General features: G+C 40.9%; 1 protein-coding gene across 1 annotated transcript; it reads left to right on the top strand.

Moving 5' to 3' along the window:
* Positions 1–7801: 7801 nt before the first annotated feature.
* Positions 7802–60085, top strand: LOC132816741 (transmembrane protein 182-like). The gene is made up of 6 exons (XM_060826650.1): positions 7802–8108; positions 21618–21794; positions 30184–30277; positions 38001–38096; positions 46664–46801; positions 57962–60085. The coding sequence occupies exons 1-6, from the start codon at positions 7953–7955 to the stop codon at positions 58231–58233; spliced, it is 933 nt and encodes a 310-aa protein (XP_060682633.1). The 5' UTR covers positions 7802–7952; the 3' UTR covers positions 58234–60085.
* Positions 60086–142015: the final 81930 nt, after the last annotated feature.

The following is a 142015-nucleotide window of genomic DNA, read 5'->3' on the forward strand; positions in this document are numbered from 1 at the left end:
TAGGGATTCTGTGTTTCAAGTGGCAAGTTTTCCCATCCCATCACTGAAAATAAAATCACTATAAAAATGGTCCATTGCAATGAGTTGGAACCAAATCATAGGCACATTGAGGAAGAGTTCAGTAGGTTCAAGAAAGGAATCCCTATTAAGGGGAGATGGGATACAGAAAGGCTATGGGGGAATGGAATGCACAGGTTAGTGGGACAACAGAGGGGATTGGAAGGAAAACATGGAGGAGAAGGCAAGGTATCTGTCTGGAGATGATGGCTCTGATTGGAGAAGGCGGCCTGTGGAGGAGGCACCTCTTCATTTTTCTGGCCCAAGAACCACACAGTCTTACCTGCCATGCTTATCAGCCAGCTTTACCAGCTGTTGCTGACCTCCTCCCACCAGCACATAATTACAGTCAGGTCAGTGGCAAATTAAGATGCTATTAATTGGCTATTTTGTGGGCAAGCAAGTGTGTGGTCTGAAAAGAGCCCATTAACTTTTATGTCCCTCTGGTCACAGCCTGCCTGCCGAACTGTAAAATTCTGCCTGAAGTTTATTTCTTTATGCCTGTAATTTATGAGTTTCACAAGTGAAACCTGTTGTTTCTTGGCACCTAGTGGTGATATCTTCTGTAGGATCATTCTGGTAGTTACTGTTTGGTGTTGGTGACCAATTTAATTCGGCAGCTTAGATTATTTTTAAGTGTTGGTGGAAGAATCAGTGAAAATAATGCTTCAAGATGCCACAGTGAGAACTCATGGAGTTCAGGGAAATAATACAGATCTCAGTGCTGTGATCCATTAAGAAGGTAGCCTTCTTTGATTACTGTTGGTACCACTTACATTTGTACGTTTAGAGCAGTTTCTTCACATTTGACCGTAAGCTATCTCAAGAACTGTTTTTCGAATTCTTTGAATTTTAACATTTAAACTGGAGCATTTTGATGCCGGTTCACACAGTGATATGTCCTTGCATCACACAGTATTTCAGTTATTGCTACATTTATGCTGAATGACAATACAACCAGCCATTGGACCAACACATTGAATTTGTTTAAAATAGAGAATGATTTCTGGAACTATTACAATTCGGAATATAATTGACCAATCCAAGACTATTACAGGGTAAAGGTATTAGGTCATTTGCGCCTTTATGCATCAAGTTAATCACCAAGTTTTGAGCATGAACAAATGTTTTTGGATTGTGCTGTTGCCACAGTAGTCACTGTGCGAGTGGCTTCTAATGCGGTGTGTGACACAGTATATTGAAATGAATCCCATGGAGAGAATAAAACAGTGGATATGAATAAAGCATTGCTGGTTCACCCTTAGTTAATCTGAACAGATTTTCTCCAATCCTTATAATGTGATGATGTCAGGACGTTGAACTATTGTGACCCACAATGTGATCAAGCTTGGAAGAAGGCCAATTTCTATTTTGTTTTTATTTACACTTGGAAATTATTTCCTGTGTTATGCAAGACTTATAACCTTGTTGGTGATTTAATCCTGACATAAGCCAAAAGATTTAAGTGATTTAGCCCAAGTAAGTCCTGTGCATGAAAAAAAGGACAGATCCAACATGGTCAACTCCTGCCCCATTTAGTCTACTTTCAATCATCAGCAAAACAATGCAAAGGCAAAGTGAAGGTGCTGTTAACAATGTTATCAAGCTAAACTTACTAAATAATAGCCTGCTCACTGATGTTCAATTTGTGTTTCACTAGGCACAGTCAACTCCTGACCTCATTTCAGCTTTGGCCCATACATAGATAAAAGAACAGAACTCCACAGGGGAGGTCAGATTAACTGCACTTGTCAATAGGGCACACTCAGTTTGATATTATGAAGTCCTAACAAAATTCAGGTGAATCGGAATCAGGGTAAACTCTGTTCCTTGGAATCATATTGAGTCCAAAGGAAGACTGTGGTGGCTCTTTGATGTCAATCATCCCTGACCCACAACGTTATTATGGGAGTTCCTCAGGAACGTGTCCTAAACCCAACCATCTCCTTTAGTTTCGTCAATAACCTCCCGTTCTTCAAAACATCAGAACTGGTTTGGGCTGATAAGTGGCAAGTTACATTCATGCTATACAAGTGTCAGGCAATGATCAACTCCAGCATGGGAGAATCTAACCATTAATCCATGACATTCAATACCATTACCATAGTTGAATCTCTCACTACCAACATCATGGGGATTACCAATGACCAGAAACTAAACTGGATAGCCCTAAAAATATTACATTGATCAGAACAGACCAGAAGCTAGAAATGATGCTCTGAGTAATTCACCCTCACTCCCCAGTGCCTGTTCAAGTTTGGAGTGTAATGGAATACTTCCCACAAAAAGCTTGACACCATCTAGAAGAATGCAGCTCACTGGATTATCATTCTATTCACCACCTTCAACATTCACTCCCTTCATCAGGGATCTCAGTGGAAGTACTGTGTTCCATCTAAAAAAAATAAACTTAACAAAGTTTATTCAAAAGCACTTTCCAAATGTGCAAACATTACAACATAGAAAGTCAATGGCAGCAGATATTTGGCAACGACACAATTACAAGTTCTCCTCCAAAGTACACAGTGCCCTAATGTGGAACTGAATTCCTATATATTTGATATAATCAACTAGTTTTTGGGATGTATAATCTACATATTAAGCACCACACTTGAAAATTGAAAATCATAAATCGCATCACTTATTCATGTTATAGACAGAAGATTTTTTGCTTGACAGTAACAATCTATAAATGACAAACATCACTTGTGTTATTACTTTGTCACAGCAGTGTGAAACAGGTAGTCTTGAATATTGCTCAAATTTTAAGGGTATTTCTGAAGAAGAGTTCACTCGACTTAAAACATTAGCTCTGCTTCCTCTCCACAGATGCTTCCTAACCGACTGAGTTTCTGCCGCAATTTCTATAATCTGAAGTAGACAGGGCACATTTTGGGATCAAGAGTGCCTGAGGGCCTTGCAATAGTTTGCATGAGATATAGATGAATGGAGGAACCATTATCTGACAGGATGGTTTTATTTCAACATTGTTTGTATGGTGAACAAATAACTATAGCTGTATTTATTAGATTGCCAATGAGGCCAATCTTATTGCAAATGGAACAGTAGGGATCACAATGCGTATACTGACGAGTGAAGGTGGGTTTGTAGTAGACAATAGTAGAGAGTGTCCAGCCAATTTCTCAACAAGGATATTGAGGATAGGAAGCACGCTTGATTCCATTTTAAATGTGAATTTGAGCACAGTTGAAGTCCATTAAGACTTGTAAGGAAATCTTGATGTGTGGCTGTGGATTCAAATATAGCAAAGGTATTAGCTACTTATCAGATGAGTAGGATTCCTACTGCAGCACCATCCATTGAGGTATACATGGTGTCATGAGTTGCTAATTTCATAAGTTCTACATATAATGATTGATGCAATAGTGAAAGGTCTAGATCATCATGATATGGTGTTGCAGTGTAGATGTTTCAAGATTTCTTGGGACAAAAGGGGGAGAAGATATTAGATACACTATCATGAGAGAAAAAGTACACAGGAAACTAATGGGGCTTAACATTAATTGATACGCTGGACCTGAGGGGATGTATCCTAGGATATTAAAGGAAGTAGCCACAGAGATTATGTAAGCACTGATAGTTATCTTCCAAAAATCCTTTGATTTGAGAAAAGTCCCAGAGGTTTAGAAAACTACCAATGTAATACCTTTATTCAAACAGGGAAATAGACAAAAAAAGGGCAACAATAGGCCAGTTGGGAAAATGTTAGAGTCTTTTAAAAGATGTAATAGAAGACAATTTGGAAATACATAATACGATCAAGTAAAGTCAACGTGGTTTCATGAAGGGGAATCAGGCTTGACAAATTCATCAGAATTCTTTGAAGAGATAACATGTAGGATAGATAAAGGGAAACCAGTAGATTTAATATATTTAAATTTTCAGAAGGCATTTGTTAAGTTACTACATGTAAGCCTACTTAATAAGATAAGAGCTCCTGGTATTGAGGTAGTATATTAACATGGTGAGGGGATTAACTAATGAGCAGAAAACAGAGTGAGACAATGGGAGCATTCTGCGAATGGCAAACTGTAAATAACTGAGTGCCATTGGGATCATTGCTGGGATAAATTATTTACAGTATATATTAATTACTTGGATGAGAAAAATGAACGTACTATCACTAAGTTTGCAAGTAACACAAAAATAGGTGGAAAAACAAATGGTGAGAATGACACAATGAAGGGTATGGCCAGGTTAAGTAATTGGGAAAAAATCTTGGCAGATGGAATATAGTGTGTAAAATGTGAGGACATGCCCTTTAGTAGGAAAAATAGAGGATCTGCATTTTACCAAAGAAGATGAATACTGCATAAATCTGCATTAGAGGGGTTTAGGAATTCTTATACAATAATCGTAAAAACCTAGCATGCACATTCTGCAGGTAATAGGGAAAGCAAATGAGATGTCAGCCTTTATTTCAAAGAGAATGAAATGTAAAAATAGGGAAGTCTTGCTAAAACTAAACGATCCATAAGTGAAACAACATAGAATGCTATGAACAGATTTGGTCTCCTTATCTGAGTAAAGATATACTATCAATGGAGGCAGGAGAAACTGAGGTCTGCAGATGCTTAAGATAAGAGTCGAGAGTGTGGTGCTGGAAAAGGACAGCAGGTCAGACAGCATCCAAGGAGCAGCAAAACCAATGTTTCGGGCCAGAGCCCTTCATTAGGAATCTGATTCCTGATGAAAAGCTCTGGCCTGAAACGTCGATTCTCCTGCTCCTCGGATGCTGCCTGACCTGCTGTGCCTTTCCTTACACTCTCGACTCTCAATGGAGGCAGTCCAGAGAAAGTTCACTCGGTGATCCAGGGTGTGGAGGAACTGTCTAATGAGGAGGGCAGGAGTAGGTTGGGCTGTATTCATTGGAGTTTAGAAGAGAGAGAGGTGCCTTTATTGAAGCATCCAAAATTCTTAGGGGGCTTGAAAGGGTAGTTGTAAAAATGGTGTTTCCCATTGTGGGAGACCCTAGCACAAGAGGGCATACAAGTGTAAGGGCTCACCCATTTAAAAAAAGAAATTAGGAGGGATTTCTTCTTTTGGAGGGTCAGTGAATCTGGGGGAATTCTTTCCCACAGAGATCTGTTTAAGGCTGGATCCCTAAGTATCAAGGCTGAGCTAGACAGATTGTTCATCAGTGTGTGATCATTTACTTACAACATAGAATTATAGAAACATTCACTGTAGAATACACCCTTTAACACAATGAGATTGCATTCACTGAACCACGCTAAATCTACAATAGTCTGACATTCCAGCGCTTGGCCTGTAACCATGAAAGGGCTCGTGCAAGTGCTTTTTAAAGACTGTGAAGTTTCTTGCCTCAACTACCCTCCTGGGCAAGGCATTCCAGGTACCCATCACCTTGTGGGTGCAAATGTCTTTCCTTAAAACTGCTCAAAATCTCTTGGCTTTCGTTTAAAATTATGCCCTTTTTCAAAAATAACCCTTCAACTAAGGATAACAGCTGCTTTTTATACAACTCCAGCATAATCCCCCTTCTTTTATAATCTATACCACAACTGATGAAGTTGTGTCAAGTATGCCATCTGAACCAGATTGTTGGACGATTCTGCCACCTTCAGGAATCTATGGGCAAAACATCCCAGACCTCTTTTTTCTGAGCATCCTAATACCCTGCCATTCACAGAATGCTCAATTATCTTATTACTTCTTCCAAAGTGCATCAACTCATACATTTTAGGGTTAAAATATTTGGGCTTTGTATTATTAAAGCATATTTATTGTGAAGAGTAGAGTAGAAAGAAAAAGCTTTTTAGTGCCAGGTTGTTTAAGAAGGACATTCTATTTTCATTTAAATCGCGAAGGTTATTTTACTTCCTCTTTAATAAATGACTTCATTTAACTTCAGTATTATTTCCATTGTAATTCATGGGTTGACTGGAATGATATAAGAATTGGATAGAAAAACTCATATATTAGGATATTTAATTGGGAGAGTTTGAAAAAATAATAAGAAAACAACACATCAGATATAAGTCCCCTCACCCTCATGATTCCTTATTTCCGATGGGATTGCTACAATGAATATCATAAAATTAATGGAATGTATGGTATCAAGTCTAGATTTCTCAAGTGAGCCACTGATCTGTGTTATTCTTGTCAATATGCATTACGTGAAACTGTGATTCTCCATCAGTTCAACTATTGGCTCTGTTGGTCTGGTTTCTGAAGAAGGTCTGTCAATGCAGTTGTACTGTGTCTCTCCATGAGCGACCCTGTAGAACATATCTTTGACAGCAGATGCTTCTCCATAATGGAGGTTTTCCAATGCAGCTGAGGTTTAGACATGCTGCCCAATCTGAAGAATTCTCCCACCTCTTCACCTTATAAATTCAATATCTGTTCATTCTTTCCTGTTAAGATTCTCCATGGGTACAGGGTGGTCAGTTTTGACACTCCACCTCCTGTGCTACCCCCTTAATGAGGATTATGTGCTCTCTTCTCCTGCAAGGACAAAAGAGAGATAGAAGGTAAGAAACTGTTAACTTCTCTGCCCCATACCAGTGGGTTATTTGCATACGAAACAAAGAAGGCCATTAAAACTCTTGTAGCCATGTACCTATGCTCTCGAAGCAGTATTCTGGCTGCTGGCACATTGTAGCACCTCCAGATTAATTTACTTAACCTTGCAGGGTGACCTTCCACTGAAACATCCTCTGGAAACAAGACATGCCATTTCCCTACCACTTTAGCAGAATCGCCCGGCTCACATTAGAACCATGGGTCAATCCCATCGCAGTTTCCAGATCTCTGTCTCTACTTTTGCTGAGCTTAAGCTTGTGTAACAGTACAAAATTATTGTTGTCATACCTTGAAGTCAAGTCCTGCTTCTATAGATGTTTCCTCCTATTTTTAACATTGCTAATTATTTGAGGAAACCATTCTCAAACCAATTAGATGTCTGCTATGGGAAACGCTATAAGCTACAGCTACTTCTGCTTGGGTGAAGTCAGGATAAGGAAAGAATGTAAAATCCTACCTTTGTTTCTGTTGCCATCAATTTCTCTCCCTCCCTGTGACTAATTCCAATTTATGTAAGTATATTCACCATGCTTACATTAAAAGATTTGCTCGAATTCCTCTAGAAATTCAAATCTGTTAGTCAAGCATGAATTGACCTTCACAGATCTATGCTTGTTCTCGGTTGAGCCCTTGCCTCGCTTAACTGTTAACAAATTTCAACCTGGACTCATGGACTTTAGACCCTAGATTTTCACCAGGTGACCTAGTTAAATGCAAGGTAGTATTGAGCCCGTTGTATTTTCCAAGATCTACCTACTTAGAATATTGTGATGGGCTCCAGGAATCAGAATGTTTCCTGATAGGAGTTTCTAAATTTAAAACAGGGGATAATAGGAAGTCTCAGGTTTTTAAACACATGCAGCAGTTTATAGGGCCTGTCAATATCAAGTGAATTCCAGTTGCAAACAAAGATGTTTATCCATGGAAAATGTGAGAAAAGGCTAATTGGATGGAATAGAGCTTCTATCTCAATGTAGGAGAGTGGGATCGGATTACTCAAAGAGGATGACAATAACAACCTCAATTTTCATTATTTCTAAATGTCAGTGAGTTCATGCACAAAGTTGATGCATGGCTTTTCCTCCTAGTCTTGCCAAAGCAGAAATAACCTTTAAAGTTGTCAAACATAAACTCAGCACTTTAAAGATATAATTATTAATAGGCTGAACACCAAAACCCCCATATAGGTCAGCAATCTCCAGACTATCATTATTGATCTAAAAATAGGCAGGGCTAGGCAAAGATCCATCCAGTTAGCCTCGTTCCGCACAGAGCAAACACTGAGTGGAAACTCTCACTTGTTTACTTCAACTCTTCAGAAAGCCATGAAAACCTCAACATCAAAAGTTATAGTTATCGCCAGGTTACTTGGTACTCTGGGGGTTATTTTTTCTCTGTTGACTTTCTGCACCAATTGCTGGCTGCTTGCTACCGAGACTTGTACTCAGTCAGAAAATATCACAGGAGTGGATTTCAAACAGGTCAGTGAGTTGCAATTTCTCTGTGCTACTTTCACACTTTTTTTTATAAAAGAAAGAAGTGTTAAATGCAAAATGCCTTCTTTATTAAACATTCACATTCAGAATGTTCATTCTTATTTTGCTCTGAACAAATCAAAACTCATAGCAGGAAATCAATCCTTAGTTTGTTGTTGTTTAGCTGTAAATCCTGTTCGACTAAAGTAATTTTTTTTACAGAAAGAGCTATTCAATGCAAGTTTCCAATTGCGTCACTGTCTCCTAGAGACATGGCTAAGACACAGTTAATGTTGGGTGCTTCATTCTCAGATCAATGTGTTGTTCGTGCTGAGACAGCTTTCCCAGTCATTAATTTTCTTCAGCTGTTGCATCATGTTCCCTGGTCTGTCCACTGTCCATCAACTCAAAAGAATGAGAAACTCTTAATGTTAAACACTGGTTGCCGTGACATGTTTGTTAATGATTGAAAATAATTATCTTGCAGTTCCTGACCATCATCCCTGGCTCCAAACTCCTCCACAACAGACCTCATTCCCCGCCCCATCAAATGATACTGGGAAACTGCTGGAAAGGGTCAGCAAATCATTAAGTATTTGTAAGAGGAACAGGCAATGTTTTACATCTTTCACAATGTTTCACAATGAACAAAACACAAAACTAAATAAATCAATTTGTAAAGTAGTCAATGAAGAGATAGGTGGTTGGAGTGGTAATCACAACATGTTAGAAGACAAAAATGAGGGAAATTAAACATCTCCATGAAACTTGGAAAATGTTGAAGAGAATTAAGCAAAGTGTAAATGGGAAAATATCTAATAAATGAGTCGGTCCAGGAACAAGAAAAAAGCAGATTGATTCCGAGGATATAAATTGCCCCTGACAGCAGAGCATTTTGATAAATGGACATTATCCATTAGTTCCAAAGCTTATGAAAGAAGAATCAGTGGACTATTTAAGGGAAGGATTTCTGATCCAAGTTGAATTGCTTATAATTTTGACGTCTTAGGTACAAAGGAGAATTTTTTGTGTAATTTGTAAAAGCAAAAAAAAACCTATAATGTACTATCCATGTCAAATTGTACCATCTTTTGCAATAGTTGGAAAAATACACAAGTTAATGGATAACACTCAGATTATCAAACAAACTTGCAGAATTGTATGTTTGCTTAAGCATGGAGAAAAATAAAAGGTTCACTTTTCTGAGTAGGAACGCTTGTTTTAATGCTATGGTGTTATCATTTCATAATTTGACTTATCCAGATTGAATAATCTTAGTTTCTTTGATTAACTGGTGAAATTTGCAAATCATTTCAAACAGAATGCAAAGTTTTGTAGAAAATCACTCCCCAAAATATTTTAAGCAGCCATGCCTGCTCAAGTGTCAATTGCCCGGCTAAATAAATTACAACAAGCTGCAGCCCACAATTTAAAGTTTGACACTCACAGCAGTTTTAGAACTTTGCCTGGATGAGAACTATTCAATGTTGCTGCACTACACTCTTGGGATTGGAAACTGTGGTGATGGCCCTATGTTCTGAATAGATTCCAAATTAGATTACCTTCAAAACTGATTTGGTCAACAGTAAAGTTACCCATTTACCTATGCGTTCTATGAGTCTGACCTGACCAGAAAAGATCCATTAGAGGAAAGCAGTATAAAATGCACTCAGCACAGGAAGTAGCACCACAAGCCAGGACACACACTTTTAACACACTTGTTGCCATACTTCATCAGTTCAAAATCCAAAAGCTCTTTGATGGTATCCGAGGAGGCAGGGTGATAGGCAAGGGGGTGGTGTATCAGGTAGGTGAGATGGAAAGGGCGTCCTGTGGGTGAGGTTGCCAGGGTGTCAGGTGGTTGATGGGGTAGTGAGGCTCGGGTGTGGTATTGAGGCCAGTGGAGAGATATAAATACTCTGGCATTGTCCATGTAGGCATTGGGGGGACACCTATCCTGCTGCTGGTGGGAGGAGGTTTTGTTTTTGGATGTTGTGAATTTGGGTTGCAGAGTGAGGCTGCAACGTTGAGTTGAGCAAGATTGGTTTGTATTGAGGGAGAAAGTGAGGACTGCAGATGCTGGAGATCAGAGCTGAAAGTGTGTTGCTGGAAAAGCGCAGCAGGTCAGGCAGCACCCAAGGAGCAGAAGGGCTCATGCCCGAAACGCCGATTCTCCTGCTCCTTGGATGCTGCTTGACCTGCTGCGCTTTTCCAGCAACACATTTTCAGCTCTGGTTTATATTGAGGTTGGTGAGTGGGAATTGGATTGTGTCAAGTCTGGGTGGTGGCTGATGTCAACTCTGGGGGTTTCAAGGGTCAGGAGGTGTGTATTTGCGGTTCAGTGGTGATTCGGGGTTCAGTTTAATCATTACCGAGGAGTTAGAGTAATGTTTTAACCCTCTAACTTATTCTGGCCAACAATTAATCTTAACTGAATTAGAAATCACAGAGGTCTCTGACTAAACAGGGTTTTTCTTTATGGAGGATGACAGATACAGGGAAATTAAGCAAATTAAGATTCAATTTAGTAGGTACTTCCTACAGGAGTCAGCTTCATCAGGAGATTCTGTGGTCCCAATGCATAATTCCAATGCATGCTTCTCTAATGACTATCGGCTGATGGAATATCTGAAGCAATATTTCAAAGAGTAGGTTGTCTGGTTAACAGGACTGATACAGAGAACGTTACAGCTCAGTACAGGCTCTTCGGCCCTTGATGTTGATTTGACCTGTGAAACCAATCTGAAGCCCACTTAACCCACACTATTCCACATTATCATCCGTATGTTTATCCAATGACCATTTAAATGCCCTTAAATGCAAATCTACTACCGTTACAGGCAGGCTGTTCCATGCCTCTATTACTCTCTGAGTAAAGAACCTACCTCTAACATCTGTCCTATATATGTCACCCCTCAATTGAAAGCTATGTCTCCTTGTGCTAGCCATCACCAGTGATGTGAAATGAGAAGAAAAAGTGGCATAATGAGTCAAGTCAGCTTTTTGTAGGGTCCTAAGCAATCTTAGTCCTTCTGAGGATGATTTTGTAATATTTACTATTGGCTGAAATCCAGTTAGCACACTAACCAAATACATAGGAAATAATTTTGAGCCCACAGATATGATTGTACTGCACTTCTGAATTGCAAGGATGGGATGGGGCCTGGATTTTCACTCTGAAGACGAGTGCGCAGAGCTTTCTGGGGGAAAGTGCATCAAAGTATTTGTTCTGAAGGATGGCTGTGTGGATCAAGATAGAGATGGATTTGCCAGACCCCAGTTGCAGAGAGGAGGCAGCTACAGGGGTTCCGAAGCGCCAGAACACACTGGGTCAAAGGTCCCATCTCAGTACTTTTTCCCAGTTGATTTTTAAACATTAGACCCTTGTCACCCTCCCTTCACCTAGTCAACATGCATATATGCAAACCTATGCCAGTTTATAACCAACCACGCCCCACCAATCCCCCAGACCCAAGGTCCCTTACAGCATATGCCAAATTAGTGATAACTCTTAGAAACTTACTCCTCCTTTGTCCTTCCAGCCTTCATTATTAACTCAGCTCCTATCTTCCATGGGCAAACCTCAGGGGGCCATTCTGAGATTGAATAAAGTTCTAAATATCTATTTTAGACTTCATTGTAGGAAACACCCTCATTCATAAATGCCTCCATGATATACTTAACTCTGCTCAAGTACATAATCTCTGTAAAAATCATTCATATTATTACCCTTCATAGAGTCCCTACAGTGTGGAAGCAGGCCATTCAGCCCATCGAGTCCGCACCCTATCCTTGTAATCCTGTATTTTTCATGACAAACCCACTTAGCCTGCACATCCCTGAGACAATGGGCATGGCCACTCCACCTAACCTGCAAATCTTTGGTTGCTGGGAGAAAACCAGAGCACCCATTGGAGAGACACAGAGAGAATGTGCAAACTCCAGCAATCAGCAATCATTTTCACTCGGTTTCCAGGACATGAACATTTTAGCATCACCATGAATCATGAGACGCTGAATATTAGACCTTCTAGGCTCTCTCAGCTCTATTTTAGGCTTTTTACTCTTGGATTGAGACTAAAGGAGGGATTATGTGAGATAAAAGTGGCTGGCAAATCCAATAATGCTGGTGGAGGTGGAGGAAAGCTTGTAAGGTGTCCCACATGAATGGGTAGCTGATCAGTATTGTGGGCGGATTGGGTGGGCGAGAGTGGCTGAGGGAAGAATTTGCATGTGACAGGGAAAATAGTTCAGCAAAGAGCCTTAATAGGAGGTGGGTGTGGGGATATAGTATATTAATGCTACCAGAGAGAAGGTTGTGGAACGTATCCTCATGGAGCAGGAATGTTTATTGACTTTCTTCCAGCATTCTTCCAGCTGGACCATGGAAACTGCACATCCAGACCAACCTTGAACCAGACTGACACAGGCTGGTGGTGTGAATTGTTCTCTCTGCCCTGTCGGAAAGAGAATGGCCCTCCTCTACAATAGCCCCTCCGGATTCCTGTTGGTAAAGCTGGGTGCCAACTTTACTCTATTCACCATATTCTGGAAAATGCATATGAACCTTGCAGAGCAGCTTTAGAACAACAATGTACATTTAAAATATTCACCAGCGCAAGAATCCCGGGAGCTCCACGCAGTAGCAAGACCGTCTGCCTATGATAAGAGGAGATGCATGTACAGTGAGGCACCGTATGGGCATGGTACATTGGTAATGGGATGAGTTTTTGAAATCACACTTGGCTTCACAAAGAGAAACCCTTCACGAAATTTTAAAAAAAGACACTTTGTCACTTTGTGGTAAAATTCAGTCCTTTGAGTCCTATGCTGTTGTCAACATCGTAGAAAATGGAATTACTTGTGCATTCTTCTTGACTTGAAACCTTAAGATAAAAATAGTGCATGCCTTCATGTAACTTGTTTTGCCAGTTATTGTGTGATGTGTATGGGTAAGGGACAAGAAATATTAGTTAAGACACAATGGAATTCAAACTGATAGCAACCTAATAATCCCTGTCTGGATTGCCTTGGTGGAACTGCATAAAATATAGTTATTCACAGACTGTGTCCAAACAGAGCAAAGCAATGACACGGTTAAATCTAAAACATCAAGTGGAAGTGCCTCTGTGTTGATAATTAGGTGACAGATTTGCCTGTAAACCCCTGATAAATGTACTTGGAACATTGGGCACATTGAAAAAGTCCCAGTGAAAGACATCCTTTCTAATTGTTATTATGATGACTATTCCTCTTTTGGTCTTTGTAGTCTTTAGTATGGTGGTTCATCCATCTTCCTTTCCCATCAGCTGTAACCTGTCTTTCAAGAACTGCTCTGACTTTGTTCCATTCTTATATCTGAGTGTAACTCAAGCATCTCTGACAATGCCATTTTGTCTTCAGCAGCCTCGCCTACAAGGCTGCTCTGAGGGTCACCCATGCCCAGCAGCATGCTGACACTATTTTGAGAATTGACTTCCAGTTTTGGAAGTTGCTACCATTCAGAAAAGAATAAAATCAGAGAGAACATAGGTCTTCTTGAACTGCTCCAGTATATTTGGTGTAAGTACACCTACAATGCTGTTGGGAAGGATGTGCAAAAATATTAATCTAGTGACACCGAAAGAATGGCTATGTATTTCTAAATCAGAATTGTGTTCGTCATGCAGAAGAACTTCCACTTCGGAAGGTTTTCACATTTAGTGACCAGGTCCTTCTAGTTGGAGGAGGTTGAGGGCTTGGAAGGTGCTGTCTAAAGAGCATTGATGAGTTGTTGCAGTGGAGGGACTGAATGTTGGAGGTTCTCAATGAGCTGCCAATCAAGCGGAGTGCTTTGTCCTGGTTGGTGTCAGGCTTCTTCAATGTTGTTGGAGCTGCATCAATCAAGGCAAGTTGAGAGCATTTAATACACTGCTGACTTTTGCCTCGCAGACAGTGGATAAATGGGAAGGTAAGTTGGTCAACCTAGATTTCCAAGTCACTGATTTGCTCATAGAATTCCTACAAAGTGGAAACAGGCCATTCGGCCCAACAAGTCCAAACCGACCTTCCAAAAAGTAGTCCACCCACATCCATCCCACTAACTAATGGACCTAACCTACACATCCCTGAACACTATGGGCAATGTAGCACGGCCAATTTACCTGACCTGCACATCTTTGGATTATGGGAGGAAACCGGAGCACCCAAAGGAAACCTACACAGAGAATGTGCAAGGTCCATACAAACAGTCACCTGAGACTGGAATCGAGCACGGGTCCCTGATGGTGTGAGGCAGCAATGCTAACCACTGAGCCATCATGCCGCCCCTTTGTAGCAGACCACATAGTCATAGCATCTATATGCTGGTACAGTTCAGTTTCTAGTCAATGGTGATCACCAGGATATTGATAGTGAGGGAATCAGCAATGGCAATGACATGAATGCCAAGGGATGATTGTCAGTTCTCTTTCACTGGAGACTGTCATTGTCTTGCACTTGTCAGGTGTGAATATTACTTATCTCTTAACAACCAAACTTGGATATTATCTTGGTATTACTGAATATGTTTGTGGATTGTTTTAGTTAGTAATGAGTTGCAAATAGTGCTGAACATTGTGTAATTATCAGGCAACATCCGTACATTTGATCTTATGATGAATGGAAGATCATTGATAAAGCAGCTGAAGATGGTTGGGCCTAGGCCTAACCTGGAGTAAAGTCCTGAACTGAGCTGATTGACTTCTAAAAACGACAACCCTCTTCCTTTGCATAGGTGTGATCTGTCTTAGACACTTTGTCATACTGGCCCGCTCCTCCCAATTGTGGTCCATGACCCCATTACTGAACATCAAGTTGTTGTTTCCAGGCCTGTCACTGACCTTCCCTTTGCTAGATGTCACCCTTCCACAACTTTCCATCTCATATTTCTCCAGCTCCAAATAGTCTGCTTCCCCAAACCAATAAACATGATTGCCGTGGCAGACATATTAGTTTGAAGCTTACTTTTCTTTAGCTGTATTGAGTTTTTTTTGGAGGGATTCTTGCAATGAAGTCCAATGGGACTTCTCATTGATTAACTACCGACCCTGCTTCTTTAGCATCACTGATGTGTATTGCTATCTCACCACACACCGTTCACAGAACAGCTTACCACACAGTAGATATTTGCAGAAAGACCAGTGACCCTTGCATCTGCATTATCTTTGAGAGGCTGCTGTGGCCCTGGACAAGTATTGATAATCCAGTGTTACTCCTTACTAGCAGTGTAATGTCATAACAGGCACAAAACCACATTGCCTATACACAAAGGCACAACTAACCCCATTCTCTTTCTCTAGTCGCTGTTAAACCACCAGGCTACACAATTTACCTGCCCTTAGATATATCACATCTAAACACTGAGTCCCCAGTAGTCATTGTCTAATGGGGAAACATCACATACAGGCAAGCAGTCAACTAGTCCAAGCATTAACTTTTATAGTCAGCCAGAGAAAGGGAACACAAAGGAAATGAACACAGACTGCAACTCACACCCACAGTGCCAGCCAAATGCTGGCACCAGATGATCTTCTGCACCTAGAGCCCATCTACCAGAACCAGGAGTCAGTCAGCCAATGAAATGGATTGTGAGCACTGTGCAGCAAGGCAGCATCACCCAGAGGCAGACTGGAAGAGCAGACCTGAACGGAACTCCAGGCATAAAGATGGGTCTTCCTCATCTTTAGTTAGTTCTGACTCAAAGAGGAGCCAGTTAATGTATATGGGGAATCAAAGGACCTAGGGATGAACAACAACAGTGAAACTTCCAGAGAAAAGCCTGAAGGAAGTGCAGATAGAACTCAGCTGGACAAGTAGCTAAATCCTAACAGGAGCCCCACCAGAAATGGCTGACAGACGTGTATCAACACAAAGCAGAGAGCTTTGCTAGGTAGTGGGTAAGGTTATTTTTGTTCACTTTGAAGCTGCATTAAGGGCAAATATGGGTACTTGCTTCCTTTTAAAACAAAACTCATTCATTTTCTACTTAAATTGAGGGTCAGAGTACTTTTTTAATTAATAGTTTGGCAGAGGAGCTTAGTTGTGTGTGGTGCACAACCTGCAGTATGCGGGAAATCTCCTGGCATTTTAGATACCCATGGCAGGAGTTGCCACTGACTTGAGCACTGGGTTTTCGAGGTTGAGCATTAGCTGGAGGTACAGCAGTGTCTGTGCAAGGCTGAGAGTCATGTGGGTAGCACTTTACTTGACATGAACATCCTGCTGCTTAAGGAAATGCAATCAGAGAGGGAATGGGTGACCATCAGCCAGAAAAAGGGATGCAGGCAGGTATTCCGAAAAATACCAGCATTCATTCAAGGACAGCTTTTCTGTATTGGAATACAGCATGAGTGACAGTTCCTCTGGGGAGTGCAGTCAGAGATAGATGCATGACAGGAAGAATAGACAGAGTGTAAGATGGCAGGAGATGCGGCAGTGACGGGTGCAGACAGGCATTTCCACAGTAATTCTAGGATGGTATGCTTCCTCTCTTGGGCCAGGGTCAAGGATGTCACTGAATGGTTGCAAGACATTCTGTAGTAGGAAGATGCAAAGTAAGAGTTTGTGGTTATAATAACATCAACAATGTAAGTAGAAAGAGGATGATGCCCTGAAACAAGAATTCAGGGAGCTAAGGAGCAGATTGAAAAACAGGCCCTCAAACATTAGAACCTGGAGCTACATGCTATACTGACAGAGCAGAGCTCAGGGAGGTTGTATTTATTTTAATACAAGGAGTTTTGAAGTAAGGCCAACAAGCTGAGGATGCTGATTAACAGGGGAAGTATGGCTTCGCTACCATCATGAAGGCATTTTTTTAAAAACTTGATATTTTTATTAAACTATGGAGACATGGTTAAGGGAGGCCGAGGGCCTGCAGCTCAATATTCTGGAGTATAGAAGCTTCAGGTAAACCATGGAGGGGTGTAAAAAGAGAGGCAGTGTTGGAATATTGATCAAATACAACAATAAAGAGGACCATTATCATAAAAGGCTTCTAAATTGAGGCCATATTGTCTGGATTTAAAATTAATAAAGGAGCAATCACATTATTGAGATTGTGCTACAGACCTCCAAATGGTCAGGAAGAGATAAAAGGCAGACATGTCAGCAAATTGCAGAAAAAGTATAAAAATAATAGTGTATTAATAGTCGACTTCTCCAATATTAACTGGAATAAACAAAGTATGAAAGGCTTAGAGGAGGTGTGGCGTGTAAAATGTATCCAGAAGACCTTTTTAAACTAGGATGCAGGAAAAAAGTCCCACAAGAGATTGGGCAATGCTGGAGCTAATTTTAGGAGTGAAACCGGACAAGGTGTAAGAGAGTCAGTGGAAAGTATTTCAGTGATTGTAACCGCAAACTCAGTGAAATTTAACCCTGTCATGGAAAAGGACAAAAGTGGAACACGAATAAACGTATTCACTTAGGGCAAGGTTGATATTAATATGATAAGGCATGATCTGACCAAAGTGAGAAAATCAAAAAGGAAAATCTACATTGGAGTATGGGGAGTCTTTCAAAAAGGAAATAGTGAAATTGCAGGGCCAACATATTCCTGTGAAGGTAAATAGACTCATAGTCATAGAGATGTACAGCACGGAAACAGACCTTTTGGTCCAACTCTTCCATGCCGATCAGATATCCCAACCTAATCTAGTTCCATTTGCTAGCACTTCACCCATGTTCCTCCAAATCTTTCGTATTCACATACCCAACAATAATTACACAGAACTTGAATATCAAGGAATGTACGGGATGGGATAATGAGCCCTGAATGTGTTTGCAAAATGCAGTGTTAATGAAAAAAACAAGATTGGAATGTGAAGTGGTGACCATAAATAAACGGTGGTGGAATAAAACATTGGGAAATCCAAAGGCTCCAAACCAATGACTGAATTTTCAGCTCCCTGACTATTGATATTTGACTACCCTGATGGCTGGTATGACCCTACAGGTCAGACTGATGTCCATTCCCTTGGGAGCAGTGAGACAGGTCCACTGACAGTGAATGTCCCTAGTTGATGCCTGGCCGTAGCCAAGCCCCTAACTGATGGTTCCAGGAATCCCTCAGTGAAAGCAGCATCCTCCTTCGATTGGACAGAAGACTAGATGCACCCTATTTCAATATGGCCATTTGGTTCAATACACGTGAAGTGTGTTTGCTGTAGGTGCAATACTGACATCTCAGCATGCAATATATTAAAATGATTTCCCCCGTGCCTCCCGAATAAATCCCTACTGGTAAGCCTGAAAAAGTGCCAGTGCAGAAGAGCTGATCAACATGACAGGACTGTTACCCATTGGCTGTGGTTGTAGTGTGAACAAGGCATACTGTGAGCATCCAGATAAACACTGAATGAATGAGCACTCAGAAAGTAAGCCCTCAGATACACTGAAATATAACAGAAGCGTGTAGATCCTGGGAATCTGAAATGAAAAGATATGGCAGCATCTGTGAAGAGGAAACAGAGTTAACATTTCAGGTCCAGTGACCCACCTGCAGCCTTGAGATGCTCCCCTGGGTCAGTCCATAAGCTGGGTGCCTGCCCCTGAACTGAAAGTGGCCTTGCAATACTAATGCAATGAAAGGTGTGGGGTGGGTTCCAAAACGTAAATGGATTGAAGATGTGCCAGAATAGTGTTGCGAGATGTTGGTAGATAGAGGATGCCAGTATTTGTGGATGTGGTGCACATATTATCTCTGCGCAAGGGTCACACCCTGAGGTGCTGGTGTCAGGTATATATGATGGAGTGACAGAGGACCAAGTGGTGAGCTGCAGTTGCAAGGTACCTGCTCTGACCCTCAGCTCAGGAATTTGCAGCTTCTGGTGTGTATCAGGAGTGTGGGAAATGGGAGACTGCATATTAATGAGGTAAGATTAGGGAGTAATGAGGGTGCAAATGTGTGATGATCCAAGCAAGTAGGCCTCTCACCACTCATTAGCCAGATTCTTAACTCAATGTACAGATCTTGGTTGAAAAGTATAACTTTTCATCTCAATGTTGAGAAGGGCTTCATTCTATGTCTGGCTCAGTGGTTATATATGCTGCCTCACAACACTAGGAACCCAGGCTTGATTCCAACCTTGGGAGACTGTCTGTGTGGAGTTTGCACATTCTCCCCATGTATGATGGGTTACCTCCCACTGTCCAAAGATGTGCAGGTTAGGTGGATTCGCTGTGCTAAATTGCCCATAATGTACAGAAATATAAAGATTAGATGGATTAGATGGATTTTTTACTCTAGTGATGGAGGGGGATAAGTGTGCACTACAGGGCAAGAGTTATTGCTGGGGGCAGGGAAATTATGATGCGGTGAGGCATGACTTAGGATGCGTGGCTTGGAAAAGTAGGCTTCAAGGGAAGGGTGCAATCAATATGTGGAGCTTGTTTAAGGAGCAACTATTGAGTGTCCTTGATAAGTATGTACCTGTCAGGCAGGGAGGAAAGGGTCATGTGAGGGAGCCGTGGTTTAATAAGGAATTGGAATCCCTTGTTAAAGGGAAGAGGGTGGCCTATGTAAAGATGAGGCGTGAATGTTCAATTGGGGTGATTGTGAGTTTTAAGGTAGCCAGGAAGGATCTAAAGAGAGAGCTAAGAGCAGCAAGGAGAGGACATGAAAAGTCCTTGGTTGGTAGGATTAGGGAAAACCCAAAGGCTTTCTATAGGTATGTCAGGAATAAAAGGATGACTAGGGTAGGAATAGGTCCAATCAGGGATAGTAGTGGGAAGTTGCGTGTGGAGGCTGAAGAAATTGGGGAGACACTGAATGAATACTTTTCGTAAGTATTCACTCAGGAACAGGACATTGTTGCTGATGTGAATATTGAGTCACAATTAATTAGAATGGATGGCTTTGAGATATGTAGGGAAGAGGTTTTGGAAATTCTGGAAAGGGTGAATATCGATAAGTCCCCTGGGCCTGATGGCATTTATCCTAGGATTCTCTGGGAAGCAAGGGAGGAGATTGCAGAGCCATTGGCCTTGATTTTTATGTCCTCATTGTCTACAGGAATAGTGCCAGAAGACTGGAGAATAGCAAGTGTGGTTCCCTTGTTCAAGAAGGGGAGTAGGGATAACCCTAGTAACTATAGGCCGGTGAGTCTTACCTCTGTTGTGGGCAAAGTCTTAGAGAGAATTGTAAGGGATAGGATTTATGAACATCTGGATAGGAATAATGTGATCAAGGATAGTCAGCATGGTTTTGTGAAGGGCAGGTCGTGCCCCACAAACCTTATTGAATTCTTTGAGAAGGTGACTAAAGAGGTGGACGAGGGTAAAGCGGTAGATAGAACATAGAAAAATACAGCGCAGTACAGGCCCTTCGGCCCTCGATGTTGCGCCAATCCAAGCCCACCTAACCTACACTAGCCCACTATCCTCCATATGTCCATCCAATGCCCATTTAAATGCCCATAAAGATGGAGAGTCTACCACTGCTACTGGCAGGGCATTCCATGAACTCACGACTCGCTGAGTAAAGAATCTACCCCTAACATCTGTCCTATACCTACCACCCCTTAATTTAAAGCTATGCCCCCTCATAATACTTGTCTGACATTGCATGTTTAGTGTTATACTGAAGTGTAAGTGGGGGAGTTAATGTGTGGAAAAAGTGAGTAACAAGGAGAAATTGGCAATGCCTGTGTTTTGCTTGGCATTTTTTGAGCCTTTTCATATCTATGTTTTCTGGTTGAATAACGTTCTGCATTATCTGTATGTACTCTTTGTAAGTCTGGGCTTCTCTGCTTAAGCTGTTCCATTGTCTGTTCTGAATATTTTTTTTACTGCAAACAGGAATATCTGTGACTGGTTGAATCTTGAAAAGTGCATCATATTATAGAGAAAAATGCAGCCATTCTGTATAATTTAATAGAGGGTAAATGGGAGCTGGGTTTCACGCTGTCTGTAAACGTCAATGTCCTGGATTGTTTGAGGGCCAAGGCACCAATTAAAACAGTCTCCCCTGAGCTCTGAAGGAAGAGCATATTACTTCAGTCTAGTTGTGACAGGCCAAGAAGAATGAATTAACGCATTGAATATTTTGCTACCTATTTGGTATAGTACAAAGCTGCTAGCCTTATTTTGACAGAAACGAATATGTCTTCTGGATGATAGACAGTACACTAACTCTAGTCAGCTATCTATTATTAAGCAGCTAGATCTTGTAAACTTATACAAGAACAGGACAGTGTATATTTAAATGAATGATTTGGTTGACAGTCTGAGGTTGTGGCATTTCAGCATCTAAACAAAAAGTTTTTTGCCCATGTATTTTGATAATACAGTATATTTAATGTTAAGCTTTCTAACAAACCACAATAGTATGGATTCATAGTATTCAAAACAGAGGAACAAGCTGCAGCCTGAATGTTTATTTCGATTAAATATTGTGCCAATGTAATAAATTACATGAATTACTTAATGACATTGTTGATTTTCACAATGGCTATTTATTGTGTAGCAATCAATTTTAATCATTTTTTTTCCCAGAGAGCTCAAATTGCGCTAAAACAGAATCCAACTCCAATACTAAAACAAGTCAGTGATGTACCGCACAATCGAAGTGAGCATGATGGACCACCTAAAGGACACATTCAAAAACGGAGCATTGCTGAAACTATGAAAAAAATCAAACATTTTCCTGGATCCTACAACTTATTCAACAAAGTAAGAACTAATTAGTACTGTAAAAAGTTGTTATATCCTAGTGTATTTTATGTATGTTGCAAATAACTAAAAAATACATAAGAACAATATTTCAGAAATATTTTCCCTCTACTTTATACAGTGATAAACATACCGGTGATACTAAAACACATTGTGGAGAAGACGAAAACCCACACATCACTGTTTCTGGAAATACAAAGTTAAAAATCACACATCACCAGGTTATAGTCCAACAGGTTTCATTGGAAGCACTAGCTTTCAGAGCGTCGCTCCTTCATCAGGTGGTTGTGGAGGACACAATTGTAAGACACAAAATTTATAGCAAATTTCTGGAAGTAGTTACATTGTAGGACTGGAGGTAATGAAATGCATGCATTTTTCAAAAGCACATCATTGTGCCAAAGTGAAAGCATTTTCTAAATATTGCGAAGAGTAACTTGAAATGGAATTCATAAAACGATAAAGTAAATTGTGGAAAAAAAAACAGATCCTGAAGGTTTCCTGGATTCAGCAGTGCTTGCCTGCTGCACACTAGATTATACAATGTGAGACCATGATATTACCCAGAACTCACATATTCCAGGCCCTGCACCAACCTCCTAGTTTCTGGGTGCTGGCAGTGTATGGTTTTTTTCATACTGGGAATTGCTTGCTTCTGGTCTCTCTGATTCCGAGTAATTATAAATTTGAATGAATTTGATATACATGTTAGTTGACTTGCAAAAGTGGTTTTCCACCTTGGAGATGTGCTGGAATGCTCTAGATTTGAGGCAGTCAGCAATATTGGCATGAAATAATGGGCATCAATTGGGCTAATAAGGCATTACTTTTACTTGCATTGCAATAAATGCTGCAGTAATACTAATTCTGAAAGGGCATGCCATATCAACTAAGTAGTGATGCATAAATTAGCTTGTCCTACATTTTGCTGAATAACTTTTCAAAAATAACTTATTGTAATTGAGGTTTAGTTACTCTTAAATTATAATTATATATTGTACTGAACAATGACATCAACTTGATTTACATAGCACGTTAATAATTCCACTCAAGGCTTATCACAAACACTTTGTCAGAGAAGGAGATATCAGGGTAGATGATCAAAAGAAGCTGAAAATGTGTTGCTGGTTAAAGCACAGCAGGTTAGGCAGCATCCAAGGAACAGGAAATTCGACGTTTCGGGCCAGAGCCCTTCATCAGGAATGAGGAGAGGGTGCCAGGCAGGCTAAGATAAAAGGTAGGGAGGAGGGACTTGGGGAGGGGCGATGGAGATGTGATAGGTGGAAGGAGGTCAAGGTGAGGGTGATAGGCCGGAGTGGGGTGGGGGCGGAGAGGTCAGGAAGAGGATTGCAGGTTAGGAGGGCGGTGCTGAGTTCAAGGGAATCAACTGAGACAAGGTGGGGGGAGGGGAAATGAGGAAACTGAGACAAGGTGATCAAAAGAACTCAACCAAATGTTGAACAGTATATTTTAAGGAGTGTGTTGAAGGAGGAAAGCCAGATAGAGGAGCAGAGAGATTTAATGAGGAAAGTCTGGGGAATGGAAGCCAAACAGCTAAAGGTGAGTAAAGTTGAGGTAAAGCCACCACCATCCCACAATGAAGGAAATTTGAATACACAACAGTATTGGAGGAATATAGAATTTTTAGAAGGCAACAGAGCTGGAAGGAGACACAGAAATGTTGTAATGAGATGAAAAAAGGAATGAAAATAATTTGAGACATTGCTAGGACAAGCGCTATTGCAATTCAGAAAGCATAGAGATGTTGGGAGAATGATATGAGGTAGTATCTTGTGTTTGAAAGTGATTGTCGAACTGGCTTTACACCATATTTAAATAATATATACCTAATAGACATTGGCAACTACTCAAAACAAAATTCAATTTTAATTATGTATTTCCATCACTGCAGACTTTCAATTGTAGAACTATAAATGTGACTTAGTTTATTGAAATATGAGACCATACTCAAATTGGAATTGGGAAAAAAATCTAAAATGGAAAAATTTAAATATCACCAAAAATGAGAATTGAACATTTTAGTAAAATCCTTATAATTATTACTGTTATAGCTTTCACACAGAGATTGGATAATTATCTGAAAATAAAGTTGCATCTGGCAAAGGGCAAGGGAGTGGGACTAACTAAACTGTGCTTTTAGAGACTTGGTATTGATGCTGTTGTATAGGGTGGTAAGAGTTTGAAAAGGGCAGAGATTAAGCACTTTGCAATATAATTGTGTCATTTAAATTCTGAGGAACCAAGCCTAACATTGAATTTGCTCTCCAAGACTTACTAACAATGTTTATCAGACCAATATAATTTAAACCCAATTGCTGTCAAGCAATAAATATCATGTAGTTTAAGGCAAGGGGCTCTTCTTTTTAGACTACCACGTAGCTTTTCCCTATTACAATACACAAGTCAGTCATATCCTTTAAATCCTGACCTAAAGGGAGAATGGTGACAGTAAAACTATCAGATGTATCTTTCACCAAGATGAGTGTGCTGAAGATAACATCATGCAACATGATAAGCAGCAGTATGAATTCCAGAAAGCTTTGAAGAAATCTCCAAACATAGCCCTAAGAAGACAGCTTGTATGACAGACAAGAGTTAAAAGAGCTGAACTCTGCAGGAGATAAACCTGTGCAAGTTTCTACAAGCAGAATCTACAGTTATTGTAAAAAGCATTTCAGTCCTTTTTTTTCAGCCCAGCTGATGGGTCAGTTTGCTCAGTTGGCTGGATGGCTAGTTTGTGATGCAAAGTGACAGTGTGGGTTCAATTCCTGCGTGAATTGAGGTTACCATGAAGGTCTGACCTTCTCAACCTCTCCACTTGCTTGAGGCTTAATGAGCCTCAGGTTATACACCACCAGTCATCTAACTCTCTCTAATGTGAGAGCAGTCTTGTTGTCTGGTTGGTCTAGGATAGCTTTATCCAGTACTAAACAAGTCAGATCCCAGAATGAAACCAGGCTTGATAGGCCATATGTTTATTTTTTGCAGCGGTTAATGTGAAAGTTAGTCACTGAATTCTAGTCACATGAGACTGCAGATGTTCCTTCGTAATAAGACATCAGTTTATTACACAAAAGAAGGAAATAGCCAACAAAATTTTATACATATCAAAGACAATTAGAAAATTCTGAACACAAGCATCAATACAATATCTCAATCTACTTCCCTTTAAGTTTTTACTTACAAGTCTTTCTGTTATAACGCGCATTTCAACGCAAATTTGTTGTAATGGGGTTGACGAATGGTGGACTGTGTTTCTAAAGTATGAATTTTTAAAACGTGTGTTGGCTGTACCATGATAACATCGCCAACACTTTAAGCACTGTTTCTTAAGCACGATTTTTCTATAATATGGGGCAACACAAGAATGCAAACATCACGTTATGGAAGAACCGACTATAAGTGATACCTTCCAGTTTGTTCTTGTGGTATTGTGGAAAGAAGTTCACTATTCCTTTCCATGCTAGCTAGCATGAACCATTTTTCAATTTGGATAATGCAAATACTTTCAGTTCCAGTTTTTAGTTGTTTGGTTTTTAGGGTTGGGTTCAAGACGAAAGAGCTGAGGAGAAGGTAAAGTCAATGAGCTTGGGCTTTTTGTGAAAAGTTATGATACTGTGTTCAAAGAACATTGTTGCATTACTAAGAGACTGTCATCTAGGTTCTAATGATCTTCTATATTCAAACTATTTGACTAACTCTGCCCACAATGTGCAATTTACACCCTTTGGGAAGCAACTCCATGATATTATCACAGGGTTGCTCGAGGATCTACATTTCTTACAGAAAATTAACAACATGGAGACTTCCATGTAAATTTCCTGGCTGGGAAGCTCCACAAAACTAAAGCTCTTTGGCTATGGTGAACGGTACCCCTGAGCTAAAACCATGATTCATCTGAACTGAGCTGAAAATGTGTTGCTGGAAAAGCGCAGCAGGTCAGGTAGCATCCAAGGAGCAGGAGAATCGACGTTTCGGGCATGAGCCCTTCTTGAACTGAGACCTTGAAAATTCTGTTTTTAGATTAGATTAGATTAGATTACTTACAGTGTGGAAACAGGCCCTTCGGCCCAACAAGTCCACCGACCCGCCGAAGCGAAACCCACCCATACCCCTACCCCTATATTTGCCCCTTAACTAACACTACGGGCAATTTAGCATGGCCAATTCACCTAACCTGCACATCTTTGGACTGTGGGAGGAAACCGGAGCACCCGGAGGAAACCCATGCTGACATGGGGAGAACGTGCAAACTCCAGTCAGTCGCCTGAGGCGGTTTTGAAGTCAAGACTACTCCCAATGACCTTGTTGTGTTTACTCTGACATAAACTCGATAGTATTTTGTGTTATTCATTAACACTGAGGTTGATCCAGGCATTTGACTGCAATCACATGCATTCTGTCAATTGATGCAACTGTGTCAGTACTCCAAAGGAGATTTGATCACTTTTTTAAAAAAAATCTTCACAGATGGAGCTGCATCCATCTGCCTCTAGTCTAAAATCCAAATCACAACATATGCTGTACACCTTTCTTCACACAAAGTAAGAGATATTTGGATGCAAATGTGAACCATGAAGTTCCAGGGACATGGAGCACTAGCCTCACTTGCCAGTTACAGACCACATCAGGTGGTGATAAACTGTAAGACCCATTCCAGGTTGAGGTTCTGCCAGATATCAAATGGATATTGATATCTCTGTGAGTAAAGTTGACATCTTTGATGAGCAAGGGAAGAAAGTTTAAAAAGTTACCACAGTTACTGGATGGATAAGTAAGTGACATACATATAGTCAGACTATTGCACACGTGCTTCACAATCAAGAATTCTCACTCCTGTGCATGCATGTGTGATTTGATCTCAACTTTTTCAAACAGCTGTAGGAATTAAACAATTTAATATCAAGGAACAACTGGTTCAGGAACAGTCAGTTATCCTGTAGCCATTCAACATCATGCCAAAACTGGATATGGTCTCAGTCATGGAGAACAGATCAAAGAAATTTTGGTTAAGGGATAACCAGGAGAAGATTTCCAAAGAAATGTCCTACTAGACCTGAAACATTAACTCTGTTTCTCTTTCCACAATTGCTGCCGGACCTGCTGAGTTTCTCCAGAACTCTGTGCTTTTATTTCAGATTTCCAGTATCTGCAATATTTTGCTTTTATTTGAAGATTTCATTGAGCTTTCTCTAGACTCTGCCAGAACCCAAACAGGAGACAATAGCTACTGAAATTTGCTATGAGGGTGGAAGAGGATTATTTCATGCTGACAACAAAATGCAATCCTTTCACTGGACAGGGTTGGTAGAAATATTTTCCACTCTTATGGGACTGAAAACGGCTCAGAAGGCAAGAGCTAACAATTGAATGTTCCAATTGATATAATTCAGAGTGCACTACAACTTAGTGAAGAGATCATTGTGACTGATTTAAGTTTGAAGATAGATGCTGAGAAGACGTAAGTTCAAGCAGAACACTTCCATTTCTTTATCTTCCCAGAAAGAACCAGCAATGCCAGTAATGGAGGGCATGACAAGGAAAAAACAATGCTCAAGTAGTATGGGTAAAAGAGTGAATATTCTGGTTGTACCAATGGTACAATCACAAAGGTAAAATGAAAATCTCCAAGAGAATCAACAGTTTAAATAGTCTACATAGTTCAGCACCAATTTTCTGACAAATTGAGAATGAAAATCTGCTTTTTAGATTGACGTTGTGGTGCATATCACTTTATGGAGTCCACAACTGAGATGGGGTGACCAAGGTCCGCAGATTCAGGGTACAGTCAAAAACAAACTCAGAAAATGCTGGAGGAACACAATAGCAAGTGGAGAGAGAAAGCAGAAATTACATTTCAAGTCCAGTGACTTTTCTTCAGGAAAAAGCCTTCCATTCTGATCAAGGATCACAGGACATGAAACATTAGTTCTGTTTTCTCTTTAAAGGTGCTGCCAGAGCTGTTGTGTCTCTCCAGCACTCTCTGGTTTTGTTTCAAATTTCCATCATCCACAGTTCTTTATATTTATGTCTAAAACAAATTGCATTGTCCAGGTATTCAGAGTATTGTAGAAAGAAAAACATTTGTTCCAACAGGACAGCCAACTTCTGCAACAGAAATGATTGAGATTAACAGTCTTCCAGATGTTACAATAGAGTCATTCCCTGTTTTAGAAGGTAATGCATCCTCAGTGAAGTCATCCTCAGGACATCCAAGAAATAAAATGCCATTCAGATTAAAGGGATTAACAGCCCTCACACTATCAAGAAAATAGTCAAAGTCAACAATCTTCAACTCAAAAACCTATCAATCTTTCTACACCAAAGGCAACACATTCTGGTAGTAAAGTCTTCAAATCATCTGATTTTGTGAAGTCAATGACTAAGAGGGAGGTGGAGCAGTGATAAATGCAATTATCTGCACAACACAGAGAAAAACACTTGGAGAGAGATTTTATAAAAGAGTTTGAAAGGGTTAATATATTGAGTTATGTATTATCTCAAAATAATGATATAATATTGACTGAGGTTGGTGGAGAGATTTTGATCTTGAAGGAGTCACACCTAGCATCAACATAATTGATAAAAACAAGGACTGCAGATGCTGGAAACCAGAGTCTAGATTAGAGTGGTGCTGGAAAAGCACAGCAGGTCAGACATCATCCGAGGAGCAGGAAGCTCAGATGCTGCCTGACCTGCTGTGCTTTTCCAGCACCACTCTAATCTAGACTCAAGATAATAATGTCTATCATAGCAATTAAATGCATACATGATTGCTTTCATGCAATAAGCCACATCTTGTTTCAACCAAGAATTACTTCTTATCAAAATATCAAGCAGATTTTTGTCACCACATTAAACCACACAGACCAATCCCTTTCGACCACAACCTAAAAGGAGAACAGAAGCAGCAAATCTACCTGCTGTATCTTTCCCCAACATGACTGCAGTAAGGATTCAATAATGTGTGGCATTGGAAAAGGCACAGCAGATCCTGACAAAGGGTTATTCCCAAAATGTTGACAGTCTTGCTCTTCAGGTGCAGCCTGACCTGCTGTGTCTTTTCCAGCACCACACTTTATTGAATCTGACTCTTCAGCATCTGCAATCCTCCCTATCTCTCTGTGGTAAAGAGTCATCATACAGCAGACATAATGAATTGAAAGACCTGCTTCCTTCCTATACTGATTCTATTACTATTTAAAAGATCCACTCCAGAAATCTTGACAACCAAAGAATATAGTTTTATGATTAAATTCAACTGTGTATTCATTTAGCTTTCCAATTCTACTCAGACTCATTGGATGGAATTTGACCAAAAGTTGGGTGGTCCTGCTGCTTGGATCAAAAACAGGTCCCAGGCCCCCACAGTTGAATGGGGTCATGGGGTGATATTTGACTGGTCAGCAATCAACTAAAAGGCTGCTGTCACGACCTGATGGCTTAGCAGTAATAGGATAACCAGTAACAGAGATGACAACTTCTAAGATGGCAGGATGAATGAGAGGCCACCTTCAGGCTGAGAACCCTTGTAGGCAAGGCATTTTTAAACATACTGTTCTGGTGACCCCATGATCATGTGGGGTGCCTGGAAGAAGTGGTGCTGCAGTTGCTGGGGTAACTGTTACCACTATGGGCCGGTGGAGGTGGCAGGCTCTCCATGCACCATGGGGCACCAGAAAGAAGGCTACTCCCATCGATGGAATCAGCCAGGGAAAATCTGGTTGGCATGGGAATTAACCTTTAATTGATCACTTAAATTGGACACTTCCAGCCAACAGATGATTGTACCACAGTGGCTTTCACCTCTGAGAACAACCAGAGGTTCTGGGGAAGATTGTAGAATCCTTCCGAAAACCTCCAGCTGTCTTATTACAAGGTCTAATCTCCTTTACAGACCTTCTGCAGAGAGAGCTGGTAAATAGCCTGTAACCATTTGGCTTAAATTTCACAGAATCCTGTTCTTCAGTTGATTGTAGAAAATATATAGGAGACAAGTTTATTAGTTTTAACCTAGCCCTCATTCTGCATGGGTTCATGAAACAAATTAGTAATTGGATTCACTTGAGAGATGGTGTAATTGTAAAAGTTTCTACTTCTGTAGTGTTTGTCCAGAGTTGGGGCTTAAGTCATACTGTTGTGAAAAAGACAGGAAAATTAGATTTTTTTCTCAGCCTGTGCCATACTTGACCTTTACAATGCTTGGTAACTTTACTGAGTTGCCAAAAATCTGAAACTTTAAAAATAGTTTTCCAATTCAATAGTAAATGTAATTTAATCATTGAAACTTTTCATTTCAATTCAAGACATGACCGTGTGAAAAATGTTTTTTGTTATTTTAAATAAAGTTACATTTGTTTCTCCTCAGGTATCTGGGAAGACGTTTCACTATGAAGGTTTCTTCTGGAGTTGTACAATGGATGTGCGGCATGTTGAGGACAGTTTTTCAACATACATGTTTTGTGAGTGAGCTGACCATTTTAGTATACATTGGACTTAAACATGGTCTTACAGATTGCAAATGCACAACATTTGAAATACAGAACCTTCATAAGATAGTAATATGAACAATAAGCTATGCATGGCTGCTTCCTTGTGAAGTTATAAATTTATTCACCCTCTTCTGTAGGTTTAAAGGGTATCTACATTTTCTAAAGCAAGTTTCCCCCTTTTTATAATACCAGAATTGTTTATTCACTCCTTTAAAGAATTCACTCTAGTATTTATTAACACAGTAACTGGCTGAACTTAAAAATAATTAAGTAGCTGTAATTTACTCTGCAACATCCAGGGAGCACAAATTCAACACATAAAAGCAAAGGATTTATTTCATGAATTGTGGTTGCGATCTTTTTCCATTCCAAATATTGTCACCCAACTTAGAATTTTTTTAACATTGATCAATCGTTTCCTTTTAATGCCAGTTAAGAATTATTATAATTTGTTTATGAATGTGTTGGCCATTCTCTGCTAAAAGGAGAAAATGAGGACTGCAGATGCTGGAGATCAGAGCTGAAAATGTGTTGCTGGTAAAGCGCAGCAGGTCAGGCAGCATCCAAGGAGCAGGAGATTCGACGTTTCGGGCATGAGCCCTTCGCTCATGCCCGAAACATCGAATCTCCTGCTCCTTGGATGCTGCCTGACCTGTTGCGCTTTTCCAGCAACACATTTTCAGCTCATTCTCTGCTAAAACACACGCATTTACAATCTAATATCATCCATAATTCCTCTAGTTACTTAATTTTAAATCACTGTTTTAATATAGCTTTCTTTTTTCAAGAAAATTAATCATTGGGAATTTTTTTTAACAGGTATCAGTAGAGTACACTTAAACCATCCATTTGACAATAAGCTGCTCATTCTAGATGAGTAGGTGGGCCTGTGAAAATAGTATCTAGTGGATGCCATTTAAATGCAGCAAGTGTTCAAGCACTCCTATTACCTGCAGTAATTTCTGGGCATTTTCAATGCAAATTTCGTGGAGCTTTGACCTTATGGAACTGTGTTTGATCAATTTCATCTTTTCAGAAATGATTATTGTTTGTTCTAATTATGTATTTGTAACTCCACATCATTGATTTAAATTTATTATAAATTTTACTGAACACAAATTATAATTTGACTTTGCAAAGTGTTCTAAATGTGAGATTTTTCCCACTGAACAGAAGTGATATGTGTGTAAATTGTTAGCATGGTTTTCTCATTTTACAGATGGTGCTGAGATATGGAAGGCTTGCAAAATCAGAAATAGCACAAAAAGACTGATCTGATTGTAAGCTCAGAACTACACTCCCACAACAGCAGAAACTTACATAACAAGGTATATTTTATGGCATGGTATCAATAGATACAATTATCAGTAACTAGTTAGGCATAATTACAAATACTTGGACCCAGATATGTCATGGCTGCCTCCATTGGTACCTCATGTAAGACAAATTGATCTTCACCCAAACACCTTGGTACGTCATCAGGTTAGGTGGAGTTAACACAAACCCAACATTAACTCTTTCTGAACTGTTACTTCATATAGTTCTGCCTCACAAAATGTAGGAAACAAATAACCTGATAGTCTGCTTCAGAACCATTAGTTGAGGAATAAATTTTAACCAAAATATTGGGACATCTCTTTTGCTGAGGGGAAAGAAGGGTCTCAGTGAAAGATGTAACCTGTATAGTCACACCTTCTAAATTGCAGCACTCCCTTGGTTCTCCAGTGAAACACGTTAGCCTGGAGTGTATGCTCAGTTCCTCAGCAGGACTGAGCTCACAATCTTCTGACCTGAATGTCAAAATATGAACATCGAATCAAGGAATTCTTAGTGAGCAATTTGCTCTGCTACAAAATGAGGCAGAAATTGTATGTGAAAGCAAAAAAAAAATAATTTGAATGGGAAACTTCAATCAAAGGAACTATTGGTATTTTACAGCCTCATTGAAAAGGAAAACTGTTTATGGGAAGAGAAAGAGAAGGGAAGGTGTCAAGAGAAGACAATGGACGACTAGAGCAGGGACTGAAGTCAAAGAGAACAAGCATACTAGTGGAAAATTGATTCCCTGATATCTATTTTTACATCATTTTGTCAATTCAAAATTATACTCAGTATCTTCCTTGCTCTAATTCTATAAAGCAAACTTTTGAAAGCAAACTGATTGAGTTCATTGGAATACTTTGCCATCAAATTCCCATCCACGAGACAATGTCCACGGGATCGTTATCAGAAATTACGGAAATACGTGTTATCCTGACTTCATTCAATCTAAAATCAGTGAAGGCTGATCTGTTTACTGTTTGAGAAAGAGTAGGAAAGAGGCATGAATGAAATTTCAAAATACAATTAATATTAAATTCTCAGACTGAATCAGAAACATGTTGACATTTATTCTTCAACTAATATTTCTGAAGCAGATTATCCGGTTATTTGATTTCCTATGTTTTGTGAGGCAGTGTTGTACAAGGAAATGGTTCTGAAAGAGTTAATGTTGGATTTGCAGTAACTCCACCTAACCTGATGCTGTAGCAAGGTCTTTGGGTGAAGAATCAATTTGTCTTGCATGAGGTACCAATGGAGGCAGCCATGACATACCTAGTTCCTGGTATTTGCGTTTGTGCCTAACTAGCTAATGTTCATTGTATTTATTGATATTATGCAATGAAATATACCTTGTTATGTTAGTGCCTGTTATTGTTCAAAATCTACGGTGATATATACTCTACCATGGATAATTAAACACGCCTTTGGACTTATCATGGAAAGGAAATTCATAACAGCAAATATCCCAACCACAGCCACCAGTGTTTGAATACTAGAGGCCAATATGACAGACTGTTTTCCAACATTGCAACAGTAACTATATCTCACCAGACCTTAATTAAATGTGAAGTAGTTTGGAAATCCTTGATCATAATATCCTTGGAACTTACCTCCTGAAGAGGTAGTGGAAACAGAGTGCCTTATAATTCCATAGCAAAAGAAATCTGATCTGCCATCTTATTTCTAATATAATTTGTATTTAAACAGATGTTTATAAATGTACTATCTTTCATGGAGATCAAACCTGGGTATATTGGGGCTCTATTTTATGTACATCCCCCAAGTAACATTGCCCAAGCCCGTTGGTTGGCTTGCTACTGTCTATAAAGAAGGAACCAACATAACATGCTTGATTCTCTTCAATGTAAGTTAGTTTGTTTGCACCATTTGAATAGCATAGAAACAAATAAAGCAGCAACCATTAAACTGAATAAACAAACACTGCTTAAAGGATTGAACCAGGGTCTATTGAGGACATTCTGTGCTTAATGGATTGGCATCACAGACCCTTAACATTCATCTTCCACCAACTTTCTTTTCATTGTGAATGTAGCTAACAATATGATAATCAGATAACCTTTTTTCTTGAGTTGTTGGTTGAGGGATAGATATTGGCCAACCACCAGCAGTGACTCCACTGTTTTATTTTGACATAGTGTCTCAGATCTAATACACCACCTGTCTAGACATCTGGGCCTCAGTTTAACATCTCATTTGAAATACAGCATCTCTAACAGTGCAGTGCCATCACAGTACTGACCTGATATTTCTGTGTGCTCAAGATCTCAAGTGAGGCATTTAGCAGAGGACTTTGTGGTTCAGGGACAAGAGTGCTACCAACAAAGCCATGGTTAACAGCCTGCACTTTGCACTGAATTAACATTCCATGCATGAAAGTGAGAGATACAAAATTAATAGTTAATGCACATATTGAAAATATATACTGCAGATTTGGTGTTAGCAACTTTTAGTGCTGGCACAAGTGCTAGACCTTGGTTCAGGAGATCAGTAAATAGAATCAGTTTGGTGAACATGAGGATTGTAGGGGAAAGAAATCATTATGAGAGTGTTCCACATGCCTCCTTTCAGTAACTTTAGTGTAGGATTAAAAATACAAGAAGAAATACTGAGTGATTGTGATAAAGATCAGCAATCTCAGGATGACTATTTTTCTACATGTGAAGTGGGAAAAGCAAATTGGCCGTAGTAGCCTGATGCAGTTCATAGACTTCTTTCGATTTAGTTTCTTAGAGCAGTACTAGAATACAGGTTATATTAAATTTGGTATTGTGTAATATGATAGGGTTATTTCAAGACATCTATGTAAAGACACCCTTAGGTAACAAAGACTACAGTATGATTGAATTTTAGAACCAATTTGAAGGAGAAACGGTTAGTCTAAGATTACTGTTTTCAACTTATTAAGGGCATGAAAGCTGAGGTAGCTGAAGTGAACTGGCATATGAGGTTCAGGATAAATCAGTACAGAAACAGTGTCAGACATTTAAAGGAATATTTCAATATATTTGAAATAAATGTATTCCCAATATAAAGAAAAATTATAAAGGGAGGATGCACCAACCATGGTTAAGTAAAGATGTTAGGAAGAGCAGTAAAGAAGTGAGGATCAAACTTGAGGATATAGCACATAACTACACAAAACCGCAGCAGTTTCAGATGTTTGTTCCGAATTTAAAGAATGGCAGAAGTAAACTAAAAGGTTAATCAGGATGAAGAAACTATAGTATAAGAGGATGCTGGTTACAAATTAAAATGGAAAGCAAGAGTTTCAAATGTAATAAAAAATAAGTAAAATGAGTGTTGATCCGCTACAGAGTGAGAAAAATAAATTAATAGTAGGTAATAAGGAAATGGTGGATGAAATGAAAAAGTATTTTTCTTTTGTCTTCATTATGGAGGATCCAAAAAAAATCCCATTGATAACACTAAATCAAGAAGTAGAACAGAGACAAGAACTTAGTGAAATTACAAACACCAGGAAAGTGATGCTAAACAAGCTATTTGAGCTACACACCATCAAGCATCTAAAAGGGATGGCAAATGAGACAGTAGATGTGCTGGTGTAAATTTTTTAAAAATCCTTTGATTCAGGAAAGGTTCTGACATACTGGTAGTAGCATATAAAACCCATCTATTCAAGAAGGGGAAGAGGCAGAGAATAAAGTATAGGCCAGTTGAGTCACCAAAATGCTTGTCATAAGGTAAGTATTATGATCAATCATTAAAGAGGTTATATTGTGAAGGGGGAATTGTGTTTAAATAATTTATTAGACATTTTGAAGGAGCAACATGCACCGTGGATAAATCAATGCTAGTAGAGGTATTTCCAGAATTTCCAGAAGGCACTTAATAATGTGGCACCTCAAATGACAAAAGTAAAAGCTCATGCTATAGTGGTAGCATATTAGCATTCATCGAAGATTGGCTGATGTTTAGAAAACAGAAATTATGCATAAAAGGGTAGTTTGTCTGATTGACAAAATATAAGTAGAATCCTTTAGAGTGCTGTGCCTCACCTTTTCATAATTTCCATCAATGATTTCGATGAGGGAGTGAAAGTATGGTTGTTAATTTGCAGAAGACACAGTAATAGGTTGAAAAGTATGTTGTGAGGAAGATGTAAGATATTGCAGAAGGATATAATAGTTTTTGTAAACTGGCAATAATCTGGCAGATGGAGTGTAAAATAACAATTTTTAAAGTTGCCCACTTTAGCAGGAAGAATGAATAAGCCAAGTATTATATAAATGGAGAACTACTTCAGGTTTCTGAGCTGCAGGGAGATTTAAGTTTTCTGATGCTAGAATCACAAAATGTTAGTATGCAGATACAACACATAATCAATAGGCTAAAGGAATGGTCCCCTTTATTCTGAGAGGAATTGGAAACAAATAACAGCAAGGATGTTATGCTTCAGGTATATAGATCATTGGTAAGACCACATCTCAAAAGTGGCGTAGTTTTGGTCTTATTGTTTAAGGAAGAATGTAAATGCATTGGAGCTGTTTCTGAGGAGGTTGACTGGACTGGACTGACAGGGGAACATTTAGATTGTCTGATGAGGGTAGGTTGGCAGGTTGTGGTTTTTTTCACCGAGTTAATAGAAGGCACACATAGTCATCTTCCAAGAATCATTAGATTTGAGAGAAACCCCAGAAATTTGGAAAACTGCCAAGGTAGCACCTTCATTCAGAAAGAAATGGAGACTAACACAAGTAACTATAGGCCTGTCAACATAACATTTGTCATTGAGAAAATTGTAGAGTCTGTTGTAAAGAATGCAACAGCAGAATATTTAGAAATACAAAGTATAATTGAACTAAGTGAGTATGGTTTCATAAAAGGGACATAATGTCTGCAGACAGAACCAGTAGATGTAACATGCTTGAATTTCTGTTTCCAATTTGAATCTGAATTTCAATGACTACTAGAAGTCAAAGAGTTGGCATAAGGGGGAACTTTCAGGAATACAATCTGTAACCAATAGAAGTGAAATTACTAAGTGTATAGATGACTTAAAAATAGATAGGAAGGCAAATGGTGAAGACGATACAGAGTCTGTAGAGTGGTTTAGATAGGCTACATGGGGGGGGGGGGGGGGGGGAGAGACTTACAGATGGAATATAACGTGAAAAAATGTGATGTTATACTTTTAACAGGAAAAATAGAGGAACTGGATATTATTTGAATCAAGAAAGGTTGCAGTAAGCTACAGACAGCAGGATTTGGCAATTCTCATTCACAAATCACAAAAAACTGGCATCCATGATCAGTGGGTAATAGAAAAGGCAAATAAATTGTTAACCTTTATTTCAAAGGAAACGGAATCTAAAAATAGGGAAGTCCTATTAAAACTGTAGAAGGCATAACCAGACCTCAGCCTGAATACTCTAAACAAAAAGACATATTGGCTTCAGAGGCACTCCAGATAAGATTCACTTGGTTGTTTCTAGCAATGGAGAGATTTTCTTATCAGGAAAGGTTGAGTCAGTTAGCTTGCACTCATTAGCATTTAGAAGAATGAGAGGAGACATTTTTGAAAGGGTCAATGCAAAGAAGTTGTTTTCTTTCATGAATGCATTGAAGACAAGATGGCCTAATCTCCGAGTAAGTGGATGCCCATTCACAACAGAGATGAGGAAAAATCTTTCTCTCTTGGAAGGTAGTCTATCTGTGGAATTCTTTACCACAGAGAACTGTTGACCCTACTTTTGTTAATTATATTCTGAATTAGATTTTTGATCATTAAGGAAATCAATGGTAAAAGGGAAAAGGCAGCGATATGGAGATGAGGATTGCCAGATCAACCATGATCTATTGAATGATGGAGCAGACTCAATGGGCCGAATGGCCAACTTCTGTCCCTACTTTCTTACTTTCTTGGTCTTAAGGTATCTACAGGAGTTTAGAAGTGTAAAACATGATGACTGAAGTATGTAAGAATTTAGCAAAATGAATGTGGAAAGGATGTTTCATTTTGTGGGTAAGTGTAAAACACGTGGACACTGTTTTAAAATTAGGTATCGTAATTTTAGGACAAATATAAAGAGAATATTTTTCTCTGAGTGTTACGTGACTTTTAGCTCTTTGCTTCAGAATATGGCAGAAGTGGGGCCATCGAATATGTTTACGATGGAGGCAGAAAGATTCTTGCTAGGCTGGGTAATCAAAGGTTATTGGGGTTGATGGGAGTGTAAAATTTGAAATACAAACAGGTTAATTAGGATCTTTTTGAATGGCAGAGTGTGCTTTAATGAATGGCTGGTCTACTTCTGTTCCTATTTCATAAATTCATATCAAATATAATGTATTGGTGTAGCTCATGTCTTTCATCTTCTGTACTATTTAGTTGAACAAGCTCCTTCAAAAAGCTGTATTGAAGCTTACCATCTCCCATTTCCAACAAGACTGAACCTCAACAGCTCAGCTTATGATTCTGCTGCTGGTAAGCATAGTATTAGTTAATACGTTGTCGCCAAAATGGGTTTGCTTCTGTCTATTGATATCAATGTAGAACTGCACAATTGTCTTAGAAATGTGCAATTTTGGTTGGTTAAATATTCAATATTCTAGGTAAAGTGAATTTACAAAAGCAGTATGGAATGTATCTTGTGGGACATCAGGTAAGTACCCTGTTGCACCAATATGTAAAGAAAAGACAATCAGTTTGGATATATAAAACCCAATTTGCTCAGGCCATTGTGGGATTCCACCTAATGTATTTTTAAGCTTCTTGAGAAAATTGGCTGCCCTACAAATCTGTTCAATTGATCTCATCTTTCAAAGACAATCTTATGGGTAAGGTCAACCGTGGTGGGGCAACATTAGAACATTTTTAAGATTAGCAGTGGGATTGAACTGGTTTATGTTTTGGTGCCAACACTTTTTGACATACTTTGTTGCTGTCTTACACCTTGAGTTCCTATGCAAAAAGTTCCAAATTACGCAGCAGAACTGATGGAAAACTGTTTAACCTTGTCTGCCTGAGATTCAAAACAAAAGATGACCAGTCCTCATTAGAGTTGTGGTCTATCTGGTGATGCCACATTAGAATTCTACAATGAAAAACACTTTCAGTGGCAAAGGGACTGACTTTTATACTTGGAAAGAATCTGATATAACCATCAGCATCAAGAAAAAAGCAATGGCCCAGGATGTTGCCATACTGACATATACCAATATTGACAATATAATGCTGGAGATTGGCTTTAGATTCACACACCTTGGTTATACAAACCTTAGCATTCTACTACTGAAATTAACACACACACATTGCAAAAGCTGTAGCCGGTGTGCTCAAGTTAAGTAAGAGAGTGGAAAAACAGTGATCTGACCTGGAACACCAACCTTAACCTCAGTGCTCCTCCACAGTAGTGAGATCTGAACAATATACATCAGGACAGTTTCATGTTTGCTGTTTCTGATGTACTCTTGGCATCACTTGTGAGGACATGGTCAGGGACTCAGAGGTTCTGAAGTTTGCTTATCACATTTGGCTGTTTGACCTAATCCACTTGAAAATGTGTTGCTGGTCAAAGCACAGCAGGCCAGGCAGCATCTCAGGAATAAGGAATTCGACGTTTCGAGCAAGGGCTTATGCTCGAAACGTCGAATTCCTTATTCCTGAGATGCTGCCTGGCCTGCTGTGCTTTGACCAGCAACACATTTTCAGCACTAATCCACTTGGTTACATATTCAATATGATCCTGACTGATCCTTTATCTCAATGCTATAATTCTGCTTTCTCTCCATATTCCTTTGATGCTTTTAATATGCAAACAATTACCAGCATCGTGAATTATCAGACATAACAGGAATTAAAAAACAGATTCAAGAATTTTTGCAAATCAATATACAAATGATGCACAAAACAGACACCATTACTGATAGGAATTATTCAATCATCTCAACTCTTATCAAACTTCTATCCTTTTCTACAAATGTCTTTGGCCAAGGTTCCAGTCAACTCTTCTAACTCATCCATTAAGGCCCAGAAAATGCTGGAAGCCCTCAGCAGATCAGGAAATGTTTGCAGAGAAAGAAGCATAAAGTCATAGAGATGTACAGCATGGAAGCAGACCCTTTAATCCAACCCCTCCATGCTGACCAGATATCTTAAATTAATTTAGTCCCACTTACCAGCATTTGGCCCAAAGCTCTCTAAACCATTCCTATTCATATATCAATCCAGATATGTTGTAGTTGTACCAGCCTCCACCACCTCCTCTGGCAGCTCGTTCCATATACTCACCACCCTCTGTGTGAAAAAACTGCCCTTTAGGTCCCTTTTAAATCTTTCCCCTCTCACCTTAAACATATGCCCTCTAGATTTGGACTTCCCTACCCTGGGGAAAAGGCCTTGACTATTCACCTTATCCATGCCCCTCATAATTTTATAAACCTCGATAAGGTCACTTCTCAGCCTCCGACATTCCAGGGAAAATAGCTCCAGCCTATTCAGCTTCTCCCTTTAGCTCAAGCTCTCCAACCCTGGCAGCATCCTTGTAAATCTTTCCAAACCCTTTCAAGTTTAACAAAATATTTTCTATAGCAGGGAGACCAGAATTGAATGCAGTCTTCCATAAATGGCCTAAGCAATGTCCTGTGCAGCCTCAACATGACTTCCCAATTCCTGTACTCAATGCATTGATCTGTTACAACAAGGGGTAAACACTCCTGATTAATTTAAAGCAGCAACACAGAAAAGATTTATCCTGTGCAGTAATCTGTAAACATTCAAGAGGCTAAGAACTATTTAAAGTACAACTTAATAACTTTATATCTTAAAATATAACAGAGAATAATTAACTGACAACTATTTACAACTCCTTCCTCTAAACTACCCTTTACCTTCCCTTCTATAATACTAGTCCAATAAAACTCACAATTAAGATTTACAAAACTAAACTTCTTATCTCAAAACCAGGCAGCTTCCGGTTCTTCTTTGTATTCCTGTCTTCTTTCCTTCTTCTTGGGGATTCTGCTTCACAGCGTACTGATCACTTCAGGTACATTTAAGAGAACTATTCTCTGGGCAGTTTGCAGATGTCGTTGGCTTGGCAGTTCTCCTCCAAACTGGTCAATTTTCCCTGGTCTTGTACCCCCAAAGCATCAGATTAAGTCATTGGCTTTTAAGATTGTCAATATACCAATTTCAAACTGGATTGGAATTTGGTAATGTTTGGGGTATAATTTAAACTGATTGGCCTAATTTGAACCTGTTTTTGTCTCTAGGCAATCAGTTACCCTAGCTACCCCAACAGCTGGACCAAATGTTACATTGTATCTTATTGAGAACACTTGGTGTTGTCACTGCTAACTTTTAACTCTCTTAACCTTATGGTACACCCACCTCTTCATAACAGATCAATAAGGGAAGCATGCCAAATGCTTTCCTCATTACCCTGTCTACCTGCGACTTCGCTTTTAGCAAGCAGAGGCAATGTTTTAGGTTAGTAACATTTCTTCATATCAAGAAAATACCTGCTGGATGTTACATGCCCACCCCGAGGACACCCATAAGCGAGATATGTAGATAACCGAAATTGACAACTGGAAGACAGTTGTGGACAGCTGTGACTTCTGAAGGCTGACTTTTTCTAAGGACATTAGAAGACGTGAGAAGAAACAGAAAGCTCAGCTGACCAAATAAGCACAGAGAAAACAAATGGCCAGTGGATTATGTACCTATTCAGTGCACTGACTTCTGCAGCAAATGCAGCAGGGACTGCCATGTGATTTTGAGTTTCCTGGGTCACACTAATAATGTTTAACTCAGAGTTGGCCATCATGTTGGAAATCATTATCACACAAGATGGAATGCTGCCCAAGTCTACTAGTCTACCATGATCAACAAGCCCCAATACATCTTCAAATAATTCAACCAGGTTAATGAGCCAAGATCTCAGTATCCAAGCGTTATGTCAGGTTTCCCAGCTAATTTATGTTCTTTTCAAGTGATTCTATGTCGAAGGCAAAACAGACTTATCTTTCTCTGTTATTTAAAAATGACTCAACATCAGGTTATAGTGCAACAAGTTTATTTGGAAGCACTGATAGTGCTTGATAGTGTCTGTGTGACATTACACTGAAACTCTACAATATAATATGCACATAAACAAAAGGCATTGCATTTTCTGAGTCAGAATCAATGTTCCTCTTTTCTCAGAAGCTGATGGAGTGATTTTGTTCAGACATTTGTTCTTAACAGAAGGCCTGATTTCAAGAATTTTTTGTGCCTTTTCAAATGCTGTAACTTTTTAATTTATGGAGTTCACCTTTAATCTAAATGTTTCACTGATTGGGTGGAACTGAATGTCCTCTCCTGAAGTAAGGTCGCATTTCAGGACATCTGAAAACATATGTGCAAGTTTATTGGATCAGAAGGAAAAGACTCTAAAACTGGTAAATGAGACATACTTATTTGACACATCTTGCATGCGTAAAAATGAAGATGCACTACAACTAGTACATAACAATCCACAATTTTCCTTTTGGAGGGTGAAGACTGCTCTGTTTTCTCTAGTGTTATGGGCTGATTGACGGATAAAGAGCATGAAAAGCAAACTCAATTGAATCTGAGGTTGAGGATGTGCCCTTTGTTTAAACTTTTTGTTCAAAGACAACCAATGCCTGACTGAATCAACTGGCAATGTGAAGTATGAAAGGGGGAGAGAGGGCATTGAAAGCAACTGCCTTTTTTCTAAGTCCCTGCATTTTCTAGGCAATACCCCTCTGCCCACAGTCCCCATTCCAACTTCATTAACCTGTGGACTAAGTCACTTGCTGATCCTAGGCTTGGTACCAGAGGCTGCCATTGCCCCTTATGGTGCAGAAAGCACCCATGGAGCTTTCAGCTTCTCATTGGCTGACAGATCTCTGTCAACAGGATTTCTTCCCTGGGGATTCTTGATTCCAAGCAAGCCCCACTGTCGGCCATTTCAGTGCCTGACTGGAACTTCACATGGGAGGCTTTTCCTAAAAGTACACGACGTGAGCCTCTTGCTGGCTGTTCTACTGCTGGATGCGTCACCTGTACCTTAGATAAAATTTTGCCCCTTATTACTTAAAGTGATACATTGTAGCATAAGTGAAATGATGCTCTCGATTGGAAAGTAGTCTGTGTTGAGTATGGGCTTGAAAGGCTCTGATTTTGTTCCATATGCACCAACCACTGCAAAGATGTCATGGTGGTGAAAGATTCAAAGCTCAGACCTCCTATGAGAGACGGTAATAATGTATGCCATATCTTCATAACTGCAGAAATCCATTCAACTATATCCTGTTTACTACAAGGGATTCTTCTACTTAGACCAGTTGGAGGTTATTCTTATCCATACTAGATAGTGTTGGCTGTGGAAATAACTATATCTGGAAGCTGTTGTTGGCAGCACATACACCATTACGTTTAGAAATCTCAGTTGCATTAACAACTGAAAATATATTTTGTGTAAAGCGACTACCTGTAACTGTTGACAAACATTCAACAAATCCATTTTCACATCATGCCTTGTATTTTTGTTGTGAACAGATCCTTTATTGTTCTATTGCTGACTGCAGTTAATACTTGCACAGTTGCATGGTTTTAATAGCTTGATTGCAGCTTACTTTTGAGATTGATGGTGTTTCTTCATATCTAATGATCTCTCGCTCTTAAGATTCCTGCAATAACCAGAAATGCAAGTACAGACAGCTGAAAGGCTGTGAACAACTGAAGTTGTGAAATATATATCTCTGTCATGCACTTGCAGCTTAGATATATGACGTTGTAGTTATCTTTAACTGGATTTATCAACAAAATTGCTGTAAATATGTAACATCAGGGGCAGCAAATAATTTGCACAGAAATCTCTTAAAAGTGAATATGAACAATACCTAGGCAACTGGACATCATTATCACACGAGATGGAAAGCTACTACAAGTCTACCATTATCATCAAGGCCCAATACATCTTCCAAGAATTCAACCAGGTTAATGAGCCAAGATCTCGACATCCAAAAGTTATGTTGGGTTTCCCAGCTAATTTATGTTCTTTTCAAATGATTCTATGTCTAATGCAAAACAGATCTGTCTTTGTCTGATAGTGTCTGTGTAACATTACGCTGAAACTCTACAATATAATATGCATTTAAACAAAAGGCATTGCAGTTTCTGCATCAGAATCAATGTTCCTGTTTTGTCAGAAGCTGATAGAGTGACTTTGTTTTGATGCTGGCATCTATCCTGAACTTGAATAACTTTCAAAACTCTATTATAAATGTATTCTATGACAATCTACAGCAGTGAGGCACACCAAATCCATAACAAAATTGTTCGTACATTGTTGCTAAACCTTCTTAAGATTCCTATCATTCCAGTAAGACATTTTACTGGTTCTGCTCCAGTCACTCTGTTGCATGTCACCACAATTATAAAGCATGTGGTCAAAATTGGGATTGCTTTTTTGTGTGATTTCTACATTAATATGTTTCTACTTAATAAATGTAATCATCGTGATTTACTTCTTGGAAGTTAACTAGGTCAAGTACCGATGTGGAGATTTTAGTGACATGGTCACAGAATCATAGATTTCCTAGAGTGTGGAGGGATTCAGGCCATTTAGCCAACTGAGTCCTCACCGACCCTCTGAAGAGCAACCCACCCAGACCCAATGTCACTGCCCTATCCCTGAAACCCTGCATTTCCCATGGTTAATCCACCCAGCCTGCACATCCCTGGACACCTAAATGGCACATATTTAGAGTGCTAGGTCAAAATTTTATAGCCCCAAAATGTGGAATTGACCCACTCCTGTTCCTTCATGCTACTTGCTAACTGTAATGAATGCAGTCCAATACTAAATACGTTATTGTACGGCTGCCTGGCTCAGCAAAGGGTCAAAGCTCAACCAAGACCACTACCTCTTAAAGCTACTGAAAGCCAGACAGAACCAACCAAGGGGCAAATGTATTCTGGCTTCAGATTTTTCTAAAGTGGGAGATGGTGGGGCTCTATATCTGACCTGTAAGAAGAGTGACTATGGCACTACAGGGCAGATAGCATATTCCATGCTTCTCTGATGCAGAACTGGAGACCTTGGTGCATGAATTGGGCAAGAGGAGAAACTTATATCCACGATGGGTAAGGAGACCCTCCAAGGAAACTTTGTGAAGGCAGTGGGACCAAACAGCCACCACTAACAGTATGAACACTGTAATGTTTAAACCACAAATGTCAGGTAATGACCATCTCCAAAGCTTCTATTTCCCATTGACATTCAGTGACATTATACTTGTGTATTTCCCACCATCTATATCATGGGGCAAACATTGATTGGAAACCTAACTGTGGGAAAAAATATTTCGACATACAGATCAGAGGTTGGGCATCTTATTGCGAATCCTGATGCGCATTTAAATTGTTCAAGTTAAAGAGGACAGAGCTTTCATTTTCATTCCAACAGACAGGGATCAGAAAATGAAAGTCTTTTCAGTTTGAGCCAGAATTGAACATGGATTGTAAAATTCAGTGACAAACATATTGCTGTGTGTAACCACAGAAAATCTTGCTTATTTTTTCTTGCTTAGTCATGCTTATCATGGTGAGATATCAAACCTTTGTGCAATATCTTCAACAACAGAAATATAAGCAGTGTCATGCCCTTAGTGATGAACAATTGGCACTGTTGTTTATGCATTTGCCCAGGGACCTCCTCTGAGATCTTGTCTGAAAGCTGATTGTGGAGGTGATAGCCTAATGGAGTTATTATTAGATTATTAATACAAAGACCCACCTCGGTTCAAATCCCACCATGGGATGACCATGAAATGATTTCTGAGAGGGTAACCCATCTGGTTTACTCATATTTTTTAGGGAAGGAAATGGCTATCCTTATTTTGTCTCACATAAATAGTGTTACCTAGGTAACTGTAGACCCATAGTAATGTGTTTGACTCTAACTGCCCTCTGCACATTAAGGGATGAGCAATAGATGATGGCCTAGCCAATGATGTCCTAAGCCTGAATTTTAAAAAGTACTGTGAGTGGCACAGTGGCTCAGTGGTTAGCACTGCTGCTTCACAGCAACAGGGACCCAGGTTCAATCCCTGACTTGGGTGACTGTCTGTGTGGAGTTTGCACATTCTCCCCATACCTGCATCAGTTTCCTCCCACATTCCAAAGATGTGCAGGCCAGGTGAATTTGGCATGGTAAATTGCCTGTAGTGTTAAGTGCATTAGTCAGGGGTAAATATAGGGTAGAGGAATAGGTCTGAGTGGGTTACTCTTTGGAGGGTTGGTGTGGTCTTGTTGGGCTGAAGGGCCTGTTTCTGTACTGTAGGGAACCTACTCTAAATAAAGAATCACTGTACTCTATAGAGAATTTGGGATAGGTTTGAACACAATATTTACTCAGTTTAATTAATCAGTTTAGGGAATTATTAATCGGCAGTGCAGTGCCATTTTGAATTGAATTCAAAGTCAAATTAGGTACAGAAAAATAGAGGGAATGAAGGATCCTCCTCAGAAAAATATGAAATGGAAACAAGAATGCAGATCTAAACAAAATCAAATTCCACACTTAATTTTCAGTACCAATGGAGTTGTGTGGCATTAAGGAAAATTTAAAACAGAGTTTACGTACGTGGGAATGGACAGGTTGGCATGTTTAGTGGGTGACTATATCACATGAGTACAGCAAATTCATGCAGTTTCTTGTAATTCAAGTGTGTATCTCAGTAAGATATTAAAGGTCAGCTTCTTGAAGAGAAGACGTCTCAAACAGCAATGTTCTAACTTCTTCAAATAACATTTTGTATGCAAATAACATTGAATGCCGATACCTCACAGTTATCAGCAAAACCAGGCCCATTGTTATGATGGGATGATACAGGAGCACATTGTGATCTTAATTTAGTTACATTACACGGTTAATAGAGCTTAAGTCACTATATTGCCTAACGCGTAACTTGTAGCCTCTATTCATTCTGTTTGACATCTATGATGTTAGATTTAATTCTTGATTTGTTTTATAGGTTTCCGTCATTCATGGAGTGTGCTGATTGTGTTTTCTGTATTCAGTATTGGAATTGGATTTGGACTCATTGTTTATGAAGCTTTCAAAGGGCGTGATACCTTATACCTTCTAGGCGGAGGATTTTTTGTTTTGGCTGGTATGTGGAATTTTTAATCTATGCATTAAACTGTAGGCAGGAAAAGAGAATCCGGTTAATGAAATAGCAGTTCAGTTTGGAAAGAAAGGCAACCTATTTGAGTGGAGTAACTTAATCAATTGGCCTCTGGTTTGGGAGAAACTGTAAACTGTCCATGAAAGTTTACATGCTTTAACCGTGGTTACATTTCACAGAACCCTAGAATTGTTGCAGTGCCCTAAGGTGGAATAGAACCCAGGTCCCTGGCACTGTGAGGCAGTATCTGAAAGTTCATGGATTGGAAGCTTTTTTCGTTCACAAACACTGTGGGTGGGTGATTGGGCCCTTTCAAAATAACATGGGTGCAGGTAGTAGCACATTTGTCAAGGGTGATTCGAACAGATGCATTGTGGAGAAAATGCCATCAGCATCTTCTGGGTGTCAAAGATGTGGAGATGTCACACAGGTCACCAGTTACTCCTTGAAATGAGCTAAAGGCATATAAGTTCTGGGCAGCTATGACCTTGATGACCATCATGGCATCACCGTAGGTTACCAGCCTGGACTGACTTAACGGTACAGAGGCCAGCCCCAACACAGATGACACTCTGATTTCCCTGTCTGTGAACTCCCAGAGCATTTGTATTTGGCTGTCAAGGCTGATTGTGGCCCAATCCCCGAACTGCAAGGGCATGCATCCTTGGACCTGCATTTGACCAAGTGTCTGATGGACGGTGGTATCGCCTGGACTAGCACAGGATTAGTCCCCTCTGACTGACGATGATGGTAGCCTCTGACTGACTGTCTTCGCCCTTCATCCACCCACAGCACTTCCCCATTGAACTTCATACATCACAAATTGCTTGAGGCACATGGAGTGTGTTTGCGACTTGCAGTACTGGCACTTGCTGCAGCTCTGATGACATGCTGTGACATGGAGCAACATGCTTAGAGGCTGAATTATAGAATGTCTTTAAGATGGAAAGATAGATATGTTCTTAGAGTCATACAGTCATAGAGATGTACAGCAGAGAAACAGATCCTTCGGTCCAGTTCAATGGCAACCAGGTAGATTCTTGACCATTAGGGGAACGAGGGTTAGAGAGTCATAGAGTCATACAGTTGTCCAACATGGAAACAGACCCTGAGGTCCAACTCATCCATGCTGACCAGATATCACAAATTAATCTAGTCCAGGTTTCCAGCATTTGGCTCATATCCCTCTAAACCCTTCCAATTCATGTACCCATCCAGATGACTTTTAAACATTGCTCTGGCAGCTTTTTCCATACATGCACCACCCTCTGCATTAAAAAGTGCCCCTGAGATCCCTTTTAAGTCTTTCCCCTATCACTTAAAACCTATGCCCTCTCATGATATTCATCCTATACATGTGCCTCATAATCTTATACACCCGCCCCCAGCCTCCAACACTCCAGGGAAAATAACCCCAGCCTATTCAGCCACTCATTATACTTCAAACCCTTCAACTCTGGCAACATCCTTGTAAATCTTTTCTGAATCCTTTCAAGTTTTTCAATATCTTTCCTTGCCCAGTAAGGAGATCAAAAGTTATAGGGAGAAGGCAGAATGGGGGTTGAGGAACATTTCAACCATGATCAAGTGCTAGAGCAGATTCAATGGGGAGAATGGTCTAATTCTGCTCCTGTTTCTTATGGTCTTATTCCCACACTGTTTCCTTTTGATGTATTGACTGATGCGTGATTGCAAGCTGAAGACCTTGTGCACTCATGAATTGATTTGACCCAGGCAGAGGCTGAAGACAGGGCCTGCACGTGAGCACTAGGAAAGCAAACAGAGAGCCACACCATGCTTGTGTCCATGTCAGTGGAAAAGTTTCCTGTGTAGATGCATGAGATGGGTAGCTTTTCCTTGCATTATCTGATCTGGCAGAAGCAGGCAAGCTGTAGGTGTCCATCAGCTCCAAAATGAAGTGCTGAAGGGCTGAAGTGGTTATGGCTTGATGTGGTGAGATTGGTGGTTTGCTGATGCTGACTTGAATGAGCGAACAGATCAGGAGAATCGTGGTCATGGAGTATGCAGGACTTTATTGTGAAGAAGCAGTAGTATGATTGTTAGGGCAGGCATTCAGGAACAGCAGCTGCCAGTTTGCCACTCTATTTTACCTCTTGGGAAATTGTGCCATCTAGTTTCTTGGAAGAGGTGTGATTTGGAATTGGAACATAAAAAAGCTGAGTTGGGGCTTTAATGAGAGGCAAATACATGGAAATAGGGGAGTCGCTGGTCACAAGAGAGATTCTGAAGTCAACATAGAAAACTTGCAGGAAAGTTTGGGAGAGATTTTTCTCACACGTTGAGAATCTAATTTTTCACCTATTTTTTCACAAAAAGTGAGAGACAATGGCCTAGTGGGGCTGTTGCTAGACTAATGTTCTAGAGATAATAATCTCGATAATATCCTAGGGGTCAAGTCCAAATCTCATCACAGCAGTATTTGAATTCCATAAAAATCTAGTTTTTTTTTAAGTGATGTCCAAGCAATCCAGGTGATGTAAGAACAGAACATTTTATTCTACGCTCAATATCGAGAAGGAATATGATTAGTGTGAGAAACAAAGCTCACTCACTGCAATAATTTCAGTCTGAGACAAGATCTGAATCAGCAGAGCTCTTTATTTCACACTTGCAAGTGGGTGTGCTGTCCACAAGGCAGGGACAAAACACACCCCGAATTCAACAAATACTCGATATTTATACAATTTGGTTACCACATATTTTTTCCTTATTTCATTGTTTCCCCCCCTGTTTACATCCTCCACTTCCCTGAGACCCTCCTGCTTATCTCGTGTCTTATCCGGTCTTGTCTGTGAAAAACGTGCTCATTCCTATTCTCAGGGCTGTTTGCCCTTTGCCTGCTTCCCTAACCATGATTTACTCCTTCCATTGGTGCTGCTCCTCTCAGCATCTTATTATTAAGACTCGTTTAATTGTGGTTTTGTTCCTCTTTCTGTAAAAGTAGGAAACAGATGTTTATACAGGCATATTGAGTTTAACTGTCTGTTTTCAAAGCATCTTATCACGAAGCCCTTCTAAACGGCTTTACCATTTGTTACATCCTTAGCAAACCAATTAGCATTTCTTCCACAGAGTTCACATTCTTGTTGACTCAGGTCCTGGCTGAAACAATTGCACACTGATGGAGTTCAGTTATTTTTTATGTAATGAATTTTAGAATTGCAGAAGAAACATACATTTCCTATATCCCACATTAGCCATATCAGGAACTCAGTAAAATAATTACATTTATGTTATATTTTCACACAGTGAATTATTAGCATATGCCATACATTGCCTGGAAATGTGGTGGTGGCAGGTTGAATTGAAGCATTGGCTTTTTTTTGGATAGTAAGGGTACGCAGAGATATGGAGAAAAGGCAAGAGATTGGCACTAGATAGTAGAGCCAATGCAGGCATGATAGACTGAATGGCCTCTTTCTGCACATTAATAATTCTGAGCTTCTGTGGGCCTTGTGCACCCAGGAAGGGAATATTCTATCCATTGTTCCAATTAAAATAAGAGGAGCACACTAACTTGCTCTCGTTCCAATGTTCTCCAGGTCACAACATAAAGTTAACTATTTTACTGAGTTCCTGTTATGGCTAATCATATTCCTACTCATAGTGAACTTGGAATAAAATGTTGCATTATCCACATTTCTTTAATGCACACAAAGTTATCAACTTATTCTCAAACAAACCTTTTCAGTAGAAGTGCTGAATTGGTTAACACGCAGTAAGATTTTTTTACCTGAAGCAACTTCAGCTATTTAAGATCAACAATTATTTGTAATCACATGGTTTCCAAGAAATTTCTTGCCAAAGAAAAATCCATTATCCTCTTATGACCCTGTTAACAAATGTCTGTCACAAAAAGTCTTGCCATCAAAGTTACGTATTCAACTTAATAAAATTAATTCACACATGCAGAATCACATAGTCAAGAGATTTTTCAAGAGTGCATGCAGATGTATAGATAGGAGCACTGGATTTCTTTAAAAAAAATGAGAAAATAATTACTGCTGCCCCAGTAAAATCTCCTAGCTTTCCACAAGACCGTAAGACATATGTGAAAAATTAGGCCATTTGTCCCATCGAGTAATCTCTGCCATTCAATCATGGCTGATATGTTTCTCCACCTCATTTTCCTGCCTTTTACCTGGAATCTTTAATCCCCTTGCTAACCAAGAACCTATAAACCTCTGCCTTAAATACATTCAATGACTTGTCTTCCACAGCCTTTTGTGGCAATGAGTTCCACAGATTCACAGATTCAGCCATTCACCATCCACTCAAGCATTACCATTAAACCAGAGGATCAAACCTAGTTCATTGGAGAGCGCAGGAGTACAAGCCAGAAACAGCATCAGGCAAACCTAAAAATGAGGTGTCAACCCGGTGAAGTCCCAAACAGGATGACTTGCATTTTCCAAACAGTATAAACAGCAAGTGATAGACATATGTGATCTCACAACCAACAGATCAGACCAAGTATCTGCAGTCCGTCACATCCAGCCATGAATGGGAGTGGAGAATTGAACAACTCCCTGGATCAGAAGGTTCCACAAATATTCCCATCTTTGATAATGGAAAAGCCCAACATTTCAGAGGAAAAGATAAGGCTGAAGCACTTGCAGCAATCTTCAGTCATAAGTGCCAAGTGGATGATCCATCATGGCTTCCTTCGGTGGTGCCCAGTATTAACACTTTCAACCAATTTGATTGACTCTGTGTGATATCAAGAAAAGGTTGAAAGCACTGGATGCCACAAAGTCTATGGGCCCCTGACAACATTTTGGCGACAATACTGAAGACTTGCATTCCAGAAATTTCTGCTCACCTGCCAAGCTGTTCCAGTCCAGTTACAACTTTGGCACCTAACTGGCAATGTGGAAAATTGTTCCAGGTAAGTCCTGTACTTAAAAAGCAGAACAAATTCAACTCAACCAATTACTACCCCATCAAGCTATGCTCGATCATCAGTAAATTCATGGAAAGTAACATCAACAGTGCTATCAAATAGCAGCTGCTCAGCAATAACCTGCTCAGTGATGCCTAATTTGGGTTCAGTTAGGGCAACTCCGCTCGGGATCTCATTACAGGTTTGGTTCAGACATGGACAAAAGAGCTGAATTCCAGAGGTTAGGTGATAATGACAGCCCTTGACATCAAAGTTGCATTCAACCGGGTGTGGCATCATTGAGCCTCATAAAACTGGAATGAATGAATTGGCCAATATCTCTCCTGGTTGGGGTCATTCCTGGCACATATGAAGATTATAGTGGTTGCTGGATGTCAGTTATCTCAGCTCTAGGACATCTCTGCAGGAATTCCTCAAGATAGTTTCGTTGGCTCAATCAACTTGAGCTGCTTCATCAATGATCTTCCTCCATCATAAGATCAGGAACAGAGATGTTTGCCAATGATTGCACCATGTTCAGCAGCATTTGTGACTCCTCAGACACTGAAGCAGTCTATGTTCAAATGCAACAAAATTTGGACAATATCCAGACTTAGGCTGACATGTGGCAAGTAACATTCATGTCACACAAATGTCAGGCAATGATCATCCCCAATAAGAGACAATCTTATCACTGCCTCTTGACATTCAAAGGTGATACCATGACTGATTTCCCCAGAATCAACATCATTGGGCTTACCATTGATCAGAAACTCAACTGGATTCACCGCATAGACACAATGGCTCCAAAAGAGGGTCAGGGGCAACTAATATTGTGGTGAGCAACTCACCTCCTGACTCCCTAAAGCCTGATCCTCCCTAAAGTCCTTAGTGTGATGAAATGCTCCCCACTTGCCTGGGTGGGTGCAGCTCCAACACACTCAAGAAGCTTGACACCAGCCATGACAAAGCAACCCCTTGATTGGCATGACATCGACATGCATCCTCTCCCTCCACTATTGATGCTCAGCCGCAACCGTGTACAAGATACCACTGCAGAAATTCATGAGCTCCAAATCCTGGGATATCCTTCTTGAAGGCATTGTGGGTCACCCTACAGCATGTGAACTGCAGTGGTTCAAAATGGCAGCTCACCACCACCATCTCAAAGGCAACTATGGATGTGCTATAAATGCAAGTCAACCAGGGATGCCTATGTCCCATGACTGAAGTAAAACAAAAAGGCTGTAAAAGGGTCTGATCAAACCACATTTGGAATATCATGGGCAGCTTTGTGCCCCTTATCTAAAGAAAGATGTTATCGTATTGAAGTGGTCCAGAGGAAGTTTACAAGAATGATCCTGGGACGAAGGTCATATGAGGAACAGGTGACGACTCTGGGTCTGTACTCAATGGAGTTTAGAAGAATGAGGGGAGAATCTCATTGATACCTGCAGAATACCGAGAAGCCTGGTTAAGATGTTACCACGAATGATAGAGACCAGGACCTGAGGGCAGAGCCTCAGAGTGAAGGGAAAGCCTTTTAGGACTTAACTAGTGAGGAATTTCTTCCACCATAGGGCGTTAAATCTGGAACTCGTTGCCACAGAAGGCTGTAGAAGACAAGTCGTCAAGTGTATTTAAAATGAGGTAGACAGATTCTGGATTAGTAAGAAGATCAAATGCTATGGGGAATAGGCAGGAGAGTGAGGTTGAGAAACGTATTAGCCATGACCGAATGGCAAAGGGACTCAATGGGTCAGGTCGTGTAATTCTGTTCATATGTGGAAAACTGGCAGATTTTATTGTGATCGTAGTCATGCCAAAACATTTGGTTTACATTATTTTCTCATAGTTTTAAATAAATCCAGTGCCTGTATCTTCACATCAGCACATCAAAAAACCTCACGTCATACTCTTGATAAATCTATTGACAAAGTGATTCTACATGTGTGACCTCTTGTAATTATGTTGAAAAAGCACTTTGATGGCAAGATGTTTGTGATATTTTGTTGATAAATAAAACTACATTTATTTCTGGTCACTTCAGTCTTCAGTGCAACTTACCTTAATCAGTTAGCCCAAGTGGGTGGCCAGTTCAGACCAGGAATTAAAGGCTATTGATGTAATAGGATCCAACATTGAGTATGTTATGAAACTTCAATCTGTCTGAGATGGGAAACTCGTTAAACACCAAAAGTACTGACAGTACATGTACTTCACAGATGTTAATTGACTCGGTCCTTATTAGGTCTTTCCCCTTTGTATTGGATCAGCATTCCATGTATTGTAATATTTGAGATCATCCTGTCAGAAAATAAAGGAAAAGTGATAGGATGTATGCTAAAAATGTTTGTCGAATAGTGGATTTAGAAACTATTCAAATGTAACTTTCTATCCAGTAAGCAAAAATTATAATTCATAGAATCCCTGCAGAGTGGAAGTTGGCCCTTCAGCCCAACAAATCCACACCAACTCCCCGAAGAATAACCCACCCAGCCCCATTCCCCCTACCCTATATTTACCCCAACTACTGCACCTAACGTACATATCCCTGGATGCTATGGGCAATTTAGCACCATTAATTCACCTAACCTGCATATCTTTGGACTGTGAGAGGAAACCAGAGCATCTGAAGAAAACCCACACTGACACAAGGAGATTGTGCAAACTCCACAAAGGCAGACCCCTAAGGCTGCAATTGAACCCAGGTCCCTGGCGCTGTGAGGCAGCAGTGCTAACTACTGAGCCAGATTGAATTTCAGTGTTGAAAAGCATCAGAAAGCCAATAATTTATTTTTTCCAGGAGCCCAATTTTATATCTTACATAATTATAAAATTTTATATTCTGAAAACAACCTGAAGATCTCCCTTCTTGCAGAAAGTGGAGTATCTTGATAATTATGCCATTAATCCTTTAAAGTAAACCCTCTTTCAAATGAAATGATCTACTTGTTTGAGAATGCTGCCTTTCCAATTTATTAGTTATGATGTAAAATGGTGAATCTCATTAGTATGTTGTTATGGTATCTTTTATGATGAAGGCTTCTCATGTAGTAATTATGGTAGAGTTGGATTGAAGGATTAGATGCCTGATATTTGTTAAGAGGTTAATGGAAGAGCAGCAATTTTTTTTTGACAAGGAATTCTTGGAAATCACATGGCTTCAGATTACTGTTCATTTTAAATACTTGAACTTGCTCCAAGAAAAACACTGAGTGTTAACCGATTCAGCATTTTTATTAAAGAAGTTTTGTTTCAGAATAAATCAATAGTTTTGTGTATATTAAAGAAATGTGGTTAATGGACCATTTTATTCTAAATTCAAGAAGGAGTATGATTAGCCTTATCAGGAACTCAACAAAATAATTACAGTTATGTTATGACTTGTAGAGCTTTGGAACGAGAGCAAGTTAGTGTGTTCTTCCCATTTTAAGCAGAACAGTTGATTGACCATAACCCTCCTGGGTACTGAGACCACAGAAACACAGAATTATTACAGTGCAGAAGGAAATCATTTAGCCCACCGAGCTTGCATTGGAAGGATCTTGTGAAATTTGAAAGAGTTGAGAAAAGATTGATAAGGATGTTGTCAAGGTTGGCGGATCTGAGATACAGGGAGAGGTTGAATAGGTTGGGGTTGTTTGCCCTGGAGTGTCGGAAACTGAGGCGTGACCTTATGGACATTTATAAAATCATGACGGGCACGGATAGGATAAATAGACAAAGTCTTTTCCCTGGGGTGGGGGAGTCACGAACTGGAGGGAATAGGTTTAGGGTGAGAGCAGAAACATATAAAAGGGACCGAAAGTGCAACTTTTTCACACAGAGAGTGGTGCGTGTATAGAATGAGTTGCCAGAGGAAGTGGTGGAGGCTGCTACAATTGCATTATTAAAAAGGCATCTGAATAGGTATATGAATAGGAAGGGTTTAGTGGGATATGGGCCAAGTCCTGGCAAATGGGACTAGATTAGGTTGGGATATCTGGTGAGCAAGGACGAGTTGGACCGAAGGGTCTGTTTCCATGCTGTACATCTCTGTGGCTCTATGACTCTATAACAGCTTATAAAACAGTAATTGCTGCTCCTGGAATTTGAAATATCACCTCCAACACCTAAAATACCTCAAAAAAGGAGCAGTTCTTTAAGCCCCATTTTTTTCCCATCCTCCATTTGGGTTACCCATATTCTAGCCCTCTTGAAATGAACACTAATATTCCATCTGCCTTCCTAACTGCCAACTGAACCTGCACATTAACTGCAAGAGAATCATGAACCAAGATACCTTAGTCATTTTGTGCTTTGGATTTCTGAAAATTTTCCCTAATTAGAACATAGTGCACACATGTGTTCTTCCTCCCAAAGTGCATAGCCTCACACTTTCCCACATTGCACTCTATCTGCCACGTTTTTGTGCACTTTCCTAGTCTGTCATTCTGCAGCTTTCCTGCCACCTCAACTCTATCTTTTCCTTCACCTATCTTCGTGTCACCTGCAAACTTAGCAACAATGTCCTCAATTCCTTTATCAAGTTCGTTAATGTATAATGTAAATCGTTGTGGCCCCAACATTGACCCCTGCAGAACTCCACTAGTCACTGGCTGCCTTTCCTGCAAAAGACCCTTTTATTCCATTCTCTTTCTGCCAGTCAGCCAATCCTCTATCCAGGCCAGTACCTTGCCCGAAACACCATGGGCTCTTATATTATTTTGCAGCTTCCTGTGTGGCAATTTGTCAAAAGCCTTCCACAAATCCAATTTTACCATGCACTTCCTAGAACTCTGCGATTTCTTCCTTAATAATGGATTATAAAATCTTACCAATGACCAAAGTCAGACTTACTGGCCTATAGTTTCTTCTCTTCTGCCTCCCTCCCTTCTTAAACAGGGGCATTACATTAATTATTTTTCAGACCTTTAGGATCCTCCTTGACTTCAATAATTCCTGAAAGATCAGCACACAATCTTCTCAGCTATCTCCTTTAGAACCCTGGGTGTAGTGCAACTGACCTTCAAAGCTTTCAGCTTTCCCAGTACCTTCCCTTAGTGATGGCCACTACACACACCTCTGCCCCTGACCCTCGTGGCCTTTCATTATGATGACTGGAGCAAACTTCCTATTCAGCTCCTCTGCCATTTCTTTGTTCCCGATCACTTCTTCTGCAGTCTCATTTTCTCTTGGTCCAATGTCCACTCTTGCCTCTCTCATAACTTCTATATAGTGAAAAAAACACTCTTGCAATCTTCTTTTATATTACAAAGCTAGCTTACCCACGTTTTTCATTGTCTCCCTCACTTTAATGCTGTTATGTTGGCTTCTGTAGCTTTTTAAAGGATCCCCAATTCTTTGACTGCCCACTGGTTTTCACCATGTTATATATTTTGTTTGCTTTTATGCTATCCTTGATTCCCCTTGTCAGCCTCGGTTGCCTCATCCTCCCCTTAGTATGTTTCTTCTTCCTTGGGATCACTTTCTGCTGTGCCTCCCGAATTGCTCCCTGAGATCCCTGCCATTGCTGATCCAGCCTTTTACCTGTTAGATTCCTCTTCCGAACAACTCTGGCCAACTCCTCCCTTATGCCTTTGTGATTACTTTTACTCAATTGAAATACCAGTACCAATTCCAGCTTCTTCTTTTCAAACTGCAAGCTGAATTCTACCATATTATGGTTACAGCCCCTTATTGGTTCCTTCACGCTAAGTTCCCTAACCAAGTCTACTTTAAGCATCACAAATTCCAGAATTGCCTGTTGCCTAATGAACCATCTCACAGACATTCCACAAATCCCCTTTTTTTGTGATCCACTGCCAACCTGATTTTCCCAGTCCACGTGTATATTGAAGCTTCACCTTGGTTATTGTAATTGGGCCTTTCTTACAGGCCTTTTCTGTCTCCTGATTTATTTGCTGCCCCACATCCTGACTACTGCTTGGTTGCCTGTACAAAGCTCCTATTGCAGTCACTTTTCCTTCACTTTACACTCTAATTCTATACCTTTTGACTCTATATCACTTCTTACTAGTTCATTTCTTACCAGCAAGGCAACCCCACCCATGCGGCCATTTGCCTCCTTTTGATAGGATGTATGTTCTTGGATAGTTAGTTCCCAAATGGGAATCCAGTTTTCGCTTGATACTTCAAAATTAATCTTTGCATGGTCAATAGCTGTTCAAAATTGTGATACATGAAACAGAAACATTTATGTTGTGTACTATACTGATTGCCATTTTTTGTGCTTCCAGGTATTTTGTCCACGTTTTCCATTATTATGTACAGCTTTTGGATTCAAGCTCTCGTTGCTGTGGTGGACCAGATCGCTGAACCACCTAAATCATGCCCGCATCCAAATCTTAAAGTTCAGTTTGGTTGGTCTTTCATGGCAGCTCCAGTAGGGATAGTCTTTTCTTTACTTGCAGGTTTACTTTTCATTCATTTTGGGTGTGTTGCTCAAAATAAAAAGAAGAACTTAGAGTATTCTTTGCCACTTGATAAAATTGGTAATGAAGATCTCTGATTGTTTCAATTACACCTCATATTTTCAAGCTATGATTTCTCCTTCCCTGAATATTCTTCACATTTCTCCAGTGGTAATGTTGGGTCATCTGCCACCCTTCTGTTATTGAGCACCAACGTAATTCTTTATGTTTGAGTTTAGATATAGAATGATAATGGGCTGTGCTCCTGTGCTCACCTGACATCTGCACAAATGTCATTTTGCACAGTGAATATTGGACAGCAACCAGATGTGCCAACCTTGACTCTTTTCCCCTGCACTGATCCAGAAGCACCAAGGTAAACCATAATGTTTTTACAGACATCATTTTATTCAATGTTGACTGTCATCTTATTTGGTATGTTTCAGTCTTGTGCATTTCTCCATTTGAGTCACGGGGGCTAACTTTCCCACTAAATATTAACTCCTTAAAAAATGAAAATGAGATTTAATGTAACATATAATCAATATTTTATTTAATTAATTGAAGAAAGAAAATCAATACTTTGTGGTCTCCATTTTCAATTGTGCACTCTCAGTAGACAAGGTCTTGCAACAAAAAGGCAAGAACAGAAAATGCACTTAATACTCTTCAGTAACACAGCTTTAATACGTCTCTGATATCAGTCATTTGATTATCCTGTATAATTCATAACTGTATTTCAGAAACAGAAGTGAATTTGTTCAAGATTGTAATGTCACCCCGAAGTACTTATAATGTTTCATAAACTAGTGTAAGCTTGCTTTTGTAAATGTAAAGATAAGTTCACTAATTCTGTCATCCAAATGGGAAGCCTCATTTTAGGAGGTGAGATTCTGCTCAGGAGTACTGTAGCCTTATGTCCAATCACATTTTATTTCTCAATGTCTCTGTAATAAGAGTGTGGGCAATATCATAAAAGGTAATCTCGACCACTTGCATGCTAAATGGGTCTGAAGAATGTATTATTCAATAATTTGAAATTTCTACTTTTTAACAAGTTATGAATCCATATATTTCAATTAGTACATCCATGTAGAGTCACAGAGTCATAGAGATGTACAGTACGGAAACAGACCTGTTGGCCCAACTTGTCCAGGCCAACCAGATATTCTAAATTAATTTAGTCCCATTTGCCAACACTTGGCTCATATCTCTCTAAACCGTTCTTATTCATATATCCATTCAGATGCCTTTCAAATGTTGTAATTGTACCAACCTTCACCACCTTCCCCTGCAGCTCATCCACTGCATGAAAAATGTGCTCCTCAGGTCCCTTTTAAATCTTTCCTCTCTCACCTTAAACCTATGCCCTTTAGTTTTGGACCCTCCTACCTTGGGGAAAAGATGTTGGCTATTCACCCTACACATGTCCATCATGATTTTCTAAGCCTCTATAAGGTCACCCCCTCAACCTCCAACACTCCAGGGAAAATAGCTCCAGCCTATTCAACCTCTCCCTATAGCTCAAACCCTCCAACCCTGGCAACATCCTTGTAAATCTTTTCTGAGCCCATTCAAGTTTCATTAAACCTTTCTTAAAGCAGGGAGACCAAAAATGATGGTCAGAGGAATTTCTTGAGAGCAGGATACCTTCAGGATATTTTGCCATCCAGGTTTCACTTAAATCTTTATGCTTGTTCCTAATTTATTCAATCTATAAAAAACATGTAGGATTTCATGATTTTCTTCATATTAATATATATGTATTGAATTTAATTAGGATGTTGTTTAGATTTAGTTCTACATCCATTTAATTAATTATTTGGGACTACCACAGCCATGTTAGAGGGATAAACAAGGCGATATTAATTTGGACCAACAGTGCCAAATGAATGTAGGTTTGTTGTGGTTCTGCTCGCCGAGCTGGAAGTTTTTGCTGCAAACGTTTCGTTCCCTGGCTAGGGAACATCATCAGTGCTGTTGGAGCCTCGTGTGAAGCGCTGCTTTGATGTTTCTTCCGGTATTTATATTGGTTTGTTCTTGCCGCTTCCGGGTGTCAGTGACACCCGGAAGCGGCAAGAACAAACCAATATAAATACCGGAAGAAACATCAAAGCAGCGCTTCACACGAGGCTCCAACAGCACTGATGATGTTCCCTAGCCAGGGAACGAAACGTTTGCAGCAAAAGCTTCCAGCTCGGCGAGCAGAACCACAACAACGGATACCCGAGCTACAAATCTTCAATCAGATTTTGAATGTAGGTTTGCTCGCTGAGCTGGAAGGTTCATTTCCAGACATTTTAGCTTTATTAACCAATTAACCTTGTTTTACCTAATCTGGAGTACTCAAAGTTTTCACATGATTTCCCAAATAATAAAAGACAGCTTTTGTGGTATTTTGCACTTTATAGAAAAACCAATTCCCCCAAAAATAGAATAGCTTGGTGCTAGGTGAATAGGGGCCAATTATTCTCCAACAACAATGCTTTGCTAGTGCATTTGATTTACTCGTTTTCTTACCATCAAATATTTCACAAAGTGAAATCATTGAAATGTAAGATTGGTTTCTGCTAGCCAGTTTAAAGCTTCCATTTGTTTGTTCTGTTTTTCTTTGTGGCATTCCTTGCAGCAGATTCTTATTTGTGTATTGGCCATTTACATTAATCTGATTAAACACTGTCCAAGTTCTTGTCAGTTCTGAAAAACTTCAATTAATTAATTGGACAGTGAATGGGAGAAATATATAAAATGTAAGTAGGAACATGACACTATGATCTGATTTTAATGTAGTGCATGTGAGTTAGAAGTTCATGCATTAATAACCCAGGATATTTTGCCATCCAGGTTTGACTTAAATCTAGCTGGCTGATTCTCTGCCAGGAGCAAAGAATCTTAGGGTATGGATATCACCCACTTATAGCAGATATATGGTGGAACCATATTTTGGTGCCATCTGATAAGAGCATCACATTTGGGATTGGGTGAAGGGATAATGGTCTGCAACAAAGTAACACATTTACGTGATTTGAAATTGAAAAGTTTGGCAAGATTTTCCAAACCAATGGATGCAATGAAAATCATTAGCAGCCAATTCATTACCAGTAACTTTGGCACTGTTGGTGCAGATCTATGTCACCTCTCTTGATAAAATTTGACCATCTTAGCCAGTGAACCTATTGGGGTAGCTTTATCGGAAACTGTAGAGCCAAACCAATAAAGTAAAAGATGACCTGCTGAGTCTGCTTCTAGAGGCTGGAGGGGCACTCATGCTTATCCCGGCCCACAGTGAAATGAAAAATTACTTACCTGCTTTGGCATCTTCTAATCCTCGCTTTTCTTCATATTGTGTTCACCTGTTGGGAAAACTATAATGGCTTCTGCATTTAGATAATCAGTCAGGTCCCAATATCCCTGCTTGAATATAGACTGAACCTGCCAGATTTGGGTGGGTATAATTTTTGCCTGTCTGTAAGATGCTTAAAATTTAGAATGGCAATCTCCTGGCAGATAAATAATCTAGGCAAAATGGGAATCAAAACCTCTCTGTTTGACACTCTTAGACAATTGAAATTCGTCCAGCAGCTTATTCTCACCTGAATTTGCTTTTGTGTTTACTTTTTGTACAAGGTGATCTTGCTTGAAGGAGCAGAAACTTGTTTGCAATTATAGTGTCTGTATAAGTGATTGGAGCATTATTATAATTATATCAACTAAGTTAAGGTAATAGACCAGACAAACAAATAAAAATTGTATACATTAAAAGAAAATCACTAACTATATAAATCCTAGTTCTTTCTTTTTTGACTATCCTGCCTACTCCTTTAATCTGCATTGAATCTGTCTGGTCAAAATTAGTCTCACCTTGAGTGTACTGCCTAGGGGTTGCTGCAAGACAACTATTGGCCCATTAATGAGGTGACTACAATTTCCATTGCTGACAGAAAAACATAACGTGGGACTAAATGGTAAATTAGCTTTATCCTGTTAGGACTTGGTTCCATGGAGTAGTGGGCTGGAGACTACAGTTACCTGTCATGTTTAAAGATCTCTGCTGTAATCTGGAATTGTCAATGAGAATGGGCGGCAAGGAAAATTGTGAAATGGATTTGTAATAGAATTAGTAAAACTTGAAAAGGGCTGGAGTTGGCTTGTAACTCAGAGCAAGAATGGCCAGAGATAAATTAGCTCTGATGTAGTATAGTTGTGAGAAAGTGGGAGAAGTGAACTGTTGAGAGGGCAAGAGAAGCAGTGTCTTATTCCCATTGGAATTAACTGGGAAGCAAAGAAGTTGGAAGAACTTTGAAGGTTACAAGTTAATTTCGTCAATAATGTAACCTGTAATATATTAAAGGATACCCACTTACCACAAACCAACCAGATCTCAACAAATGGACAACTGAGAACAGAGGCAGAAGAAAAGTAGACACAATGCGACATTTAATTCTTTCTAAATAGATTCGTTGAGTGGAATTCATCAACATTTAAAAATGTAACTTATTTTAATCAAAAGCTCATTTTGACATAATTTTATCTTAGTTTTCAAAATAAAGAGTTAATGTTTGAGATATTAATTTTGCATTTCCAAAAGTCAAGCAGATATGGTTTTGGTGCAAGAGTATCAGCATGGAATTCACAAGCTCACATTACTTCATGATAAGTTGTGGGGTGAAATTCAATAAAAGTTTTAATTTATGGTCAAGAATTAAAATAATGACTGTATCTAATAGTTGTGATTCTGCTGAGAAAATGTTAATGATTCACTAATATCCTTCAGGGAAGACAAACCTGTCCGGAATTTCCAACTAATAAATTATTTACAATAGTACCAGTAAAATTTTAAAAAAAGATATTAACAACTTTTCCATTTCCAATGAACTCACACAGACAGTAATTTGTGGAGGAGAGGTCATTTTATACCATGTTTCCACTATAAGTGAAAAGTTCCTGTATCTTAATGTTATTGTGAATTTATGAATTAATTTGTTTAACAAAATTTTTTGCAATTTAATTTAAAGGTTTACTTTTCAGTTTCAAATAGTTTAGGACATTTCTTTCACATCAAGTCATATAAATTGTGAATTTGCACTTTTGCATTTTTTTTCATTTACTACCTGTTTGTTAATAATCACCAATATATACTGATTGCTGTTTAAGGTTTAATTTCACAATAAAGACTGGAAATGTACAGTAGTGCATTGTCTTTTTTTAAAAAAGAAGTTACTTTTGATGTATCAACACATATATTTTGCCACAGCACATTGCAAAAAGGAACATCATACAGAAAAATATGACAAGACAATCTGTGAGATCTATGCTCTATTGGATGAAATAATCACTGGACATAATGGGGATTGTTTTTTCAACCTTATCATCTAGATGCATTGCTCAATAGATTGACATAGAGTTCAGAGTGCCCAGTTTGCAATTTTTACTTTTTTGGTTATTCATTAAACAAATTTTCTGGTCAGACATGTTCATTCATGCCAAAACCATTTTCTACACTTTTGCAGACATGGTTCAAGTTAAATTGACTGTTTAGATTGGATCAGATCATGCTTCTGATGTTGGCATCACTTCCTGGACAGGAATCTAGAAGCTGCCCAATTATAGGGTGGATTGCAATGTTGGGCAATAATCCCATCTTGAGAGTTGGAGATGTTACAATAGATAAAAGAATATGAGTGTGCAAAACGGAGGTGCTCTTGGAGAAGATGAAAACTCATGTCTGACTACAGCTATCTGACTAATGGGGGATAATGTGGTTAATGTCAGAGCCACTGGTTATATTCCAAGAAATGTTCTATGGGGAAATAGTGAATTAATGGGAAATGTTACAAGACTAATAATCCAGATGTTCAGGTTGCTACCCTGGAATTATGGATGGATTCTCATCACAAGACCCAGTGAAATTTCTCACCATATCTTACCAAACTCACTTCTTTAACTATTTTCCCTCCTCCATGGCATCCGTCCTGTCCAATTCTAGACCATTCTTTCCACACAAGTCACTCAGTGGATAGCTGCTGAAAGACTGGCACTCCTGCCACCTATGTTTAAAGTTATAATATAAGTTAAAATATAAAGTTATATTTAAAGATCTGGCATTCTGACACTGCTCAGCCATAGAGAAAATGTGAACATATCAGAGAAAGGGAAGGTGGTGTGATGATTCTCCAACAGGGGCCTGAAGTTGTCACGGGATCCATTAATTCTTCATGAAAAGACTCGATTCCTCTGTGGAATTTTACCTGATTATATTATATTGTATAAGATTAAGCTTAACAACAATGATGCTATTAACTCGTTAAGTGTCATGGGATCCATCTACTTCTTCATGAAAAGACTCGATTCTTCTGTGGAATTTTACCTGATTATATTATATTGTATAAGATTAAGCTTAACAACAATGATGCTATTAACTCGTTAAGTGTCATGGGATCCGTCTACTTCTTCATGAAAAGATTCAATTCTTCTGTGGAATTTTACCTGATTATATTAGATTGTAGCAATAATGATACTATTAACTCTTTATTGTATTTTAGCCTAGCAACAATTAAGTATAACTATGACTACGTGGCAGCTGCTCTTTACCAGCTACTTATCAGCTACTTATTGTTTTCTCAGCTAATTAAGTGTTTAACGCGACCTTTAAACAATGCTGACCGAGGCACAGTTTGAGATTCCAGTTCTTTAAACAAATGATGTAATTGCTTAACTTAGACTGTAAGGGATAAAAGCAGAGCTAAAACAGACAGAACTCACTCTTGTCTTGAAACACAGACAATGAGTCACCCAACCATCCTCTGAACCACCAGGCTTGCAGAAAAGACACATTTGTGCAAAATACAGACCGATCAGATGAAACATACGGACGGCTAAGAGCTTGCTGAAATACGCCTGCCTAAAAGATTCTCGGTTGAGGCACTGCATTCTAGCCTGAAGAAGATACAATCTGAACCAACTAGCTGAAACACGCTAGTCTAAGAAGATCCCATTTGGGACACTCAGGTATTAAGCTCTGCTTTTATCCTAGGTATCTTTTAAGAACATTCAAAAAGGCTGTAACGATTGTGATTAACTGAAAACATCTGATTGTGAGTATTCAACTTATTATATTGATAAATTTCTATTATATTTTACACCACACACTTCGTATTCGCCGAACCTTTATTTGATAAGATATGTTTACCTTTGTGTTGGTATGTTAAGTCTAGAACTTAGCTGAGAAGGCATTAGGATTGACTTAAAGTGAATCCCTCTCACTCCTAGGTGAAAGGATAAACTGAAGGGACCTAGAGACCTGCGATAAACCCAGCCGAGTTTGTAGCTATCAGGACCATACAGTCAATAGGGACCACTGGTAAACTTGACGGGTAACGGCCTTAGGTATATGCCCGAGGTACTGTAGTTTAATCCGGTAGTAACCCATACCTATTGAGGATATCCACCTAAATAACATAACAATTGGCGCCCAACGTGGGGCTCGAGAGATTGCACTATCTTGAACCTCACGGTGTAAATATTATCTTTGTCACCAAATAAACTCCTTCTGTAGGGATATAGCGAATAGTACAAAAAAAAATAAAAGCCCCTCAAAAAGAAAAAGAAAATGGCCAATATACCTGCCTATTATTTTAGAAATGATTGGGCAGAAATAGTCGCAGCAGGTAACGACAATATAGTCTCCCCACCTAACCTAAGAGGTCAGGAGGTAAGACTGAGGGCAGATGAGTCAGTCCTAGAAGGACTAAACAGACTCAATGGAGAACCTATAGCAGCAAGACTCCGATACAGGTTCAGAATAGAATATGTAGGTGGAACTCACCATCACTATGATGGATGTATACCAGCAGATGGAACTGGAAACCCCCTAGAACCAGCCCACCAGCATACCGCTGGCGTTCTACCAGCTCAACATACGGTAACAGTAATTAGAAGAGAAACAGACCTAAGGGGAAGAGAAGTACCGCTAGTACCAGGCATGTCAGAACATGCCTGGGCAGAAGATATAGCTCAGCAAAGTATAGTGGCAGCAGACAGAGTGCTCCAAATACCCCAACTAAATAGAGTAGCAGCACAAGTCCTAGTGGCGCAACATGCTGTAGAAAAAGCCCGATGGCTAATCAATAATCCCAGGCCCGGACAAGCCGGACAAGCACCACAACCGGTAGCAGCCCGCCGTGTGTACGGTGATCCCTCACTGAAGAATTTTAAAATCTGCTTCCTAGACTTTCCCTCAGATGACAGAGCAGCAATAAAATATATAATTCAACATTTCAAAAAACTAAAAGCCTTCTTGGAAGGACTAACCCCCCAAGAAAATTCAGATTTATTTAAAGCCCTGGATTGTCCTGCTTTAGATCAGGAACCGCACACCACCATAAATCTAGTTACCATACTCCATGAAGCCCACAACCGGGTATATGGAACCCAAAGAGCAGAAGCAGCCAACAAGATATTCAAAACACTCCTGGAATCAGGGAGAACAATGCTCCAGGTAGCACAATCCGCTGAAGATCTAGAAATAAACTCTGTCCAAGTCAGGTCGCAATTATTCAGACAATTCCAGAACGAAGGCCATGCAAACAGGCTCAGGGAAGCCACAAACAGAGCACTAGGACAGGAACAAAACCCATGGCAAGTATTCAGACAAGAATTAATCAACTTAGGAGAAGTCCTCAATCTATCCCTAGATAGAATAGGAAAACAAAATCCCCACGGACCTCAACCAGAAGCCAAGGAAAGGAAATCAGAAAAACCTAAATCAGAAACCCAGAAATCCAAGGCGCAAGGACGCCAACAAAACCAAAGAAAACCATGGACATACCGACCCCAATATGAACCATTGGTTCAGGTAGTGGAAAAAGTCCAACCCAGAAACCAGGGACCTCCCCGTCAGCAGCTACCTCCTAGACCAATTCCAGGAGTAAGCCCAAACTATTTAGGGAGAAACCCCATTCCGAATTATCAAGACCCAGGAGCTAGAGGGGGATACCAATCTCCACTACAGCCAGCCCAGCAACCTCAACAACCTAGGGAATATAGGCCACCCCAACAAAATTTTAGACCTAGGCCTCCAAATGGACAAGTTCAACAAGAACGATACAACCTGAGACCCAGAAACTGTCAGGGACAAGCAATAACCTCTGGATCAGCCAGAGTGCAAGCACAAGGGGACGAAAGGAATACAGAAGGGCAAAGAATCCACCAGACAGGGATGGTGAGAAAACCCAGACAGACAGCAGCAGAACCATGCTACCCTCAAGAACAAGGAAAAATAGAGGGGTATAAACCCCACAGACAGCAATGGCTCACAATAATGCTAGACACAGGGGCAGAAATGTCATTAATGGACAAAAGTTTGGCAGAAAAACTAAACATACCAAAAGTAGGAACAGAACCTTATCAGGGCATAGGAGCACCTGTAAAATGGGCAGATGTAGGAAAAATCAAATTAATCCTAAAAAATGGAAAACAAATAGAGACTAAAGCTCTAATTATAGAAGGTCTAAAAGACCAGGGAGAACCAGTAATATTAGGATGGGAAGACATTAAAGGACACAAACTACTAGAACAAACAGAAGACAAAAGAACAGAAGACTTAAAAGAAATTTTAGATAAAGAAAGCAACCCCAAAATCAGAGCAAAAATAAAACACCTAGTGCAAACTCACTGGGAAATCTGGCAAAAAGACTCATACCATTGCGGTAATCTAAACATTGATCCCACTCCCACAGGAATGGGACACTTCAAAATCAAAAAGAAGTATGGCATCAACAAACCAGAGATAGCTAGGGAAATCCAAAAAGTCATAGAAAGACTTGAGGAACAGGGAGTCCTAATAGAAAAAGGATCCCCATACAATACACCCATAATTGGAATACCAAAGCCTGATAAGCCAGGAAAGTACAGACTTGTCTGTGACTACCGAGACTTGAATTCAGGATCAGTGCCCTTCTCGTCATACTTTAAAGGAGCTCAGACTACATTGAATACCTTAAGAAGGGAAAAATATAAAACTACCCTAGACTTATCAAATGGATTTTGGAGTCATCCAATCCCAAAAGAAGAGTGGCCATATACAGCCATAACAGACACCCTAGGGAGACAATTAGTTTGGACCAGACTCCCTCAGGGATACCTAAACAGCCCAGTAATATTTTCTGCAGAAGTCAGAAAAACAGTACAAAACTTAGCTCCGCCAGGACAAATAGAATGCTATGTAGATGATATTTATATCACTCATGGTGACCTAGAAGAACATTTTGCCTGCCTACATAGAATAATGGAACACCTGTACCATAAGGGATATATAATTGGACTAGCAAAATCCCAGATCGCCAGAGAAAAGGTAGAATACTTAGGAGTGGAACTAACCAATGAAGGAAAAGGACTAACTGAAGAATACAGTGAAAAAATAGCTGATATTCAACCTCCTACCAAAATTAAAGAATTACAAGCAATATTAGGCCTATGTAACTATGCCAGAGACTTTGTCCCAGGATGTGCAGAAATATCTAAACCCCTGTACAAAAAACTAACCGAGAAAGTATTCTCATGGACTGAAGAAGATCAAAATAACCTAAATGAACTAATCAACCAATTAAATAAAGCAGAAAACATGGGAAAGCATGAACCAGGGAAAGACATTACACTAGAAGTAATTATAGGGCAAGAAAGTGCCACCGTAAGAGTAACCAGTCAAGGACAGAACAAACCCTTCCAATATATCTCTTTAAACTTTACAGAAACAGAGAGGAAATACCCAAAAATAGAAAAAACATGGGTAGCCATAACTAGAGCAGTGGAACCCATCAGAAAAATCCAAGGGGAAGGAAAGATAATTATCCTCATGGAATTGGCAGAATTACAATCCAAACAACAAAAAATAGAAAGGAGCCAAAGGGTCCACTCGGCCAGGTATGAAAAATGGGATATCCTACTAGCTGACCCCACTATAGAAATACAGCCCCTTACAGGAAAAACAGATACTTGGTGGACACCGAAATATAAACTAGCTGCTACTGAAGAAAAAACTGAATTCAATCCAGATATGTACATCTATACAGATGGTAGTGCCCAAAGAGGCCTGGATAAACAAGGTAAAGAAGAAAAATTAACAGGAATAGGAATAGTAATTGGTACAAAACTAAACAATGAGTTCCAAGAAGAAAAGGTCTTAGAAATAAAAGGACCACTGGGAGGTTCAGCCCAGAAAACAGAAGTAAAGGCGTTAGAATTAGCCTTAAAAGAAGCAAGCCAATTTCCTGCAGAACTCCAAATTCTCGTTTGTACAGATAGCTTTTATGCCAGTAGAGGCTATAACGAGGAACTAGATAAATGGAGTGAAAAAGGATTCCATGATTGTAGGAATCACCCCATACAATATAGACAAATATGGGAAGAAATAGCTAGATTAAAAGAAAACCTCCCAAATGTAAAAGTAATACATGTCAGAGGACACCAGAAAGAAGGTGAACACAAAAAAGGAAATGATCTAGCTGACCGAGCAGCCAAAGCCGCAAGTTTGGGAAAAGAATATAAAATAAGAGTAATAACTAGGCAAATGAAAAAAGAGAATCAGGACAAAGAATTGGAAGACTTACTTCAGGGCAAGGAAGTAAAAGGATACCCTAAAAATCAGGACTACTGGGAAGAATCTGATGGGGTAGTCAAAACCAAATTTAAAGATCAAACCACAGAACAGGCTAAGATAATACCCCCTAGGAAAGGGAGAAGAGAACTTATCAAGACGGCCCACAAAGGCTTAGGGGCCATGCATCCAGGAATAAAAACCACTCAGTCACACCTAAAGCAGAAATACTGGTGGCCTGGGATGAATGCAGAAGTTAAAAGATATTGTAATGAATGCAAAACTTGCCTAAAATATAATATCAAGGGAGGAACTAAAAAAGAACCAAAAATTATTCGGTCACAAAATATGGAGCCCGGGGATAAATGGATAATGGATTTTATCAGCCCATTGCCGACCTCTCACGGGAAAAAGCCATTTAAAAGACCGAATAAATATTGCCTAGTATGTATTGATGAATGTACCGGATTCACCACCCTGATCCCAACAAAGAGTTGTAGGACACAAGATGCTATAGAAGCTAGTGAGTTGATTCTGGTCGCTAACGGGCCTCCCAGAGTAATTCATACAGACCAAGGACCTGGCTGTAAAAACCAGGACTTTAACATGTGGTGTACCGCTCATGGGATACAGCTTGAGTTTAGCACACCTTACCATCCTGAATCAGCAGGAAAGGTAGAACGGAGAAACCAAGATGTCAAACTAGCCTTGGCAAAATTATTGTGCACTCGCGGTGGTAGTTGGAGTCAATGGTTGAAGGAGGTGCAGCTGGCCATCAATAACACACCCATAGATCTCTTAGGAGCAGAGAACCATATAACTCCGCACTATTTGAGATATGGAGTACAAATGAATACAGAAAATAAGCCTGAAATAGAAACCCAAACTAAACTTAAAAAAGAATGGATAGATCTCCTAAAAACTAAAAAAGAAGAATTAAGACAACAAAGGAAACAGAAAATTGAAGAAGACAGAAAATTTTGGCAACCTAAAGTAGGAGATTGGGTACAAGAGAAAAAACAAAATAAATCAGGAAGAGCCTTTAAAGCCCGCTATCATTTGCCTCAACAGATAATCCAAGTAGGAAATAGAACAGTGACAGTCGGGAAGGAAGGTAAAGAAAGGACTTTATCAGTAGATAATATAAGACCAGTTAACAAAGACTAAGAACATGGCAGATTGGATGGCTGTATATTTAGGAGAAGAAGAGAAACACAGGGAACAAATGGAGGGATTTTTAACTTCCAAGAGAGATGTAAACAGCAGAAATGAAAAAAATTGGAAACAAATATTTAAAGGAAACAAAAAACAAAAACAGAACAATATGGAGTTAGGACAATTAGGGAAAGGCAAAAGGATACCAAAAGTAAAAAAAAACCCTCCTAAACTTAAATAAAAAAAAAACCAAGAAAGAAGAGACTAAAACGATTAAACAAAAGAAACTCATGGCAGAACGCTGCTCTAAGTGTAATATAGTTCAACACACCCTACTATTTATAGTATTAGCCTTTCTAACTATAGGATGGATACTTCAGGCAGTAATAAAGCGCAGCCTGGAATGTAACACAGGTAATAACCCCGACAGCAACAGTAACTCGACAAATTCAGCAGGAATGCCTCTAATAATAGGAGGATTAACCCTATCTAACATGGCCCTAGAAATGTTAGGACTAATTACGATAAATGTTGCGCAAGCTCAAAAATATGAAAATTGGACAGATCCAAGACCCTCAGCAGAAATAATAGGAGAAGAAATTATAGGACACACATACACCTTAGACATAATAGTCTTAAAACAGGAGCTTGGGAATGAAAACCAAGAACAAGATCAAAGAAAAGATAATCTTATACAAAATTGGATAGACAAATTACTATCTTATAGTATACAAAATGTTACAAAAAATGAAGAAACCTCAGAGAGAGATAGATGGCTCTACTGTTTATACAAAACGTATAACTGTTCAGACTATCAGAGTCCAGGATCGAAAAACCACTATAACTGCTCCTATCCAAATATTGGCAACCCCCTAAATAATATGAACACTCACCAACCGATAATACTATATGCAAACTCTACTTGGCACTACCAAGAAGGAGGTGACCAAGGACAAAGATGAAATGCCAGAGGTGACACGGATCAGGTTTACCTCACCCTACTAGGACAAGATGATACGCAAGTTCAAGGATTAGGAACTTATTACCAGAAGAAAATGTTTAAAGAAAACGAAACACTGATAATATGCGATCCTACCATCTTTAACCAATCCAAGTCCAGAGAAGAAATAGGAGAATTACTAAAGAAACTAGTAAACTTTACAAAGTTATTCAGACAAGATATAGATGTCTGTAACCACTTTGCCTTAGGGTATGAAGCAGAATTATCCTTACCTAAAGAGACCCAAGGGAAAGAATGGGAAGATGTAAACCACAAGAGACAAACAAATGAATCCTGTTACTATTATTATAAAAATAACACCCATATAATTGGATGCACCGATAAAGCCACACAATGTTATAGTCCATCAGGATACAATACCGCTCTCCTCCAAAACTGCCCAAATGATAATAGAGCAAAAAGAAATGAAACCCATGGACCATGGTCCTGCAAAATTCCCAACTCAGGAAAAGTAGTATATATAGAACACGGTAGATTTAAATGTGGATACACTTATGAAGTTCCTTATGATAATTACGATGAAAATAATACCAAAAAGTATAACACTGAGGCAGAAAACCCAGATGGAAATCAAACATCTAAATGGAAATCAGTATATCAAGACTGGGAAAAATTAAAATACTTCCTAAAAGACCCACAAAGACAGGGAACTGAAATAAAAGTAGAAAATACAACTCTGTACTGCTACCATTGGGGCAGGATGTATTGCTACAAAACAAAGCAGAATGCCACCTTTTGGGAACAATCTTCTCCTGATAGATGGCTGGTGATAACCACAAATCAAAAAAGCAGTAACAGCAACAATAATGATAATAATAATAATAATAATAATAATAGACAACAACAGGCAGAAGCATATATTAAGGATTTATTCAAAAATCAGAAAATACAATGGGAAAACTCAAAAAACCTAATAATAGAGGTGATAACAATCAAAAAAGACCAAGCCTGGCAAATTGCCTTTAATGACCTTAGAAATCAATTAAATGTAATAACTAGACGATGGTTGCATAACACCGTAAGAACAGAAAACAGGACAATAGCTGATTTAACCTCAAGGGTATACAGATCCCACGTGGAAAACAAAGATCAACAACTAAAGATCTCACTAGTAGAGATCAAATCCATTCTCACAAACGAAAATTACGAAACTAAAATAAAACAACCAATTTGGCAAAGCCTAAAAAATGGGTGGCTGAAAAAGGAAAAATGTATTCAAATTAACAATCAGCCTCAACTGATCGAATTCTCTAATTTAATCCTATTAAAACCCTGTGATAATAACACGGTTCAATATGTTAAAAAAGATTGCCAGATAGAGTACTTCCCATCTGGAAATACCTGGCTAACAAACCAGTCAGGAGAATTTAATGTTACGACAGGACATGTCGGATGTAATGGCAAAATTGTGAGACAAAACAGAGAAACTTATAAGAACCCGGCAGAAAAAATTAATCTAAAAATAGAAAAACCCAAACCTGACCTAGAACATTTAGAAAGAATGCTAACCATCTATTCAGAAAAGCAATGGATGGAGATAACCTTCTCGGGCCCAACGGATGACGAGAAGCTAAAGACCCTCCAGAACCTAATATCAAAAGAAAGGAAGGCTGACCAAAAAACTCTACAGGAAGAGATAAAAATATGGGTAGAAGAATCAAGAAAAAATTGGTATGATAACTTGCATATTAATGCATGGACTATGTCAGTATTACAAACTACTGCAAACATTTGGGTGCAAATCTATGATTGGATTTATTGGATTCTATCATGACTTGGCCTAGAACAATATACACCGCTCTTAGTGGGACTTATCCTACTCTGGGTGTTTGTGGTCGTAATTTGGCCATTTCTCAAGCCATTAATCAAAGGATTGATTCCAGAACGAAAATAAACCACATTCTGCTTCCTCGACCGGCAAGCATGGATGAAACCACAACCAAATACCAAGAAGTCCTAGACTTCCTGGGAAAACAAAACCAAGACTTACTTGGGACTCTGAACTATTGTGAAGGAACGGGAATTCCTCGAACCAATGTGGTATTTTCTCCCACATGAAAGAACAATTTAGCCCTGTAGTCATGCCCGTAAGTCTATGGGACGCCTACTGCCACCACCTACCCATTATAGGAGGAAACATTCTGAAAGGACTCCAGCTCCTTTGGGGCTTGGTAGAATATAAATGGGTCCATTTGACCCTAGGTATAGGACTAATTCTCACAATTATGATTGGCTTTGAATTTAAACGAAGAAAATTTGGAATTACTAAGGGAGAATGGGGATCGTTTTTAACCACTGACCTCCTCAACCATAATCATATCTTTTAATTACGAACCAGAATGGGCCATTTATTGTGCTACCATTCACTTGATTCTAAAGACATTAATTGTCTGTCATTCGGTCTTAACACAGACCTCGAACCAGGATAAACCTTCGTTTGTCCAAACCAAAAACCAAACCAAACCTTTGAAACACAGACGCAACCCGTCTCTGGGTGATGCTAAACCAGAAAAACAAAATAAGTCCAAGCAGCTACCACCTTGGAAGAAACCAAAACCACAGAAAACCTGTGTACCAAAATGGAACCAAAAACTTACATTACTGGAACTCAACAAACCCTCTGCATCTATGCGAAAAAAAAACAACCTCAATATTCCTTTATCAATATCCAAAAATTAAAGAATGGGTAACTAGAAAGAAGGAAACCAACACCACACGGAATACGGATGGTGGACTGAGTCAAGAACAGTTCTAAAAGAACACAACATTGGACAATGTTTAAATTGTAATGGATGTAAAAAGCCACAGAGACTAATATGCACATTTTGCTCAATGCTATTCGAAGAATTGAATATGAACATATTACTTTCTGTATGCAAACCAACGAAGATGTTGCCAGACCCAGATTTGATCAAAGGGGAACGCATTCGACAAACACCCCTTTCAAAAGAATATATGGTACAGTATGACCGTAGAAGAGGCCATAACCTGGCTGAACACTTAATGATACTCTCCAAAGGAAAATATACCTAGTGGACTGTCTGAACTATGTCGCAAAACTACAAAAGCGGAATGAAGAAAACCTAACTGACCTAAACATGCTCCGATCCAACATAAAACAAGACGTGTTTAATTACGTAACCAGAGAAGCCAACAGACCGTTACCTCATCCACAAATCGATATGATAACCGAATGGTCAAAATGGACATGGTCACCTAAAGCCATAGAAACGGTGGTAACTTATACATCACCGACCCATGATTGGAAATGGACGGAAAGAGAATATAAGAACCCACCTGGATACAATGACTGCCTCCTGAGGGAACTCCGGAGAAAACACAAAATATCCCCCTACATGGCATGCGAAAGAGACCGCAAACAGGATCTCAAAGACTACCATGAGTACAAAATGAGGATTCTGAATGAAAGACCAAAACGGATGGTCCAACAAACTTCATGGTACAGTTGGAAACACGATGGCTGTCAAGGCCCCGAACCAAAACCAACATGGAAACCAGAGGTCCGGCTCTTTGACCACCGACATGATTGGAAACGAAATCCACTGATGAAATTCGTCGGAACCCCAACAACTGAATCTGATCATGAAACCCGCCATGGGAAGTCTGACTCAGAATGATTTCGCATAATTAAATGAAATGTATGCGTTGATTTAATGTTGCCTTTTCCGCTTTACTCACAATAGCTCTCATAATAAGAGCGTCAACTGCAACAAACTACACCGCTGATGAATAAAGTGAAGATAATAATAATGGAGCGCAGAAAAACGAAAAATTCCTGATACATGCTGCTATTGGTACAACATCAGCTATCATTTGAACTTTTTAAAGACACATGGGGAAATCTCGCTTTTCAAGAGGGGGATGTCACGGGATCCATTACTTCTTCATGAAAAGACTCGATTCCTCTGTGGAATTTTACCTGATTATATTATATTGTATAAGATTAAGCTTAACAACAATGATGCTATTAACTCGTTAAGTGTCATGGGATCCGTCTACTTCTTCATGAAAAGACTCAATTCTTCTGTGGAATTTTACCTGATTATATTAGATTGTAGCAATAATGATACTATTAACTCTTTATTGTATTTTAGCCTAGCAACAATTAAGTATAACTATGACTACGTGGCAGCTGCTCTTTACCAGCTACTTATCAGCTACTTATTGTTTTCTCAGCTAATTAAGTGTTTAACGCGACCTTTAAACAATGCTGACCGAGGCACAGTTTGAGATTCCAGTTCTTTAAACAAATGATGTAATTGCTTAACTTAGACTGTAAGGGATAAAAGCAGAGCTAAAACAGACAGAACTCACTCTTGTCTTGAAACACAGACAATGAGTCACCCAACCATCCTCTGAACCACCAGGCTTGCAGAAAAGACACATTTGTGCAAAATACAGACCGATCGGATGAAACATACGGACGGCTAAGAGCTTGCTGAAATACGCCTGCCTAAAAGATTCTCGGTTGAGGCACTGCATTCTAGCCTGAAGAAGATACAATCTGAACCAACTAGCTGAAACACGCTAGTCTAAGAAGATCCCATTTGGGACACTCAGGTATTAAGCTCTGCTTTTATCCTAGGTATCTTTTAAGAACATTCAAAAAGGCTGTAATGATTGTGATTAACTGAAAACATCTGATTGTGAGTATTCAACTTATTATATTGATAAATTTCTATTATATTTTACACCACACACTTCGTATTCGCCGAACCTTTATTTGATAAGATATGTTTACCTTTGTGTTGGTATGTTAAGTCTAGAACTTAGCTGAGAAGGCATTAGGATTGACTTAAAGTGAATCCCTCTCACTCCTAGGTGAAAGGATAAACTGAAGGGACCTAGAGACCTGCGATAAACCCAGCCGAGTTTGTAGCTATCAGGACCATACAGTCAATAGGGACCACTGGTAAACTTGACGGGTAACGGCCTCAGGTATATGCCCGAGGTACTGTAGTTTAATCCGGTAGTAACCCATACCTATTGAGGATATCCACCTGAATAACATAACAAAGTCCTGATGGATGAAGTGGTCAAAGGAGAAGAGTCTTCTTTTCTAATGACTGGCCAATGAAGCCATACATCCAGACTCTGGAAACCTGGCTGTGAGGTCAGCACATGGATTAGTGCTCTCTCAATAGTGTGGTGGATTATTCAGCAGGGTGTTGTGAGGACATCAGTGAGGTAAATGCACTCTTCTCTCTACAACTTCATACTCACTGTATCTCTGCTGCTGCACACATCTTCCACTCTCACTTGTTCCCTGAATGTCTGACATCATTAACCCTTGGTGCTAGCTCCTCACACCTTTCAACCACCTGCACCAGGGCTAATAGCAGTGCCATCCACCTTCATCTCATTCAGTTCCTCCTTTTCTCTCAATCCAGCCATGTCAAAATAGGACAAAAAGAGTCTATACCTGGTGGGGGGAGAGAATGCTCAGGTTATCAGACTCCTCCATTCCTATGAGGAGAGAATCCTGGCTCTTACAGGAGAAGACTGGGACCAGTCCTATGGGGATAGAGAGACGGCTATGCTTTACCAACCAAGTTAGTACAACTGTTCATTTCCACCTTGGCTCTGACATTAACCACATTATCGAAGTCATCGATTGCACACCACTTTTAGCCACTGGCTGCCATACCTCTCTCTTGCAGGTATTGCCGAGGGGTCCACCATCTTTGCAGAGAAAGGGCTTGTTACCCCAAAAATCTACCTCTTGACTTCTGAGGATGAGACTGCTGAGCCTTCAAAGGAAGCATTGGCAAAGGTGCCTCCTCCACCTCCGCTAGCTCAGATAGTGATGTCTCAATCTGCTGGCAGTTGGGACAGAATCCCAGAATCAACTGTTCCTCTATCAGCATTCTACTATCATACCAAATGACCATAAAGACTGAACCATATATTAACTTTTGGAATTTTTATTTACTTTCTTTTCATTTCAATCTGTACATGTGTTGTGTTTTCATTTACCCACCTGTTCAGTTACTAATAAAGTCATTAGTTTGTTAACTCAAGAAGGCCTGGCTAAATTAACTCCTTTTAAATCATGAATTAATTCTGTCTGGGAGAACGGTATCCACAAGGGACAGTATCCTGTGAAAATTTGTTAACCATCTCAGGGAGGCTGTGAGTGAATAGAGAAGTGGAGCTAGTTCATTTCTCCTCACCCAGGACTTTGACCATCTGGACCATAGGTTAGGATACTTCATATCTGCTCATTGAACCATTTCAGATGTCACTGTTTGTATAATTTTTTTTTAAGTTATTACAATATCATACTTAAACTTGTCCCAGTTAACAAAGCAATAAAACTATCTGGTCAACTGCCTATCTTACGTAACTGTGGTCTCAAATCTCAAAATTTACAGTGTCAACCTGGTGAAGCTAGCACACAGGATTAATTACCTGTCAAACAGGGCTGCACAATCCCACAACCAACACATCAGGCCTAAACTCCGCAGTCCTGCTGCATCCAGTTGTGAATGATGGTGGACAATCAAACAAATAACAGAACACACTCCAACCATTACCATCTTCAATGATAAACAAACTCAGAACATCAGTGCAAAAGACACAGCTGATGTGTTTGCATCATTCTTTAGCAGAAGTGTCCTGTGGATAATCCAGCTTGATCTTCACCTGACACCATCACCATCCCTTAATCTCACTGTCATTTCCTGAAGAGGGACACCTCACACAGGAAAAGGCGCAAGATCCATTCAAAGGATAGATCAGTGATGTGCTCCTCAGCTTGTCTTTGTTGAAACCCTCAATCCATACCTTTGTAATATTTTGTGTTAACTGGGAAGAGTACACTGTCTTGATTTTGTGTTCCAGTTTGGGACTAAAAATGAATTATTCTAGGATAGTTTTATAAGTTAAAATTCATTTTCTTATGCTGCTTATCACATGTTACTCCAAGAAAAGATTTCTTAGCCTTCAGATCTCAATACATGCTTTTCTCTTGAATGAATTCCCACCACAGAATAAAACTAAAAGTCAGAATTGCGAATGTTCTTCCCTAAACCCTATGGGTAATTTCCTAAAACTTTGGATAACGTCTTCCTGCTTGGAATTATGCATATTGCAGTTTTATTAAAAAAATCTAAACTCATTGACAAATCCATGTGTTGAACATAGAATCCCAAGAACCCAAACTCCCAGTAAATTGTATTTAAAAAATCTTACAGTTTTGTCACACAATTCACCTTTTCAAAGATCTACTGGCCACACTAAAACTTTCTCAAATTCTGAGCTTCCTGATCAAACATTCCCCATCTTAAACCAAGGGATCAATATGACAGAGGTGGGGTCAGAGAATGGTTGTCTTGTTGTCCAGAAGTTAGGCCAGGATTTTCCTCCTGACTAAGTGGAAGAGGGAGGCTAATGTGACATTGAGACGAGGTGGTTCAGATGAGGTGATGGAGGTTACAGATTAGCTAGGTACGATTTAAAGAGAGAGTTAAGAAGAACAAGGAGGGGACATGAGCAGTCTTTAGCAGGTAGAATAAAGGAGAACCCTAAAGCTTTCCATAGATATGTGAGGAATAAAAAGATTACTCAGGTAAGAATAGAGGCAGTCAAAGACAGAAGTGGCAAGTTGTGTGTGGACTGTGTGGAGATTGGAGAGATGCAAAGCGAACATTTCTCATCTGTTTACACTCAGGGAAAGGAGAATATTGGAGAGGAGAAGACTGAGATTTGGGCTATTAGACTTGAAAGGATTGAGGTTAGTAAGGAGGACGTCTTATCAATTCTAGAAGGTGTGAAAGTAGATAAGTCCCCAGGGCTGAATGGGATTTATCTGAGGGTTCTCTGGGAAGCTAGGGAGGAGATGGAGGAGCCTTTAACCTTCATCTTTGAGTTATCGTTGCCTACAGGTTTAGTACCAGAAGACTGGAGGTTTGCAAATGCTGTGCCCTTATTCAAGAAGGGCAATAGAGATAACCCAGGTAATTATAGACCATCGAGCCTTATGTATGTTGTGGAAAAAGTTTTGGAAAGGATTATAAGAGATAGGATTTGTAATCATCTAGTAAGTAACAATTTGATTGGAGATAATAAATGTGGTTTCATCAAGTGCAGGTCATGTCTCACAAGCCTTATTGAGTGTTTTGAGAAGGTGACCAAGCATGTGGATGAGGGTACAACAGTTGATGTGATGTACATGGACTTCAGTAAAGCCTTTGATAAGATTCCACATGGTAGGCTTTTGGAGAAAATTTGGGGGCATGGGATTGAGGGTGATTTAGCAGTTTGGATTAGAAACTGGCTTTCTGTAAGAAGGCAGTGAATGGTGATTGATGGAAAATATCCAACCTGGAGTCCGGTTACTAGTGGACTCCAAGGATCTATTTTGGGATCACTGCTGTTTGTCATTTTTTAAAAAGATTTGGATGAAGGCATAGGTGGATGGGTTAGTAAGTTTACAGATGACACTAAAGTCAGTGGAGTGGTGAACAGTATGGAAGAATGGTGCAGGTTGCAGGGGACTTGGATAAACTGCAGAATTAGGCTGAGAGGTGGTAAATGGAGTTCAATGCAGATAAATGTGAGGTAATTCACTTTGGGAAGAATAACAGGAAGACAGAATATTGGGTCAATGGAAAAATTCTTGCTAGTATGGATATGCAGAGGGGTCTTGATGTCCATGTACATTGATCCCTGAAAGGTATCACCCAGGTTGGTAATATGGTTAAGAAGGCATATGGTGTGTTATGTTTTATTGGTAGAGGGATTTAGTTCCGGAGCCATGTCATACTGCAAATGTACAAAACGTTACTGAAGCCTCACTTGAAATATTGTGTACAGTTCTGGTACCCCCATTACCGGAAGGATGTAGAAGCATTGGAAAAGGTGCAGAGGAGATTTACCAGGATGTTGCCTGGTCTGGAGGGAAGTTCTTATGAGGAAAGGCTGAGGGACTTGGGTCTGTTCTCATTGGAGAGAAGAAGGCTAAAAGGAGGTTTAATAAAGACATGCAAGATGATCAGAGGATTAAGACCATAAGACCATAAGACATGGGAGTGGAAGTAAGGCCATTCAGCCCATCAAGTCCACTCCGCCATTCAGTCATAGCTGATGGCCAGTTTAACGCCACTTAATCACTCTCTCCTGTATCCCTTTATTCCTTGTGAAATTAAGAATTTATCAATCTCTGCCTTGAAGACATTTAGTGTCCCGGCCTCCACTGCACTCTGTGGCAATGTATTCCACAGGCTCACCGCTCTCTGGCTGAAGAAATGTCTCCTCATTTCCATTCTAAATTGACCCCCTCTAATTCTAAGGCTGTGCCCACAGGTCCTAGTATCGCCACCTGATGGAAACAATTTCCCAACATTCACCCTCTAAGCCATGCATTATCTTGTAAGTTTCTATTAGATCTCCCCTCAACCTTCTAAACTCTAATGAATACAATCCCAGGATCCTCAGCCGTTCACTGTGTGTTAGGCCTACCATTCCAGGGATCATCTGTGTGAATCTCCACTGGACACGCTCCAGTGCCAGAATGTCCATCCTGAGTTGTGAGGCCCAAAACTGGACATACTATTCTAAATGGGGCCTAACCAGAGCTTTATAAAGTCTCAGAAGCACATCACTTCTTTTACATTCCAACTGTCTTGAGATAAATGACAATATTACATTTGCTTTCTTAATTACAGACTCAACCTGCATGTCAACCTTTAGAGAATCCTGGACTAGCACTCCCAGATCCCTTTGTACTTTGGCTTTTGGAATTTTCTCACCGTTTAGAAAATAGTCCATCCCTGTATTCTTTTTTCTGAAGTAAAAGACCTTGCATTTGCTCACGTTGAATTTCATCAGCCATTTCCTAAACTGTCTAAATCTTTCTGCAGCCTCCCCATCTCAGTACGACCTGCTTGTCCACCTAACTTCATATCATCGGCAAACTTTGCCTGAATGCCCCAGTCCTTTCATCCAGATCAATAATATATAAAGTGAACAGCTGCAGCCCCAACACCAAACCCTGCGGGACACCACTTGTCATTAGCTGCCTTTCCGATAAAGAATCTTTTATCCCAACTCTCTGCCTCTGTCAGACAGCCGATCCTCAATCCATGCCAATAGCTCATCTCGAACACCATGGGCCCTCACCTTACTCAGCAGCCTCCTGTGAGGCACCTTATCAAAGGCCTTTTGGAAGTCTAGGTAGATAGCATCCACTGGGTTTCCCTGATCTAACCTACTTATTACCTCTTCACAGAATTCTAACAGTTTTGTCAGGCACGACCTCCCCTTACTAAAGCCATGCTGACATATTCTAATCCCACCCTGCACTTCCAAGAATTTAGAAATCTCATCCTTAACGATGGATTCTAGAGTTTTACCTACAACCGAGGTTAGGCTAATTGGCCGATAATTTTATATATCGGCCAATTTTACATATTTTACATATCTTGATCCTTCCTTGAACAAGGGGGTTACAACAGTGATTTTCCAATCATGTGGGACTTTTGAAAGATTATAACTATTGCTCCCCAGTTTCTTCAGCTATGTCCCTCAGAACTTAAGGATATAGCCCATCGGGGCCAGAAGATTTATCAATTTTTAGACCTTTTAGCTTTTCTAGCATTTTTCTTTTGTAATGGCTACCATACTCAATTCTGTCCCTGACTCTCCTTAATTGTTAGGATATTACTCCTGTCTTCCACTGTGAAGACTGACACAAAGTATTTATTAAGTTCATCAGGTATTTCCTTATCTCCCATCACGAGCCTTCCAACATCAATTTGCAACGGCCCAATTTCTACTTTTGCCTCTCGTTTGTTTCTTATGTATTGAAAGAAACTTTTTACTATCATTTCTAATGTTACTGGCCAGTCTATCTTCATATTTGATTCTCTCCTTCCTTATTTCACTCTATGTTATCCTCTGTTTTTGTAGTCTTCCCAATCTTCTGATTTCCCAGTCCGCTTGACTTCTCTCTTTCAAACTGCAGACTGAACTCTACCATATTGTGATAGCTGCCTCCTAAGTGTTTCCTTGCTTTAAGATTGCTTATAAAGTCTGGCTCATTACATAGCACTAAGTCCAGAATAGCCTGCTCCCTTGTGGACTCCATCACAAGATTATCCAAAACACCGTCCTGTAAGCAATCCATGAATTCCTTTTTTTTGGATCCACCGGCAACATTATTCACCCAGTCCACCTGCATATTGAAGTCCCCCATAACCTAGCTATTTCCTGGTATATCTTACGCTCCTGGTCCTGACCACTGCTTGGAGGTCTGTACATAATTCCCATTTTTTTTTGCCTTTGTGGTTCTTCAACTCCACCCACACAGACTCCACATTATCTGACCCGATGTCATTCAGTGCCATAGATTTAATTTCATTCTCAACTAACAAGACAACCCTGCTCCCTCTACCCACCTCCCTGTCATTTTGACAACTTGCAAATCCTTGGATGTTTAACTGCCAGTCCTGAACTCCCTGCAACCATGACTTTATGACGCCAACCACATCATAATCATTCCCGATGATTTCTGTTGTTAATTCATCTACTTTGTTACGAATACTATGACCATTCAGGTAAAGCACCTTAATGCTAATTTTCTTATGCTCAGGATTTCCATCATCTCCACTAGTAGGTCCTAAGTTACCCTTCCTTTTTGCCTAATTCCTAGCCTGTCTTGAACTTAAACTGTGCACAAATGCCAACCTGCTGCTTATCTTTCTACTTGACTCCATCTCCCTGATGTTTTCCTTTTCCCTTCCCCCCCAACTCACAAGTTTAAAGTTCTAGTGATGATCCTATTTATTCTTTTCACCAGAACACTGGTTCAGGTGGAGACTGTCCCAGCGGTACAGATGGCCCTGGTTCCAAAACTGATGCCAATGCCTCATGAAATGGAATCCCTCTTTCCCACCAATATCTTAGCCACATGTTTACTTCCCTAATTTTCTTATCCCTACGCCAATCCACACCTGAGTCAGGCAGGAATCCAGAGATTATGACCCTCGAGTACCACTTCTTCAATTTCCTTCCTAGTGCTTGGTACTCTCCAAATAGGCCCTCCTTCCTAGCCTTGCCTATGTTGTTTGTACCAACGTAGACCACAACAACTGGCCCTTCTCCCTCTCGCTCCAATATCCTTCCAAGCCGGTCGGAGATGTCCTGCACCCTGACATCGGGTAGGTAATACACCATGTGGGACTCCAAATCCAGCTCATAAAGGATGCTATCTGTCCCCTTAATTATAGAATCCCCTACAACAACTACTTGTCTTTTTGCTCCCTCCTCTTGAATAGCCTTCTGCACCATGGTGCCATGGTCAGCTGGCTCATCCTGTCCACAGCCCTTTCCCTCATCCATACAGGGAGCAAACATCTCATACCTGTTGGATAAGGTCCAGGGCTGAGGCTCCTCCACTCCTGAACTCAGAATCCCTCTACTTGTCTCACTTACACTCACGCCCTGTTGTTCCTGATCACTAACTAAATTTGAATTACTTAATCTAGTGGGTGTGACTGCCTCCTGAAAGAAAGCGTCCAGGTAACCCTCCCCCTCCCGGATGTGCTTCCTGAATGATTAGATAGGGTAGACAGTGAGAGTCTTTTTCAGAGGATAATGATGTTGGCTTGTATGAGTGGGCATAGCTTCAAATTGAGGGGTGATAGATTTAAGACAAATGTCAGAGGCAGATTCTCAGAGAATGATAAGGGTGTGGAATGCCCTGCCTGCCAATATAGTTAACTCAGCCACATTAGGGGTTAAGCATATGGATGATGATGTGATAGTGTAGGAAGATGGGCCTAGATTAGTTCACAGGACGGCACAACATCGAGAGTCATATGGCCTGTTCTGCGCTGTATTGTTCTATGTTCTATGTTCAAACGTTTCCCAAGTAACTATTCAGGTACATATGTGAGAACTGTCCAAAGTCTCAAAATAATAGTACAGGAATAACAGGATGTGAAATAATATGAACCCATGCAGCAGTGTATACAGCAGATACTCCCATGAGTTGTAGACAAACAGAATAAACATACTCTGGAATCATGGCCAGGGTAATCGCTAAATTGAGTTGAGAGGCTTAACTTGCTTACATGGAAACTGTAACTCAGAGCTGGAAACTTTTTTTCAGAAGGTTCTAAGGAACAAAGGAATTGTCTAGTGGAAGTTCATACTTCAGAGCTAATACCCACCATCTCTGTAGGTCCAGAATTGCAAGGGTCCCAACATGTATCCGGGGTTGTACGATGATCTGGAATAACGTCTAATGATGGAGGAGTTAGGGATGATCATTTCCAACAGGTTGTGCTCTGTTCCTTCTTGTTGGAGATTGTACCAGCAGCACCTTCTTTCAGAGAGAGTGCATGGGTCAGTGTTGTACATCTACTTCCCTTGCCTGTACCTCACTTCCCAATGATATCTCTGTGAACAAAAATCCTTTACAGTGGATTCAGGTAAAGAGAAAGTTTTGAGAAAGTTGTTTCGAAATAATTTGTTGTCAGACTCTACTATCACTTCCTCTCTCCCGAATAGGTACTGGTTTAATCGAATCACAGAATTGAATCCCTACAGTGTGGAAACAGGCCTTTTGGCCCTACAAGTCCACAATGACTCTGCAAGGAATATCCCACCCAAACCTATTCTCCATTACTCTACATTTACCCCTAAACTACACATCCATGCACACAATGGATAATTTAGTACGGCCAATTCACCTAACCTTCACATCTTTGGATTCTGGGAGGAAATTGTAGCATCCGGAGGAAACCCTCACAGACAAGAGGAGGAAGTGCAAACTGCATTCAGACAATTGCCAAAGGCTGGAATCAAGTCCAGGTTCCTGGTTCTGTGAGGTTGCAGTGCTAACCACTGAGCCACGGTGCCGCCCTGAACAGATGAAAAGTTCACAGGCAAACATAATACTGGAGTCGCTCTCTCGATCTGTGTACAATGTTATTCAGTCTGTGTTAAATTTCTGAATACAAATCACAAGTTAACTTTAATTTGGCTACTTAAGAAATCTCATAGACATACAAATATTGAAACAATGGTTTAAATTTTATTGAACATAGCAACCAAAATAAGAACCCTCAAGTTAACAAGTTAAGCCTCACAACACAACTTGGCGATTACCAAAATAAAGGTGGAATTTAGCTATGATTCCAACCAACAGTGTCTGTCTCTGGGTGTGTCCTTGGTTCAAACCTTATGGAGTATTGGTCTCCAGAGTTATGCTAAAGGTGGAGTTCTGGTGTTTGATTATTATGCAGGGTTTTTTTTTTGTTTATGTAACCTCCAATCCTTATTTTCCCAGATATTGTTACTTGTTTTTAATCCCTCTGTAACAACTTGTCTTTGTCCTTGAATAGTTTATTCCAAGCAGAGTTACTGCTACAGCTTTCTATATCTAACAGTCTATCTTTGTTGACTGAAGAATTATTAAAGTTCCAAAGTCTATAATATCACAGGATCTCCTCTTTGTTCATTACTTTTAATATGATGAACAAACACTAGCAATTAGCCATATCCCACCATATTGATTCATATTCCAAGCTGAATTACTGCACTATACACTATTTAAAAATGCACCATTTCATTTTACAGTACAGTTAAACGCAAATCAATAAACAATCAATGAATTACAGAATAATGATCAGTAAATAAATCACAAGAGTAATAAACATACACAAAGGAATAGACATGCACAAAACAAAAATAGAGTAACAAATATGCATATTCTCCATCCATTGCAGCTTTAAGATTCTCATTCTTAGCAAGACTAATTCCCTTTCCAACTGCTACATGTATTACTGACATCAATGTTGAAACAAGTGTAGAAACAAGATGGACACAAGCAAACAAAATAATAATAAGATAGGGGTCACCTAATAAAGGTTTATGAAATCATGAGGGGCATAGATTGGGGTAAATAGACAAGGTGTTTCCCCTGGGTTAGGTGAGTCCAGGTATGGAAGGTACAGGTTTAGGGTGAAAGGGAAAAATTTAAAGGAGACCTAAGGGGCAGATTTTTCATGCAAAGGGTAGTGGAGCTGGTACAATTACAATATTTAAAAGGCATCTCTATGAGTATATAAATAGGAAAGGTTTAGAGGATTGTGGCAAATGGGACTAGATTAATTTAGAATATCTGGTCGGCATGGACAAGTTGGACTGAAAGGTCTGTTTCCGTGCTGTACATTTCTGTAACTCTATGATTCTAAGTCCCCAATGTCACAGATATCAGTTTTTAGCCATTGCAATTAAATTCAAATGATATCCAAGAAAGAGCCAAAGGCACTGAACACTGCAAAGACTATGAGCCCTGACAACATTCTGGCAATGACAATAAAGAGCTGTTCTCTGGAATTAGTCTTGCCCTCACAAAACTATTCCAGTAGAACTACAATACTGGCAACAACCAGGCAATGGGGAAGATTGCTCAGGCATGTCCTTCCCAGAGAAAGCAGGGCAAAGCAAGCCAAGTAATTACTGCCCCATCAATCATCCAAAAAGTGATGAAAAACATCATCAACATACAATATGTGGTTAGCACTGCTGTCTCACTGCTCCAGGGTCCCAGGTTTGATTCCAGATTCAGGTGACTGTGTGGAGTTTACACATTTTCCCTGAGTTTGTGTGGGTTTTCTCTGGGTGTTCTGGATTCTTTTCACAGTCCAAGGATGTGCAGGTTAGGTGGGGTTACCTATGGTAATAGGAAAGTTACAGGGGTAGGGTTGGGGGGGAGAGGGGGGGAAAGGCTCTATGTGGGATGCTCTTCAGAGCATCGGTGCAGACCCAATGGGCTGAATGGCCTCTTTCTGTAGGCATTCTATGATTCCTTCACCTTAGTGGGTAGAGTAAGACTATGCTCATATTCTGGTGAGTACGGGCCCATAGCCAGAGGAGAAAGAAACGCCAATGTCTTTGATGCCCAAGGGCTGCTACAGAATGGTCCCAATAATAAGCTGATAGAGCTGCATAGATAATCAGAAGGGATCCATCAGAGTCAGGCAAAATGTCTGTCTGGTATTGTTGCTATAGTACGCAAGCACATGGTTGCCTCCACTGAATCTGTATTAGTTACTTTGGACAGCTAGATCCAGCTGGCATTTGCAGGACAGACATGGGAATACTCATTCCATCGCTTAAACCAAGGATTCATTTGCTCTTTGGCTTTGTGAGGGGGGGCTGTTAAACCCAGAGACCCAAGTAATGTTCTAGTGGATGGTGGAAATAATACAAGATGTAGGACGGGAAAAGTTCAGGCTGTAACAGCTCCTCCTTTGGTGAGGTATTTTAGGTGTTGGAGGTGATTTCCTTGAATTCCAGGAGCAGCAATTACTATTTTATTTGCTGTTGCATTGTTTTGGAACTTTGGGGAAAAAGAAAGTCAAAACAACAACAGTTTTAAAAGGGAGAGGAACAGACAAAGGAAGCACATGGTGAGGTCAGTGCAGGAGAGAGAGAGAAAGAAAGAAACTGATTGAGCAGTGAACCTGCACAGTTACTGCTTTTGCTGTTTGAATTCATGTATCGCTGGACATCAGAGTATGTCTGGGAAAATGAAAAAAACAGTGAAATTCACAACTGATCTTGGAGGAACCTGTCTGGGACAGGTAACAGCACAGAAGCAGAAAAGTGGATTTTAAGCGCGGCCTTACATTAATTCTGCCGTCGTGCATAGAGTGGGTTCTTTCTTGATTATATGTTTTATTGAGCTATGTCTCTTGATTAAACTTAAAATATAAGCCATAAGTACTAATTTAACCTGGAGCAGTGTTTTGCAGAGGAATAAGACAGTGCAATTTTCTGGGTCTGTAGATTGAAAGAAGCAAAAATGGCCCTTAGTAGACTGATATGCTCTTGTCAGATGCGGGAGGTTAGGGAGAACTTACGAGTTACAGAGGATTATGTCGGCAATAAATGCCATTGGTTGTGAATCCTATCAGATCGAATGGATTGGTTGGAGAGGCAGTTAGAGGCAATGAGAAATTTACAAGAGCAAGGGGATGTGATGGATGGCAGTTATAGGAAGAGGGAAAAGTTGCAGATACAGTCACATAGATGGGTTAACTCCAGGAAAGGCAAGTGAGGTAGGCAGGTAGTACAGGAGTCTTCCGTGGCTATCCCCATTTCAAGCAAGTATGCTGATTTGGAAAATGTAGGGAGTGATGGATTTTCAGGGGAATATAGCATGAACAGCCAAGTATTGAGACCGGCTCTAATGTAATGAGAGGTACATTGGGTTCCAAGCGATCGACTGTGTTAGGGAGTCTCTAGTCCGAGGTACAGACAGACGTTTCTGTGGCCAGCGGTGAAAAATCAGAATGGTATGTTGCTTCCCTGGTGCCAGGATCCAGGATGTCACAGAGAGGGTTAGAATATTCTCAAGGGGGAGAGGGGCCAGCAGGAGGTTATTGTACACATTGGAACCAACAACTTAGGAAGGGAAAGGTGAGATTCTGGAGGCAGATTACAGAGAGTTAGGCAGGAATTTAAAAAGGAGATCCTTGAGGGTAGTAATATCTGGATTATTCCCGATGCTACGAGCCAGTGAAGGCAGGAATAGGAAGATAGAGCAGATGAATGCATGGCTGAGAAGATGGTGTACGGGAGAAGGATTCACATTTTGGTTCATTGGAAGCTGTGTTGGGGTAGAAGTGGCCTGTACAAGAAGGACTGATTGCACCTAAGTTGGAAGGGGACTAATATACTGGCAGGGAAATTTGCTAGGGCTGCTCGGGAGATTTAAACTAGTAAGGTGGGGGGCGGGAGGATGTGGTGGGACCCAGGGAGATAGTGAGGAAAGATTTCAATCTGAGACTGGTACAGTTGAGAACAAAGGCAAGTCAAACAGTCAGGGCAGGCAGGGACAAAGCAGAGAACAAGGTAGGACTGATAAATTAAACTGCATTTATTTCAATGCAAGAGGCCTAACATGGAAGGCAGTTGAAGTCGGGAATGGTTAGGAACATGGGACTGAGATATCATAGCAATTACAGAAATGTGGCTCAGGGATGGACAGAACTGGCAGCTTAATGTTCCAGGATACAAATGCTACAGCAAGGATAGGAAGGGAGGCAAGAGAGGAGGTTGCATGGCGTTTTTGATAAGTGATAGCATTACAGCTGTAATTAGGGAGGATATTTTTGGAAATACATCCAGAGAAGCTATTTGGGTGGAACTGAGAAATAAGAAAGTGATGATCACCTTATTGGGATTGCATTCAGAGTCAGAGGGAAGTTGAGAAATAAATTTGTAAGGAGATCTCATTAATATGGAAGAATAATAGGGTGGTTATTGTAGGGAATTTTAACTTCTCAAACATAGACTGAGACTGCCATAGTGTTAAGGGTTTAGATGGAGAGGAATTTGTTAAATGCGTACAATAAACTTTTCTGATTCAGTATGTAGATGTACTGACTAGAGAAGGGGCAAAACTTGGCCTACTCTTGGGAAATAAGGCAAGGTAAGCGACTGTGGGGGGTCAGTGGGGGAGCATTTTGGGGCCAGCAGCCATAATTGTTTTAGATTTAAAATAGTGATGAAAAAGGATAGACCAGATCTAAAACTTGAAGTTCTAAATTGGAGAAAAGTCAATTTTGACATTATTAGGCAAGAACTTTCGAAAGCTGATTGGGGGCAGGTGTTCGGAGGTAAAGGGACGGCTGGAAAATGGGAAGCTTTCAGAAATGAGGTAACGAGAGTACAGAGAAAGTATGTTCCTGTTAAAGTGAAAGAGAAGGTTTGTCGGTTTAGAGAATGCTGGATGACTAAAGAAATTGAGGGTAGATCGAGTAAATCCTTAGAAGAGTATAAAGGCAGTAGGAGTTTACTTAAGAGAGAAATCTGGAGGGCAAAAAGGGGACATGAGATAGCTTTGGTAAATGGAGTTCAGGAGAATCCAAAGGGTTTTTACAAATACATTAAGGATAAAACGGTAAATAGGGAGAGAATAGGGACCCTATTGTGTGGAGCTGCAGGAGATGGGGCAGATCCACACGAGCGTTTTGCATCAGCATTTACTGTGGAAAAGGACATGGAAGGTATAGAATGTAGGGACATAAATGGTGATATCTTACAAACTGTCCATATTACAGAAGAGGAAGTGCTGGATAAAACGCATAGGGAAGTGATTGCTGGGCCTCTTACTAAGATATTTGTATCATCAGTAGTCACAGGTGAGGTGCCAGAAGACTGGAGGTTGACTAACGTGGTGACACTGTTTAAGAAAGGTGGTAAGGACAAGCTAGGGAACTGTAGACCAGTGAGCCTGACGCAGTGGTGGGCAAGTTGTTGGAGCGTGAACTGGTTGGACTGATGCGTCTGTTTCTATGCTGTACATCTCTATGACTCTACGACTCTAAGTTAACAGTTAAAAATGTCATCCTGTTTTTCCAACCCATTGTCATAACAAATTTTTGCCCTCCTGCATTTATTAATGGCCTTCTGTAATTTCTTGCAGCTCTCCAATTCAACTGGAACTAACCAGCAATACGTCAGTGGAGAAAGGAATTCAGTTGGATTGGATCAAGACTATTTCACTGAGGGACAGGATGTACATGTATTTGGAAAGGCAAGGACTGATTAGGGATGTCAACAAGGCTTTGTACGTGGGAAATCATGTCTCACAAACTTGTTTAAGTTTTTCAAAGAAGTAACATAGGGGATTGATGAGGGCAGAGTGGTAGATATGATCTATATGGACTTCAGTAAGGCGTTCAACAAGGTTCCCCATGGTAGACTGGTCAGCAAGGCTAGATCTCATGGAATAGAGGGAAACATAGCCATTTGTGAGGTCATGTTGTGGCTGTACAGCAGTTGGGAGGTCATATTGTGGCTGTACAGGACGTTAGTTAAGCCACTATTGGAATATTGCATGCAATTCTGGTACCTTTCCTATTGAAAAGATGTTGTGAAACTTGAAAGGGTTCAGAAAAGATTTACAAGGATGTTGCCAGGGCTGGAGGATCTGAACTATAGGGAGAGGCTGAATAGGCTGGGGCTGTTTTCCCTGGAGCATCGGAAGCTGAGAGGTGACCTTATAGAGGTTTACAAAATTATGAGGGGCATGGTTAGGGTAAATAGGCAAAGTCTTTTCCTTATGGTCAGGGAGTCCAAACCTAGAAGGTATAGGTTTAGGGTGAGAGGGGAAAGATATTAAAGAGACCTAAGGGGCAACCTTTTCACGTAGAGAGTGGTACATGTATGGAATGAGCTGCCAGAGGAAGTGGTGGAGACTGGTACAAATGCAACATTTAAAAGGCATTTGGATGGGTATATGAATAGGAAGGGTTTGGAGGGATATGGGCTGGGTACTGGCAGGTGGGACTAGATTGGGTTGGGATATCTGGTCAGCATGAATGGGTTGAACTGAAGCATCTGTTTCTATGCTGTACATCTCTATGACTCTACGACTCTAAGTTAACAGTTAAAAATGTCATCCTGTTTTTCCAACCCATTGTCATAACAAGTTTTTGCCCTCCTGCATTTATTAATGGCCTTCTGTAATTTCTTGCAGCTCTCCAATTCAACTGGAACTAACCAGCAATACGTCAGTGGAGAAAGGAATTCAGTTGGATTGGATCAAGACTATTTCCATGGGATAGAGAATTCAACCAGAACAAATCAACCATCTGACCATAAACAATCTTCAAATGGCAGAAGGATATTCAAAAAACACAGAGTCTTAACTGTGGTAAGTTGTGCATTCAGACAACTTAAAATTTCCTTTTATTACTTACCCTTGAGTGTACTCAACTTTGGTCTCCTAGGCTGTGTGTTAGTACTGAACATCTAAAATTTCCATAAGTTATGATGAGTTGAAATTGTTGGTACGTACGCATGAATGTGCCAGGTAAAGACTCCATTTCCTCATTGGCTTCCTACTTGTGATCATGTTCCTTGGTTCCATGTTGCCCAAAAGCATCAGCACAATCAAGCAGGTGGGACTAGATTGGGCTAGGATATCTGGTCGGCATGGACGAGTTGGACCGAAGGGTCTGTGTCCGTGCTGTACATCTCTATGACTCTTTGACTCTATAAGTGTCTAATGATGATCATGAAGCGAGGTTGCTTGTTGGCAATGACCTATCTACTTCACCAATATCCTTTAGGGAAGGAAACTGTCATCCTTACCTGGTCTGGGTGACATGTGACTCTAGACTCTTAACTCCTCTCTGTGCAATTTGGGATGGGTAATAAATACTGGTCTAGCCAGCAATTTCATCATCCCATGAATGATTAAAAAAAAATTTGATTAAAGAATCTAGCATTTTAAGAGGTTTTTGGTATTCTAATAAATTGAGTGATTCTCTTATGACTTAGGGATTAAAAGGTTAAATGTTGTGTTCATCTTGGCAAGGAAATGACTGGAAATAAGCCCACTTCCTATTTGCTGTGATACATTTTATTCATATTGTTCTTTAATCCCTTAATATAACGCAACTTGCTTTGAAACAGAAATTTGCTTTTGAAAATTTTCAACACTCAGTAGATCCCCAGTGGGAAACAATATTATTTACTGTTTATTCCTCTCTGGGGAAAGTTTGCAAACAGAACAATGGCAGAATCCATGACTTACGAGGAAGGTTAGAGGTGGTATTTAATGCAAAAAAACAAATTAGTAAGAATAAAGAATAGACTTAAGGATTGGGAATATTTATAAGTTAGTAAAAGAAAGCCAAGGAATTGATTAAGAAGGAAAATAATAGGGAACATAACTGGCTGTAAAAGTTTCAATAGGCATGTGAAGAGAAACAGATTGTTGAAAGTTAATGTAGATCTCTTACAGTCAGAAATGGGGAGGTTCATAATAGAAAGCAAAAAATTGGCTGATGAATTAAATGCACACTTCCCTTCTGTCTTAACATAGGAAGACACAAATAACGTAACAGAAATGATGGGGAACATGGAAATTTACGAGAGGTAGGAGCTGAAGCAAAATTGAGTAGTAGAGAAATGCTTTTGGAGAAATTGATAGAATTGAAGGCTGATAAATCTCCATGGCCTGATAATCTACATCTCAGATTTCTTAAGTAACTGGCCTTAGAAATAGTAGTTGCTTTGGTGATCACCTTCCAAAATTCTTTGGATTCTCGGACAGTTCCTACGGATTGAATGCTCGCTGATGTAACTCCAGTATTTGAAAAGGGAGAGAGAAGGTGAACAAGAAATTATAGACCAGTGAGTATGACACTAGTAGTGGGGAAGATGCTATGATCAAGCATGTTATAGCAGAAGACTTAGAAACTAGTGGTAAAATCAGATACAGCCTGTATTTATTTATAAAGGGAAATTATGCTTGACAAACTACTGGAATCTTTCAAGGATGTTACAAATAAAGTTGATCAGAGAGAGCCGGTGGATGGAGATTTATATAGACTTTAGAAGTTTTGCGACAGTACCACCTAAGAATAATGTGTAAAACTAAAGAACAGGGGACGGGAGGTAATGAACTGAGGTATTTAGAATACTGGTTTGCACTCAGGAAACAAAGAATAGAAATAAATGGATCTTTTTCTGAATGGCTGGCAGTGACTAGTAGAGCACCTCAGGAATTGGTATTAGGACTCCAGCTATTCCCAACATATGTTAATGGTTTAGATGAGGGATCTAAGTGTAATATCTACAATCCACAGGTGACACACAGAAATGTTGCAGTGTGATTTGAACAGGCTGAGTGGGCAACTGCAAAGTAGGTACAGTATAATGTGGATATATGTGAAAGAATAGGAAGGCTGTTTAGGAGTTAAATAGCTGTAATTGAGAGAGGGAGATGTTCAATGAGATCTAGGAATCCTTGTGCACCAATCTCTGAAAGTAAACACATCAGTGCAGCAGGCTGCAAGGAAGGCAAATGATATACAGTATTGGCCTTCAATTTGAGAGGCTTCGAGTACAGGAACAAAAATACTTTACTGAAAGTATACACAACATTTGTGAAATCCCACCTGTAATATTACGTGCAGTTTTGGTTTCTTTAAAGGATGAAGATCTTGCTTTGGAAGGACTCCAGTGAAGGTTTAACAAGTTGATTCCTGGGATGGCAGGACTGAAGTACTGAGTTGGTTAGGATTATATTCACTGGAATTTCAAAGAATGGGGCGGGGTGGGGGGGGGAATCTCGTAGAAACCAAAAACTTTGAAGAAGATTAAATAAGTTAGATGCAGGAAGGAAGTTCCCAGTGGTGGTGGAGTCCAGAAGCTGAGGGGCCATAACTTAAGGATAAGGGGTATATATTTTGGACTAAGATGAGGAGAATGTTTTTTACATAAGAGTGGTGAATCTATGGAATCCATGCTGCAGAAAGTTATTGAGATCAAAACATAATGTGTTTGCAAGAAGGAAGTAGGGGTACCTCTTCTGACTGAATGGATCAACCATATAGGAAGGGTAGGATTAGGGCATTGAACTTGATGATCAGCCATGATTGTACTGAATGGTGGGGAAACACGAGGCCTACTCCCACTCCTATCATCTGTGTTTCTATGTTTATATAGGCCCAAAACAGATGAGCAATTCTACTTTCCAAAAACGTTCTTCTAAATCACTTAATCTAGACAGCTGAGCCCTGATCAAAGAGTGTGTTGCTGGAAAAGCACAGCCGGTCAGGAGCAACAAAATCGACATTTTGAGCACAGGGCCTTCATCAGGAATGAGGCTTGTGGTCCAAGGGGGCTGAGAGATAAATGGGAGGGGGGGGGGGGTTGCTGGAGGGAAGGTAACTGGGAATGCAATAGATAGATGAAGGTGAGGGTGAAGGTGATAGGTGGGAGAGGAGAGTGGAGCAGATAGGTAGAAAGGGACTCTGGACAGTTAGGACAGTTCAAGAAGGTGGTACTGAGTTGGAAGATTGGATCTGGGATAATGTGGGGGGAGGGGAAACGAGGAAGCTGGTGAAATCCACATTGATCCCACCTGGTTGGATGGTCTTAAGGCAGAAGATGACGCGTTCTTCCTTCAGGCATCAAGTGTTAGGGTTTGACTGTGGGGAGGCTTAGGACTTGCATATCCTTGGTGGTGTGGGAGGAGAGTTAAAGCATTCAGCCGCACTTGGGGTGGGGTTGTTTTGTGTGTCTATCCTGGAGATGATGCCTGAAATGTTCCGCAAGTTGTTGTCCTGTTTCCCCAATGTAGAGGGGACCACATCGGGAGCAATAGACACAGTAGATGACGCATTTGGAAGTACAGGTTTCAGAGCACACCTCTGGGACACATGCAATGAACATGCCCACCACCCTGTGGCCAAACACTTTAACTCCCCTTCCCACTCCACCAAGGACATGCCAATCCTGGGCCTCCTCTACTGCCAAATCCTTGCCACCTGATACCTGGAGGCAGAATGCCTCATCTTGCACCTTGGAACCCTCCAATCACATGTGATTTCAATAGTTTCCGCAATTCCTCTCACCTCACCTTATCCCAGATCCAACCTTCTAACTCGGAACCACCCTCTTGAATTGTCCTACCTATCCGTCTTCCTTCCTGCTTTTCCGCGCCACCCTCCTTTTGACCTAACACCATCTTCCCCCACCTTCATACCTATCGCACTCCCAGCTACCTTCCCACCAGCCCCACCTCCCTCCCATTTAGCTCTCAGACCCATTGGGTCACAAGCCTCATTCCTGATGACAGGCTTATGCTCGAAATGTCGATTTTCCTGCATCTCGGATGCTGCTTGACCAGCAGCCACCATACCTTTCCAACACCATACTCTTCCACTCTGATCTTCAGCATCTGCAATCCTCAGTTTCTCCTCACTGAGTCCTAATGTTAAGTGACAATTCTCTAACAAAGAAGTCACCACTAGGTTCATCTCTTTGTCATCTGTTAGTTCAGACCATGTTGACTAGCACACATGATGTTAGGTTTCTTGCTGGTTCAGCTATTCTACTAGAATACATATTGGAATCACATCGGGGATTGTGGAATTCACTGGATTCACTCCATCATCTTTTATGGTTAAAGAACTGTTACAGTGGTGTATAGCCGTTAGATCTCCCCTTGACTGAAATAATTTCTTACTAAATTCTGTAGCTGCCTACTTAGAGATTTAAAATAAATTCTGCTGTCTCAAATAACTCTTTTGTATATTAAGTAAGTTTGGATTCTCTGTGAGAAAGAATAATTAATGTTCTTTTCCTGGAACAAATGGGGTTGTGACTGACTTGTTACCCACCATAATTTAAATGTTTGGTTCTTTAATAAACTGCTAGGTAATTTTGAAAATGTAGCCTTTGTAAGCAAACTCAGGGACCCATCTCCCTGCACACTTCAATGTGGGTACATCGTTGAGATGCTGGGAACCTTACGAAATCTGAGTTATTACAATCTGGCTAACATTCACCAAAAGGGCTATCTGGAGCAAGGCAATCTTCTTTGCTGGTTCCTTTCTTTCAACAAGAAGTAGAATCTATTCTTCAGAATGATTCAAACATCAGTAAGGTCTATTATTCGGAACCTTAAGTGAGAGGTGTTGGGGAGAATAACCACCAGATTGCCTAGAGTGGGGCTAGGGAGGGTAGCACTATTGCTACACCAGACATTACCAGTTCCAGTCCCCAAACAGTTAATCACAGCCATGGGGGAGAACCTAGCAACTACAGGGCTACCTGTCTGAAGTAACATTCCTCGCTGATTAGATCATGTCAGCCAGTATCAGACTGCCCTATTGAGAACTCATGACTAATAAAGGAACCGGTAACTGTCGAACGGTGTGAATTGCGCTATCGGAGTACATGATTACTAAAGCGTCTGTTAATGTACCTACCAGAATAGATTCCCATCGAAACCCTTGATAAATGATAATGTTTGTTAATTCGCTTGCGGAAAACCATTGACTCTGTCAGACACATAGTAATGAGATCGATACTCTGAACAATGGACCATTGATTACAGGGTCGGAACTGCCGAGCCCAGGATGGCTGTACCATTGTCCGGCACAGCGGGAGCTGGACAGGCACCTCGATACGGCCAATGGAGGCGCAGACCCCCTTGCTCTCAGGTGTACCAACCAATGAGGGGGACGAACGAGGGAGAACTGACTGGGAACTCCTGGCGGTGCGAAGTATTATTGGCCAGGTCCGAAGGGGAAGACAGAATGCCTTCTCCAACGAATTGCATGCTGTAGAATTCGTTGTATAGTTTGCCAATTGCGATTCTGTAAAATAAACGGTGCTCTGCTTCAAACTAAAGAAGCTGGTGTGGTCTCTCCTTCCAAAGAACTCGCAAAGACCGGAATCCCGAGGTTCCGGCCTAACAGAGGGATCACCCATCGGGCATATACACATAATCCTGAATAGTACCAATGAAAGGGCTGAAATAATTGTTCACGTTATGTCAAGTGGATCAAGTGCCATTGAAGGGACAGTGTTCAGAATCTTATAAATTTTAGATTATCAATGGAAAAGAGTAAGGTAAAAATCTAGAATAAAAATATTTAATTGGAGGCTAAACTGTAATGGAATTGGGATATGCTTTTGAAAAAAATATGGTTCAATGAATGTATAGTTCGGCAAGGGGAAAATATTATGGTAAATAAAGCCAGAACTATTTAGATGACAGTAAAGATAGTATTGTGAAGCAGAAAAAGATGCACATAACAGATATCAGTGAAATGAGTCGAATCGGAGGGGACCTGTCGACAAGTTAGTGCAAAGCAGATCTTCGAGATAACAGAGAAAGCCCCTATGTTAGGTTGTAAGTCATCTCCAAGATGTCTTTGATACATGGTAATGTGGCTAGAGTTTCTGGGTGTGTTGCAGCCACTTGTTTGGGCTTGGTGTTAAGGAATCAGCGGATTGTGTTTATCGGGTACCCGTTATTCTTGAATATGCTGTATAGGTATTTTTCTTCTGCTGCTCGTAGTTCCTGGGTGCTGCAGTGTGATGTAGCCTGTTTAAATAATGTCCTGATGCAGCTCTGTTTTGGGGTGTTGGGATGATTGCTCCTATAGTTGAGTATCTAGTCTGTGAGTGTTGCTTTCCTATGCAGCTCTCTATTAACTGTTCATCCCACTGTGACACCTGGGAAGGGGAGTGTTGTTATTCTCCTCCTCTTTTGTGAATTTTATGCCAGAAAGGATGTTATTGATGATGTTGTAGGTTTTCTCTAATTTGTTCCATGGTGTGATGACAAAGGTATCATCCATGTAATGGACCCAAAGTTTGGTTGGATCATGGGGAGGGTTGGTTGTTTGAGTCTCTGCATTACTGTTTCTGCTAAGGAGCCTGATATTGGTGATTCCATTGAAGAATGGATTCCTGATAAATACAATCAGTCGATTCTTAAACAATAAACCTAAACAAGTCACCACAACGTGCCCAAAAACTCTAAACACACTACGATACATCAATGACATGTTGGACTACTCTGACTCCTTGGCATCATGGTAGCCCACAAACCTACCAGCACACTGAAACAGCGGCTATTGAACCTAAAGGATCCTATACCAACAACCAGCAAAATGAATGTCATTTACAAAATGCCATGCGAAGATTATAACAAACACTATATCGGACAGACAGGTAGAAAACTAGCCACCAGGATACATGAACACCAACTAGCCACCAAAAGGAATAACCCACTCTCGCTAGTATCTTTACACACAGACAATGAAGGGCACCACTTCAACTGGGACAACACATCCATCCTTGGCGCTGATGGGAATACTTAGAGGCCTGGCATTCAAACCGAAACTCCATCAATAAAAACGTTGATTTGGACACAATTTACCAACCTCTCAGAAAAAGAACTGCAAGTCATATCACCCACCACAACAGATCAAGACAGATAAATAGCAAGCGGGACAGAACACCAGCCCTTCACCGGAGACTCACTGATGATGCTACCTAGCACGGCGATGAAACGTCTGAAGACAAAACTGCCAGCTCAACGAGCAAAATTACAACCTGAACCTCAGCCTGAGCTACAAATCTTCTCAAAAATCGCAAGCCCTTATATTACTTGATTCACCTACAAACCTACTCTATCTCAAGAAAGCATTAAAATGCAGTGAAGCAGTATATATGTAAAATACGTTTTTTCAAATTGGTTAAACCTTACAATGGCTTGCATTGTACAGCAAAAGACACTGAAAAAGTTTTGGGAGTCAGCTCTGGAAAGAAAAACGTTTTTCTCTGCTTAGAATGCTGTTTTCAGAGAAGTGATAACAGTCCACTTCGTTGTTAATGCAGTCATGCATGGTGTGTTTTCGTGCTGCAATGCGAAATCTTTCCACTGCCTTTGTGACTTCAGCTGAAGTTCACCACGGCATGAAGTCAGTTAAGTATTTGCAGACAGTCATGCTGTCCAAGGATGTGTTTGCTGGTGAGCAAGATACTTCACGTTGGCTCACCATACTGGTACAGCTGCTAGCTTAGTGGCCTGAGTGCTCAGTTTGTTGGAGAACTTTAGTGTTAATTCTATTAAGGGTAACTATTGTGGATCCATCAACAAATATTCAGCCAGGAGATCTCTCTGCTGCTTCCCAGGCTCCCTTGGGTCTTCACCCATTTTGTTTGTAGCATAAATGGTCCATAAGGACTTTTGTTGCCATTCAACTGACCCTCATGAGGTTCCCTTCTGTAGCTCAAATTGTCAGAAAGGAAGGTATGTACTTTGAATCATTTGACCATACTTTCACAGCCCATAAACATTAGTGCCAAGCGAGCTGTGCCATTTGGCTGACTATACAGTATTTAATCCTGCAATCCTGTAACAGCTGAATGAGGGAGTGTTCATCATAATGGTTCGGGGTTCAGGCTAATAATGTGGCAAAAGTACTGTAGGACTAACAAGTGCTTCTCACACATTCTCAGATCTGTGGGATTGGACATGTTTACCCAGCCTGTGCATGTTGCTGTATTAACAATTTGTTCGCTCAGGATGCTGGGCAATACAGCCAATGTGCTTCAGCCATTTTAGTTAACATTCTAAGCTCCATTTTCTATATGGTCACGATATCTATTTCCAACTTATCATTCCTCCCTTTTTATCATTTTATGATAACCTTCAGATATTTATACGTTGAAGTCGAGCAAACTCTTTTTCTGTTTCTACATCTAAATTGCCATCAGTCAAAAGTGTAGGTGTCAATCCTTCCTCCTGTGTCCATATTGGGCTTGTCTCCTTTTTACATCGGCGTCGTGTGGGACAAGTTTGACAACTTCTCTTAATAAGGGCCCAAGCAATTCGAATACTAATACAAATGCCAAGAATGATGGCCAGAATGGAGAGAATGTCCAGCCCAATAGACTTTAGCCATCCCAACAGCTGACACAGTAGGTTCCACCAGGCACAGGTCTCCTTTGAGTCTGTGTGGTCCAGATCATATGCTTTAGTGGCAACATCGTTAATTAGTGAAGTATCATTATATACAGCCGAGCTCTCATCCTCAATATAGGTACAACACTCCGGGCCAATAACTGCACATGCTCCCCCTTGGCTTGCTAAGAGATAATCTAAAGCCATCCTATTCTGTAAGGTCATCATTCGCAGGGCAGTCTGCTCGTGTTCCAAATGATCCAGGGCATCAGCAGTGGCCTTAGCCATTTCCTCAAGCTTGTGACTGAGATCACGAATCTGGTCCAGGGCTTGCATGACCCCATAATTGGGCAGAAGGGCGCCAAAGAATCTGCTCCAAAATGTCTGTTGGTGGAACAGATCTCTCCTGCCTCGAGCATGAGGTTTGTAATTTGAATTAAGATCATGCCACTTCTTCCATTCGCTGTTAACCTCTGGGGTTGAATTCAATAACCGGAATGCTGGGAGGTGATATATCAGCGCACAGGTGCCCTTAAAGTTAATAGGTAGGTATTCATAGGCTGTGTGATTGCATAACCAAAATGTCCCGTTAAGTGCAGGTGTAATACAGTGTTTAGCGTGGAAGAGGACAGCACCCATGCGGCTTGTAGGGGCGTCGGGACGAGTCTTTTCATTAACACAAAGGTCCCAATCGTCCTCCGGGAGGCCCCCAAAGGGGTCTGACTTGGTTTGATCATGAGATATTATTACCTGGCATCTACTGTCTTCTAAGTCTCCCATGGCATGTTTTCCTGTATCACTATGAATGCACCATTTAAATTCTGGTACCACCGATACTACAAAACCTTTTGGTACCACTTGCCAGGTGTCATAGCAACGCCTGAGGTAACCATACTGGATCGGGTATTGGTCAGAAATGTCTCTATAGGGAATAATTTTTGGGGTTTGTTGGGTACGCCTGTGGTAAGACTGCATAATTCATCCTGACCAGTAGGGGCCGCCATCATGAGGAATCCGGACCCTAGTGAGTGTGGGCCTGGGACACATACTACTTTGGTATTCTTTCCTTCATCAGTCTGATTGTCAAGATGAGTTTTTACTTTTTCAAGGAAGCCAGTAAAGATGTTGCCGGTAAGGCTCGTTGCTTCCGGTAAACTGCTTCTTTTCTTTCGGTGGGTCTTAAGAAAACGGTGCAGTGTGCGGACGAGATTTTTTAATTTTAAGTAACCGGGAAAGTTGAACAAATAGTCTCTCGGGTCCGCTGCAGTATTATTCACAAAGGCATGGCAGCACGTGTGTGTATCATTTAAGTAAGTATAGGTATCCTCGGATTTGGTGCCATTTCCTCGTAGGCATACATACATTACTTCCTGGCAGATGCCAGTATTATGAATTGTTATATTACTGGGACATTCTGTCCTAGCATCCAGAGTTGTAATATTATATCCAGGGCACCACTGTTGAAGTCCTGTTAGGTTTTGCAAATGCTCTACGCAATCCTGTGACCAGGCAATATTTTGGACGACTATGCTGCTATAATTAGAAGTGGCCTTAGAGTAGTCAGGAAAACCGACCAAGGGACAAATTGTCTGGTTAAACCCACTGTTACCTGGGCCATGACGATCACACGTGGCATTCACTCTGACCTGAACTATTCTCGTGGGGCCTGTGTTATTCAGCTAGGGTTATGCTATTCTCCTGTCTCCATACCCACCAATCCCTGATGAGGTTGCAAGGGGTAGTTAGGGTCTGACTTGGTTCACTTATATTATTAGACTGGGTACCTATCACTCTGGGCAGTGATAAACTCATTAGGGGGGTGCTAATAGTCATATTGTCACTCATAGTACTCACGAGATCCCTCGGGACTATTACTGTACCATTGGGGCCATCAGAAGCAATACGTGGTGCCATACTCACAAAACCATTAGTCATTTTAGTAGTAACATCTGTAGAGTGTGAAGTCATCGCGGGGGTGCCTGTTTTTATCCACGTCTCCGCGGTGGCTGCACTAGAGTTGCTTGTAGGCCCTTGGAGAGTAGGGGGTGCACCGCTGGTGGTGTTACTGGTCTGCATTGATGTCCGTGTCGCTGTTAGGCAGAGGCCAAAGAGAAAGAGGATAGATTTCATCGTTTCACTTTTCTTCAATCTTCCTTCCTTAGGTGCACCTATGTCAAGGGAAGAGAAAATACATACAACAGTAGCTGCCCCTTATTCTCATTTCTCCCCAATAAGCTTGCAATGGTGTAGGCTGATCCAGGCTTTACGACCCTCAACCTTAACAGCAGTAGGGGTGGTAAGGAGGACTTGAAAAGGGCCCTCCCACCGGGGTTCCAGGCCGTGCTTTCTGGCAAAGTTTTTGATCAATACAAAGGTGCCAGGTCGGATGTTTGGGGGCAATGGCAAATCCGACCGCAAAGGCCTGGCAGCTTTAACCATCGCATGGTTCATGCGTAAGGCATCAGTTAAGGATAAAACATAGGAGATCATCCCATCTGACATCTGATGTATGTCAACAGGAGAATCAGAGAAGTCAGAGCTAAAGGGAGTGCGGAGGGGCCGCCCATACAAAATCTCGGCGGGGGAGAGACGGTGGGCTCCTGCCGGGGACACCCAGAGTTGAAACAAGGCAATGGGCAAATTTTGGAGCCACGAGAGACCATTGTCAGCTGACAGTTTGGCCAATTTAGATTTCAAGGTCTGATTAGCACGTTCCACCACTCCCGCGCTCTGAGGGTGGTAAGCATAGTGGAACTGCTGCTTGATATTAAGAACTTTACAAAGTTCTTGACTAACAAGGGCCACAAAATGAGGGCCGTTATCGGAACTGAGTGTCCGCGGCACACCAAATCTAGGAATAATCTCCTTGAGTAAAGTCTTAACAACAGTGTCAGCCTTGTTATCGGCTGCAGGATAAGCCTCAATCCATTTACTAAAAACATCTACAATAACTAAAACATATTTACACTTGGCCGTTCTGGGTAGCTCAATGAAATCCATTTGCAACGTATCGAAGGGGCCTTCAGACAGGGGACCCCCTTGCCGGGGTTATGCTGCATACATGTCAAGCATTTTTTAGTTTGTGCTCTAGCCAATTGCAGAACACTGGGATGCCACCAAGATTCCCAGACTAAATCTGCAGTTTGTCTAGCCCCACAGTGTGTTAAGTGATGGACAACATCAACCACCCAGACGGCTAAAACATCAGTCATACACACCTGGCCTGCTGGGGTTTTCCAAAGACCGTCAACGTCCTTGAAACATCCCAGATCAGTCCATTCATGAAGTACATTGTCAGGGGCGTCCCCCTGTAAAGCAACAATATCAGCGGTGGAGGGAGGCTGCTTGTCAGGAACTGAGGCCCTAATAGATTTCATCTGAACCATCATTAAGGAGCCAGGGAGCTCCGTAGCCTGTTTAGCAACTTCATCTGCCTGTTTATTTCCCATAGAAACCGGATCTGTTCCGGCAGAGTGCGCGGAACATTTAATAATGGCCAATTCGCGAGGACTTTGAATGGCCTGTAACAAATTAATGACTTTCTCCCTGTGTACGATAGGGGTCCCCGATGAGGTGAGAAAACCTCGATTTTCCCATAGTGTCCCAAAATCATGGGCAACCCCGAAGGCATATCTAGAGTCAGTATATATATTAGCTGTAAGTCCGGAGGCTAGCTCACATGCCCTAGTTAATGCAATTAATTCAGCTTTCTGAGCGGATACTGCGGGTATGAGGCGATGCTGCTCCACAATCCTACCCCCTGCATCTACTAAACCATATCCAGCCACCCTTTCTTCATTCTTGTTTACAGAGGAGCTACCATCCACGAACAAAGTGACATCAGGATGTGGGAAGGGGCGGTCAGTCAAGTCAAATCTGGGCTTAGTGTCTAGCATGATTTTGTTGGCGCAATCGTGAACGGGGACAGGAGTCTCAGCAGGGATGTCAGACATAAAAGTTGCCGGGTTAATACTTGCACAATATTTGAAAGTCAACAAGGGGTTCCCTAAAAGGAAGATTTCATACCGAGACTGACGGGCAGATGTCAGGTGTTGCGTCTGCATTTGGCCCAACATAGAAACTACTGCATGAGGACTAAAAACAGTGACCGGTTGTTGGAGCGTTGTGTTTGCTGCAGCCAACACCATCAAATACGTAGCAGCCAGTTGTTGAATACAATGAGGCTGACCACTAATCACAGAATCCAACTTAGTAGAAAAATATGCCACCGGTCTACGGGAACCTCCATGGTCCTGCGTCAAAACCGCAACCGCGCAGCCCGAGGTAGTGGCCACAAAAAGCTGAAAAGGCCTATCATAGAGGAGTCTCCCTAAAGCAGGAGCATTGATTAACGCCTGTTTCAACTGGTTAAATGTCTCAAGTGCAGCTTCGGATAGAGTGAAGGGCTGTCGCTCAGTGGTAAAGGGAGTGAGAACCTTTACTAAGGGGGCAATGTTAGGAATCCATTGTCTGCAGAAGTTAACTAATCCCAAAAACCGTCTCATCTGCTTAGCCGTGGTAGGGGCCGGAGTATTGACAATCGGACCAATTCTATCTGGGGCCAACCTACGCTCATGCGCTGAAATTTCTACCCCCAGGAATTTAATTTTACGTTGGCCGATGACAACCTTGTCATAATTAACTACATAACCTAACTCGGCCAGCTTGTTGAGAAGATGCTTAGTATCCTTTTCATTCGACAGGGCATCAGGACTGGCAAGTAAAAGGTCGTCCACATATTGCACCAGGGTAGATTGACAAGGCAAATGGATCTGATCTAGTTGCCTTTGGAGGATCTGAGAAAATATTGTAGGGGAATCACAAAATCCCTGTGGTAGTCTCGTCCATGTATATTGCTTGCCCAAAAAGGTAAAGGCAAACAAATATTGGCTGTCAGGGGCTAGGGGAATAGCAAAATAGGCATTTTGTAGGTCTATCAAGGAGAACACACATGCCTCTGGAGGGATTGCCGCAAGTATGGTGGCAGGATTAGGAACGATAGGGTGCAAGGGCACCACGATTTTGTTAATTACTCGGAAATCCTGAACTAAGCGATACTCGCCAGGTTTACCTGGTTTAGCTACGGGAAGGATAGGGGTATTTGCTTGTGATTGACACTCGATCAGAACTCCCTGAGCCAGTAGGTGATCAATCAAGCCACGTAGAGGGGCCACAGCTTGACTCTTGATAGGATACTGCTTAATACTGGGGATCTGTGCTCCTGGTCTTAACATGATACTGACAGGGGCAACTCCCTTTGCCAAACCCACACAGTACTTATCAGTGGCCCAGACCGCAGGGTCAATTTCGACCTGGCTGTAACCACCTTCACGCTGCCGTAGCGTGGACAATACTGATTCGGGATGGTTAAGGTAGACAATGGAAAGGCCGTCTCTTAAGTCCTGATATCCCATTACATTCGGATCTGACAAGGCCACAGCCTGTGCTACCATGGGTCCTAAGTCCTTTGCTACATATCCCTTATGAACTAAGATAGTTTGATGTGGGGCAATACCGGGCTCTTGGTCCCACAGTTCTGGTGGCACCCAAACGTACCAAGCCGTATCCGTTTCCCATTAACTTTAGCCAATCGTGTAAATATATACTGATCGCCTAGCAAGGATTCAAACTTTTCCTCCTTTTTCTGGTCAACTCCTGTCTTATCGTAACAGAGCGTTACATGAGGAGGGTAATGAAAAGGGGTCTGGGTGTCACTGTCAGAGTCAGGGAAAAGTGCCCAAAAGCGTGCTGGAATGCGGACGGAGTACTGGCCTTTCTGTGTCAAGCGAATCTCTTCTGGGGTGCACTTGATGATCACGCCAAGACCACCAAGAATATCTCGTCCTAGGATGTTGATACCAATGTGGGGGTTAATTATAAATTCATGCTCCCATTCGTCATTTTCCCAGCTAACTTTCAATGGTTTAGTAATTTGATAAGGCACAAACTTGCCCTCAAACCCCAGCAAACGTTGAATCTTGTTACCACAAGGATAGTGGGTCCCTGCTAGTGAAGATGTGCATGCTCCTGTGTCAACCAAAAAGTGTTCAGGGGTACCTTCAATTAACAGGGTCACAATGGGCTCTGGAATGGCATTGTGAGAAAAGACAGGCAGCATCTCATCATATCACTGTTGTGGGGGTGGTGGGGGTGGTAGTATATTACTAAATGGATTTTGGCCGCCATAGCCACCTCTGGGGGTGCCTTGAGCACCCCGGCCCCTTCCTCCTCTGCTACCTCGACCTCGTGGCTGTTCAGGGCAATCTTGTTTCCAATGGCTAGGATTTCCACAGTTAAAACAACCCTTCCCTTTAAAGTTATTCGTGGCCCGAAATGTCTGGGGCTGACCGGGGTAACCCGAGTTCCAGAGATTGGGAGTCCACGGCTGGCCACGTCAGTCAGGGGGACCTAATGAGTAAGGACCACCCCTAGCTGGACCATTTGGGTGCTGCATCGCGTGAAACTCGCCCTTTTGATTTTGCCAGCCTGGGACATAAAAATCCGGTTCCAGCTGATAGCCTCTATTGTCAGACTGCAGCTGGGGACTGGGTAATCTCCACAGCCCTTGCTGCTGTGTCTGCTGGGGAGGGGTGGGAGGTTGCCGCAAGGGGGCCATGGTATTTTGATCACTTTCCCGTACAACAAATTCAGATTTAATAGGTTTTTCGGCCTTAGGACCGTCACCCTCGCCCCATAATGCTTTAATTGCCCTAGCTGTATCACCCTGTGAGGAATTGATCCAATTTAAGTTGTTAGTTTTCCATCTATCTTGTGTAGGTTTAGGCAAAGTGTTCATCAAGAGACTATTATACTGTTGTGAGACAGCCCCCGCTCCCAAAGGGAAAAGAGAGTCCCCAGAATATGTGCCATAAGTTTCATTAAACCTCTGTAGGTATTCCTCAGCACCCTCCCCCTTTTTTGGTTTTAAATCAATGATTTTTGCTAAGTCAACCGGTTTTCTGAGGACCTGCCGCATTGCTTCTTTAATTTCCTGCTCCTGTTGTTGTTGATTCGGGTGTTGTGCTGTAAAGGCAGTCCAACTGTTGGCACCAGGGAGCATATTTAATATTTCTAAAAATTTTGTCTACTTAAAGCCAATAAACACAACCCTCAAAAAATTCCAGATATCTTCTCCCACTGCCCCGTAAGCCTGCCAAATGCTTTCAACTGATTCACACCATATTTGTGGATCCTTATCTTTGTCAGGGAGATTCATAGTCAGTGCCAAAATTTCCTGCGGTTTCCATGGCGTAAAAATTTCTAGGGTAGGAGGGTGAAGAATCGCAGCGACAGGAGGGACAGCATTCGGCTGGGCGGGGACTCTTGCCCGTCCCGCTTGAGGGTTAGGAACAGTACGCATAGGGAACATGTGACCTGAGAGTTCCTCTATCTCTGAACTGTCATCGTCAGCCTCCTCTGTCCAAGGGTAGGGCAATTGCTGTTCAGGTTCACACTGTGGTGGAGGCCGATATTCTTTTTTACCTGTGCTTGGGGTAAAACTCCTTTCACTACGTGCCTCCTGGGGTGCTGTACCTGATGGAGGGGGTTGGGGAGGGGATTCCACATTCCTAGAACTAATTCCCTTATCCTCCCATTCTGCACCCAGCCTCAGGTCTGACAATGCCGTCTCCACCGCTTGGTTGGCCAACCGTTTGTTCTTATTAATATTTTCATCAAAATTTGCACATGCAACCTTGAGCTCATGGAGGGTCAAAGGAAGCCCATCCTTAGTGACACTTAACCCCCTTTTTGTAGCATTATGTAACCAACTGTTGTAAACCTTCTGCTCGTGTTGTTGTTTAGCTTCCTCTTTCTTTTTTAAGCATGCATCTCTTAGTTTAGCCATAATTTTCTTACCCTTCTTTCCCCCGTTCCCTTTTTCCATACTAACTCCGTAGCTCTTTTTACAATCGCCAATTTCCACATACCCCCTGCAGGCCATTCATCAGGTCCCAATTTTTCTGTTAGCCATCCTGACAATTTCCTGAGTGACTGTGCATCCTCAGGATATTCTGCGCAGACTGTTACAATTAATGATCCTGGATCCTCACATTTATCCATAAACTGTCCCATAATATTCCCTAAACTTTCCCTAACCTTTTGTGAGTGTTGCTTTTATGAGATCCTGCTCAAGGGACTTTAAACCCTCTCACACATACGTACCTCGGTGCTTTTATGAGGACTCTAACCCCATGGGACTTGTTGGGATCCATTATTAAGGTTAGGCAGTGTAAGAAACTTTATTGTTAGGTAGTGCTCACGTAAGGTAGTATTAGCAAGTCTGGAACTTGTTAGCTTCACTAGACAACAGTAAGCCATTATGTTACACTAAGAACAGACTGAAAAGCTGATGGCATGAAGAGGCCCCAGGGAGGGTGAACAGATAACAGGACATTGAAACCGTGTTAGATTGCACGTAGCTCATACTGAGGTAACAGAATGTTATCAGCTTTGGGACCAATCCCATAAGAGTATACCGTATCCTACCAAATAAGGATGTAGCACTGGGATGCGAGGGGGCTAAAAAGCTAGACAAAGAGAACAATAGATCAGAAAGCGCTTTCTCCAGTGAGCAGCAAATCTCACTGTATTTTGTACGGCTCTCTCTCATTAAACCAGCTTATATTTTGAATCAGATCCAGTGTTTCTCTCCTCCAAACGAACACGGGGACGGTAGCCCATCCTAACAGATTTTGGTGACCCCGAACGTGTGGAGGGAGTGGAGACACGCCTGTTGGCAGGGATTGAGAGGTCGCCGAACGGCCGGCACTTCTAATCAGGCTCGGAGGCGCCTTTTTCAAAAAAGATCTCCAGTAGGGATTTGAATACGCTAAATTCTTATTTGCTCGGCGTCTCACAACTCTTTGCCAACCGAAATTGTGGGCTTTGCAGCCCGAGAGAGAGTCGGACCATTTATTTATGAAGAAAAGTCCCCTTGGTGAAGGGTCATCCCGGCCGCGCAGTTTCTGAAATTCCTAGGGGTGGTGAGTATTATTGTTTTAAAAAAAAAGTCCTCTAGGTGGGCACTGAAAGTCCTAGAGGTGGGTAGTGTTTTAAAGAAAAAAAAAGTCCTCTAGGTGGGCACTAGAAGTCCTAGAGGTGGTTAGTGTTTTAAAGAGAAAAAGTCCTCTAGGTGGGCGCTGAAAGTATTGTTATGGGTAAAGCTTAAGCTTCCCTCCGCGCAAAACGAAGTCAGGTAAAGCGTAGGCTTCCCCCCGCACAAGACGAAGTTGGGTAAAGCGTAGGCTTCCCCCCGCGCAAGACGAAGTCGGGTAAAGCGTAGGCTTCCCTCCTGCACTAAGGACTGGGGAGTAAAATATATACTTCCCTTGACCGGTGGACAAGCGCTGATCGGGACTGGTTTTGTCAGGAGTCGAGGTGGTGCATTCGTGCGCCCGACACCCAGGAGTTCCGTGGTGGAGAGAGAGACAAAAGACAGAGGACCGGGGACAGAGACAGACACACAGTTACGGACAGAGCGACTGTGTGTGTGTGTATGTGTGTGTGAGAGGGACTTTGTCTATGAGAAAGATAGAGTCTCTGGGTGTGTAAACGTCTGTATGTGTGTATAAGTGTTTCTGTGTTTGTAAAAGTTTGTGAGAGAAGATGAGTTTATGTGTGAAAGTCTGTGAGAGAAGTTTGCATTGTTGCCCTAGAGAGAGAGAGAGAGAGAGTGAATGCTGATGTGCCGGCAGTGTGTTTGTGTGAAAGAGAGAGACTGGCTGAAGGCATTCTCAGCTAACAAGCAGTTTAACACTTTGTGCTTTGGCTTGAATTCATCTGTTTGGTAATAGTTTTATGTTTAAAACTTGTTGTCTGTCATTTGATTCAGTGTGCTATTTTTGATTATAATTTCATGAATGCTTAACGTGATTTTCTTTCAGGATAGAATTTTAATAGATATTGAGAGAGGGAGAAAAGATTAGGTGGTATCTGATAAGGTTGATCCCCATTTTTTTTGGGAGAAATTTTTATGTTTAAATGAAAGTATTAAAAGGTGGACAGCAGGAAAATTTATTTTTGACAACAGCTTACAGTGGGAAATGATGGAGATAGTGACAAAGAAAGATAGAAACAGAAACAAGGGGGGGGGGTGCAGGCTTTTAAATCAACTATGCAAGTGAAAGAGTAATGAGGTGTTATGAAAGAAGACCCCAGAGGGCAGGAGAGGCAGAAAAGAGTTTTTGGATCTCGGCAAAGAATAAAAAAAATGTAAGGAATACTAGATTTATTGTACTCCGAGGAGTACAGGTGGGGATTGCGAGGAATCTCTCATTTCCATGACCCTAAGATTATGCATTTTTTTTGAAAAAGCCTGATGAGATGCGGTTTATGCACTTTGTATAAACCTTCTTGTAAATACAGATATACATAATGTACATATTTAGAATAACAAATGATGTAAATACCAAGTAAAACTTATTACTATTTATATTGGCAATTTTTGTGAATTTGAATATGTTCTAGTAGAGAAAGAGTTTTCCATCCAACTCTTCCAATGTTCTTATAAATATAGAAGAGACAGCAGGTAATCGTGCTCAAAATTTATCACACCAGGTAACACGTCGGAAAACAAATTAATATTCAAAAAAAAATCTTGTTTAGAGTGCATCTTATTGGATAGGGTCCAAAAAGCTTGAAATATCTATATTGTAGGAATAAAGACAATAATGCAACTAAATTAATATGGAATTTAGTAATCTGTGATGAAATACAAACTGATTTTAATAATTAATGTTCTAAATTACTAATTGTTGATTCAATTTCAAAATAAAATATTAAAGCTGTAGTCACTGCAGATAAGGATTATAAGCGAAGCAATTTCTAGTCCAGAGATTAGAGTATTTGTATAGTGGGATTTGGCTATAGCTCAGACGCTCTATTTTGCGTGAGTAAAGTTTTTAAAACGTTACAAGAAAAAAACCTTTGAACTTTGGTATAATTCCTGAACCTATAAAGTTCCCTTTTATGTCCTCCCTGTGTCACTTCATAGCAAGTACAACTTCCAAATAAATTGTGAATATGTTTTAATGTATAAATATTGCATGGTCTGGGCAGTCATTGACTTCCAATTTTTTTTCTCTCTGGTTTCCATTGCCACCGGGGTGAAATTGCTTGTGGTTTATAATGATTTTTTTTCAAGGGGTTTCTGTTTGCACAGCCGGCAGTTTGATTGCTTTTCTCAAGTGGGTGTGAATTTCTGTGATCTTTTTTTTCAATGGACTGCGGCAGCCAGGTGTGTGTGTGTGTTTTTTTCTCTATTGGACGAGGAACTCCCATTCAGCAATGGAGGGCTCTTATTGGCTAGGGAATTCCCATTGAGTTTAATTCACAGTTGTATAAGCGACATTGAGATATTTTTAAAATTAAAACAATATAGAGCCAAAATATGTAGTGCCCTGGACCCAGTATTATGTTGACAGTGACTTTATGGTCAAGTTGCAGACAGAGTTAATTTTTCTTTTAACCAAAATAACAAACTGAAGCTTCAGAACAAACAGAGATAGATAAAGCAAAAGGGAAGGTGACGGAGACAAAGGGAAGAGGAACCAAGAGAAGGACGGATAGAAGGAATGCGAGGAATAAGGGTTAGGGGTAAGGGGATTCACAAAGGACTGTGCAAACAGAGAGAGAGCGCGTGTATAGCTAGCAAAACATTTAACCCTTTGTGATTTGGTTTGAATGCACATTGGTTTGTTGGTGATTGAATGAGTAAGTTTTGTTTCTAGAGCTTGAGTTCCAGGACTGCTGTTTAAAGTTATTTCGTTTTATGTTAACTTAACATGATTTAGATGCATCTGTTTGCTTGGTGATTGAATTCTTGTTTTTTGTTTCTAGAGCTTGAGTTCCGGGACTGCTGTTTAAAGTGATTTCTTTTTATGTGAGCTTAACATGATTTTTTAAGGCTAATAACTTCTGTTCTTTTATGAGTCATGACTCCCTAACTACTTTTCTTACTAACCTCTTTTATTTTTACATAAAAGCAATATATGAAGGACAGTCGAAGTTTCGTTCGACAGTGGGTAATTGTAAAAAATGAAAGTTTCCATGGTTATTATCTGTGACCTTGGATTCGACCATTGTGCATGCGTTAGAAGTTTTTAACTTGAATTGACAAATTGTTGTAAGACAGCTCTGATTATTTTTACGACCTAAAGTATTTTAATTGAGTAATGATTGACCAGAAGTACTTAAGAAAACTAATTTTGGATCTAAAATGGGGAACTAAAACTGAGTGATCACAATGGTCTTCAAAATTGGTAACTGTATGCATTTTACATTTTGAAATTTGAATACTGGATAAATGGACGTAAATATATAGATATGCTTACAAGTTAGTTACAGGCATTAAAGTAAGACAAGCATGAATTGGTAAATTGGTGTTTAAGGATGTGGGAATCTAAGGACATTGCAATATTTCTTAGAAGAAAGGAAAATGGAAGAACGTAATGATTTGTCCCCTTTGGAAAGTACCAATAGAAAACGAGGAGATTAGGTGAGTGTGTGTTCCCCTCACTAGTGGGGAGGTCGGAACATATAAGAGGAAGTAACGGTCTTGGTTGAGAATTTGATAGGATTTTCAGAACAGATTAATCTATGATAAAAACCCAGTATGTATATGTGGGCTGGTTTAATGTCTAATTTAAATATACTATTTACTAAGGAAAAAAGGAAACTTATATGGGGATACTGGAGCACTCGTCTGTTGAAGGCATGGTGTTACGGAAAGTGAAACCTGCTGCTGTTCTTTCCTCCCTCCCCCTCCAGATGGTTTTCTACTTCAATGCGTTTTGTTATTTTTTCTATTTTCTCGATCTTTTGTTTGTGTTAACAAGACATTTGCACCATCCGGAGTTGTTCGCAGTTTATCAAAATAATCAAACAGCATTTTTTTTCTCTCTCAATTTAACATTTAGTTTTGTGGGGGAAGTTTAGTAGGTCTCTATGTCTGTCTTTTGTAAGACCTGCAGGCAAGCATTTTTTACATGATCCATCGTGCTACTGCTTTAGCCTCAGTAATCAATGATTTTGAGATGCCAATATTCTGCCATCGGTTTTGCTTAGATTCTGAGCTGAGCTTATTGCGTGGAATGGGTGTTGAAACTCTATCTATTCAAGCTTCACACTCTACAGTGAATGAAATCATTATGGTATCAATTTTGCTAAATGGTTTATTTGCACAAGGTTGATTCGAAATTTAGTTCTAGAGGGACATGGGATTTTCTGAAGAGGAATAAATTTTAAGTCTTAAGGATGCTTGGATGATAGAGTAATATTATATTTTTGCATTACAAAGTCTGGATTTAAATTTCTGGTTGTTATATAGTACTTTTCACAGCTATTCACTAACAGGAGGGATTCAGTCCTGGTCACACAGATTTTGTGCCAATTCCTAATACAACTGTGGTCAAACACCTAATTTTAATTCCACAATTCCAAACCTGGTTATGACGGTTCTAGGAAAGATGAGATAAGAAAGCAGATAAATTTTTCCATATTGGTAATATAACACTGTGTACTAAAATGTTGCATTTATATTCCTACAGACTTCAAGTCAAGCACTTTCTCTTCATTTTTTCAATTATGCAGATCTGATGGTGGCTAAAACCTTTTTAATACTTTGAACAGGTCTTCGTTATTAAGCATCTGGACACATACCTAGTAGGCTGTACAAAGACAGCTATGATTAACTTTAGCCTTTTCATTCACTAAATTTTAGTTATGGTTAAGAGTAAGGGACTTATTCCCCTTGTTCACTATTAAGTACTGGATATGAATTTAGTACAAGATTTCAAAAAACTGGAAGATGACCCTACCCCTGTTGAAGGAGGAGCTTATGGGTCTGTAATTAATTTGTGAATGGATAATGGGTATGGGTTACAGTACAAATACCAGACGCTAATCTCTTCTGAGATTCAACAACAGATCACAGGTGAATCTTGCCTAGTTTAGTAAATTAGGACTATCTTTCAGAAAGGAAGTGTATTTGCAGTTTTTGAGAAGATATGTAGCTCAGGTTCTAAGTTTACTCACTGAGCTGAAAGGTTTGTTCTTGAACATTTTGTCATCACGCATTGTTAGGAGGGGCACAGAAAGTGTTTGTAAAGAGAGAAAGGGCGAGTGACAGGAGCAGAACGCGTAAATGATGGTAGCTGCGGTTGATGAGGTAATTAGGGGAAGAATGCAGCCAAAAGTGAGCAACCGGAGCAGCGAGTGATAGCATGTAGGGCAGAGAAGAAAGGGAGTAGGGAGAGACATGGAGGAGCATTTGATAGAGAGTTTGAGCGACAGGGGCAGAGATGAAGGTCTCCACAGGCAGGATGCCATTATTGTGGAAAGATAGGGCATTTTGGGCGGGAGTGTCCTGATCTAAAAAGGGAAGAAAGAGCCATTCCGCTTATGATTTTTGATAACGACATGGAGGGGAACGACAACTGGCATCATTTCTGAGCAGTCAGGGGTTAAAAAACCCAGTGATAGATTGGCTGAATAGCACATTCGGTGGATGGGGAACTGTGCTGGGACAGCTGGCCCTTGGTTTATGCATCTCTGTTGCTATCTTTATTACCTGTGGTTGTTGTTGTATACCATGTATCAGGACGCTTGTGACACGAACAATCGACCATGCCCTGACGGGAAAGGATAACCCCCACCCGCATACCAGGCAGCGGTGCTGGAGGAGCCTGTGATGGGGGCACCCCATGGAAAGATTGCGGGATCGGTATCAGAGGGAATGGAGGAGATATGCCTGAGAGAGAAGCACGGGACAACTTATGATTTTACTTTATAACTGTATCTCTCATTTCTAATCCTTCCCATATTAGGGCCTCAGAATGTGAGGGCTGAGGTGCAGAGACCCCCTAGTTGTGTATTTTTTTTTCTCTCTCTTTCTCGTTCAAATTGACAACAGGTAAATTTGTGCTTTTATGCTGCAGTTAGAGATTGTGAAGTGCTATATGCCTCGAGACTCAAGAGACTATTGTTCACTCAAGAGATTCCTAGCCATCATCTGGTATTCCTAAATGGCTTCGATTGGTCTCGATGGCCACTGTTCACAATGATAAGCCAGTTACCACTGCCCGTGTCCGTACTTGACAGCTGTAAAATGGATGTGGGTTTTTATTGGTCAAGTGAAGGTGACTGGTTAGCCAATGACGGGTAAGATTCCTCGAGTGAGGGACAACCTAAGACAGACACAGTCGTGCATTGACCTTCAGAATAATGTCCTGTGGTCATGTGGTTTTAACAGATGCCTGGCTTTTGTATCCGTGTCAGGAATCTGGTCAAGTTTCTGGCTTGCAAAGTAGCTTGATATAAGGAAAATCGTGGACCCAGCAGTTTGACATTGTATTCACTGTATTTTTGACAAAGGAAAATGCCAGTTTTGTGTCATCTTCCAGAACCGACTTAACAACAAACCTTTGGGAAGGAAGGAGAGCTCATTGAATCCTATTGCAAAAAAGATTTGACACTATGTCAGTAGTTTGAAAATTTATTTTAAGATGTCATGGTATAATACGACCGATTTTACTGGGAGGTTGTACAATTGGGTGTTCTTTGGACAGCAGACCTTCATTCTGCAGGCGTCCTAACTCATCCACTTTGTGTTTTCCTCTGGTTCTCTTCGCTTTTGTTATCATACTCAGTAATCGTTTTGTTGGTTTTGAGGTGGCTTTTTGTATATGTTTACAACTTTTGAGTGCTTATGTCTGTTATGTATTATTTCACTGCTTCTCGTGCCTTAACGATTGTATGCGAACTGGAGAGGCGCATAGAGTAGGGATTTTGCGGCGCGGAATGCTTTGTGTAGTTGTATGCTGCTTAGGGACTCCTATCCCCTATGACTATGTCTCCCTAGAGTCAGACAAGCCGGGTTTAGCTAAATGGTCGGTCTTGCAAAGGAGCGACGGAGGGGCGCTCACCGACCGTCCGGGTCCTGACTGCTGCGCGCGAACTGCTGTATTTTGTGTGGCCTCTTTCGAGGCCAAGGGAGGGAGTGTTGGGATCCATTATTAAGGTTAGGCAGTGTAAGAAACTTTATTGTTAGGTAGTGCTCACGTAAGGTAGTATTAGCAAGTCTGGAACTTGTTAGCTTCACTAGACAACAGTAAGCCATTATGTTACACTAAGAACAGACTGAAAAGCTGATGGCATGAAGAGGCCCCAGGGAGGGTGAACAGATAACAGGACATTGAAACCGTGTTAGATTGCACGTAGCTCATACTGAGGTAACAGAATGTTATCAGCTTTGGGACCAATCCCATAAGAGTATACCGTATCCTACCAAATAAGGATGTAGCACTGGGATGCGAGGGGGCTAAAAAGCTAGACAAAGAGAACAATAGATCAGAAAGCGCTTTCTCCAGTGAGCAGCTAATCTCACTGTATTTTGTACGGCTCTCTCTCATTAAACCAGCTTATATTTTGAATCAGATCCAGTGTTTCTCTCCTCCAAACGAACATGGGGACGGTAGCCCGTCCTAACAGACTTTAAACCCGTACGTATCTAAACAACTACTTGTGAGCGGTGCTTTTATGAGATCCTGCTCAAGGGACTTTAACCCCACTCACACACACGTATGTATCTAACTATTCTTACTTCTTACCGCGCTCCCAGCGCCTTATTTTTTCCTACCTTCTATAGCACTCCCAGTGCTTTTGTGTGGTCCCTTTAAAAAGCTGTTCACTGGTTCGTTCTCGATCCTGTCCGGTAGCAGCTCCTGCTGCGGTGAGTTGGATCCAGGTCCGCCCCTGACTTGGGGAGACACTAGTCGTGAGTCCCAAACGGTATACTCACGTCCTAGTTGGGCCCGTGTCCACCTTGCCACAGCAAGACCGTGTCCTGTTCAACCGTCACCAGGAGCCACCTTCCGTTGGGATCCCACTGCTGCCACCAAAATGTGAAAGCTCAGCCACGTTACCTGGCTTTCTGTGAACGCCTGTCCAAGAACAGAGAACCACCACTTAATTAATACACTTCAACAGTACTGTTTTTATTCAAGACTGTTAGTATACGAATATACAAGCAATCCTGGGAGAGAAAAGCCACTTTAAACCACGCCGGGTACCAAAGAGTGGATTCTCTCACCGTTGATAGGGAAAGTTGTTACATTTATACATAACTTCTCACGCAATACAGAGTCCCATGTCATTAAGCTATCGCAAAGTATATTAATCAAAGTATACTTAATTGTAAGCTTACACATCAAAAAATGCTCTAAATCTAACACACAGACACCAGCAGCCATCTGGTTAAGATATTAACACTATCTTTAAAGTCAGACATTAACTCCCATTATTTTTCTAGCTCTTTCAAGGCAACAGTCAAATCTCAAAGATGCTCTTTAAATGTAAACATTCAAACCTCATTACTGTGTTACAGCTAGACCGTAAGGCACTAGTACTCCTCTGATGGCTGCCCTTTGACCTAGTGCTGGTACTATGTCATTCTCAGATCTGTGGAATTGGACATGTTTACCCAGCCTGTGCAAGTTGCTGTATTAGCAATTTGTTCGCTCAGGATGCTGGGCAATACAGCCAATGTGCTTCAGCCATTTTAGTTAACATTCTAAGCTCCATTTTCTATATGGTCACTATATCTATTTCCAACTTATCACTTTCCCCCATCAGGATGGTCTCAGGGCTCTCTACTTAGAGTCATAGAGTTAGAGAGTCATTGAGATATACAGCACAGAAACAGATCCTTCAGTCCAAATTGTCCATGCCAACAAGATATACCAAGTTAATCTAGTCTTATACCCATCTAGATGCCTTTTAAATGCTGCAATTGTACCAGCCTGCATTGCTTCCCTGGCAACTCATTCCATACATGTGCCACCCTCTGTGTGAACAAGTTACTCCTTTCAATCCTTTTATATCTTTCCCCTCTTATCTTAAACCTATGCACTCTAGTTCTAGACTCCACTACCCCAGGGAAAAAGACCTTGCCTATTTACCCTATCCATGCCCCTCATGATCTTATGAACCTCTAAAAGGTCACCCCTCAGTCACCAATGCTCCAGGGAAAACAGCCCCAGCCTATACAGCCTCCGACGCTCCAGGGAAAACAGTCTATTGAGTCTCTCCCTATAGCTCAAACCCTCCAACCATGGCAACATCTTCGTAAATCTTTTCTGAACCCTTTCAAATTTCACAATACCCTTCCCATGGCAGAGACCAGAATTGCTCTCCACTTCTTCTGAAAAAACGGCCTGAACTGACCTCATCCATAACCACCCTCTTCCGCCTGACCGAGCACATCCTCAATTTCTCCTTTAACTCCTCTCATTTTTTTCGGGTCAAAGTTGTGCCCATGGGTACCCACATGGGGCCCAGCTATGCCTGTCTCTTTGTGGAGTACATGGAACATTTCTTGTTCCAGTTCTATTCCAACCCCACCCACAACTCTTTCTCTGGTATATCGATGACATCATCAGTGTTGCTTCCCTCTCTCATCCAGAATTGGAAAGGTTTATGTATATTGCTTTAATTTTTCACCCCAATCTCACATTTGCCACTTCTGACTCTCCCATCCCTTCCTCGACATCTCTGCTCCTGTTATCCATGAGAAACCCACTGACCCCCACAGTTACCTTCATTATACATCCTCACATGCTGCTTTCTTGAAAGACTCTATTCCATTCTCCCAGTGCCTCCGTCTCCACTGTATCTGTTGGAATGATGTCAGCTTTGACAAGAGGGTTTCAGAAATGTTCACCTTCTTCCTCAATCAAGGACTCGCCAGCACCACAGTTGAATGGGCCCTTAGCTGAGTCCGACCCATCTCCTATCCCTTCAGCCCTCACCCCCTTTTTCCCTCCCACAAAAGCATCCCCCTTGTCCATGCCTACCATCCCACCAGTTTCATGAACTGCCATTTCCACCACCTCCAGCCACCACCAGACACAGATTTCCCTCCCCTCCCTCGTCAAATGTCTTCAGGGACCATGCCATCTGCAACACTCTGGCTCACTCCTTCTGCACTCCCTACACACCCCACAACCCCATGGCACCTTTCCCTGCAATCGCAGAAGGTGTAACACCTGCCTGTTCACTTCCTTCCTCCTCAGTACCCAAGGTCCCAAACACACCTCCCAGGTGAAGCAGCACTTTACATGCACTTCACTCAATCTAGTCTACAGCACTTGCTGCTCACAATGCAGTCTCCTCTACAATGGGGAAACAAAGCACAGACTAGGTGACTGCTTTGCAGAATACCTATGTTCTGTCTGCAAAGAAGACCCTGAGCTTCCAGTTGTCTGCAACTTCAACACACCATCGTGTTCCCTGGTGAACATCTCTATCTCAGGCTTTTTGCAGTCCTTCAGTGAAACTCAGTGCAAGATGGAAGAGCAGTACCTCATTTTCTGCCAGGGAACTCTGAACCTTCTGGACTTAATATCAAGTTCAACAATTTTAGGGCTTGAGCACTTTCTACCTTTCCTGAACTCCCACACACCAGGCCTTGTCGTCACACGGACTGCTACCACTCACAACCCATTGTCAGCTACAAATAGTCCCATTTGCATCTATTGATTCTCCCAGGCTAACCTTTGCCCATTTCTTTGTTTTGATGTGGAGATGCCGGACTTGGACTGGAGTGGACGATGTCAAAAATTAAATGACACCAGGTTATAGTCCAACAGGCTTATTTAAAATCACAAGATTTTGGAGCTCAGCTCCTTCCACACCTGATGAAGGAGTTAAGCTCCAAAAGCTAGCAATTCAAATAAACCTGTTGAACTACAACCAGGGGTTGTTTGATTCCTTTCTCTATCTAACTGTTTTTCTCTATCTTTGGGCTCCATCTCCAGCTATCATTTACTCATTCTATCTTGTGCGTAAAAGAAAAGAATCCTGTTTCACTCAACAGATGCTGCCAGAGCTGCTGAGATTTTCCAGCAATTTCAGCTTTTGCAGTTGTTTCATATTTTTAAATTCTTTGTCTAGCTGTATACATGAGAGAAATGCTATTATTGGCAACAATCCCAGAGTTTGAGCTGGACCATTGGAACTTCCTTCCATTTGATTCCAATTTCCCAAGATTATACAGAGAGGGATCTGCTTCCCCATGAAGTCCTTTAACTCTTTCTTTCAATGCTACTGGGGTACCAAACAGTTCATGTGTCAGTTTCTCATTCATCTTTTTACTTCTTGTTCCTAGATGCTGTCACTCAGCCAGTAATAAACTTCTTCATGCATACTAGATATGCTCTGCTATTGCACTACTGTAACTGATTGTTCAACTTCAAACTCTGAAGTATAAATCTGACCCTTGAGCCCGTTCATCTGCTGCTACAACTGTTTGTTTAAGTTCTCAATCTCTCCCTGTTTCTCTTTAAAAATTTCAGCACCTTTTTGATAGTATGATGGTCAGCTCCATAAACCAAAAGATTAATTAACTCTTTCAGTTTTCAAATCTATCTCTTCCAACATCTCTTCGAACACACAAAATCAAACAGGATTTTCCAATAAAACACATAACGTTCTCCAGTCAAGCAGAATTTCACTTTCCGTACGCACACAGCAAACTCACTTTCAATTATTTCCAGCTTTCTTTAAACAATGCCTTTAACTTCAAAGTTTACTTTACTTGCCTCATTTCCTCTGCATACAAAAAAAGACAGCTGCAAGACTCGTCAGTTTAAATTTATCAGTTGTTTAAGACTTTTTGCTGTACTCTGCTCTGCATACATACAAAAACCTTTTCTCATCTTGGAATTCAAACTGCCTGGTTTCGTGTGGACAGTGAATGTTTTTATATTCATTGTGTGGCATTGTATTCAAATAATGACCGAAATCGATGAATGGTGAAAATAGTGTATTTTATTTCACAACCCCAAGTAGCACAAGTTTGAGTTGGCAAAAGAATCCTGAAATAGAGTTTGTGCAGTAGCCTCTGAGAGTCATTGAGTTATAGAGATGTACAGCATGGAAACAGACCCTTCGGTCCAACCCTTCCATGCCGATCAGATATCCCAACCCATTCTAGTCCCACCTGCCAGCACCTGGCCCATATCCCTCCAAACCCTTCCTATTCATATACCCATCCAAATGTCTCTTAAATGTTGCAATTGTACCAGCCTCCACCACATCCTCTGGCAGCTCATTCCATACACGTACCACCCTCTGTGTGAAAAAGCTGCCCCTTAGGTCTCTTTTATATCTTTCCCCTCTCACCCTAAACCTATGCCCTCTATTTCTGGACTCCCTGACCCCAGTGAAAAGACTTTGCCTATTTATCCTATCCATGCTCCTCATAATTTTGTAAACCTCTATAAGTTCACCCCTCAGCCTCTGACATTCCAGGGGAAACAGCCCCAGCCTATTCAGCCTCTCCCTATAGCTCAGATCTTCCAACCCTGGCAACATCCTTGTAAATCTTTTCTGAACCCTTTCAGGTTTCACAACATCTTTCCAATGGGAAGGAGACCAGAATTGCACACAGTATTCTAACAGTGGCCTCACCAATGTCCTGTACAGCCGCAACATGACCTCCCAACTTCTGAACTCAATATTCTGACCAATAAAGGAAAGCATACCAAATGCCTTCTTCACTATCCTATTTACCTGCGACTCCACTTTCAAGGAGCTATGAACCATCACTCCAAGGTCTCTTTGTTAAGCAACACTCCCTAGGACGTTACCATTAAGTGTATAAGTCCTGCTAAGATTTGCTTTCCCAAAATGCAGCACCTCTCATTTGTCTGAATTAAACTCCATCTGCCACTTCTCAGCCCCTTGACCCATCTGGTCCAGATCCTGTTGTAATCTGAGGTAACACTCTTCTCTGTCCACTACATTTCCAATTTTGGTGTCATCTGCAAACTTACTAACTGTACCTCTTATGCTCGCATCCAAATCATTTATGTAAATGACAAAAAGTAGAGGGCCCAGCACCGATCCTTGTGGCACTCCACTAGTCACAGGCCTCTAGTCTGAAAAACAACTCTCCACCACCATCTTCTGTCTTCTACCTTTGAGCCAGTTCTGTATCCAAATGGCTAGTTCTCCCTCCAGTCTTCCGGCACCGCACCTGTGACTATCGATGATACAAATATCTCAGCAAGAGGTCCAGCAATCACTTCTTATAACACAGTTCTTAAATATATTAAAATTCCATTACTATGGTGTTATATTGTTTTATCTATAGTATACAGAGGTTTGAAGGATTTCTGTCCTGGGAGACAGTAGATGGATTAAAACATGCTAAATGCTGGCTGCTACATCTGATGGGATCAAGAATGTCTGTCTGGTCTACTTGCATAATTAAGGCGTGATGGTCCTTTTGTCTTTTAAGTTAGTAAATGTTAGAAAAATACCATATTTATATGCTCTAAATAAGTTAGACGTTGTACCTCTACTTAATCAGAAAAAGCTATTAAACTGATTATTGCAGCTGGATTGTGAGATTTATTTATTATTTGCCAGTGTGAATTTCATTCATTCATGCAATTTCATGGAAGACCTGTTTTGTCAGTTAAGGGGATAGTAGCCCAGTTAAAAGGTATCTAACAAATACATATTAATTGTGGAAACTGTTTGGTGTATTGTAATCTATTCAGGTCTGAGAAACAGTTGGTAAAGGCTGACTAATGTTATAATCTTTCATGGAGACATGATGGCGGAGGTGGTATTGTTCTGAATATACTGCACACATTCAAAGGTAAATAGGCCTAAACACTACTTGTAGCAAGGGCTAATAAGAATTGAAGATGTGAAAAAACAATAATGGTTGAAAGGGTTGTTTTAATTTGCCTATCTTGCAATGATAAAGTACTCTACAGAACTGCGGTTTTATGAATGAATGATTGAAACCATGTTAATAAGTGATGGATTAGTACAGGGATATGAAGGAATGAACAGGAACCCAATATTAATAAATATAGCAAGCCAGTGAGTGAGTTAATAAAGATAAACTCTATCTAAACAGTCTGGAATTTTTATCCTTAACTTTTTCCCAAAAACTTAAGGGGTTATGATCAATGTATATGATTGTTTCAATGTTGAAATGATGCAATGCCAATAACAAGCTGAAGGTTTCCTTCTCAATTGTGGAATATTTCTGTTAATGATTATTCAGTTCTCTGGAAAAATGCCACAATCAACTGAGACTCTTATAAAATGTTCCTCAAATTAATAAATAGGTATTAAGGGCACTGGTTTTATCAATGCCTGAGGTTTTCCACCACATGGCCCAAATGACATGTCTGGCAAAATTCAACCACATCCTTATGTAGTCCAGGCCAGTAAAAATGTTTTTCTAGAAATTGTGGATGCGTTGGTGATTATTTTCCAGAGTTCGATAGATTCAGGATCAGTTCCTGTGGATTGGAGGGTGGCTAATGTTGTACCACTTTTTAAGAAAGGAGTGAGAGAGAAAGCAGGAAATTATAGACCAGTTAGTCTGACCTCAGTGGTGGTAAAGATGCTGGAGTCAATTATAAAGGATGAAATTAGGACACATCTGGATAACAGTAACAGGATAGGTCAGAGTCAGCATGGATTTATGAAGGGGAAATCATGCTTGACTAATCTTCTGGAATTTTTTGAGGATGCAACTCTGAAGATGGACAAGGGAGATCCAGTGGATGTAATGTACTTGGACTTTCGGAAAGCCTTTGATAAAGTCCCATGTAGGAGGTTAGTGAGCAAAATTAGGGCGCATGGTATTGGGGACAAAGTATTGACTTGGATTGAAAATTGGTTGGTTGACAGGAAACAAAGAGTCGTGATAAATGGCTCCCTTTCGGAATGGCAGGCGGTGACCAGTGGGGTACCGCAGGGATCAGTGCTGGGACCGCAGCTTTTTACAATATGTATTAATGATATAGAGGATGGTATTAATAGTAACATTAGCAAATTTGCTGATGATACAAAGCTGGGTGGCAGGGTGAAATGTGAGGAGGATGTTAGGAGTTTACAGGGTGACCTGGACAGGTTAGGTGAGTGGACATATGCATGGCAGATGCAGTTTAATGTGGATAAATGTATAGTTATCCACTTTGGTGGCAAGAACAGGAAGGCAGATTACTACCTAAATAGAGTCAAGTTAGGTAAAGGGGCAGTACAAAGAGATCTGGGTGTTCTTGTATACCAGTCAATGAAGGCAAGCATGCAGGTGCAGCAGGCAGTGAAGAAAGCTAATAGCATGCTGGCCTTCATAACAAGATGGATTGAGTATAGAAGCAAAGAATTTCTTCTGCAGCTGTACAGGGCCCTGGTGAGAACAGATCTAGAATATTGTGTGCAGTTCTGATCTCAAAATTTGAGGAAAGACATTCTGGCTATTGAGGGAGTGCAGCGTAGGTTCACAAGGTCAATTCCTGGAATGGCTGGACTATCTTATGTTGAAAGATTGGAGTGACTGGGCTTGTATATCCTTGAATTTAGAAGACTGAGAGGGGATCTGATTGATACGTATAGGATTATTAAAGGATTAGACATTCTGGAGGCAGGAAGCATGTTTCTGCTGATGGGTGAGTCTCAAACTAGAGGACATAGCTTAAAAATAAGGGGTAGGCCATTTAGGACAGAGATGAGGAGAAACTTCTTCACCCAGAGAGTGGTGGGTGTGTGGAATGTTCTGCCCCAGCAGGCAGTGAAGGCCCAGTCTCTGGATTTGTTTAAGGAAGAGTTGGATAGAGCTCTCAAGGCTAGTGGAGTCAAGGGTTATGGAGATAAGGCAGGAACAGGATACTGATTAAGGATGATCAGCCATGATCATAATGAATGGTGGTGCAGGCTCGAAGGGCAGAATGGCCTACTCCTGCACCTATTGTCTATTGTCTATTTTGGCTGGAGTTTTCCTTACTCCTAAATGACCTGCTATTGGTAAATCATGTGCTATCCTCAACACCTCCTTTCAAGAACCCACCTGTAATACAACTCGATGAACCACTGCCAATTTCTTATCCACCTGAGTATGTGATGGTGTTGATGTCAATTTTGTTCCACCAATCCAGACGACACAAGTTTCAGTACAACAGCAGATGTTTATTATTGGACAGCCGGTGAGAGATTCTCAATGTCCCCAAAGGTAGTTGTAAGGTGACACTTGTGGTGACACTTCTCCATGCATCTTTGCCCTACACACAAAGACAGTATTTTTTTGCACGGATTAAGCAAAAGGTTTATCAGTCACATAGTCAATTGTCATTACATAGTTTAAAGTAGGTAATTATGAATTTACAAAGCCCAATGAATATCATGTCCTGTGATAATGTGTGAATGGATTATAGGAACTGATTATCTTATTCTTCATGATTATATGGTGATGGGAAGAGGTTAAATGGGGGATTCACATACCTATGCTAATATGGAGGGGAGGTAAGACAATGGGAGCAGGAGGTAGTTAAACAGTGTTGTGGCCAAAGCTATGAGTCTTGTCTGGGATGTTCAAATACCACTATCTGAGGCTTCAGGGGAATCCACATGTGTGGCTCCACTATTCTCCTATTCTAGGATTACAACCAGCCTTGAACCAGTGAGGTATTCCGTGGATACTGTAAGAGGACAGGTTTTCAATTGGTACTGCAGTGAGTGTTTTTAACAGTGGAATGTTTAACCCTTGAGTTCCCAGTGTACCTTGAAAGAGAAGTAAAACATGCAACTGATCCCTTGTGGCTTTCTAACATCCTCATTCTCTCCTTTTGATCATTCAATGAGCCTATAGCGAAAACATTGGGACACCAGTGGCCATAAACACTGGAGCACTAGAATGCAAGCGATTACAATTAGTATTGTAATTCTGATGTGTACCAGCAGGACTCTGAGTCCTCCAAGAATGCCCCCTAGTGACCACCCTCCCATGCCATCGCCAAACCACTTGTCGATAGTTTGGAGAGTCTGGATTTCCCATGTGATGTGTTTAGAGAGGTCAGCGATATTGGTGGACTTGTCAGGGATGTATGTGCAAAACTCTGCCCCCAACAATAGCACAGGTACCATCCTCCTTGGCCAGCAGAAAGTCCAGTGCCAAATGATTCTGGAGGGCCACAGTCCTAACTGCAAGTAATTCTGCGTTAATTTCAGTTAGAGCACTAGCTATATCATTGGCGACCCTTTTCCATATGGTTCTGAGCTGACTGAGTTCTTGGGCATGTAAATAGATTCCCGTCAGGAGGGACAACATTCAGGCAGATCATCGCTCTCTTGGTAAACTTGGCATACCTGCGAATGCAAACTTTGGAGAGATTTGGTTAGCCCCTGTGGGTATGCCCTCACCTCCTCTCCCAGGGTGATCATATCTAGTTCCTGGGAAGGAATCTTCATGGGCTTCCTGTAAACCACCTCAGCAGGAGACTGACTGGTTTTGCTTGAAGGGTAACCCTCATGAGGAACAGGGCCAAGGGTAGGACCTTCAACCAACTTAGGCCTGTTTCCTGTTTTGGCTTTGCCAGCTTATTTTCTTAGAGTACCATTTGCTCATTTCCCCCACTCTTGCCACTTTTGGGTGGTGAATGCAGTGGAATTGTTGTTTTATTGCGAGTTCCCTGCAGACCCCTGGTTAATTTTAGCCACGAGGTGTGAGCTAATTGTCTCTGGGAGTCCATAGCAGGGAATTATTTCCCTCAACAATATTTTTCCCACTGTTGCAGCCGTGTTGACCCTTGTCGCAATTGCCTCAATCCATCCGCTAAAGATATCTACTATTGCCAAGCAATACTTATAACATTGAACTCCGGATAATTCTATGAAATCTAGTTGTAGATAATTGAAAGGCTCACCAGGCAATGGGGTGGTCCCAGAACCGCAAGGCATCCCTTTCCCAGCATTTGTTTTTTTGCAGATCAAGCATGCTTTGGCTCGTTTCTCAGCCATTGTTTTGGGAATCAGGGTGCCACCAAGTTTGTAGAAAAGTGCTGGCCATTCCCTCCTTACCTAGGTGTGTGCAGTTATGTACATAATCCACCAAGATTGGTAAAAGCAAAGAAGAAGACCTGCCCCACAGTTTGGTATGAACATCAATTGTCCACCTCATCTGTGACCCACAGTCTTGTTACTCTGCAGGGGTGTCCCCCTGTAAGTGACATATTTCACCCAGGTCTGGCATACCCGTCCTCATACTTTTTGTAATGAGGTGTTGCTGTGAGTCGAATGGAACCAGGAAAGTGGGGTGTAAGGCTGTCTGGTTGGTGGCTGCATCTACTTGCGTGTTGCCCTTGGAAATTCTGTCAGCGGCCCCAGTGTGAATGTGAGCCTGATTCAGTATCATGATCATCTGTTGGGGTTTCCAGAAGAAATAGACCCTGATAACTGGTGGCTCATCTTCCTCATTGGGGGTCAGTAGCTGTCTTATGGGGAGCATAGCTGTGGCAGTGGGGAGGGTGACATGGAGATGGTGAACTCCAGTGCAAAGGTAACAGGGTGTCACTGGCTTCCTAGAACACATCTTAATCAGATCAGCTATACAGGGACTCAGATACAGCAGTGAGAACGGAGTCATAGGTAGCTCAATGGGAGGCACTGGTACACTAGGGTAACATTCCTATTCCCCCTCTACCTCAGTATCATTCCCTCTCTCCTTAAACAGGGTTGGTATGCCAGACCGGAGCTTGGGATCTCGAGAAGTGCTTAGGTTTTCTCTATAGCTTTGTTGCTTTAGCCCCTCTTGTTGATCTTATTCAGCTTTAGTTTCTTTATGCTGTTTGTCCTGTTCCCTTTTTTAAATATTTAATTAATACATCTAATTTCATTATTTCAGAGAAGTATTGCCTCCACACTGTCCAGAAATAGTAGTGTAAAGAATCCCATCAATTAGATTTGTCCTACTCCTAGGCAAGCTTATTGAGTAAAAATAAAAGTGGCTACTGCATAGAAGGCTCTTCAACCTCTTGTTTCAGTGCCTGTGCTTTGCATGAGGAACACAAAGCCTCACTTTCCCTTAATGGTTCCTCACTTGCTATGCTATCTACATGTTTCCTCACATTGCCATAACTTCTGTTGCCAATTAAACATTAATCAATGCAACCATGCTTTAAAGTAACCATGAGGCAATGACACAGATCACTGACAATGTGTGATGCTATGAGGCCTTGCCAATTAATTAATCAATTAATTGTGATGATGCAGTTCAGGATTATACAAATTGTTTTAAAATATTGAGAAATAAGCATGTTTAATGAGAGATGGAAACTGAACAAGTGACTAGACATTGCACTGCGAAATAATAAGAACGAACAAACAGATTTCAAAGTCACAGAAATTATTCAAATCTCCTTAGTGATGTATATATGAAATTGTAGCAGGGTTGTTCAATTACATGCATATCCCATTCAGCTGACCAAATCACAAGTTTTTTTCCCTAACGAGTTGGAGTTTTGATAAACGTCTTCAACATAAACTGGAAATTCATTTATACAAAATCCAGTGCTAGAATGTAGAATATGCAGTTTCCAACTCTGAACTCCATTATAATTATCTGGTTCTACTCTTTTAATTTAAATCCCCAATTTGCTTTTTTTTCAAGCAGGTCTGATCAGTTATTGCCCATTTATAATGTCCTAAGCAGTGAAATAAATAAAAGTCTTGTCAAGATACCTCATATGCACAAGTAATGACTAACCCAAAGACACAGATACTTACAACAGTATCTTATCCTCTGTTAAACATAATTTTTTTTGCAAGATAATGTTGAACTGATACTTCAGTTGTCAGTGAGGAAGGGAAATTAACATAGAATAAAGTTATGAATGGCACTCCATACTGACAAAGGAGATGCAGCAGTCTTAGAATTAAATGGAGGTAAACAAGTCCATTTTGGAGGTTAACATGACAGTTCAGCCAATGTCATGTTCCGAAAACAACATTGTTGGTTTAGTATGACCAGATTTACCTTCAAACTCTGTTTGACAATTTTTAAATTAAACTATACAAAGTTCACTGTCATTCCTCCACTTAACGAACAAATGTCAAAGTCTGAGGTGATTTTCCTCAATGTTAGATTTTTTTTTGTTGACGAATGAACTTCACAAATCACCAACACTTTCTGTCTGGGCACTAGGACCCTGTTGAGGACTGACACATGTAACTTGTAGCTCAGTACTGAGAACTACAACAGCCTTCCCCTGCGGGGCCGAGAGGGACCAAAGCAGCGATCTGGTTCACCCGAAGGTCAGATTGCTCAGCACTGACGGTAACTTTGGGGGTGCTGAGGGGAGTAGGGCGATGGGGTGGTGGGAGAGCCTCCTGAAAGAGCCCTCGAGATGATGCCTGCCATCTTTTTAATTTTAGCGGACTGATGGCCCCCAGCCACCTTTCCAAATGCATCCAGGCATTGGATCACATGAATCCTACCCCACAAAGGATCTCTGCACTCATCCTCTATATTTCCTTTCCCCCCACTTTACTCTTGTAACGGGGCACTTCTGTGTCCTCCATGAGATGGCAGACTCATGGCCTTGGCCACCCTTCTCACTGGGACAAGACTTATTGGTCCCCGGGGGCAGCCTTTCTCTGGCATTTTAGAGTTCAGCCCAGCGCTCTGTAAGCAAACAAACAAGAAACAAAGAGCAAACAACAAAACAAAACCTACAGAGACAGGATCTAACACTGGCGCCCTGGTTAATTCTTCTAATGCAATCGCAATTAAAAATGCGAAGTCATAGTTTTGGAATTAATTCACTATTCAAATTTCACCACACATACCATCACAAACACTCAAAAATTCAAACTGGATATCCTTTAATTTGTATATCAAAATTTACCAAAATGACCAATCTCTCAGAGGGGCCTGCAACCATTTTCCTATAACCGTTTTCCTGATCAGATATTTTCTCACAGATTGTCCTCCTTCCCAACTGCAAAGAGGGACTGTCCCAGCTTACCTTATGACTCTTTGCTCTGCTATAGACAGGTTCCATTGGCCATATCAATATTGAGGAGTAAGAAATTTACTGAGCCTGCCCTCACTCCTTATTATATATTAATTTCCACCGGCCGTATTGGAAAGAGGCAGCTCCCTAAACCAAATCCGTCAGGTAGTGATGAACACCTCCCTGACCGGGATCCCAAGTCCCAACCTTTTTCCTACAAGAACAATTCAGAATAGCCAATGACACCCCACAGCAATTCAGAGCACTCTGACAGAACTTTCCCATCTTACAAGCTGGGTGTGGGTTGTTCGTTCAACCTCTTCAAGGTACCAGTTCCACAGGGTGAGGGACAGATTGCCTGGCTGAACACAAGGAGCAGTCTGGGATAAAATACCCCAGGGCACCCTTACCACTCTGTTCTGTTCAATTAAGACTTTGTGTCACTTAATCAGCCCAGTGAGACGTTCCCTACGTTGAGATCCGAGTCACAGCACCAAATGTTGATGTCTACTTTGTTCCACCAATCCAGACGACACAAGTTTCAGTACAACAGCAGATGTGTTATTATTGGACAGTCAGCGAGAGATTCTCAATGTCCCCAAAAGCAGTCATGTGTCTACTTGTGGTGACACTTCTCCATGAAACTCTGCCCTATACACAAAGACAGTATTTTTTGCAGGGATTAAACAAAAGGTTTATCAGTCACATGATTGATTGTCATTACATAGTTTAAAGTAGGTAATTATGAATTTACAAAGCCCAATGAATGTTGATGTCCTGTGATACGTGTGAATGGATTACAGGAACTGATTATTGTATTCTTCATGATTGTATGTTGATGGGAGAGATTAAGACAGAAGGGTTTTGCCTGCTTTAAATGGGGGATTTACATATCTATGCTAATGTGGAGGGGAGGTAAGACAAATGGAGCAGGAGGCAGTTTAACAGGGTTGTGGCTAAGGCTATGAGCCTTGTCTGGGAAGGACATGTACCTCTGTCTGATGCTACAGGGAATCCACATGTCTGCCTCCACTAGGTTCCTCTTCTGGGATTACAGTCAGCCTGTCCCCTACTGAGATATTCTGTCTATGTTGCAAGAGGACCAGCTTTCAATTGATACTACAGTGAGTCTTTTTAACAGTGCAATGTTTAACCCTTGAGTCCCCAGTGTGCCTTGAAAGAGAAGTAAAACATGCAACTGATCCCTTGTGGCTTTCTAGCTTCCTCAATGGTCTCCATTTCCTCATCAATACGTCATTTTTAAGATAGCAACTTTCTGACATACACTCAGATACTTCTTTTTGATCTTTCTGTTTAATTCAGACGACTTCTCTGAACTAACAATATCTACTTTTTCTTGTTTTTCCTGAACCATTCAATCAAACATCGTCTCTTACAGTTAAATTTCAACTTCCTTATCTTTATTCTTTGATTTCTCCTCCTGTTTCCATTTGCGGCTTTGTTACCACACAGTCAGGAAAAATCCCAGTATATACTTCCTGTGACACTTTAGTTGCCTGATTTCCCACTGTCTTTTCAACCACAGTAGGCAACACTCCCACCTGTGATCCAGCTACATCATTAACATGGATAAACTCTATTTCTGGAACTAGGAATTTCTCTATTACTCATTTTTCTATTGCACTTATCTCTACTTTTTCTCACCATGTTTTTTTTCTAAATTACATATCCTCTTACCTCTCACCATTAGATTGATTGCTCCTGTATCTCTTAAATTCTTAACTTGTTTACCTGCTCTTCCCAGCATGAATGATGAAACTTTGTCTGTGCAAATAGATTCTTTAAAGAGATCTGGCACTTTCTTCTCAACCAACCCTGTTTAGGTTGTATGTTCTTTTGCAGCTTTTTAGTTTCCACTGTGTTTTCCTTTCCTACTTCAACAAACTTCACTGGCTTATCCCTGCTTTATCAAACCATCAACACTACGACTTCATGTGACCTTCTTTATAACAGGGAAAACCCCTGAGCTTTTTTACTTCTTTTTGCCTCTTATGGATTTCCTTTTCACCCTGTGGTAAAGTACTATTAAATTACAGTTCGATTATTAATTGTAATCATGGCGGGTATGGTTAATAATTAATGTGTCTGCCTTTTTATGTGCAATCATCTTTGAGGGATTTAGTATTATCACAAATGTTGCAATTGACACTTCTGAGAAAATTAGAACAAATAAGGTTGGATGAGGAGGTTGAGGGGTGGGTTAGTAAATTTGCAGATGACACAAAGGTTGGAAGTGCCGTTGATAGTATCAAGAGCTATTGCAGGCTGCAGCACGGCATAGACGGAATGCAGAGCTGGGCTGAGAAAGGGAAGATGGGGTTCAACCTGGATAAATGCGAAGTGATGCATTTTGGAATGTCGAACTTGAATGCTGAATATAGGATTAAAGACAGGATTCTTGGCAGTGAGGGGAACAGAGGGATCTTGGTGTTCAAGTACATAGATCTCTCAAAGTTGCCACCCAAGTGGGTAGGGTTGTTAAGAAAGCATATGATATTTTGGCTTTCATTAACAGGGAGATCGAGTTTAAGAGCTACAAGATTTTGTTACAGCTTCACAAGTCCCTGCTGAGACCACACTTGGAATATTGTGTCCAGTTCTGGTCACCTACTAGAGGAAAGATACAGAGGCTTTGAAAAGGGTGCAAAGAAGGTTTACCAGGATACTGCCTGGACTGGAGGACTTGCCTTATGAGAGAAGTTGACTAAGCATGGACTTTTCTCTCTGGAGAGAAGGAGGAAGAGAGGTGACCTGATCAAGGTATACAAAATAAATGAGAGGCATGGATAGAGTCAATAGCCAGAGACTTTTCCCCAAGGCAGGATTGACTGGCACGAGGGGTCATAGTTTTAAGATATTAGGAGCAAGGTATAGAGGGGACATCAGAGAAAGGTTCTTTATGCAAAGAGTTGTGAATCATGGAATGCGTTGCCAGCGGTGGTGGTGGAAGCAGAGCCATTAGGGACATTTAAACAACTGCTGGACATGCACATGGTCAGCAGTGAGTTGAGGGTGCTTAGGTTAAGTTATGTTATTTTATATTCAGATTAACCCTCGGCACAACATTGTGCGCCAAAAGGCCTGTTCTTTGCTGTACTTTTCTGTGTCCTTTTATGTTCTATATTCTAATGGATTGTATTATCGGCAGTGCTACCAAGCAGTACCTGCTCAGCAACACCCAGTTTATGTTCTGCCAGGGCCAGTCAGCTCCTGATCTCATTACAGCTTTGGTTCAAACATGAACAAAAGAGCTGAATTCCAGAGGCGAGGTGAGAATGACAGCTATTGATATTGAGGCCAAGTAAAACTGAAATCAATAGTTATCAAGGAAAAACTCTCCATTGGTTGGAGACCTTCTTGGCACATAGGAATAAGGTTGCGGTGGTTGGAAGTCAGTCATTTCACCTCCAGGGTATATCTGCAGGTGTTCTTCAAAATAGTGCCTGAGACCCAGCCATCTTTATCAATGACCTTCGCTCCATCATAAGGTCAGAAGGGGGGAGGTTTGCTGATGAATGCACAGTGTTCAGCAACATTCGTGACTCCTCAAATCCTGACGCAGTCCAAGACTTGGGCCATACCCTGGAAAATATCCAGGCTTGTGCTGACAAGTGCAAGTAACAATGGCTACAAAAGCAGGCCAGAGCCTAGGAAAACTGCATAGAGAAAGTCAACTCCTGACTGCCCAAAGTCTGCCCACCATTAACAAGGCATACGTCAGGCATGTGTTACAACACTTGCTGATTTTTTCATTATTTCTGTTTTTATTCTTTTATTAATTTTGAATTGCAAGCTGGAAATGAATTCTGATCTTTGGGACAGGTTGTGCTAAAAGGAAAAGCATACAGAAACAAGCTATGTTTGTTTGTGAGGCCAGGCCTGGAGGCTAACTACAGTCTGAATCTTGATTTTAAAATGTTCTGATAGACACGGTGATCCCAGGAAGAGCATTATGTTCCATCAGATCATGAAAGTTGGCTTTTAACAATTTCAGTACCTAGGAATTGATTCTGGCAAGTCTGGTATAGACCAATATTCAAGCAGATGGTGGCTATTGAATAGTAATTGAGGCTTCGGGAAGAGATGATCAATCTATCAGGATGGAATCAGAATTAAAATGGTCTTTTTGAAGTATATTTGCTGAGAGCAGCTTGTTGGCTGCTGCTTCCCCAACATGAAGATTTGAAAGCTCCCTGCCTGAAGTGTTACACCAGCTTCTGGAAGCATAAAGAATAGGAAACTGATTTAAAATATTGCTGCTATTGTCTGGGTGTACTGAGAAGGTGACCCTGATCAACGATTCAAAAAAGAAGCCAAGAAATCCACATTTGTGCATGTGAAACATCACATTGTGAAAGCCAGATCAGTAACCTGGTCAGTTTTGCTATTTCTTTGATTCATCCCTTAGCTTATGTATTTATCTGCCTGTCTTCTGGGTGAATAGGGGCTGAAAACAAATCTTTCAGATTTTGAGCACAGACATGAATCAGCTTCGAGTGTTGTTCAATTTTCTCCCTGCTAAGGTTATTATATATCAAACAAATATTTATGCCTTTTATTTAAGATACAAAAATAGTATCTGGGCTTAGTTATTCACAAAGTCTGGGATTGGTTATTCAAAAGTCTGATGAGGGCTCTTCGATGGTTTAGTTTTACGGTGTTGCAAATACAGAAGTAGAAAGGCTGTTTTAAGTTGGCTATCTATCTCCGTGTTATAACAAATATGATGGAATACTTTGCACTTGACTGGCTGCGTGTGGCTCCAACATCGTTCAAGAATCTTAATGCCTTCCAGAACAAAATAACACATTTGATTGGCAGAACATCCACAACTCCCTCCACCACTGATGCTCAGTAGCAGCAGTGTGTACCATATACAGGATGCATCATAGAAGTTCACCAAGACCCCTTTACAGCACCTTCCAAATCAATGACCACTTCCACCTTGAAGCATATGGACTGCAGCAGTTCCTGAAGACAATTCATCACCACCTTTGCAAAGACAACTTAGGGTCAGCAATTGATGTCGGCTCAGCAAGTAAGAAATAAGAATTTACTTATAAGAAAGTACTTTCAGCACACAAAATGCAGGACAAATCCAACTCAGCCAACTACTGCCCCATTACTCTACACTCAATCATTAGTAAAGTGATGGAAATGTGTTATTAACTGTGCCATTACTCATCCCAGCCTTAGGACATCTCTACAGGAGTTTCTCAGGGTAGTGTCATAGGCTCAACTATATTTAGCTACGTCATCCATGACCTTCCCTCCATTATGAAGTCTGAAGCGTAACCTATTGAATGCTGCTCAATGTTTACCATTTACGTCTCCTCAGATACTGAAGGAGTCTATGTTCAAATGCAGCAAGACTGGACACCACCCAGGGCTGCCAGCATTTGAGCCGTACGAAAGCTAGGTAATGACCATCTCCAACAATGGAGAATCTAACTATTGCCACTAGCTTTTCAATGGTATTGCCATTGCTGAATATCCCAATATCAACATCCTAGTGATTACCATTGACCAGAATCTGAATTGGACCAGCCACATAAGTACAATAGCAGATTCTATCGTGTGTAACTCACCTCATGTCTCCCCAAATTCTGTCGACCATCTACAAGGCACAGGTCGAGGATGTGATGGTGAGCTCTCCTTTTGCCTCATGACTATACATAACAAAGCAGCTCACTTGGTTGGCACCCCATCCACAGCTTAAAGACACCCTTCTCCACCAATGATCTTCCCCAAGATAAATTAGAACCACTACTATGTGGGAACAAGCCTTTGGATCAACAAGTCCACGCCAACCCTCCAAAGAGTATCCCACCCAGACCTGCTTCCCAAATTTACCCCTGACTCACAGACTTAACCAATACATCCCTGAAGACTGTGGGCAATTTAGCATGGCCAATTCACCTAATCTGCACATCTTTGCATTGTGGGAGGAAACCCATGCAGACACAGGAAGAATGTACAAACTCCACACAGACAGTTGTCCAAGACTGGAATCAAACCTAGGTCCCTGGTGCTGTGAGGCAGCAGTGCTAACCACTGAGCCACCATGCTGCCACTGTTCCCAGGATGGGGAAAGATGGCCAATAAATATTGGCCCATTTAGTGACATATACATTCCATCGATAATTATAGGAAATTCCTACAGAAGTTGTTTAATAATGAATTGCAGTTATACAAAATATAATTGAATTCCTCAATTCTTTGATCAGGTCAACATTATGAATGGTTTAAATATAAATTAATCATACAGAATCACTGCCAGGTTCACAATGATGCTATAAGGTTTTTTCCAATGTGATGGTACTGTGAACTGGCAGATTCACTTTTGTCACAACTATTAGGTATTCCTATTTAGTCTCAAATTTGCTGCTAATTATTGGGAAAGGATTAGCTCAGTTGGCTGGATAGCTGGTTAGTGATGCCAAAAATGTGGGTTCAATTCTGTACTGGCAGGTATCACCATGAAAGTCCCACCTGCTTGACCTCACACCATGAGGTGAGCCAATAACTGCGGGGAATGTTGGATTGCAAACACTGTTTCATTAATGGTACTCCTGATTCTTCATATCAGTCACAATGAAGTGATGTGTTATGCTCTGACACAGTGTACCATGGAGGCTTTGGAAGGTAGCCTATGCTATGCCCTTTTAAGGAGCTCTGAGATATGTAACATTATCCAGATGTATGTTGTAGAATCAAAATATTCATGTTACATTGGAGAAGTGAAATTCTGGCATTACTAGATAGAAATCCCTTTTCAAAAATGCTGCCCTGAATATCACAGAGAATGTTTTTTTTCATACTTACAGCTCACTGTGCAAATGTGGTAGTTCCAGTGTCAAGTATGTGATCCGAAACAAAAATGGAAAACATAGGTGAAACTTTTCGATTGGCATTTGACATACCAAGAAGTAAATTAGTGCGAACAATGTTATGGTCATGATTGCTTGAAGCGATAACTTCTGAATGTTCATCTTTGGAAAATGAAAGACCTATTAATGAAGTGCCGTTTAATGACAAATCAGTGACATTATAGAATTGATGTTTGGGTGATTAATACAGTGGTCCTAGCAGGGCCTCAAATTCAAACCAGTTTACTTCCTCCCTGAAGAGAAAAACAGTAACTAATTTCATCCACTTTGCATGTGGTGACACAATTTGTATTGTTGTGCGGTTGACTTTGGATCAGACATAGCAAGGCTTCAACTTTGTGTCCTCGTGAGTGTCTTGCAGGATCCACCTGAATGTAACCCTCCCACCCCAAACCCTTCACCTTCCCTTTTGTGTTGCTGTCCTGGCCCAATGTTTCTGTTCCCTTTTGTGTTGCTGTCCTCCCTTATTTCTGTTCAGCTCCTTTATAATAACATGTATCTCCAAAATTTCCCCCTAAGCCCATGGCATTGTAAAGCATTGTGCCTTTGTTTTTCATACACTCCTTCCATGCAGTGGCCAAAGTGTTTGAGACTTATGAATTGCCCTGCTTCTGGATTCTCCTATCTTCATACACTCTCCTATTATCCATTCTATCCAGAATGAACAACTTTCACTGTAATCATTCCATCAGTGACCCAATCCAGTGCAGCCCATTCCCAGATACATCTTTCCATTTTGACCATGGATGAACCACAAGAAGATACTGACCATTAATGCACGTAACCTGCAGGACTGAACTGTGCCCCAATCCCTGGTCTACAAAAGCTTGGACCCCCAGATTTAATAACAACCAACTGCCTGATTGACCATGGGCCAAATCACCTAAATGAAATTGGATGAGCCATTCTACCAACTGTGGCGGTACCCCTGACTGACCATAATCTCCTTTGACCCAACTGTATATGTCCAATCTTTGACTAGGCAGAGCTCTGAGCTGTGACAAGCTACCTGCCTTTCCCACTGTCTAAATGGCAATGCGACTCACAGAGATTAACATTCTTTTCAAGGGCAACTCAAGATGAATAATAAATGCTGGCCAGCCAAAGATGCCCATGCCTCGCGTGTGAATTAAAAAGTCTCCCAGTAAGTAGAAAGTGAGTGAGCATGAAGAAGGTGGGTGAAGATCCATAAGGTACATCCTATACGGAAGCATGAGATCAGTATCTGTGTCCATGTGACAGAAACATGCATGATGCAAGTGCTTGTGAGCTTCAAAGTGAAGACATGGAGAGCTGAAATAGTGTGTGAGCTGGTCTGAAAGAAGCTATGCTGATGTGGTGAGACCCAGCTGCATGAACGAAAAGTTGAAGAGTTCAGCTTTGAAGAAGGGTCACTGGACCCCAAAACATGAACTCTGTTCTTTCTTCACATATGCTGCCAGAAGTCTCTCCAGCACTTCTTGTTTCGGGTTGAAGATGATGGTGACTATGCAGCATACAGTATGGATGAGGGAGGGCGGCAGGGAAAATTTGGTGAAGCTGGGAGTTGGATGAAGGCCCAGATCAGTTGCTGTTGCGAGGTAACCCGTCTGACTCTCGTGTTGGAATCGACAGGCTTTCAGTTTTTTTACGGGAGGAGAGAAGTGGAAGAGAGAGTTGAATGAGCCCAATAATTCCGCACAAATTTTCTCTTGAATAATTTGTAATTATCTTGCATTCTGGTCTTAGATTCTCATACTGCTGGTAAAATGGTTTATTTTTGGGAATCTTACAGAGCACAAACCTTGTCAATATTTCCTTTGAGGCAAAAAAAAAGTGTGGTTTATAGCACACTCTCAAGTTGAGGCTTTTCAAATGAAACATATTTCGGACTGAATTCAAGCAAGAGATTTTCAGGAATTTCCCACGCAGATTGGTTTGGGCGGAACACGTTGTCGGTGAGGTCCAGAGTGTTAGAGAGAGGGGGGCTCACACACACACACACACACACGCAGCAGTAGCCCACAGCTGCTGCCCGATTCCCTATCGCTCGCAGGGGGGCTCCCTCTGCTTGAGGGTGGGCTGGTCTGATTGCTGCCTCTTTCTGCCCCTTCTTGCCTCTTCCCCCATCCCTTTCTGCCCCCTCTTCTCAATTCACCCGTTGTTTCGCTTTCCTCCTGCCCCGCTTTGCCTTCTGTTTCCTCCCTCTGCACTGCACCCACCCTCATGTTTTGCTTAATAGAAACTGCAACTTTCGAACATGGGAATGGACGGCGAGGATTTAAATAACGAGTCATTTTGTGAGTTTTCGGGAGGTTTATTTTGAGTTGCAGAACCGTTCGCCCGTGGGGTTTGTTATCAGCTTTGCGTGGCGATGCCCCGAGATGTGAAGGGGCCGGTATTGGACTGGGATGAACAAAGTTAAGAATCACATAACACCAGGTTGTAGTCCAACAGCTGATTTGGAAGCACTAGCTTTCGGAGCGATGCTCCTTCATCAGGTGGTTGTGAAACAAAATATGAGGGTGTGTGCAATGTGGGGAGAGGGAGCAGGGGGCACTCTCTCTCTCCCATATGTGCACACACATGCAAGTCTGTTGTTGCGAAATTTGTATTTATTGAATTATATTTGCAGATACATTCTATTTTGTTCAAAGATGCACAACCTGCAGACAGTCAATCCATATAATATTTCGTAAATTCCACTTTGGAAATAGAACCAATCTGACTGAAGATTGGGATTCAGACAGACTCTGACCTCACACCTCTAATGCATTGTCTGAGCTGAGATGTCATCTTTTTATTTATTAACCTTGTTATCTTGAGAATGTGACTTAACAGAATTTACAGAGTCATAGAGATGTACAGCATGGAAACAGACCCTTCGGTCCAACCTGTCCTTGCAGACCAGATATCCCAACCCAATCTAGTGCCACCTGCCAGCACCTGGCCTATATCCCTCCAAACTCTTCCTATTCATATACTCATCCAGATGCCTCTTAAATGTTGCAATTGTACCAGCCTCCACCACAACCTCCAGGCAGCTCATTCCATACACGTACCACCTTCGGCCTGAAAAGGTTAACCCTTAGGTCTCTTTTATATCTTTCCCCTCTCACCCTAAACCTATGCCCTCTAGTTCTGGACACCTCTACCACAGGGAAAAGACTTTGTTTATTTATCTTTTCCATGCCCCTCATAATTTTGTAAACCTCTATAAGGTCACCCCTCAGCCTCCGACACTCCAGGGAAAACAGCCCCAGCCTGTTCAGCCTCTCCCTATAACTCAAATCCTCCAACCCTGGCAACATCCTTGTAAATCTTTTCTGAACCCTTTCAAGTTTCACAACATTTTTCCGATAGGAAGGAGACCAGAATTGCACGCCATATTCCAACAGTGGCCTAACCAATGTCCTGAGAGCTGCAACATGACCTCCCAACCCCTGTGCTCAATACTCTGACCAATAAAGGAAAGCATACCAAGCACTTTCTTCACTATGCTATCTACCTGCGACTCCACTTTCAAGGAGCTATGAACCTGCACTCCAAGGTCTCTTTGTTAAGCAACACTCCCTAGGGCCATACCATTAAGTGTATAAGTCCTGCTAAGATTTGCTTTCCTAAAATGCAGCACCTCGCATTTATCTGAATTAAACTCCATCTGCCACTTCTCAGCCCATTGGCCCATCTGGTTCAGATCCTGTTGTAATCTGAGGTAACCCTCTTCGCTGTCCACTACACCTCCAAATGCGGTGTCATCTGCAAACTTACTAACTGTACCTCTTATGCATCAAAATCATTTATGTAAATGACAAAAAGTAGAGGACCCAGAGGATTTTGGGTAATCCAAGATGGAGGACAGGAAACATTTTTGGCTGTAAGAGCTGCTCCTTTTTTTTGAGTTTTTGGGTGGTGGAGGTGATTTCCTTGAATTCCAGGAGCAGCAATTACTGTTTTATATGCTGTTGCATGGTTTTGGAACCTTGGAAACAAAAGTCAAAACAAAAACAGTTTTAAAAGGGAGAAGAACAGACAAAGGAAGCACAAGTTCTGGGATTTACATATTAATGAACTGAAACCTGTAACCCATTCTAAAAGATGAAGGACTGAACAATTGAGGTTTGTTTAATATGCTG

This window comes from Hemiscyllium ocellatum, chromosome 6, assembly GCF_020745735.1.
Source record: "Hemiscyllium ocellatum isolate sHemOce1 chromosome 6, sHemOce1.pat.X.cur, whole genome shotgun sequence".
Lineage (NCBI taxonomy): Eukaryota > Metazoa > Chordata > Chondrichthyes > Orectolobiformes > Hemiscylliidae > Hemiscyllium > Hemiscyllium ocellatum.

Coding starts and splice junctions, on each gene's coding strand:
- LOC132816741 (XM_060826650.1), top strand. CDS start 7,953: ATGAAAACCTCAACATCAAAAGTTATAGTTATCGCCAGGTTACTTGGT. Junction 21,795..30,183: donor CCTACAACTTATTCAACAAA/GTAAGAACTAAT, acceptor GTTTCTCCTCAG/GTATCTGGGAAGACGTTTCA. Junction 30,278..38,000: donor TTTTTCAACATACATGTTTT/GTGAGTGAGCTG, acceptor TGTACTATTTAG/TTGAACAAGCTCCTTCAAAA.